Source organism: Myotis myotis, unplaced genomic scaffold (assembly GCF_014108235.1).
Source record: "Myotis myotis isolate mMyoMyo1 unplaced genomic scaffold, mMyoMyo1.p scaffold_m19_p_2, whole genome shotgun sequence".
Lineage (NCBI taxonomy): Eukaryota > Metazoa > Chordata > Mammalia > Chiroptera > Vespertilionidae > Myotis > Myotis myotis.
The window spans coordinates 124,151,159-124,295,337 of NW_023416324.1; positions in this window are offsets into that span (position 1 = coordinate 124,151,159).

Below are 144,179 nucleotides of genomic sequence, written 5' to 3' on the forward strand. Positions count from 1 at the left end.
AGGGGAAACCAGGCTAACAGGGGAGGGCAGTTAGGGGTGACTAGGCCAGCAGGGGAGCAGTTAGGCTTCAATCAGGCTGGCAGGGGAGTGGTTAGGGGGTGATCAGGCTGGCAGGCTGAAGTGGTTAGGGCCAATCAGGCAGGCAGGCAGGCGAGCGGTTGAGAGCCAGCAGCCCTGGATTGTGAGAGGGATGTCCCAGATTGGAGAAGATGCAGGCTGGGCTGAGGGACATACCCTTGCCCCCTGTGCATGAATTTCGTGCACCAGGCCTCTAGTAAAGGAAATAAAATACTCCCTTATTTCATGTAGGTAATTTTCTTCCTTATTGAGTTATTTTCACATATATATATCTACACTAATAAAAGACAAAGCTGCTAATTGACCATACCTTTGCTATGCCCTAAGCCACGCCCACCAGCCAATCAGAGCAACTATATGCAAATTAACCCAACCAAGATGGCGGCTGGCAGCCACAGAGCTGGAGCAAGCAGGAGGCTTGGTTTCCTGGGCGATGGAGAAAGCCAAGCTTCCTGCAAGCCCTGAGGGCTGTGGCCTCCGCTAAAGGCAACAAAGTTTCAATTATAGAAGATAAACAAATCCCATATACTTGCTTCCAGCCAGCCTCCACTGGAAGCTTGGGTGGCTGGGGGTTGTGGCCAGCCTGTAAACAGTCATCAGTCCCTCACCCAGGCTGGCCAGGCACCCAGTGGGAACCCCCACCCTGAAGGGGCTGTGGCCAGCCTGAAAACAGCCATCAGCCCCTCACCCAAGCTGGCCATACCCTCATGTATTGAGGGTCCCTGCTGGGGGGCTTAGCCAGCGTGAAAATGGCCCTTAGCCCCTCACCCAGACTGGCCAGGCAACTCAGGAGGACCCCACACACTGAAGGGGCTGTGGCCAGCCTGCAAACAGCCATCAGCCCCTCACCCAGGCTGGCCAGGCACACATATAATAAAAGGGTAATAGGCAAATTGACCCTAACAGTAGAATGACTGGGAATGACTGGTCACTATGACACACACTGACCACCAGGAGCTGCCCCCTGGTGGTCAGTGCACTCCCACAAGGGGAGCTCTGCTCAGTCACAAGCCAGGCTGATGGCTGCCAATACAGCGGTGGTGGTGGGAGCCTCTCCCGCCTCCTCAGCAGCACTAAGGATGTCGACTGCAGCTTAGGCCTGCTCCCCGCTGGCAAGTGGACATCCCCTAAGGGCTCCTGGGCTGCCAGAGGGTTGTCTGACTGCCAGCTTAGTCCCTTTCCCCCTGGGAGTGGGCCTAGCCAGCAGGTGGTGATCCCCCGAGGATTTCCAGACTGCGAGTGGGCACAGGTGGTCATCTCCCGAGGGTCCCAGACTGTGAGAGGGCACAGGTGGTCATCCCCTGAGGGTTCCCAGACTGCGAGAGGGCACTGGCCAGGCTGAAGGACCCCCCCCCCCCCCGAGTGCACAAATTATTGTGCACTGGGCTTCTAATATATATATATATATATATATACACACACACACACACACACACACACACACACACACACGTCGCCTGGTGCATGAAATTCATGCACATTAAAAGGGAATTAATTAGAGGAAATATTTTAATATTGTTATTTTCCCTTTGCCATTTGCCCGTTGCCAGGTTCAGGGACATGAGCCTCATGTTCCCGGGCCGACACAGGGGGTGGGGATGTGAGCCTCATATTCCAGGCCCATTGCTGGGTTCTGGGACTCAAGTCTCATGTCTTTGGGCTGGCGCAGGATGCAGGGACACAGCCTGCTGATTGGCCATTACATGATGATGTCCTGACCAATTTGCATATTATCCTAGTATTAGATAGATTAACTAGAGGCCCAGTGCATGAAAATTCATGCACTGATGGTCCCTCAGCCCAGCCTGTCCCTTCTCATAGTCTGATTGCCCTCAGGGGATGTCCTACTGATGGCTTAGGCCTGGGGAGTGAGCCTAAGCTACATTCTGGCCTCCCTCTGCGGGAGGCAACCAGGCCATTCAGGGGAAGGCACTGCCCCCATCACCCTGCCACTATTGCTGCTGCCTGCTGCCATGCCTGCCTGCCCTTGGCCCTCGCAGTTGCCTCAGCTGCCTGCCCTCCCCCCTTGCAGCCACCATGGCTTTGTCTGGAAGGACATCTGGAAGGATGTCCGGAAAGATGTCCAGAAGAATGTTCAGTTGTCCAGTCTAATTAGCATATTATACTTTTATTATTATAGATTTTTCTTTTCCTATTTCAAAGTATTAAAAAAGTTGTATTTCTCAAAATATCACTTTATGATGAGAATTAGTAAGTGTTGAGAATCATAAAATAGGAGAGTGCAAAACAAACAAAAAAGCATTTAGAAAAGTGAATTTGATTTTTTCTCTTTGCTGTTAATTTTAATAAGAAGTTGGAACTTTTAACTGTAGCAAATCAAGTTATTCTTAAATATAGGAATCAAATTTGAGAAATAGTTCTAAGGGAGAGAAAAATTCCTTCTTTTTCCTATTGGTTGCTATGCCTGGTCCAACAATTAAAATGCCAGAAGATAGATTAAGAGGAGAAAATCACATTTAATATGTACACATGGGAAATTCAGAAAAGGTTGAAGAATTCCAAGTATAGTAATACAAAATGAGATAATACATGTTGTCTAAATTAAAGAAAAGGATTTCAGGGTCTGGAACTTCTAAGGGAAGTAATGCAATTCACAGGGAGATTAAAGTGGTTAATGCTTAATGTTTTTTTGGACTGTCAAGAAAGAATGAAATACAGAGAAGACAGATCACATAGAAGACAGATCACATGGACCTTGCTAGATTTCTATATGCCTGCCACACTAATTTATATTATACTACAGTTATCTAGGGTGATAGTTCTTCCTGGAGCAGGCCTTCTATCTTAAATTCTTGTAGGCTATCTGGGGGAAGGTCAAGGGTGTTTCCTGGGCCTTCTGGACCTTGATTATTTTCAACTCAAAATAATTTGCCTGCCAGAGTGGCACACCTGGGGCAGCCTGCTCAGAGTCCCTGAGAGTTTAATGACAAAATAAGAGAGTCCCAAAGAGGAGTGAGAAAGTTAAAGAGAAAAATCTTAGTTAAAGTCTTGTGTTATATTCTTCTAAAGCTTAAGTGAAACACATAGTAATTCTTTATTTTGCTTAAATACACAAAACAGTTTCTCTAAAATTGCAACAGGAAAGAGTAGTGAGATATCCCATATTAATAATATCTGTCAGCAACAGTCTCTGGTCCTCTGCTCAACAAAAGGTAAATAAAAATTATCAGATTTCTAGAGCTGGAAGAAATATGAAAGATGGTCAATCTTGAATTACAGAAAAAAGATGAAGCCTAGAGGATTTGTAACTTTTCCAAGAACACACATGAAATACAAAGCTTAAAATTAAAAACAAAAATAATATAAAAATAATATAGTATTATCTATATAACCAATGAATCATAAAACTTATGTGATCTCTATGTTGTAGGTAATAGTCTTTTGTGTCTGACCTAGAAATTTCACCTCCTTCACCATCATCTATGATACTGTGGCAGGGTAACTTGTTAGTTTGGAAGTGTAATATCAGGCCATTCACAGTTTCTGATCCAGGGTAGTTCTCTTTTCAAGCAGGTTTCAATGAGAATCTTGTGGAAATGGAATGGGAATATTAGATAAGTTGTCATTGTCCCTTTTTTTAAATGAAACTGGAATTAATTTAATCTGTAGTCCCACATGGCCAAACAACTTCATTATTTCACCAGGTGAGTGATGTGATAAATGGTAGGCTCTTTCTTTATTTGTTTATTTTAAATTTAAATTCTTTATTGTTTAAAGTATTACATAAGTTTCCTTTTTCCCCCATTGACCTCTCCCCAGCTGCCCCCACCCCCCAGCACATGCCCTCTCCCCACCACCCCTGCCATTTGTGTCCATTGGTTTTGTTCATATGCATACATACAAGTCCTTTGGTTGATCTCTTACCCCTCTCTTCCTTTAAAAATAAAGCATATCTCTAATGAGCATGAGATGATTTTTTTTAAGTTCCTGGGGTTGGGGACAGAGCTTCGGTCTCCTCGTCAATCTCTGTCCATTCATTAGCACTAAAATTGTTCTAGAATCCAGCATCCAGTTTAGAGAAATTGGTAGCGGGTTCCATTGAACCTGCTGTCATCCATATACCTGCTTTTTACAGCAAGGTTGCAAATATTAGATTATTGGTGAAATGCACAGTGAGATAAAGATTCTGGGATGCTATTTTTTTTCATGCCACAAAAATTAGAAAAGATATGCTGAAAAGATAATATACTGTACAGCTGGGTCAATCTTCCAGGCCAAAATGGAATGTCAAAATGTCAGTTATGATAATTATAAGATACATTATGATTAAATGGACTTCCATCTGGAGCTCTGGCAGAAGAATTATGCCTTGAGAAATTATGACTTAAGAGATATAACTCAAAGGGCTGATGGCACTTGGTACTGTGTAACCCCTAAATTCATTCAGTTGACTACAGAGCAGAATTCAGATTGATGGTTACTGACCAAACCTGGCACTCTGCTGAGCTATTGCTATGATAGGTGTATCTTAATCAACTGTTTAAAAAAAATGTCATAGTGCATTCCAGATGATGCTAATAACTAACAGAATTTAAAACTTAGGGTATGTATTTTAAATTTAATGTTTAACTTAGTCCTAACCAAATTATCTTTCTACTCCTTCAATTAGAATCATATTCCTCCACCCCCATAAAAAAGCAGGGATTACTTTCATTTATAAATAGACTCAAAGAATTTTAGCAGTCCTTTCAAATAAAATATTCCTTTTATTGTATTGATATGTTACTGATGTGACTGATGATCTTCCCTCATCTAACGACTTAATATAATCTCAATCAAATTTTTACTCAAAGTTTGTGACAATTTTCAAAAATTTCATGTCTGATTTCATTTAGTCAATAATTTTGCTCTACATATACCAATTCCAAAATATTTTATAGAATATGATAAAAAATAAAGAACTTTTATGGGTACTGATTTAAAATGAATTTTGGGAATATATATGTGTTTCAAAGGAAAGAATTAATGTTTAGAGAATGAGATATTTGTGGATATATAATATAACTTGTTAGTTTGGAAAAATTTAGAAAAGTGGAGGGGTTGTGCATTTCAAATCAAAATGTTCAATATATACTAATACTAGGTGTACCAGTTAATAATGCGGATTTTTTTCAATAGCTGGAGTTACGCATATGTTGATACATATGAGACTTGATATGTATGCTATTTTGTTGTATTGACAACAGGCTTCAAAACTTCATATGTCAAATTATCTGAAGGTGTTAACACCATAGATATTTTTACACTTAAAAATGTCGAATTTCATGCAAAAAACAGAGCATTTGCAGGAAGTTTTAATTCATTAATTTATTTTGAAGAAAAGTGCTACTGAAAATTATTGTATAATTCGGGAAGCTTATAGTGAACATGCTCCATCTCAAGATACTTGTGAACTCTAGTTTAAACACTTTAAAAGTGATGATCTCAATGTGAAAGACAAAGAATGTCCAGGTCAACTGAAAAAGTTTGAAGACCAACAGTTACAAGCATTATTGGATGAAGATGTGTGTCAAACTAAAAAACAACTTGCAGAAAAATTAAACATTGCTCAGCGAACAATTTCCAATTGTTTACAAGCAATGGGGAACATTTTAAAGGAAGGGAAATGGGTGCCACATCAACTGAATAAAAGACAAATGGAAAACAGAAAATTCATCAGTAAAATGTTGCTTCAACGTCACAAAAGAAAGTCTTTTTTGCATCAAATTGTAACTGGTGATGAAAAGTGGATTTATTTTGAGAATCCCAAATGCGCAAAATCATGGCTTGATCCAGGTCAACCATCAACATTGACTGCAAGGCCAAATAGCTTCGGAAAGAAGACAATGCTCTGTGTTTGATGGGATCAGGAAGGTGTGGTGTTTTATAAGCTTCTAAAGCAGGTGAAACCATTACTACTGATCGCTACCCACAACAAATAATCAATTTGAACCACCCTTTGATCGTGAAATGACCAGAATATGCCAGAAGACATGGCAAAAATAATTTTGCTTCATGATAATGCACCATCACACACTTCAAAACCAGTTGAAGACACATTAAAAGATCTTGCCTGGAAAGTATTAACCTACCCACTGTATTCACCAGACCTTGCTCCTTCAGAGGACCACTTGTTCCAATCATTGGCATATACACATTCTGAGCAGCACTTCAAAATGTACAAAGAAGTAGAAAATTGGGTCTCTGAATGGTTTGCCTCAAAACAAGAAAAGTTCTATTGGGACGGTATCCACAAATTATCTGAAAGATGGGGGAAATGTGTAGCTAGCGATGGACATTATTTGAATAAAGCACTTAAGATGTTTCTCTTGAAATTATCGTGTTTTCTTTGATTACAAAATCCACATTATTAACCAGTACACCTAATATATCTTCAATAGTTAATTGACAAGTACATGATAATGATGAGCAAATAATAACAATGAAATGATAACCAAAATATAAACCTTAATAAACCTTAAAAACATAGTCATGACTTTTTCCTCTGAACACTCCTTTGAAAATATATATATATATATAGTTTTCCTTTATGGAAGGCTTCATCTTAGATATAACTTTAATATAATTTTTTTTTGTATTAAATGAAGGCCTGTGCATAAAATTTTAGAAGTCACTGGACTTATCCAAATTGTTGGAGGTAAATATATTTATGTATATTAATTCCTACTCTTCTCATTAAAACTTGTTTTAAGAAATGGTCAGTATGCTCTGGTCCATCTTAGAGAAAAGCATGCATCATTTGTATTATTTGCCACATTTTTTTTTCTTTCTGAGTGTGGGGTGCATATTTAATTTAAGTCTTCGTATTTCAAAGAAATTTATTTAAAATATTTCTATAATTAAACCACAACCTACTATATCTCATCTCAGGAACTTAAAATCTCACTTTTCAGTTTTATCTATCCTATCTAATAATAGGCAAACATGGTAATTAACCATAGCTACGACACTCTTCCCATCGGCTAATCAGGGTGATATGCAAATTAACTGCCAACCAAGATGGCGGCAGGCAGCCAGGCAGCTGAAGTGAATAGGAGGCTTGCTTGCTCCAATGACGGACAAAGCCAAGGTTCCCCGCCTGCCACTGCCGGCCTCTGAACTTGCACTCTAAGAAACAATGTTGCAATTATAGAAGTTAAACAAAACCCAGAAACCTGCTTTCAGCCATCCGGGCTTCAGCCAGCAGTATCGCAACAGTGTTTCAATTATAGAACCCAAACAAACCCAGATCCCTGCTTTCAGCAGCTGAGGTCTCAGAGCTGCAGCCAGGCCTCAGAGCTAAAGCCAGCTCTCAGCTCCAGTGACAGCCATAGAAGGTAAATAAATCCCAGAATAAAAAAAAGAAAAAAGAAAAAAAGGAGAAGTCGGCAGCTTCAGTCACCCACCAGCCTGAAAACGGCCTTTAGCCCCTCACCCAGGCTGGCCAGGCACCCCAGTGGGGACCCCCACACTAAAGGTTGTGTGACCAGATGCAAACAGCCATCATCCCCTCACACAGGCTGGCCAGGCACCCAAGCGGGACCCCCATCCTGATCCAGGACAACCTTCAGGGCAAACCAGCTGGCCCCCACCCATGCACCAGGCTTCTATCCTATTTAGTAAAAGGGTAATATGCCTCCCAGCACCAGGATCAGAGCGACAGGGAGCAGCGCCCAAACCCCCTGATCGCCCTGCGGCTCTATGCATGACAGGGGGGAGCTCCCCAACCCCTTGATCGCCCTGTGGATCTGTGTGTGACAGGGTGCGGAACCCCAACCCCCCCCCCCCATCGGCCCTGCCCTGAGTGTGAGAGTGGCGGTACCCCAACCCCCTGATCTGCCCTGCTCTGTGTGTGACAGGGGGCGGTGCCCCAACTCCCCTATTGGCCCTGCTCTGTGAGTGAAAGGGGGGAGCTCCTCAACCCCCTGATCGGCCCTGCTGTGTGCGTGACAGGGGGGAGCTCCCCAGCCCCCTGATGGGCCCTGCTCTCTGTGTGACAGGGGGGAGCTCCTCAACCCCCTGATCGGCCCTGCTCTGTGTGTGACAGGGTACGGAGCCCCAACCTCCCTGATGGGCCCTGCTCTGTACGTGACAGGAGGTGGTGCCGCAACCTCCCTATCGACCCTGTCTTGAGTGTGACAGTGGGCGGTGCCCCAACCCCCCAATCAGCCCTACCCTGAGCGTGACTGAGGGTGGCATCGCAACCTCCCGATCCACCCTGCTTTGTGCATGACAGGGGTTGGCACCCCAACTCCCCAATCAGCCCTGCTCTGAGTCCGACCAGGGGCTGCACCTAGGGATTGAGCCTGCCCTCTGCCACCCGGGAGCAGGCCTAAGCCAGCAGGTCGTTATCTCCCAAGGGGTCCCAGACTGCAAGAGGGCACAGGCCGGACTGAGGGACCCCCTCTTCCCCCCCCCCCGAGTGCACAAAGTTTTGTGCACCGGGCCTCTAGTATATATATAAAAGCCTAAATGACCCTTACAATGGAATGACTGGAACTACCGGAATGACCAGAACGACTGGTTGTTATGATGCACACTGACCACCATGGGGAAGACGCTCAACACTGGAGCTGCTCCCAGCCCACAGGCCCTGGTCGTCCTATTGGGGCCAGGCCCCGATCTGGGATGGGGAGCCAGGGGTGGGTGGCAGTGGATGTGGCCCCTTTTCTAAGAGGGGCAAGGGCTGGCTCCTTCCTCCCAGCTGGCGGCCAACCTCCCAGGTCCCTCCCCCAACCCTCCCCCCACTGGCAGGTCCGGATCACTGATGGGGGCCAGGCCCTGGGCTGGGGTGGGGAACCTGGGGGTGGGTTGTGGTGGACAAGTGAGTGAGGGAAGGAGGAGGAGGGAAGGTGGGGAGGCAGGGAGGTGGGGAACCGCATGGGCAGCAAGGGAAAGAGGAGGTGGGGAGGCGAGGAGGCAGAGAGTTGGGGGAACTGATTGGCCCTGATTGCTATCCAGGCCTAGGTTTCATGCAACGGACTCTAGTTGAAGTATATTTAACTAAGTTGTAAGATATTTAAAGTGAATATCATGATAATTTGATATTTAGCTTGCATTGTGAAATTATTCTCCCATCTAGTTAATTAACACATCCATTGACTCATATATAGATAAATACCAGGTGTACCGGTTAATAATGTGGATTTTGTAATCAAAGAAAACACGATAATTTCAAGAGAAACATCTGAAGTGCTTTATTCAAAGTAATGTCCATTGCTAGCTACACATTTCCCCCATCTTTCAGGTAATTTGTGGATACCATCCCAATAGAACTTTTCTTGTTTTGAGGCAAACCATTCAGAGGCCCAATTTTCCACTTCTTTATACATTTTGAAGTGCTGCTCAGAAAGTGCATGTGCCACCCATTGGAACAAGTGGTAATCTGAAGGAGCAAGGTCTGGTGAATACGGTGGGTGGGTTAATACTTCCCAGGCAAGATCTTTTAACATGTCTTTCACTGGTTTTGGAGTATGTGATGGTGCATTATCATGAAGCAAAATTACTTTGTTGTGTCTTCTGGCCCATTCTGGTAGTGGTTCAAACCTGGACATTCTTTGTCTTTCACATCTAAATCATCACTTGTAAAGTGTTTAAGCCAGTGTTCACAAGTATCTTGAGATGGAGCATGTTCACCATAAGCTTCCTGAAGTATACAATAACTTTCAGCAGCACTGTTCTTTAAAATAAAGTAATGAATTAAAACTTCCCACAAATGTTCTTTTTTTTGGCATGAAATTCAACATTTTTAAGGGTAAAAATATCTATGATGTTAACACCTTCAGAAAATTTGACATATGAAGTTTTGAAGCTTGTCAATACAACAAAATAGCATACATATCAAATTGCATATGTATTAATATATGTGTAACTACATCTATTGAAAAAAATCCGCATTATTAACTGGTACACCTGGTATATGAGAATGTGTGTGTGTGTGCTCGCGCGAACATTGAAATACTACTCTCTTAGCAAATTTCAATTATACAATACAATGTCATCAGCTATGGTCAACATGTTATGCATTAGATCTGATAAAACTTATAGCTGAAAGTGTGTACCAACCTCTCCTAACCCTCTCACGCCCAGCCTTTGGCAATCACTTTTATACTCTCTGTAACTATGAGTCTGATTATTTTTTAGATTCTACATATAAGTGATACCACACAGTATTTATATTTCTTGGTCTGGCTTATTTCATGTACCCTAACTCCCTTATCATCCATCCATGTTGTCCAAAGTGGTAGGATGTCCTTCTTTCTTTATGCCTGAATAATATCTCATTGTATCTGTGTATCTCACATCTTTAGTCATGCATCCATTGACAAACATTTAGGTTGTTTCCATACCTTGGCTATTGTAAATGATGCTGCAACAAACATGGGAGGTCAGACATATCTTCAAGCTAATTATTTCATTTCCTTGGGATAAATAAATACCCAGATGTGGGATGTATAGATTATATAGTAGTTCCATTTTTAATTTTGGGGGGAACATCCATACTCTTTCCATAATGGCTGCCTCAATTTGCATTCCTTTGTTTCCACATCCTTGCCAATACTTTCTAGCTCTTCACTTTTTGATGATAGTCATTCCAACATTTATGACGTGTGATTTTAAATTGCATAACATATCATTTTTATAAGTTAATATCCATGATTAATGTTCATTCTAGATGTTATTGGCTTCACTATTCAGCTTCTATGCACTTAAAATAGAGATTTAGATTTAATTTGTACTGATTGTGCCATTTTACTTTTTCTTTTTGCTTATAGTATTCCATTTGGGCAGGTGGCATATCCACAGACAGATGAGAATTACATAAACTTCATCAAGAGATTGGCATATGAGCACAGTTTTTAATAGTTCTTAAGCACTCACCCCCCTGCCACAACCACCACCATTGTTTTCTTTGCATATATGCTGTTTTCTCAACATATACATTTATTTCTCAGACATATTTCTGCTCTTCTTCATTTTAATTTCTCAGCTTGTTTTGAAGTTAGCTTTCTTTTCTTTGCTGGTTTTCTGAAGTGTGTAAGAAGTGCTGGCAATATGAAAATGAGGTCTGGCAGAGGGGTGTTGAGATCTCCTGCTACTCAAAGAGCTATAAAATAGATAAGGCCATGAAACAAAATGTCCTTCTGGGTACTGGCAATTGTAGTGCAACTTTTATTGCAGTTAAAACCATTTAGCCTCTAAGTACAAAGACTGTTTTGTGGTTCCTGCAGCTGTTCCAACAGATTGTCATCTTTAGTGAAGTTCAAGAATAAATAAGAAGTGGATATTTGTAAGTGAAATCTGAATTTAATTATTTCTTAATTAAGAAAATGTTGTTCCATGATACCAAAACACTGCAAGAAATTAGAATCAAATAGCTAAAGAGATTTAAAACTGAAAAACAACACCATATAAAACAAAACGTAGAAAGTACATGCCAGTGCAGATAAGAGCAATGAGAGATTTAAGGAGAAACCTGACGGAAGATCAGTTATATCAGGTGCAAAACTCATCATTTTGTGTTATTGCTTTTCTGATATTAATTATAAATGACAGGTGAGCTGTCAGCCTAGAGTGTTCATAGAGACTGGGAGAACATTTTAGATCTTCTAGAAATTCGTCTGGGAACAAAGCACAAAATTTCAAAATAATGTTAGTAAGACTAAATCATAAAAAAGGTTTTAGCACTAATTGGCTATTAAAGCATTTTACAAACATTTGCTAATTAATCCTTGAACTGTTGATAAATAATTCTTTTATTCACCAAGGTACAGAAAGAAACGAGTTGTGTATTACTAAATCTCTAATGTCTCTAAAATGTAGGTAATACTAAATCTTCCCTTTTTATTCTTTACATCTTTATTCATAAGAAACACACATATACTTCTACTTCCAAAAATATTCCAACTATTCCCACAAGAAATAGTTGGTGGTATTTTATTACAGAATAATTATTTTATAAGACCCACTATAGGTATAGGGAGCAACACTGTTAGACCTTTTTTTTTTTTTTTTTTTTCTCTCTCTACCATCTCATCTCCTGGCCTTCTCAAATACAAATTAAATTGCTTCTTATCCAATTTTTTTTAGCACCTCGATCATTCCCTCCCTATAATTTATATCAATATGTAATTTTATTATTTGAGATTATTTGATTATATATCTCCTCTTTTAGAAAGCAAGATCTGTGAAAGAAAGGACAGTGTTAATTTTTTGTTTAGCACATAGTAGACATTTTTTTAAGTATTTATTATTTATTTTATTTTCCCCATCACCATTTATCCATCTCCACTCACACCCTGCTCCCTTCCACAGTCACCACATTGTTCTCCATGAGTTCTCAATTTTTAAATTTTTTTTTCAATTCCCCGATTCCCAACAACCCTCCCCAAGCAGAGCTGTCTGCCTGCTCTGGATCTATGAGTCTGTTTCTACCTTGCTTGGTAGTTCAGTTTTTTCATTAAATTCCACATATGAGTAAAATCAAAAGATATAACTTTTATTAATGTATTTCTTAAATATTGAAGTAATTATGCATATATACATAGATTTCAGAATCAATGGTGGAATAAAAACAAAATTCTTTAAAAATATTTTTACTCCACTGTGTATTTCTGGTTCCTTTTTAGAAAATCATCTGCCCATATACACGTGCTCTTATTTATTTATTTATTTATTTATTTATTTATTTATTTATTTATTTTTATTTTAAATCTTTATTGTTGAAAGTATTACATAGGTCCTTTTTTCCCCTCCATACATGTGTTTTATATCTGAGTTCTCAATTTTGTTCCATTGACATGTGTGTCTGTTTTTCTGCCGATACCATTCAGTTTTGATTACTCATAGCTCTGTAATATTATTTGAAGTCAGGTAGTGTCATACCTCCAGTTTTGTACTTTTTTCCCAGGATTACTTTGGCTTTTGGGGGTCTTTTGTGGTTCCATACAAATCTGATGATTTTTTTCTATCTCTTTAAAAAAAAGACATTGGGAATTTGATGGGGATTGAATTAAGTCTGCATTTTGCTTTGGGTAATACGTCATTTTATCTATGTTGATTCTTCCAAACCATGAACACTGGATATTTTTTTCCATTTTGTTGTGACTTCTTCAATCTCTTTTAATAATGCTTTGTAGTTTTCAGTACATAGGTCTTTAACATTCTTTGTTAAGTTTATTCCTAGGTTTTTGATTCTCTTGGTTGCAATTGCAAAAGGAATTTAATTTTTATTTCTTTTTTCTAAAGTTTCATTGTTAGTATACAGGAAGGCAGTGGGTTTTTGTACATTGATTTTTTATCTTGCAAATTTACTGTTGTTGAATAAAAAAACATCTTCAATAAATAGTGCTGGCAAAATTGGAAAGTCATATGCAAAAAAAAGTTTGTCCTATGTACAAAAATTAATTCACAATGGATCAAATATCTAAATATAATATCTGAAACAATATGTTATATAGAAGAAAACATAGGTACTAAGCTTATAGCCCTTGGTCATATAGAACATTTTATTAACTTGACACCAAAGGCAAGGGAAGTAAAGGTATAAGTAAATGAGTGAGACTATATCAACCTAAAAAGCTTCTGCACAGCAAAAGAAACTGACAACGAAACCAAGAGGCAACTGACTGAATGGGAAATGATATTTGCAATAGCTCCAACACAGCTTTAATACCCAAAATGTATGAAGAACTCATAAAACTTAACACCAAACAACCTAACAGTCTGATTAAAAATTAGGCAGAAGACCTGAATAGACATTTCTCCCAATAAGATATATGAGCAGCCAATAGATATATAAAAAGATGTTCAACCGCACTAGCAACTAGGGAAATGCAAATCAAAACTAAATGAGATATCACCTCATACCTGTTAGAGTGGCCATTATCAACAAGACAAGTAATAAGTGCTGGAGAGGTTGTAGAGAAAAGGGAACCCTCATTCACTGCTGGTGGGAATGCACACTGGTGCAGCCACTGTGGAAAACAGTATGGAGGTTTCTAAAAATATTAATACTACAACTATCATAAAACCCAGCAATCCATCTCCTGAGTATATACCCAAAAAGTAGAAAACATGTATTTGAAAAGATATATGCATCTCTATGTTCATTGCAGCATTTTTCATGGTGTAAATAACCGAAGTGTCCTGAGATAGAAGACTGGATAAAGAAGATGTGGTTCATATGCACAGTGGAATCCTACTCAATCATAAGAAAAGAAGAACTACTGGCATTTGCAGCAACATGGATGGACCTTGAGAATATTATCCTAAACAAGATAAGAACCATACGGGATATAAAACTGAAACTCATCACAGAATGAAGCTAAGAATCATATGAGTTCACTCATATGTGGGATATAAAACTCGTTGACACAAAAAGCAGTGTGGTGGTTGCCAGAGGGAAGTGGGCGGGGATGTCTGGGGTTAAGGAGGCCTAATATATGGTGATGTAAGATAATTTGACTTTGGGTAATGGGTACACAGTGCAATATACAGATCTTATAACATGGAACCCACACCTAAAACCTATATGATCCTATTAACCAATGTCACACAATAAATCCTATATAATAAAAGCATAGTATGCAAATTATCTCCTCTACCAGGAGTTGTCCCGGAGTTCGCCCAGTGGGCAGAGCCAGCTGGGGAAAGGGAGTAAGATCCTGGCCTGCGATGGCAGCAGGTGGCCAGGGGAAGGGAGGGAGTACCCGGCTGGCAACCGACAGCTGCTAGGGACCTTACCAATGCACACTGGGCCTCTCATGTAATAATAATAAAAAATATCTTAAAGCCTTTATCTAAATCAAATCATTTCAACCAAACTAAATACACTTATTCTGCCCCTTGATCCTCAGCTGTGGAAGAGGTTGTTGAATATTTATACATATAAAAGCTTAAGCAACTGTTCGACCACCTGACCGGTAGCTATGACATGCACTAACCACCAGGGGGCAGACGCTCAACGCAGGAGCTGCCAAGCTGTGGTGACTTGGCCCTGCAGTTCTCAGGTGACACACCCAGAACCAGAGAGGAGGGAGCCCGATTCCCGGTTCATCAGCCAAGAACTGCCCTGTCCCAATCTGGGACCCCTTGGGGATGTCAGAGAGCTGGTTTCAGCCTCATCCCCGCAGGCCAGGCCGAGAGACCCCACTGGTGCACAAATCCATGCACTGGGCCTCTAGTTGAAAAATAACAAAGGACATCATAGAGGAATAACAATATCAACTATTTATTGCACTCCTATTAAATGTCTTTTAAACCCTTATAATGGCAAACAATATAGATATTATCAGTAAGACTTTTTTACATATGAAGAGAGTTAGGTGGCTAGAAAGGGTTATAAAAATGTTTATTTTGCTAGAGAGTGTATCTTTTTAGCAAAACATTATCCTAAGGTTCCCTTTTTTTATAATTACAATCATCTTGGGAGGATAAATAGGCCCATCTCTACTGACAACAGATGACCAACAAATACAAAGGAGAATTGTAGCTTTAGATCAGACCAGTGGGGAGAGAAATGATGGTCAATGTTGCCTAGGAATCCCAGCAGCAAATCATTTTAGCTCTAGTCACAGTAGCAATGATGAGTAAAATCTCAAATGAGATTTATGTAAAAAGGTCAGTGGCACTATACAAATGGAATCAAGATCAAAGTTTCTTAAATACCTATTCCAAATGGTTGAGGAAGAAGAAAAGTCTACACAAGAAGGGATCACGAGTGTGCTCTTCCAGCAGTAAGCCTGGTTTCCCCAAGCTGTGGTATAAAATTCGGTAATTAATGCCTCATGTGCTTCACCTCTCATAAGGACACATACTTCTTATTTGATAGGACTATCTATGTCACAAGCAGTATTCCCAACACCTACACATCCACTAGCAGGAAATACCACCTCTTTCCATCCTCTTTTCCATGTCTACAAGTGTAACTTAAAGACCCCCCAGGCCCTATGATTTTCTGGGTCCTATATATGCTCAGTTTTGGAGAGTATTATGCCAAACAAAATAAGCCAATAAGAGAAAGATAAGATACATGATCTCACTTGTATGTATAATCTAATGAACAAAATAAAATGGTGAACAAAATAGATCCAGGGACATAGAAGCATGAAACAGACTGATGAATTTCAGAGGGAAGGCAGAGGTGGGTGGGGAGAGATTCACCAAAGAATTTACATGAATACGTGCATAACCCATGGACACAGACAATAGTGTGGTGAAGGCCTGGGGGAGTGGGGCAGGAGGGTGGGTGGAAGGGTTCAATGGGAACATCTGTAATACTTTCAATAATAAAGATAAATTAAAAAAATAAAAGGTCAAATTATGTTTAATTTTTATAAAGACCTTCTGATTAATTTCTGAAATGTAACCTATGGGCTCCTCAAGGTCCAAGGGAAATGTTGTTGTCTCTAGTGACTACACACCCTCCCCAAACTCTCTAAGAGAGGTTTTGGAAACACAATATCACAGTTCTTTTCTTTCTCCCAGAGCCTGTTTTCTCTTCTCTGTGTTGGGAAGAGGGGACTCTGAGCATCACATGGCAGTCAGCAGCTTTTGTGGAGCATAAAGCAGTGATGGCTCAGATGAAATGCTTTCCTGTTACACAATGGCCCCACCAGCATACAATAGTATAGTGTTTTTTAAATCACCAAACATGGAAATAATGCAAAGAAGACTACAATAAAAATTAAATATCAACGTGGTTACACTGCTTAACTACTGAGGAAGTTAATGGCTCCTTAATTATGTTTGGTACAGGAATAAGAACAATTAAGGGAGAGGTTCTTTCTAGATGCACATGAGATAAATGCTGAGATGGCTCAGAGAAACAGAACACCTATATGGAGGAGTTATTTCACAAAATAATTCATAGATTAAAATGTTAGAGCTGATGGTTACAGAATGATATTGAGACTGGGAGCTTCCTTATAACATACTAGAGGCCCAGTGTACAGATGCTTGCACTAGTGAGGTATCCTTGGCCTGGCCTGCACCCTCTCGCAATCTGGGAACCCTCAGGGGATATTGGAGAGGGGGTTTCAGCCCTATCCCCACAGGCTAGGCTGAGGGACCCCACTGGTGCATGAATCCATGCACCGAACCTCTATTATGCATATAAGATCTTTGGTTAATCTCTTCCCACCCTCTCCCTCCCCCCTTCCATCTGAGATTCATCAGTCTGTTCTATGTTTCCAGGGCTTGTGCATTGAGCATCTGCCCCATGGTGGTCATTGTGTATCATAGCTACTGGTTGAACAGTTGAATGGTCGCTTAGGCTTTTATATAGATAGATAGATCAAAATCATTCCCTGGGTAAAATAAACAAAAGAAATGGTATAAATTGACTTTATTTTGTGTATATCTCTACATAAACTTTATTCTGTGAAACTTGGTGATTTCTTAAGTAATGGTGAAAAATCCATAAGAAGAATAAAGAAAGATGCTACAATTTTGATAGAAAAGGAAAAGATGAATTCAGTAAACACAAATGAACTTCTCCATTATTCCCTAGTAAAATTCTAGAATTATTTATTAGATGGATAATATGTAACATTTAATAGCCATGAAAAGAATAAGAAATAGAAAAACTGAAAATGGGGAGAACCAAGATGGCGGCATAGGTTAACGCCGGAGTTTGCTGCTTTGAACAACTACTTCAAAAGTGAAACTAAAAGACTGAACGGACATCACCCAGAACCACAGGAATGCTGGCTGAGTGGAAGTCCTACAACTAGGAGGAAAGAGAAACGCATACAGACACTCAGAGGAGGCGCAGTGCTGAAGTCAAATTCTGAGGTGCGGAGTGCGCGAAGCGGGCTGGCGGCAGAGGGCGCGGTTGGCGTTTTCAATTCGGGGGGAGTCGCAGACTCTGAGCTCCAGATACAGGCAAGTCTTTAGGGACCCAGACTCAAATGGGAGAAGCGGGACTGTCTGGCTTCGGTCAGAGCGAGTGCAGCTTTCTCTCCGAGCTTTGCAGTGGGTGCTGGGACTCAGAGAGGCAGAGCCCCCGGGGGACAGGACTGAGAGCCACCATAACTGCTCTCTCCAGCCCACCCTGTTGATCCTGTGCAACCCGCCCGCCCAAGCCCTGCACAGAGGCATTTGCCGGATAGCCTCAGGCAAATGCCAGATTAGCACCTCCCTAGAGGACAGAAGTTCTCTCACTGCTGATACAGCTGATTCTCATAGCCACTTGGCCTGGAGGTCAAACCCTCCCTGGTATTAGCTACAATAATCAAGGTTTAACTATAAGACCACTAGGGGGTGCACCAAGGAAGCATAACAAAATGCGGAGACAAAGAAACAGGACAAAATTGTCAATGGAAGATATAGAGTTCAGAACCACACTTTTAAGGTCTCTCAAGAACTGTTTAGAAGCCGCCGATAAACTTAATGAGATCTACAAGAAAACTAATGAGACCCTCGATGTTATATTGGGGAACCAACTAGAAATTAAGCATACACGGACTGAAATAAAGAATATTATACAGACTCCCGACAGCAGACCAGAGGAGCGCAAGAATCAAGTCAATGATTTGAAATGCGAGGAAGCAAAAAACACCCAACCGGAAAAGCAAAATGAAAAAAAAATCCAAAAATGCGAGGATAGTGTAAGGAGCCTCTGGGACAGCTTCAAGTGTACCAACATCAGAATTATAGGGGTGCCAGAAGATGAGAGAGAGCAAGATATTGGAAACCTATTTGAAGAAATAATGACAGAAAACTTCCCCCACCTGGTGAAAGAAATGGACTTACAGGTCCAAGAAGCGCGGAGAACCCCAAACAAAAGGAATCCAAAGAGGACCACACCAAGACACATCATAATTAAAATGCCAAGAGCAAAAGATAAAGAGAGAATCTTAAAAACAGCAAGAGAAAGAAACTCAGTTACCTACAAGGCAATACCCATACGACTGTCAGCTGATTTCTCAACAGAAACTTTGCAGGCCAGATTGGAGTGGCAAGAAATATTCAAAGTGATGAATACCAAGAACCTACAACCAAGATTACTTTATCCAGCAAAGCTATCATTCAGAATTGAAGGTCAGATAAAGAGCTTCACAGATAAGGAAAAGCTAAAGGAGTTCATCACCACCAAACCAGGATTATATGAAATGCTGAAAGGTATCCTTTAAGAAGAGGAAGAGGAAGAAAAGGTAAAGATACAAATTATGAACAACAAATATGCATCTATCAACAAGTGAATCTAAGAATCAAGTGAATAAATAATCTGATGAACAGAATGAACTGGTGATTATAATAGAATCAGGGACATAGAAAGGGAATGGACTGACTATTCTTGGGGGGGAAAGGGGTGTGGGAGATGCGGGAAGAGACTGGACAAAAATCGTGCACCTATGGATGAGGACAGTGGGTGGGGAGTGAGGGCGGAGGGTGGGGCGGGAACTGGGAGGAGGGGAGTTATGGGGGGGAAAAAGAGGAACAAATGTAATAATCTGAACAATAAAGATTTAATTAAAAAAAAGAAAAACTGAAAATGATTATATACTTTCTCAAAAGAAAGCATGTATTATCTCCTTTCTTTTTTATTATTTAATGCATTCTCAGATTCTGAGTTCAAGGGAAAGTTTCACATATAAGAAAACTGTTTCAAAAATCTTCATATTTTTGTGCATATATATATATATATATATATATACTGTACATACAATAAATAGCTAAATATACTCTTAACTTGTTAAAAGACTTTATGTAGCTCTGACTGGTGTGGCTCTGTTAGTTATAGTGTCCTGTGCAACAAAAGGTCATGGGTTCAATTCCTGGTCAGGGCACATCCTAGGTTCTGGTTCCATCCCCAGTTGGGGCATGTATGAGAGGCAACTGATCGATATATCTCTCTCACATCAATATTTCTCCCTCTTTTCCCCTTACTAAAAAGAGAAAAAGCTTTATATAAAGAATATTTTTGAGGATGAATATTAACCTGAGAGGAGATCTCTAGGTAAATGTTTTGCTCTATCATAATAAATGTAGTAATGTCTTGAATTAAAATATATATATAAGACATGCTTCTCAAATTTCCACATTTCTGTATGTATTCATCAAACATTTATTAATTTATTAAATTACTAGGTCAAAGCCTAATAAGACACAGTCCCTACCTTTGAGAAACTCACAGTCTATCAGGAAAGACAGACATAAATAAATAAGTAGCATAAACTGTGAAAATGCCATAATGAATACATATGTCAATAACTCAAAGAGTAACCTAATGATTCGATGACAAGAATGATATATTGATTGTAAGATCAATATAAATCAATGGTGTGATGTCCTTAAAAAAATCCAATAACAAATTGCCTTAATTTGTTTGTGTTTAGTGTTCAAAATGAAGAAGAAAATAATTTTCAAAATACAATTTTATAACTTGACCACATCTGGATTGTTCTCATTTTGGCTATCACATTAAACGAAACCTCTAAGGATAATAAAGATGTATGACATTATTACATTGAAATATGTGAAAGAGAATAGAGCTGCCTAATGCAGAAAAATAAATGTGTGGTGTACATGAGTACATAAGTGTGACATTCGAGTATTTGAAGATTTGGCACAATAAAAAAATAAAAATCTATATACTTCCAAAGTGTAGAGCTAAAATACTCTAAAATATTGCAGAAAATAATTATTTTATAACACAAAAAGCTGTTTTCTCCTAATTAGAATTATTCAGAAATTGAAGAGGCTTCGCTCAAACCTGACTGTACACAGCTTTGAGATGGCAAATGAACTGTCAACACTGTTAATCTGTGCATTGATGCTTTGTGTGGGTGGGTGAAATGGGTGACTTCATGCCATTTTAATGCTTCTATCTCTCTCACGCACATGCACATGCATCAAGATGCATTTTTTCTCTCGTTTTTCAAACTCTTTCACCATTTATATACCCACTTAAAAATACACACATACTTTATGTGCCTATGTAAATAGAAAAGACAAAAACATATGAATTTTTGAGCAATCTTTATTTGAAGTGGGATGAGAAAAAAAGATTAATAATAGAGCATATCAGCAAAGACAAATTATCCAGTGAGTATACATGATAGTAAGTATGTGCAGAAGAGATTATTGCAATTCCCTGCTTAATCTTTGAAACTGGAACTATTTTCAAGCAGAGAAAATATAGGGACCTCTATCTAGCTTATGTTGTTGGCTTCTAATCTATCTTACTACAGTGTTTGTCTTAATTTTTTCCTTGTTCTTAAATACAAGCTAATAACCAGTGCCAGATCCCTCCCTTGTACTCTGATTTCTATGTGCAAACTTGTTTCCATTTGCTTGTTTGTTTCCTTGTTTTTAAACCTATGTCTTCATGCTTACATTTGACTTCTCCTTAGTTCCCTACTTTTTCTAAGAACCCCATCACCCCATTTTCCAATCTGTTTCTCCCAGGTACATGGTTCCTGCAGTTTTAGACTATTGATGATGCTTTTATCCCACTTGCTTGTTGCTAGTCTTTCCTGGACCTCATTTCCTAATTTTGTATCTTTGTGTTCCTTTCTAAACAGATCTCATTGAGACTCTTTAACAATTTTTAAATTTAGACTCACATCTAGTGTTGGTCACCTACCACAACATTATTGTCTTTAATGGCAACAGTCTTGTCCTTAGGAAACTTGAAGATCCATCACGTATCAGGCATCAAGTTAGTTCATTGAGAAACATATCATTTACTTCACATGGGTTTTACGTGCTGCTGAGTGGGCTCAGACTCCTGGTTACCCTAAGAATTAGTGATGTCCATGATGTTTGGTCCACAACAGCCCTGCTCATCTCTTCTAGACTCATGCCTATAGTTTTCCTCTTTTCTTCCTACCTTCTATTTTTCCAAGCATCATTTTTTCCAAGGAAACCTGGTTTCTCATGCTGTGCCTAAAATACTACAGCTTCAGTTTTGTCATTTCCCTCCAGTGATGCTTCAGGCTTAATTTGCTCTAGGACCTACCGTGGGTACCCTGACCAGAGTACGCCGGATGTGAAAGGGCCATGTGCCACACACATGTGCAAAGGCAATGACACTGCAGATTTACTGTATGCACTGCACAGGTGCACCTTTATCTTATGTAACACTGATGTCAGTATTTGGCAAGAAACCTCTTCTGTCTGAGTTAGTTCAAAATGTGTTGCTGAACAGCTGGTTGGGGGGGGGGGGGGCTACAGTGTTTGCAGGGGCTGCTTTGGCCAGCTGCGTGGTCTGCAAGAAAGCCTATCCCATCTTCCTGCAGCTGCTCATGTCTTCTTCCAGTTTCCGGCATCCATGGAGGTCCCTAGCAGAGGGGCTCAGATCCAACACCTACTTTTTTTATCTCTCTGATGGTTCAGGACATCCATAGAGCACTTCTCCAATGCCATATTGTCAATAATTTTATTTATTTATTTATTTATTTATTTATTTATTTATTTATTTATATTTTGCCTATCATCTTTTTCACTATTTAAGTTTTATGCCCATACATAGTAAAAACTAAGAATATGAGAGTATGGATGTTCTTAGCCTTGGTTTCTAATGACACATGTTTGCTCTTGGTGATCTTAATTATCCCATCACTGCCCTTCTGAGTTTTAGCCTTCTCTTATTTTCTTCCTGCAGCCTCCATTTGAACTGATTACCAAATCAAGACAAGCAAAATCTTTAATAATTCCAAAGTCTTTGTTGTCTATGTTAAAGCTGCATATTTCTTTGGTAGTCATAATATTTGTCTTTCAGGTGTTCAAATGCACCTTCTTCTTTCACTTTCATCAGAAATCTTTTCAGATTATTGCTGCTTTCTTCCAGTTAGATGGTGTCATCTGAATATCTTAAGTTGTTGATATTTCTTCCACCTATTTTCACACCTTCTTTCTCTGAGCCTTGCCCACTTTGTCATATGATGTGTTCTGCATACATTTTAAACAAATGGGGAGATAAAATGCCCCTTTGTCTGCCACATTTGCCTATAGGAAGCCATTCTGGCTCTCCAGATTCTGTCCTGAGAGTGCCTTCCTGTCGGCAACACTTTATGCATTAGGATGATCAAGTGTTGAGGCACAACCATTGCTTTCAGAACAACCCCTAGCTTTCTATGATACACAGTCAAAGGCTTTATTACAGCATATAAAACAGACTAAACTTCTGGAATTCTTTGCAGCAATATAGTATCCAGTCTGCATTCCCACCAGCAGTGCAGAAGGGTTCCTTTTTCTCCACATCCTCTCCAATACTTGTTGTTTGTTGATTTGTTGATGATAGCCATTCTGACAGGTGTGAGATGATACCGCATTGTCATTTTGATTTGCATCACTCGTATAATTAGTGACTTTGAGCATGTTTTCATATGTCTTTCGGCCTTCTGTATGTCCTCCGTTTAGTTTTTCATAGTCAGATAATGTGCTTTCTTGTTGGTTTTTCAGCATTCCTACTCTAGGTTTGGATTTCTATTTTAGTTCTTAAATTTTATGGTGGAGAGAAAAGGAGTTTTCTTTTTTTCTTTTTTGTTGTTCTATTTATCTCATTACATTGACTGTTGCAATAGTTCTCCTTATCTCTACGTGATAGTCATTAAAAACTGCATTCAGGATTCTAACCCTGCCATCTTTTACTTTTGTCATCTTTTACTTTTTCCTCTTGACTGTCTGTAACATTTTTTTTGTTTGTTTCTTTTGTCATCTAAATTGATTTATTTTTTTATTTTTTTTACCTCTGGAATTGTCTTTTCTCATTCTTCCCTAATAGTATTTCTAGTTTCAGTCCACAGTTCTGGTTCTCACTCAATTAAGTTTAACAGTGCAATCTGTTTTTTTAAGTGGACTTTAAATCCATTAGGGGTTTTATTTGCATTATAGTTTTGTACTAAAATTCTTTTCATATTCTTCATCTTTACTTTAATGTTTGGTACTAACAGTTTGTGGTCAGTATCACAATCTGTTCCTGGTCTTGTTTTGGCAGAGAGAATGCAGCTTCGCTATCATCTGCTTCCAGTCACATAGTCTGATTTCTTTATTAGCCGTCTGGTGATGTTCACTTATACTGCCATCATTTCAGTTGTTTGAAGCACACGTTTCAAAAAACACATTGTTGGTTTTTCAAAAATCCAAGAGCCACACTCTTGCTTTATTTATGATTCCTCATCCAAATTTTTTGCAACATTTGATTCAACCTTATTTTCCACTTTTGCATTCCAATCACCTATGATTATCAGCATGTCCAGTTTTGGTGTGTGGTCAATTTCCTCTTGGAATATTGGAGAAAAAAGCTTTCAATTTCATCTTCACCCTCTGCAGCAGATAGACTTGAATGTTGCTCATCATTCAAGTTGGAGCATATACTTGAATGATGGTTATGTTAATAGGTTTTTAGAAGTTTGATGGATTATTATTTGGTCAGAACTTGCAGGGCAGCACCTGGCTGCCTGTACTAAGTCTCGCCTCAGTATTAAAGCCATTCCATTTCACCCTGACATGGTAGCTCTTTAGACCATCCTTCCACCTGGGAAGTAGATTCCAACCCTGGTCAGTACACATATAAGAATCAACCAATGAAAGCATAAATAAGTGGAACAAGAAATTGATCTTTCTCTTGCTCATTTTCTTTCTCTCTCTCTCTCTCTCTCTCTCTCTCTCTCTCTCTCTCTCTCTCTCTCTCTCTATCTCCAATCAGTAAATATAAAAGACTTTAAAGCCACTCATTTCATTTGAGTTTCTCATTTTCAGAGTAGAATACTTTGTAGTTCTTGACTGGAAATATGCTATTAAAGTTTATTATAGTTTGCTAACACCAAGCACTGTGAAGTTTAGACATTCCATTTCTTGCTTTCAGTTTCTAGTTCACCTAGGTTCACAATTTTTATGTTCCATGTTCTGATTGTCTGTGTTGTACAGCATTGCACTTTCACTTTGGTGCTGTCCTATGAGCCAAATTTTAATATGGCCATTTTGAACAGATAATAACTAAATCTCCAAATAAAATCTATTCCAATGTCTCACACTTTTTTAGTATTCAAAATAAAATTGAGCCCGAGTTATATGTATACTAGAAGCAGTGAGAGAGGGGCTGCATGAGCCTGAAATTTGTGCACTGGGGTTGGGGTCCCTCAGCCCGGCCTGCACCCTCTCATAGTCTGGTACACCTCGGAGGATGTCTGCCTGCCAGCTTAGGTCTGCTCCCCCAGTGATCGGGCCTAAGCTGGCACCCAGACATTCCTCTTGGAGTCTGGGGCTCTCATAGTCACTCACTCCTTACCACCCGCCTACTGTGGAGGCCAGAGAGGCTCCCGCCACCACCACTGCACTCACTAGCAATGAGCCTGGCTTCTGGCTGAGTAGGGGGAGTGTCGCTCAACCAGATGCTGGGCTCACTGCTCCTTAGCTCTGGCCCCGCCCCTGCCCAATGGTCGAGGGGCCAATCGGGGGTCAGGCCAACCTGGAGAGGGGCTGTGGGAGGTTGAGGCACTGCTGTTGCACCCCGTCCCACCTCTGCAGAGGCGCTGGGACTGTGCTGCCCCCTCTTCCCCTGGTGCAGCGCCCAGGCTGGGCTCATGCAGCCCCTCTCCCACTGCCTCTACCTAAGGGGTGGCACCAGGACCAGGACCATGCTGCCGCCTCTCCCATCGTCTCTACAGAAGGGGCAGCACTGAGACCTCCATGGTTGGCATGGTGGCACAGGCTCGCTGGCCCCGTCTCTTGCCCATTGGTTGGTACTGAAGGTCATTCCACCATCTGGTCTAATTAGCATATTAGCTCTTTATTATATAGGATTAAAGTCAAGTAATTTGTAAGCAAATTACAATAGAAACATGCCTCCTGAATCTGAGAACTTAGACTTTCATAAAAGGCAAAACAAATTATAGATAAGTAAAATGAGAAAAATTAATATAGTAGCATAAATATAAAATGTAATTATCAATGTAATGGAGGATCTAAAATGGCAGAAAGAATTTATTAAAGCAAAAACAGACTGAAAAAATATTGCTAGGAGAAATGTCCAAGATTTTGCTGCCTACATTTTCTTCTACGATTTTTATGTTTTGAATGTAACATTTAAGTCTTTAATCCATTTTGAGTTTAGTCTTGTGTATGATGTAAGAAGGTTGTCTAGTTTCATTTTTTTTGCATGTGTCTGTCTAATATTCTCAAAGTAATTTATTGAATATACTATCTTTATTGCATTGTAACTTCTTACCTTCTTTGCCAACTATTAATTTAATATAAAAGTGAGAGTTTGTTTCCTAGCTTTCTATTCTGTTCCATTAATCTATATGTCTGCCTTTTTGCCAGTACCACACTTATTTGATTACTATGGCTTTGTAGCATAGTTTAATATCAGGTAGTGTGATTCCTCCAATTTAGTTCTTCTTTTTCATGACTGAAAAATTGTTTATTTTTACCAATAAATGCATATATATATATATATATATATATATGGACACAGATATCTTAGTCAAACATGTTTACCACAGCTAATCTGTTATCTCTCAGATTTTTGTTAAAACTGTATAAATCCTTTAAATTAGGACCTGTATTTTATATTTAAAAAACCAACTTTATACCTCCAAAGCCTTCCAGACATAAATTATTTAAAAATAATGTCTCATTTCTCATAAAAGACATAAGCTCTTTGAAAACATTCATGTCTAACTCATAACAGCTTTATATGAAATGAATAAAAAATGAAAAATTTTCTTGGTAATCACTTTTTAATCTTCTCTGAAATAACTAAAATCCTTTAATTAAAAACAATATCATGAGTAAGATTTACAGTGATTTCATTGTTTGCTTTATCAAGAAACTAATAAACTGGTTATTGGAGTAATTGCATCACCATCTACGTAAAATGGGTGAAAAAAATTCTGAATAGAATAACCTTTTTTAGTAAAATAAATATTTTTTTCATCTATTAACTTCTATTAAAATAAAATCCACCATTATTTCTCCATTCTTCCTTTTTAATGATTTTCAGTTTCAAGATATATAAGTTTATGATAGTTCTTATACAATTCTCATCAAATGTGATATTTCCATTAAAAATTTAGAAAGAAGTTACTATAAGAATATAATTATATTTTTCTTTAATTTCTACAAGTAAAATTCTAATTTTTGATTGAAAAACATTTTACTTTGGCTTTGTGAAATATTAGATACAGGTTTTGCATCAGTTATATTTTAAAGTATATGAATTTTCAAAAGTGAAGCTAAGTATAATTTCATTCTTCATCATTATGATCATCTGAGGCTTCAAAACCAAGTATTTGTATGAATGTTATTAAATATTTTAGAGGCCATTTTATTATAAACAAAATATAAAGTAATACCAAACTATTATTAAAATAAAGACAAAACTGTTTTGTTCTTATACAGAAAATTGCGCTATATTGTTTGTCAATCAGTTTTAACTATTGTTAAATTGGGAAAACAGGATTTGATTTAACTTATTTTTAAAGTCCGTAATTTCAATAATGTCAAATAAAATTCATATTTTTTCCTATGGATTTCCTAGGTTATTTTGTGATATATATATATATACATACATATGAATTATTTCTTAGGATGCTATTATTGCAAAAATCTATCCATAAATATAGAAATAGTTTTATCAAGTAATGGATATTTAAGAACTATTCCATTTAAGATTTTCTTTAAGAGATATTTTGTGGGAAAAAGCATATATAATTTCAGAAAAGTTCTGCATTCTAAGTTATATTTAGTATTTTCTTAATTTCACTTCTATGAAACATTTTTTGTTATTTGACATATATGAAAATACATTAACTAAATAAGTTATATTTATACAGTGTTAATCTAAAATGATTTTCAAAGTTATTTCTAATATCACAGAATTATTTCAGAATATTCCCTTAATAGCTGTCATCAAGTCAAGTTAATTATTTTCATCCAACATAGATAATAGTTGTTTTGTTATTTCTGGTTCTCGGAACATTTTAATACTTTTCAAAGCACATTTACATCAATATAGTATCAAATGTAAAATATTTTTATGATTGCTTCTCTATGTTGACCCACTGGTTTACCATCTCCATGGGAAATTATTCTCAAATTAATGTTGCCTCTGAAGCTATGTACACACCCACATCATTTTGGAAATGAATTTCTGGCATATTTAACCTTTTTTAATGATCTATTTGAAAGATGAAATGTTTTTTTTTTTTCCCAGATAGATCTCTTCCTATAAACAAAATAGAAACAAATGGTTGTTTGTAGCCTTTCTGCCCAGTGATAAACATTTATATCTTTCAAATTGTAGCTGCAGAATTTCAAAACAATGGCATGCAGAGTGAAAAAGAATAAAAAACATAGATTCTTGCTGGTTCCTTTGAAAATAGACAGACGTCATGGGAAGAAAAGCGATAGGGATTGCCCATAAAGTGAATATGTACATAATAAAACTGAAAATAGTTAAGGTATTTCTAATGCAGACATGGGTAAGTTACTTATAATAAGGTCTCACTGGGTTTGGAACAAATCAAACAGGTCAGTGTTTCCAACCTGGGGTACAGATGAGAAACTTCTGGGGAGCTGTTAAAAAATGTATATGCTTATATCCCACCACAAAACTACTGAATAAGCATCTCCTGGAATCCATGAGGAAAAGAAGAGTATGTTATAGGTGAAGACTATTTAAATAATATCTTAGGGAAAGTTAAATTTTAGGTAGGCACTGACTATGTCCATTGGCTAGGAAGTAAAACACCCTTATGCACATTATGAACTTAAGTATTATTTAAATATCTTTAAAACCTCACTATGATATTATAATAGAAGCTGCGAAATCAACTCAATGTTGGTATCCTACATTTTATTTTTTTGACAAAGTGAAATAACTCTTCTATACCTCAGGCTTTGGACAGAATTGCTGAAAGCACCCCAAAACTCACAGCTTTTTCAAAAAACTGTTTTTTAAATTGTAGTTTGGCAAAAGTGCATCTGCAACATTTCTCATCTCCAAAGTATAAAGTCAATTGGAGCAAAGCAGTGCTATAGAATTCTAATCAGTGCATCATCCCAGCAGATTAATATGTTTATTAATATAATAAATATTATATTATTTTTATATACCCCAGTGACAAGACATTACATAATTTAATACATGATCATTTCAATAAATCTTGCACCCATCCAGCACTACACCTAGTTCTTAGAATACTATTGACTATATTTCCTATGCTGTACTTTACATGACTATTCTAAAATAACCAATTTGTATTTCTTAATATCTTCACCGTTTTCGCCCACTCCTCCCCAAATACCCTCCCATCTGGCAACCAATAAAAAGTTCTCTGTATCTATGAGTCTGTTTCTGTTCTGCTTGTACATTTTGTTTGTAGATTCAATTGTTGATAGCTATGTTCTTATTGCCATTTTATTGTTCATTTTATTTATATTCTTTTTTTTTTTTTAAAGAAGACCCATTAATATTTAATATAATACTGGTTTGGTGGTGATGAACTCCTTTAGCTTTTTCTTGCCTTGGAAGTCCTTTATCTGTCCTTCAATTCTAAATGATAGCTTTGCAGGGTAGAGTAATCTTGATTGTAGATCCTTGTTTTTCATCACTTTGAATATTTCTTGCCACTCCCTTCTGGCATGCAAAGTTTCTGTTGAGAAGTCAATTGACAGTCTTATGGGAACTCCCTGTTAGATAACTAACTGCTTTTCTCTCGCTGCTTTTAAGATTTTGTTTGTCTTTAGCCTTTGATATTTAAATTATAATGTATCTTGCTGTGGCCCTCTTTGGGTTCATCTTGTTTGGGATTCTGCACTTCCTGGATTTGTATGCTTATTTCCCTCACCAAGTTAGGGAAGTTTCCTGTCATTATTTTTTCAAATAAATGTTTGATTTCTTGCTCTTTCTTTTCTGGCACACCTATGATGTGAATGTTGCTATGCTTGAAGTTGTCCCAGAGGCTCCTACATTAGCCTCACTTTTGTGTGTTTGTTTTGGATTATATTTTCTTTTTGCTGCTCTGATTGGGTGTCTTTTGCCTCCTTATATTCCAAATTGCTGACCTCTCAGCTTCATCTACACTATTGTTGATTCTGTATAATTTTTTTTCCAGTTAGTTTAGCCTTCATTTATAGCTGGTTCTTTTTTTTTTTTTTTTTTTTTTCTTAATGCCCTTGACCGGGATCAAACTTGGGACCCTTCAGTCCACAGGCCGATGCTCTTTCCACTGAGCCAAACCAGTCAGGTCCAGCTGGTTCTTTTTTATGCTGTAGGTAGAGGTCCTTGCTAAGTTCCTTGAGCATCCTTATAACCAGTGTTTTCAACTTTTCATCTAGTAGATTGCTTATATCCATTTTGTTTAGTTCTTTTTCTGGGGTTTTGTTCTGTTGTTTCATTTGGGCTATGTTTAATTGCCTCCTCATTTTAGAAGCCTCTCTGTGCCTGTTACTATGTATTAGGTAGAGCGGCTACAGCTCCCCAGGCTTGATAGCATGTTCTAATGTAGTAGGGATCCTGTAGGGTCCAGTGGCACAGCTTTCCCAATCACCACAGCTGGGCACATCCCATGTGGGCTCTATACCTTTCTGTTGTAGTTGAGTCTTGATTGCCATTGGCACATTAATGGGAGAGATTTATCCCAGCCGATCAGCTGTACAGACTGGCTGTGACCACTGATCTTTAACCACCTTGGCTGTGCAGGGACACATCACAAAGAGCAGGAATTACTTCAGCAGGGCCCTGATATGTGCTGAGTCCACCCTTGAGTGTGTCACTTGTGGAGGTGCCTGGGATTCCAGTAGCCTCAGTCTCCCTCAGCCTCAATTCCTGCTGATTTTTATAGCTAGAAGTTAAGGAGATTATCTTTCTGGGACTGTAACCCTGGTCCCCTGGGGGGCCTGGTGTGGCACTGGGACCCCTCATTCCTCAGGGGCAAACCTCCACAAATAAGTATCACTCCTGATTTTTATCTGCCAGTTCCAAGCCTCTGGTCCTCTGGCCAGTCTCATTTGATGTAGCTTCTTCTTTAATTACCTAGTTGTAGGACTTCCATTCAGCTAGAATTCAGATGGTTCTGAATGATGGTTATTCTGTAGTTTAGTTGTAATTTTGATGTGATTATAGGAGGAGGTGTGCACCTTGTTTCCCTATGCCACCATCTTGGCAGGAAGTTGTCTCATCAGCTTTCAAGTCAAAACTAAGTGTAAAACTAAGAAGACAAACTTCAACAAATATTCCTTGTCTCTTGGCCACTCCCTTAGACAAAATGTAGTGTCTAGATATTTTATTAATTTCTCAGACTCACAGAAAAATTGATCATGAATTGAAAGAAATCTTTTGACCAAGACCAGTCATAAAATAGAGCTAATATTTATTGAGTGCTTAATGTGTTCCAGGTATACTTTCTTGTACTTTAAGTGGGTTGACTTGTTCAATACTCATAACTAACCAATGAAATGCTTTCATAATTTTGTAGAGAAGAAAACAGATGTAAAAAGAGATTAAGAAATTTGTCTAGAGTCATACTGGTAGTAAACAGTAGAGATGGCATTTGAATCTGAATATAGCACATTACCTCTCAGGCACTATATCATCCAGGGTCTGTGAATCTTCCCTGCCCTCTGGTCTGTGCTGTAGAGCTAAACATTTGTCAATTCCATTCTCTTATACCCTGCATGAAAACATACCTTTCCTGCATGTCTAACCCTCATAGGCACAACTTCTTTGCCTTCCAAAGGGGCATGAATAAGTGTGCATATTGCTGTTATTATGGCAGAAGAGCTATCTCACTGTAAAGAAACAAATGCACATTCTAAACACAAACTGCAGGAATTTGTTGCAGTGTTTAATAAAGCATGACTTGCAAGAAGGTAACTCCTTCAGAGACCTGTTCATTCATCACTTTAGCTGGTGCTCATGAGAACAGAGTATGCCCTTATTCTAAGCATTAAAGTTTTACTGGCAGAAGAAATGGAATTATTCTATTATAACATACATAATTTGGTAAATACTACTATAAAATGGTCCTAAAGAAATCATTTCATGATAAAATAAGCTTGCCTTCAAATAATGTTATTCATCCACTCTTCAAAAATAATGATAAAATGCCCCGGTTGGTGTTGCTAAGTGGTTAGAGCATTGGCCTGCACATGGAAGGGTTTGCAGGTTCTGTTCCCCTGCAAGGGCATGTACCTGGGTTGCAGCATTGATCCCAGGCCTTGTGAGCATGTGTGGGAAACAATCAGATTATGTGTCCACCTCATATTGTAAGGATAGAAAAAGACCTCTCCTTTTTTGTTTTCCTGTGGCCTTCAACAATTTTTGATAAGTACCTAGTAATTAAACACAAGATTAATTGTTGGCGCCTCTGTTCAAATTGTGGGACAAGATAAGCTACTCTCAAGACTACATTCTTCTACCACCCTCCTCCCTGCTGCTTGAACAACTTCATGATAATTTGCTCCTCCTCATCCCCTTCCCTTCTTCTCTCTCTCCTTCAAAAAGATCTCCCTTTCGAAACTTTTATAACTTTTGTTCTAAGATTGTTTTACAGGCTTGGGAAACATACTGATAAGACACCTCCTTAGGACATCTGCTGGAATGTCTCCTGGAAAAAAACAAAAACAAACTGTAACTTTTCAAGACAACTCTGTCCTCCTCCCCCCAATACACATCTGGTCACCTTCCACACAATCCCTCTCCCTTCATTTTCACTCAGAAACAGCAAATGCTTGTCCTTTACAGCAAGTGCAAGCCAACCCTGGCCGGTGTTTCTCAGTGGTTAGAACATCAGCCCTGGGCCAAATTGTTGTGAGTTCGATTCCCATTCAAGGGGACACGCCTCTGTTGCAGATTCTATCCCAGACCCCCAGTTGGGGCACGTACAGGAGGCAACCAGTCAATATGTTTCTCTCACACACATGTATCAATGTTTCTTTCTCCCTCTCCCTCTCCTCTTTCTCCCTTCCTTCCACTCTCTCTCTCTAAAAATCAATGGAAAAATATGCTGGGGTGAGGATTAAAAAAAAAAAAAAGCAAGCCACTTTCTCTTCACTGCCCTAGCAATACACTTGACTAGCAATACACCAGCCCTTTCCTCCCTTGGAAAGTAAAATAAATTTTCTCTCTGCATCTCTTCTCTTAGTTGTGAATTCTTTCACAGCCCATGTCACCAGCTAAATCTTACCACACATCAATTTCTCTCTGTCTCTTCCTCTCTCCCTCTCTCTCTCCCTCCTTCCATCCCTCCCTATCTCCCTCCCTTCTACTCTCTCTTAAAAAATATCAATGGGCCCAAACCGGTTTGGCTCAGTGGATAGAGCGTCGGCCTGCGGACTGAAAGGTCCCAGGTTTGATTCCGGTCGAGGGCATGTACCTCGGTTGCGGGCACATCCCCAGTAGGAGATGTGCAGGAGGCAGCTGGTCGATGTTTCTCTCTCATCGATGTTTCTAACTCTCTATCTCTCTCCCTTCCTCTCAGTAAAAAATCAATAAAATATATTTTAAAAAAAATCAATGGAAAAAATAATCTCAGGTGAGGATTAACAAACATGAAGTAAAAATATGGGTAAAATAATGATTACTAAGTACATGCTACATAAATAATAAGTAAAATTTCTGCTGAGAAAACTTTGTTTCTAAGTAACTGTTCTTCTTTTCTCCTTCTCCCCACATACACCCACACCTCATTCTCCAGTCCATAGCATAGTACCTGGAACCTGGTTTGGATTCAGGAAAAGTGTTTTATTTTGTTTAATACAGACTTAACCTAGGTGGAGAAATTGTGGTAATATAAAATATAATACATTTTTAGAAAACGATTAATAACAATGTGAGCCAGATTGCAATGCAATAAAAATAATAATTTAACAATCATAATCACTTACTGTCTAAAAACATAATGTCCAAATATTTTCAGGCTGTCACATTCTTATTGGCTATTTTGATTAAAAAAAATGTGTTTCAGTAAAAATAATTATTTTTGCCCAAACATGTTTCAAAAGTTAAAATATTTAGATACACTCTCTTACAGAGCTATCCTAAATTTTAAAGGTCAGGTGTTTTTTCTTTCACATTCATTTATGTGCAGAAATGGCTCACAAAAATTTTATAATATTTCTAAAAAATCAGGAAAATTAAGGAAATATTCCAGATTAATTCAGGAAAACACATTGCTTTCTAGGAAGAATATAATTCCTTATATTTCAGCTTGACTACCTATAAATTTTCTCACAAAATGCCTACACTTTTCCTGTCTTGCAATATTTATGTTGATGTTTTATTTTTAAAGGCACTTTTCTTGGAGCAAAATATAACATGATGTTAATAAAATGTGTAAATCCACATTACTAAGTAACAAGTTATGCTAATATTTCACACCTCAACAATAAAAACCAGCTATATTAAGCTTACATATAATTTAACCAGTTAATTTACAGACACACCTCTTCATAATAAAAGAAGCTTCATTTCACAGTTTTTCTTTCCACGAAATATGAGTGTTTATATTATTATGATGTTTTAATATTGATATTCATTATCATATATATTTGTAGAGTTATTTGTAATTTAGTTGTAATTTAACTTATGGAGAATCAACCTAGTTAGAGTCCATGTTGCTAAAACCAATAGTATATATTTGTTAGAGATTATGATGAGATTTAAATGAGTGATATTGAACCCCAGATTATATGAATAAAATTAATTATTGTGATCAGTCATACTATAATGTGAATATGCAAAATAATTTTTTCAACAGTTGTCTCAGAGATCATTTAACTTTTCATGTTGTAGAGAGATCTTTTTACTTATATGTTGGCTGACTTTGATAAGATAATTAAATACGCAAAAGGAAAATGAAATGTATAAAGCCTATTTTCCAGCAGGATCAATAATAAAATCATAATTTCTCAAATTACTAATTTATTATTCTCTCTATCTGTACAATAGTTTTAATTAAATTAATAAAGTCTACCAAAATATCTATAATCTCTTAGCAAATATGTAATACTCTTTTTCAAGTATGTGCTAATTGGTTTTTGCTAGGTAGGAGGGTTTTATTTATAGTTAATCTTTGTGAAATTTACATTCTCATCACAGTTTTTTTATACAGAGAGTGAGAAGTTGGTATTTGATATAAAATTAAAATTTCTACTTTTATATTTTCTATTGCTAAGATTAGTTTCTTTTGGTAAACACATATTATGGATCCAGACAGATTATAATAAACTGTTTTCATCAACCCCAAACTTATTAGGCTTTAATCTCTTGATACGTATAGATGATTGTTTTTTTTTATATTGAACTTGTGATTGCAATGTATGAATTTTGCATTTTAAATGATAACATAGGTTTTATTTTTTTCGGTTATCAGTGTTATTCTTTTCAAATTTTAAGCTTTCACATACCTTGATGCACTGTCCTTATTTTGAGCCTCTGCTTCTTAAATAATTTCTACAACTTGAAAACTGTTCAAAACATTTTAGTGAATTATTTATATCCTGATACACTGTGTAGCATGTACATGGACATAATAATTTCATATAAAATACACCAGGCACATGAGTCATACACATAAAAACCTGGCTTAACTCTCATGCACTACCTGGAGTCATGCTTGTACAATTTTTATAAATATACCCTGAGTACAATTATCTTTGATGAGCAAACATTTTATAAAGTTTATATTCATTGAAGTATTCTATTTAGAGTGTTGATGATAAGGAAAGTATATCAGTGGCTATTTTATTGTTCAAAAATTATCTATACATAATTTGTTTGCTTTGTTTTTAGATGAATCTCTAATACGTTTAGCATTCTAAGAAAACATATATAAATATTTCTATAGTCCAAAGTTACTCATTATGTGAAAGCATAAATACCTAGAGTTTAATAGAGGAAGTCAACCATTAATTGTATATTGTTTAAGAGATATTTACTTTATTTGTTGAATTTTGACCAAAAATGTTCTAAAATGACTATCTGAAGTAATGGTGGATTGATTCTTAATAAATAAAACTTTTGAATCATCAAAACTCCATGAAGTCTTATACTTAGGTCACTTTTAATCATTCTTTTGTGATAGGTTCCTGAAGGTTCCTTCTTTAATAAAAATGTGTAGGGCTTAACCTATCTATAAAAGGGAAATCCAATATTTCAGTGACAATACCCAAATCATGTGAAAATAAAATAAATAAAATAAAATTCCCGCAGTTGTAAAAAGTATTGGAAGAATTGAAATTTTCCAAACTTTGTAATAACAAGAAGCATATCCTGATATCCAGCATATCCAGACACAACTTTTGCTTAATGAGACAACTAATATGAGAATTATGTATTCTTATTGTGAAGGGGATGGGTAGCATTAGAAAAAATGAATTGCACTCACAAAATAATTGCCCAGTGTGTTGAAAACAAATATGCAAGATTAATGCTTTTTTTAAAAGAATAGACATCTCCATTTACTTATGCTGCCAATAAAAGAATCCTAGATCAAATGAAAAAGAGTTTGGTAAAATGAGTCTCTGTTTAAATCAAAACATTTTCTTTATTATTTTAACAATGGTTTAAGAATTAAACAACATAACTTCACTATAGAAGAGGATTATAAATCCTCAACTTCTATTCTTTATCACTCATTTAAAATTATCTAACCAAAAATTGTACTTTTTTGTGATCATCTCACTGATATAATGGGTCAAGGAATAGTCATTAGCTCTATTCATCATCTGTTTCCTAAGTAATCATCTGTCTCTAGAAATGTCCTTTTAAGAACATGTTTGAATATATTATGAAAAAATACCATTACATTTCAATTTTATATATTACTAAATTCAAAGTTGAACTTGTTACTCTTCTAATTCTCCTTTTATAATACACTACTCTCCTTTTTATTGGTATTTTGTTTTTTATAGTATTACTATCTCTATATATAAAAGCCAAGACTGAACGGCACAAGGACCAGAATGACCAGAATGACCAGAACGACCAGTGGCTTTGATGTGAACTGTGGTGGTCAACCTGCCTGGTCAGGGGCAGGGCTGGCCAGCCAACCACCCGCAACCCCTCCCCCCTGCCAGCCCTGCCCCCGATCAGACTCCCCCACCCTGATTGGGGCCAGGCAGCTAGACCTCACCAGTGCACGAATTAGTGCACTGGGCCTCTAGTAAGTAATATAAGATCAGAGATTTCAATTTACTTTGAAAAGATAAGATATGGTTTAAAATTTACACAAAAGTCAGTGGCTTCATCAAAATTCAATTTATTGTCATCTATCTAATCTAATAAAAGACAATAAGGGTAATTAACCGTACCTCCACTATGCTTCCCATTAGCTAATCAGGGAAATATGCAAATTAACTGCCAACAAAGATGGCGGCTAATTTGCATACTGCAGGCAGGGCGGGACAGTGCCATCCCACCTGTCCTGGTGCCATCTGGGCCTGCTATCTACAACCCGGGTGGCAGGCGGCCTGTATGGGACCTGACCCAGGGCTGGTGGGCGGGACCGCAGTGATCCGCCACCGGCCACACCCACAAACGGCCCTCCCGCAGGGATCCAGGGCTGGTGGGTGCTAATGCACTGATCCTCCACCAGCCACGCCAAACAAGGTGCCTGTGTAAACTGTGAAATGCATGCCCTTAACGAAATTCAGGAGGTATTCACATTGCATGGAATGAAATGTTCACATTTGAAAGTTCCAGACTATCCTTTATTAATGAATGCAAATACATGTGATCAATTCTATGAGCAGGAGAAACCAAGATGGCGGCATAGGTAAACACCGGAGTTTGCTGCCTCAAACAACCACTTCAAAAATACAACTAAAAGACGGAACGGACATCATCCAGAACCACAGGAAGGCTGGCTGAGTGGAAGTTCTACAACTAGGAGGAAAGAGTAAAACATACTGAGACTCAGAGGAGGTGCAGTGCTGAAGTAAAATACTAAGGTGTGGAGTGCATGCGGAGCGGGCTGGAGGCTGAGGGCATGGTTGTTGTTTTCAATAGGGAGGGAGTCTCAGACTCTGAGCTCCAGCTCCGGGCGAGTCTCTAGGGACCCAGACTCATACGGGAGAAGCGGGACTGTCTGGCATCGCTCAGAACCCTAGGGCAGCTTTCACTCCGTGAGGCTTGGAGCAATTACTGGGACACTGAGAAGCAGAGCCTCTGAGGGCAAGACTGAGAGCAGCCATAATTGCTAACCCTGCCCTGTTGATCCCATGGGACCAGCCCCGCCCAAGCCCTGCAGGGAGACTTTTGCTGGATAGCCTCAGGCAAAGGCTAGATTAGCACCTCCCTAGAGATCCAGGAGCCAGGAAGCCCAGAGGTCAGAGTGGGACCATCCAGCTTGCAGCTCTGTGGAACCATAAAAGACACACTCAGGGGGAAGATTCAGTGAGCACAAAAGCCCTATTGAAGCAAGTCTAGCCTCAGAGGGGTGTCTCCAGCACAGAAGTTCTCCCACTGCAGACACAGCTGATTCTCACAGCCAATTGGCCTGGAGGTCAATTCCTCACAGTGATAACTACAACAATCAAGGCTTAATTACAACAAGACTGTGCACAAAGCCCACAAGGGGAGGCACCAAGAGTGTCTACCTCAGGTAATTGGGACACTTAGCACAGAAAGGCACTCTATCGACTCAGCGAAGCACATAAAAAATGCCGAGACAAAGAAACAGGACACAAACAACAGAATTGGAGGAAAGCAAACTGCTGGATATAGAGTTCGAAACCACACTTTTAAGGTCTTTAAAGAACTGTCTAGAAGCCGCCGATAAACTTAATAAGACCCTCGAAAAGACTGGTGAGACCGCCGATAAATGTAATGAGATCCTCAAGAAATCTAATGAGACCCTCGATGTTGTGATAAAGGACCAACTAGAAATTAAGCATACACTGACTGAAATAAAGAACATTATACAGACTCCCAACAACAGACCAGAGGATCGCAAGAATCAAGTCAAAGATTTGAAATACGAAGAAACAAAAAACACCCAACTGGAAAAGCAAAATGAAAAAAGAATCCAAAAATGCGAAGATAGTGTAAGGAGCCTCTGGGACAGCTTCAAGCGTACCAACATCCGAATTATAGGGGTGCCAGAAGATGAGAGAGAGCAAGATATTGAAAACCTATTTGAAGAAATAATGACAGAAAACTTCCCCCACCTGGTGAAAGAAATAGACTTACAGGTCCAGGAAGCGCAGAGAACCCCAAACAAAAGGACCCCAAAGAGGACCACACCAAGACACATCATCATTAAAATGCCAAGAGCAAAAGATAAAGAGAGAATCTTAAAAACAGCAAGAGAAAGAAACTCAGTTACCTACAAGGGAATACCCATACGACTGTCAGCTGATTTCTCAACAGAAACTTTGCAGGCCTGAAAGGAATGGCAAGAAATATTCAAAGTGATGAATACCAAGAACCTACAACCAAGATTACTTTATCCAGCAAAACTATCATTCAGAAGTGAAGGCCAGATAAAGAGCTTCACAGATAAGAAAAAGCTAAAGGAGTTCATCACCACCAAACCAGTATTATATGAAATGCTGAAAGGTATCCTTTAAGAAGAGGAAGAAGAAGAAAAAGGTAAAGATATAAATTATGAACAACAAATACACATCTATTAACAAGTGAATCTAAGAATCAAGTGAATAAATAATCTGATGAACAGTATGAACTGGCGATTGTAATAGAATCAGGGACATAGAAAGTGAATGGACTATTCTTGCAGGGGGGAAGGAGTGTGGGGTGAGGGAAGAGATTGGACAATAATCATGCACCTATGGATGAGGACAGTGGGTGGGGAGTGAGGGCGGAGGGTAGGGTGGGAACTGGGTGGAGGGGAGTTATGGTGGGAAAAAAGAGTAACTAATGTAATAATCAGAACAATAAAGATTTAATTAAAAAACAATTGTATGAGCAACAAAGGGCAGAGGTTTTGATAAATTCTCTGAATGATGAACAGTTGGCAGCCTTTAAGACTATAACTTCAGCCATCAAAGATCAAACTGTACACCCCAAATGCTTTTTCTTGGATGGTCCAGGTGGTAGCGGGAAAACATATCTGTATCAAGTTTTAACACATTATATTAGAGGTCGTGGTGGTACTGTTTTACCCACCGAGTCTACAGGAATTGCTGAAAATGTACTTCTTGGTGGAAGAACCTTTCATTCCCAATATAAATTACCAATTCCTTTAAGTGAAACTTCATTTTCTAGACTAGATATAAAGAGTGAAGTTGCTAAAATCATTATAAGGCCCAACTTCTTATTATTGATGAATGCACCATGGCATCCAGTCATGCTATAAATGCCATAGATAGATTACTAAGAGAAATTATGAATTTTAATGTTACATTTGGTGGGAAAGTTCTCCTTCTTGGAGGGTATTTTTGACAATGTCTCAGTATTGTACCGCATGCTATGCAATCGGCCATAGTACAAATGAGTTTAAAGTACTGCAATGTTTGGGGATGTTTCAGAAAGTTGTCTCTTACAACAAATATGAGATCAGAGGATTCTGCTTATAGTGAATGGTTAGTAAAACTTGGGGATGGCAAACTTGATAGCAGTTTTCATTTAGGAAGGGATATTATTGAAATCCCCCATGAAATGATTTGTGACGGATCTATTATTGGAAGCCACCTTTGGAAATAATATATCTATAGGTAATAATAAAAAAATATCTAAAAGTGTAATTCTTTGTCCAAAATATGAGCATGTTCAAAACTTAAATGAAGAAATTTTGAATATACTTGATGGAGAGTTTCACACATATTTGAGTAATGATTCTATTGACTCAACAGATGATGCTGAAAAGGAAAATTTTCCCATTGAATTTCTTAATAGTATGACTCCTTTGGGAATGCCATGTCATAAATTAAAATTGAAAGTGGGTGCAATCATCATGCTATTGAGAAATCTCAGTAGTAAATGGGGTCTTTGTAATGGTACCAGATTTATTATCAAAAGATTACGACCTAACATAATCAAAGCTGAAGTATTAACCAGATCTGCAGAGGGAGAGGTTGTTCTGATTCCAAGAATTGATTTGTCCCCATCTGACACTGGTCTCCCATTTAAATTAATTCGTTGACAGTTTCCTGTGATGCCAGCATTTGCAATGACTATTAATAAATCACAAGGACAAACTCTAGACAGAGTAGAAATATTCATACCTGAACCCATTTTCACACATGGTCAATTATATGTTGCTTTCTCTTGAGTTCAAAGAGCATGTGATGTTAAAGTTAAAGTTGTAAATACTTTATCCCAAGGGAAATTAGTCAAGCACTCTGAAAGTGTTTTTACTCTTAATGTGGTATCCAGGGAGATATTAGAATAAGTTTAATCACTTTATCAGTCATTATTTGCATCAGTGTTGTTTTTTTATCATGAGTTTGTTGTTGTTATATCATTTTATTATTTTTTATTTATTAATAAAATTATGTATTATTTTCATATACATTGTACTCATTTCCTTTTTATCTCTCACACTTTTATTATAGAGAAAGGGCAAATAGCAATATTAAAATATTTCCTCTAATTAATTCCCTTTCAATGTGCACAAATTTTGTGCACCAGACCACTAGTATATATAAAAGCCTAAGCGACCATATGACCATTCAACTGTTCAACCAGTAGCTATGATGTGCAATGACCACCAGGGGGCAGACACTCAAAGCACAGGCATGGAAACATGGGACAGACTAATGAATCTTAGAGGGAAGCGGGGAGCGGGGAGGGCGGGAAGAGATCAACCAAAGATCTTACATGTATACTAGAGGCCCAATGTATGGTTTTGTGCACTGGTGGCATCCCTTGGCCTGGCCTGCAGGGATCGGGATGAAACTGGCAATCTGACATCCTCTAAGGGGTCCCAGATTGCAAGAGGGTGCAGGCCAGGCTGAGGCCCCACTGGTGCATGAAACTGTGCACTGGGCCTCTAGTCATTTATAACAGTTCAAAGTGGGGGACTCCAGATCTGAGCCTCCTCATCTGTGGCTGGTTTGCTCCATGTGGTCACAAATTCCAAGTAATAGACTTTGAGCTGTTCAGGTCTCCATAGTTATCACTATATCAATCTGTGAGAAAAGAGCATGGAAAAATTTATAAGGGAGCTTCTTAGAAACCAGGCTGAAACCCTGGAACAACATTTCTTTTAGGCCAACTAACTCAACTTGGTTTGCCAGGGTCTTTTCTGATTTTAGCACTGAAATTCTTATATCCTAGACTGGCCTTAGTCATGAACAAAAATGTTTAGTCAAACCATTTCCACTCACATTCCACTGTGGAAAACTTAGCCACATGGACGCACCTAAAGGCAAGAAATTCAGACATACCTTGCTCTGGAGTTAAGAGAAAAAAAGAGAATTACAGATTTGATGGACTGCTGGCAATGTCTTCCATAAAGGGCTCTGTTTTATTAATCTTTAATACAAAGCCCTTATCTCAGTACTTGGCTTAGAGTAGCATAGAAATAAATGTTGATGACATAAAATTAATGGCACAAATACTTTATTGTTCCTTTAAATAAAATAAACTTAAAACACTGAACATATATACAGCTTTTTGTACTAAGCTCTGGTAAAAGCATTTGTTCAAATAAAATTTCTCTACTATAATGGTTATATATCATTAATGAAGTCAGCTTTATATCCTTATGATCATATTTCTCAGTCTCAAACAGCTAGTCTTATTTTTAACAAATTAATGAAACATTTTTCTTTGCATGGACTATTGAATATTATACATAATAACCTCCTCATTTTTGGCCTTGGAAGCTAATCTATATTTAGCTGAATGCATAAAACTTAATTGGCAGGATGCGCTAAGGAGAAAGAGCAATGATACCAGATTCAGGTAAGCTAGGTGTTATCTGTTAGCAGGTGAATGGTTTTAAGCATGTCACTTAAATTCTCTGGACTTCAATTTTATTATCCCTCAGAATGGAATATTAATGTGTGTGTGTGTGTGTGTGTGTGTGTGCAAGGTTGAAGGTAGAATTAAGCAATGTAAACAGAGCACTGATGAATGGTAAAATATTATGAGAACATTAACTCTCTGTAACCATGGTATCTACTGTTGGGCTGTGTAAAGCATCATGCTTGCTTTTCTGAACTGCAATGGAATGAAGATTTCAGAAATCTCTTTCTCATCATTTCAGGTAAAAATCACTAATGACTCTTTAGGCAATATTTTTTCCCAAGCTTGGAAGACATTACTTTTCTGCATATTGGCAGAGAAAGTTAGGTTTAAATGCTTTACATGTTGCCCCCAGACATATTATATATTTTAAAAAGTATAAGATGCTAACCAATTGAGAAAAAAAATTCAAAGTGATAAAATTACCTGCCCCTATCAAAAGAGTGTTAAAATAAATATACACATGGATATGTTGATGATGATAGTTTATACTGAAGAATAGACATTTTGGTTAATGCAAAGGTAAGCATTTTTATGTCTTGGTCCCTTTACATTGAATTAATCAGAAACGCTTTGTGTTTTTTCATAACATAAAAGAAATGAACGAAACATAGCAGAAGGCTAGTAAGAAAAGCAGCAGTAGGCTTAGAGCAGAGGCTTGTAAACTATGTCTCTTGGGCAACTCATTATGCTTTTTATAGTGGAGAAGTGTCTAGGAAATATTCTGAAATTAAAAAGAATAAAGAATAAAAACAAAATGCAAAATATCAGAGATAAAGTTTATGGACTTGAACATGTAATCAGCTGAAGTTGACTCAGGCTGAGAGGAGAGTTCTGAAAAAACTGTATGAACAGAATGATGTTATTGTTCAGATATAGTGTCACTTGCCGTGTTCACCACTTCCTGGAGATAAAGCATCTTCCTCTTAGAGGTGCTAGATGATTAGAAGTATCACTGTTCCAAAGAAGAAATGAAAGTGTTGCTATGACAGAATAAATTAACTTTTTTGGGTTTGTTAGTTGAGCTAAATAATATTAGTGCTCAGAATTCAGACTAACGTTAATCCAATCATCTCCTACTGGATGAGCTTTTTATATTAGTTGGATGAATGCCATCAACTCTCTGTTCTGTGGTTTGATGCTGCAATGAACTTTTAAAATTTCTTTTGCCTCAAAATGTTCTGCTAATGGGCCCATTTCCCAATTAGGAAGATGACAGGAGAGAATGTTCTATGCTGACTCCTCTCAAAGTATTATTGTTACATAGAAATGCAGAGAAAAGTAGAAAGTAATGTTGGATTTTGATCTTTAAAAGGTCTATGCCAAGGACAAGTTTTCTCCTACTACAGAGGGAATCAGAATTTATAAGGCAAAAGCAGAGGCAAGAATCAGACACAGAGTCTCATTAAGGGATATATAAGAAAAATATATGTAACTACAACACTCCAATACACTGACTATTTACCATGAGCATGTTAGCATTTGTTATATATTACAATCAAGATGCTGGAGATTTAGAAAAAATAGTTGAAAATGTCTGTCTTTATAAAGCCTGCATTCTAAAAGTGTTAATAAGCAAGTAAGTGTAGAATATATATTAGTAAATGGTAAGTGCTCTGTTGAGTAAGGGGAAAGGGAGCTCTTCGAAGTCATTGCTTTATAGAGGATAATCAGGGATGTTTTCTTACGTAAGAATAATTGAGCAGAGAAGTGAAGTAAGAGGTAGAACATAGTAAATTTTCACATGCAAAAGTATCCTAGGAAATGGAAGATCCCATGCAAAGGTCATCTGAGGTAAAGAGATTCCTTTTAAAAATATATATTTTTATTGATTTTGAGAGAAAGAGAGAGAGAGAGAAATAGAGGAGAGAGAGATCAATATGAGAGGGAAACATAGACTGACTGCCTCCTGCGCACCTCTAATGGGGGCTCAAACCCACAACCTCGGTATGTGCCCTGGCCAGGAAAACCAGCAACCTCTTGGTGCATGGATGATGCCCAAGAATGGAGTCACACCGGTCAGGGCAGGATATCTTTTGATAAAAGGATTTGTTTTGCTAAGTTAGTCCAAAAGCCAGCATGGTCACCACCCTGTAATTTATTTAGATATAGAAACAGATAATACAGACCACTCACCAGAAAATATGAATGAAGTTTCTTTAGCTCAGACCAATTTGAGGATTCCCAGGAAGGAAGAGCTCACATGGGAGTCTAAGGAGGACTAGCAGAGGGAGGTGGCTCAGAGTTCTATTGTGGGTAGGGAGTGAAACTGGATTGGAATTCTTATTGACTAGGGGCTGCACTGTTTGAAATTCTTACCAGCCCGCAGAGACAGAGGGTACACATGGGTGATCTTTTTCACAAGTCACAAAGGTGGGGAGGTGGCAGAGGTGTGAGTAGAGGGGGAACAAGGGAGCCTATCTAAGGGCCAACAGCAAACACAGGGTGATCTTTGTTGCAGGAAACAAATCTAATTTCAAAGGAAGTATGAAATATTTTATCAACATAATATTCTCAAAAGTATTTAAACACGAGAGATTTATAAGAACTGCAGACTAATGAATGAAAAGAGATTTGTTACATAAAATATTTCAAAAAAAATGTCAGGAATGCTAACAGTTTGAGTTAATGAACAAAACTGCTTAGTTTTCACTTGTTTCAAATTATTTGGCAATTTTAACAATTCAAGACTATTCAATTTTAAAATTTATTGTTTCTTTCTTTCTTTTTATCATCTGATATCCAAATGGTAACTCTAGCTCCTCTCAAATAATGAATAGTAATATCAAGGCATATTAACACATGCATTTACATAATTGTTAAATTTTGATAATATTTTACAGGTAGTAGGCAAAGATGCCTCCAAACTAGGGCCTGTGAGCTACATTCAGAATGCCTCTTATTGTTTAAATACTTATAATGGAACACATTCCTGTTTGTTTACTTTTGGGGTACAATCACAAAGTTGAATAGTATGACAGAGATCATAAGATAGGCAAATTAAAATATTAATATCTGGTCTGTTACAGAAAAAAATTGCCTATCCCCAATCTTATTTTATTAATTTGATCTTTGCCATTAATTCATAGAAATAAAATGGTGTAAAAGTATAATCATCATGGCATACAGAATATTAGAGAACTCAAAACTTTCTGAAAGTTGTAAAACTACATGTAGAAATTTTCATATTATAACTAGAGCCCCAGTACATGAAATTCTTGCAGTGGGGGGAGGGGGGTCCCTCAGCCCAGCCTGTGCCCTTTTGCAGTCCGGGACCCCTCAGGACATCTGTCTTGCAGTCCAGGGCTCTGGAAGTCCAGTACCCCTCACTCTTTACTGCCCGCCTGCAGTGGAGGCAGGAGAGGCTCACATCATCGCTGCTGCACTCACCAGCCATGAGCCTGGCTTCTGGCTGAGCGGCGCTCCCCCTGTGGGAGCTCATTGACCACCAGGGAACAGCTCCTGCATTGTGCGTCTACTCCCTGGTGGTCAGTGCACATCATAGTGACCGGTTGTTCTACCAGTTGGTCAATTTGCATATTAGGGTTTTATTATATAGTATGTTCAGGGAATAAAATACATCTTATAGTTTGAAGAGAAAAAAATAACATTCATAATCACATCACACCTAAAACCCATTTTAAAATCATTACATAAACTACTGAATAATACTTATCAGACTTGGACCATGTCCAGATCTAGAAAAATTGAGTAGATAAGCATTAATAATATCAAAAAGTGTCCTTCTCCTCAGAGCTAAGTACTCATTAAAATCAATGTTTTTAATAGTCACTGATGGTTAGGCAGCTATTCTTTTTTAATTTCATGGTTGTTCCAGTGAGCATGCTCTCCTGCTGTTATAGTGCAAATCAGTGAGCTGACATGAGACACCTTAATCAATAAGCCAAATTAATTTGGAGTCTTTTATTACGCTAGCACTAGTGGACTCAGAGTAGAATATCTCTGTCAAATTCTGGGCCCCATAGGAGGAAGTCATTCTTATTTATACTTTTTCTAGTTCTTTGTCTTCCAAATTTGGAATGAGACTCCCGAGCCTTCTGAGAAAGAAGACCTGTGTGCTGAGAAGGGCCATGAGACTATACCTCAAGGCCTGGCCTGGCACCAATACTGACAACTCTGTCTGGGCACAGTTTATGGCCTCTCTGGAATGGGAGCAGTCTTATTTTTCCCTATTGTTTAAGCAAGCAAGCATTTACAGAAGCCAAAATAGCAGGGTTAAAATTTCAAACAGCAGTTTTTACACAAGATGGAGGTTGCTATGCTTCACTGCCACTGCCCTTTAGAATGATACATCTGGGGAAATAAGAACAATAAGAGAGTGAGCCAGTAATATCATTTAAGTTTAAAATGGGTAACATGGCTTCCTCCACATCAAAGTAGTCATGTCAACCCTACCTTGTCACTTGGACAATATTTTCCATAAACTTTCTCCATGTTTTTCTCTCTCCTCTTTCAATCTATCATTCCCTCCCTTCCACCTTCTCATACTCCTCTTTTTCCTATCTCCCTCTCCTCTTTTTTTCATTCTTTCTCATTCTACCTTTTGTTCCTTTTTCCAGCAACATTTCATCCTTCACCTTCTTTGTTAATTCTGGAAGTGACTGAGTCAGTGCCAGAGGTGCTAAATGATTCTAGAAACTAAAGATAACTAAGAAGCAATCGTGCTTCAGACCCTAATCCTCATGATGATGACTTTGAATAGGAATTAAACTTTTATTGGCCCCAGCCATATTTGGGATATTAAGATTCCCCCCCTCCAAAAAAAATCCCTAGGAAAAAAAATACAAAACATGAAGGAAATGGAAAATAATTATTATTGAAACATACCCATAGTCTAGGAACCTCTTTACTTTCATCTGCCTCCAGATCACATAGGAAATCATAAACTTAACCTTTAAGTTGTCTTACAATAACTTCTTGCTTCTATAAACTTGCCCATTCATAACCTTTCATAATATTTAAACATATACTTTATATTGATATTAATACTTATACTGTAAGTTTTATCTATTTTAATTTACAGTTGCATCTTTAAACTTTGATTTTATATTTATATAGTTAGCTCTTATAAGGAAGGTGTTGTGCCTCTCCCACTCATTCTTTTATCCCTCTCACCAAGTTAAATGACCTAAATGATTTGCTTGTTTAATTTAAAAATACATTGCAATAATTACTAATGTTATGCAAAGAGTATTAAAATATTCCACATGATTGAATATATGGTTCCTTATGATGAGATGAAAGATGTGAATACACAGTTGGTGAAATCTGAAAAGATTGCTTCAGAGACACTTAAATCTAGGAGGGAGGGTGGGAGGTGTTCCTCAGAGTCACTGAATGAAAGAGGTGACTAGAAAAGACGCCCCTCTCTACTTCCCCTTGCACATGGAGGGGCGTCTAGGCCAGAATCTTCCTTTCATCACTTAGAAAAATGCTCAAATATTATAAATGACTTCCCATCTTTCACTTCCCATCCAGTGTTGCTTAAGATCATAAATCTTGTTGGTTTTTTTTCTTTTTAAAGAAATATGGGCTTTTATTCAAATAAATTTAGGTGAAGACCATAGCAATCATCTGGGTAGTTCATTTCAAGTTGTTTTTCAAGCTGGATCATTCAGGTCAAATACAAATACTTTTCACTCGTGCAGGGTTTTTTCTTTCTTCCTCAATTTATTTTACTCGTCAGTCATTCCACTTCACAGTGCCTATGCAAATTAAGCTGTAGTGTTGTAAACCACAGTCCCTTCTTGTCTATCTCCTTAGTAACAGCCTCAAAGTACTACAAAGCTAAAATAGCTACAAAAGAACAATTAATTTGTGCAAAATCACATAGGCGCTGTCGGTATTAAAAACACTACAATAAAGCTTTTTATCAGCGAGCTAAACTGCAGAGCATTAAGCTAAAAACTAATAGGGCTGAACATGCAACACAATGATGAGGATGATAAAGGAATCTCAAGGACAAGCAGAGAATCAGGGTAACATGATTTAGAAGTGATGCAGTTATTTCCAATGAACATCTCCATAAGTACATATGAAAAGTGCTGATCTCTGGGGAAAAGCAGGTTTACACCAGCAACTATAATTACATCCATTTTTAAAAGAACCTTACATTTTTATGGAAATTACTGTTGAAGATTCAGATAATGCACCCTGAGGCTGTTCAGTATATACCTGTTGATTGGGGATTGGCTGACAAATTAACATTTAAAAATTTAAGTTTCAGAACTATTAAAAATAAAAGAGATGGCATATTATATCTAAAACTACCCAAAAGGATAATATTAAAACATAATCAGAAGTGCCACCACCTTTTGTGCTGAAATAGCAATGGAAACAAGTACTGTTGTTTACTTAATGACTGCTCTTTGCCCAGAACTATGTTAGATGCTATGAGTTGGAACATAAGTTAATCTATTGCTGTGATTTCAAAGTAAGCACATTAAATTATTCCAGAACTATAGAGAGAAGAATTAATTTCTAATTGTGAAGTAAATACAGTGGATGCACTAGGATCTGGAAGGAAGTAAGGGTTGGTATTATTGAAACTACAGGGAATATATGCCTTAATCTCTGTCGCATGCATATATATCTAGATTTAAACCCTAGTGAAATAAGAATTTTTAGGGGATATAGGCAGGTTTAGGAAATTTTAAAAATTAAGGGTCCATGAAAAAAAACCACAGGGCTACAGAGCAGAAGTTACCTTTCCATAAGACAAGCCAGCTGGGAGAAGGTATATTTCCATAACACAAGGGAGCAGTAGCAGCTATATTTACATAAGATAAGGAAACTGGGAGTAACAAAAGGTCTATATTTACAAAATAAAGAAGGGGGAAGAGAGCCCAGAGGGAATGGGAAAACAATGAGGGATGAGGGACTCACATGTCCCATGTGCTGTTTGACTTTTGAGCTCAGGAGTGCTACAGTGACCAAATCAAAGGGAATATTGACCTATCAGAGGGGTTATCAGGACACAGGAACTGCAGCCTTTATAAACTGTGGGAAAAAGGAACTAGGTGGAACTCTTTCCCCCTCACCAGGTGGGAATCTGTGCTGTGAGATTCTCTCCCCTTCCCCACATGGGAGTCTGTACTTGTTCTTCAATAAATTTCCACCTTTGCTATACCACCTCTGTCCATGGATTCATTCTTGGACTCTGATGGACAAAGAATCAGGGGAACCATCTTGCCCAGGGGAACACTGAGTGTTCAAATCCAAAAATCCCCTATCACTAGGTCCTACCTCTGCTAAAGTACTATCAGATTTTCTGTCAACTATTCTTTCTTTTTGAGTTCAAGTTTTATCAACTGGAAAGTGGGAAGAATAACACAGACCTCACAGATCTGTTATACACAGAAAATAAGAAAAAAATGCATTAACTGTGTAGCACATTGTAGGCATTCAGGGAATATGTGCTCAGTTTATCTTTAATAAAAATGTCTACTTAACAGCAAGTATATATATATATACACTGAGTGGCCAGATTATTATGACCACCTGATGTTTGTAGACAAATTAGATATAATTTCCCGCTGAAGTTGCTAGAGGGCCAGATCATTATAAATGTCTGAATAGCACAACATACGTAAGTATCATTGCTGATCAAGTTCATCCTATCATGTTGATGGCGTAACCCAATGGAGATGGCTTCTTCCAACAAGACAATGTGCCATGCCATGGTGCTTATATTGTGCAGGAGTGGTTTCAAGAACATGAGGGAGACTTTACCTTGCTTAGGTGGCCCCCAGAATCACCAGATCTCAATCCGATTGAACATTTGTGGGACAAAGTTAAAAGAGCCATCAGGCAGCTGGTTCCACAACTGCTCAATCTCACAGAACTGGACAGTGCTATTCATGAGGCATGGTGTCAGATTCCTCGCATCACCTTTCAACATCTCGTGGAGTCAATGCCAGGAAGAATTGCCGCAGTATTGAAGGCAAAAGGTGGCCCAATGAAGTACTGATGGGGTGGTCATATTAATCTGGCCTGTCATAATAATCTGGATATATATATATATATATATATTTTTTTTTTTTTTAAAGGACTTAGAAATACATATATATATTAGAGCCCAGTCCCCTAACTGCCCCTTCCATGCCAGCCTGGTTGCTCCTAACTGCCCCTCCCCACCAGCCTGGTCACCCCTTAGAGCCTCCCCTTCCAGGCTGGTCACCCAACACAGCCTGCTGTTCAGTCATTTGGTTGGCCCTCACTAACCCCCCTGCTGGCCTGGTCACAGGCAGCCATCTTTGTGAGGGAGTGACAGGCAATTTGCATATTACCTCTTTATTATATAGGATATCTACTATGCCTACTATAGTTATTAGATTAAAGGTATTAGAAATATAATTTTTAATAAGAATTCATTTTATCTAAGCCTTTAATTTATAAATTTGAACCTTGAGATACAACAGCAGACATCTGATATTCCCTCTGAATATGTATATCATATACAAGGGCTCTATACAACCAACTAATGTTGCACACTTTTTGGAATATTAGGTCTTAGATTCCATGTAAGCATACAAGAATATTACCGCCCTGTTATTTCAGTTGTCCATTTTACTCCAAAATAATACTTGAAGAAATCTTGATTTTTTTATTACCTAGTTTGCATGCTTTCATTGTAATGTGGCCACATGTAAAATAGCCATTGCATATAATGTAATGCATAACTTAATACATATATATATATATATCCTATCTAATAAAAGAGAAACATGGTAATTAGTGTATGACCGCTACCCTTCCCATTGGCTAATCAGCGAGATATGCAAATTAACTGCCAGCCAAGATGGTGGCCGGCAGCCCCTTAGCTTGAAACTAACATGAGGCTTGCTTGCTTCAGGGACAGAGGACTCCAACGTTCCCCACCTGCCTTGCTGGCCCCTGACCCTGCAGTTTGAAACATTGTAACAAATATAGAAGCTAAACAAAACCCCAGAAACCTGCTTTCAGCGAGCCGGGATCGCAGAGCTGGAGTTATACATTGTTTCAATTATAGAACCCAAACAAACCAGATACCTGCTTTCAGCAGCAGAGGCCTCAGAGCTGGAGCCAGAGCTAAAGCTGGCCAAGAATAAAAAAAAAAGAAAAAAAGGAGCAGTTGGGAGCTTCAGTCCTCAGCCCCTCACCCAGACTGGCCAGGCACCCCAGTGGGGACCTCCACCCTGAAGGGTGTGTGACCAGCTGCAAACAGCCATCATCCCCTCACCCAGACTGGCCAGGCACCCAAGTGGGGACCTCCACCCTGAAGGGTGTGTGACCAGCTGCAAACAGCCATCATCCCCTAACACAGGCTGGCCAGGCACCCCAGTGGGGACCCCTACCCTGAAGGGTGTGTGACCAGCTGCAAACAGCCATCATCCCCTCACCCAGGCTGGCCAGGCACCCAAGTGGGGCCCCTCACCCTGATCCAGGACACCCTTCAGGGCAAACCAGCCAGCCCCATCCATGCACCATGCCTCTATCCTATATAGTAAAAGGGTAATATGCCTCCCAGCACCGGGATCAGTGGAGCCGTGAGGCCACACAGCACCGGGATCAGCGTGACAGGGGGCAGCACCCAAACCCCCCGATTGCCCTGCAACTCTGTGTGTGACAGGGGGAGGGGCCACAACCTCCCTATCCACCCTGCTCTGTTCGTAACAGGGGAAGGCACCCCAACCTCCTGATCAACCCTGCTCTGTGCCTGATATGGGGGAGCTCCCAAACTTCCTGATCTCCCTGCGGCTCTGTGTGTGACAGGGGGCGGGGCCACAACCTCCCTATCTGCCCTGCTCTGTTCGTGACAGGGGAAGGCACCCCAACCTCCTGATCAACCCTGCTCTGTGCCTGATACGGGGGAGCTCCCCAACCCCCTGATCGCCCTGCAGCTCTGTGTGTGACAGGGTGAGGCGCCCCCCCCCCCCATGGGCCCTGGTATGTGCGTGACAGGGGGGAGCTCCCCAACCCCCTGATCGACCCTGCTCTGTGTGTGACAGGGGGCGGTGCCCCGACTGCCCAATCAGCCCTGCTCTGAGCCCGACCAGGGGCTGCACCTAGGGATTGGGCCTGGCCTCTGCCACCTGGGAGCAGGCCTAAGCCAGCAGGGCGTTATCTCCTGATGGGTCCCAGACTGCGAGTGGGCACATGCCAGGCTTTTGGACTCCCCCTTCCCCCCGAGTGCACAAATTTTTGTGCACCGGGCCTCTAGTATACATATATATAAATTTTTAAAGATCTTATTGGCTTTATTATTTTTTTCAGTGCCAAACTTTCTATAATTATTTATTTATTTAAATTTATCTTTGTTATTGAAAGTATTACATATGTGCCCTCTTTTTCCCCATCGATTCCCTCTACTCCATTCCACCCCCGCCCCCAGGCCTTCAGCATACTATTGTCTGCTTCCATGGGTTTTGCATATATGCATATAAATTCTTTGGTTAATCTCTTCTCCTCTCCTTCCTCCTTCCCTCTGAGAATTCTCAGTCTAATATAAATAATAGACTCCCAAGTTTATTTGGACTGACTTAAAAAACCATGAAGGGTTATGAAGAGTGATCTGTGTAACAGTAGTTCTTCATTATCAGAAGAATATATTAACAAAATGCAAGATTACTCATACCCAAGGTTTGTAGAAAACCTGCTGCTTACAGTTGGTGATAATAGTATTGTGCTAATTAAATGCATATTATAAGAAATATCAGTGGCACTTTAACAAATTCTGTCATTTGCAAACAATTAGTAAATGTTTCTATAACAGTGGTTCTCAATTTCACACATTTTTCTAGTATATAATTTAAGCTTTTTCACAAGGCATTTTTTTTTTTAAATTTTTCAAATCTGCCAAGAAGATGGAAAACTAAGTATAGGTATACCTTTGCTAACATTCACACATTTTTTTTTCTTGCTCCATTTCTGTCTTTAATTTTTTGCTGAATCATTTTAAACCATTTCCAAACATTTTAAGGCTTCACTCCTAAGTATATTAGCATTTAAATTATATATTACTTTTTAAACATGCCCAGGACATTTATTATTGATAAAATCATATTATCTAATAAAGAAACCATAGTCAAAATATTCTTTGGATCTGGTTTTAAATCTATACAAAGAAGTTTTCTACTGTATCTAAGTTTTCCCAAATTTAACAGTGTCATGTATATAGTGCATTTTTCCTCTTAAAATGCAGAATATTAACACTTTGTTTCAAATTTCATTTATTTGATATTATTCTGATATTTTCTAAAATGACAGCTTATAAAGAAAAATGAATATTGAATTGTTCAGCTCATTTTATAATTCTAGGGAGAAGTACAAGAATGTATGATGCCAGTGCAAGTAAAACAAAGAATAATATGGTACAGAATTATTATATATTTATAGAGACCTTTAAAGGGCTTTGAAATGAAAACATAGATGGGTAGGAAGAGTCTTCTATTTTTTATATAGATATTTAATATAATAACAAAAAGCAATGTTTATTTTGTTTTTTCATCCTGCAAAGATAAAATATAAGAGAAAACTGTATATAATAAAGGGTTATCCTATATAATAAAGAGGTAATATGTAAATTGACCATCACTCCAACACACCGGATGGCCACCTCATGTGGACACAAGGTGGCCACCACAAGATGGACAGCAGGGGAGGGCAGTTGGGGGTGACCAGGCTAGCATGGGAGGGCAGTTAGGGGAAATAAGGTTGGCTAGGAAGCAGTTAAGCGTCAACCAGGCTGGCAGGGGAGTGGTTAGGGGGTGATCAGATTGGCAGACAGAAGCAGTAAGGGGCAATCAGGCAGGCAGGCAGGTGAGCGGTTGGGAGCCAGCAGTCCTGGATTGTGAGAGGGATGTCTGATTGCCTGTTTAGGCCTGATCCCAGTGGGGTCCCAGATTGGAGAGGGTGCAGGCTGGGCTGAGGGACACACAACAAATCAATCATCATCAACAAATCAATAAATGACAAGTGTTGGTGAAGATGTGGAGAAAAGGAATCCTAGTACACTGCTGGTGGGAATGCAGACTGGTGCAGCCAGTACAGAAAACAGTATGGAGCTTCCTCAAAAAATTAAATATGGAACTTCCATTTGACCCAGTGATCCCACTTCAAGGAATTTATACTAAGAAACCCAAAACACCAATCAGAAAGAATATGTGCATTCTTATGTTCATAGCAGCACAATTTACAATAGCTAAGATCTGGAAACAGCCCAAGTGCCCATCAGTAGATGAGTGAATAAAATAGCTGTGGTACATTTATACCATGCAATACTATGCAGCTTAAAAAAGGAGGCTCTCTTACCATTTGAGACAGCATGGAGGTACCTGGAGAGTATTATTGCTGAGAAAAATAAGCCAATCAGAGAAAGACAAGTATCACATGATCTCACTCATACTGGAATGTAATGAACAAAATAAACTGATGTACAAAATAGATACAAAGACATAGACGCATGGAACAGTCTGTTGACTCTCAGGGAAGGCTGGGTTAGGTGGGGAGAGATTAACCTGGGAATTTTTATGCATATATGCATAGCCCGCTCATGGACACAGATGATAGTGTGGTGAAGGCCTTGGATGGGTGGGTGCAGAGTGGAGGAGATAAATGGGTAAAAAAAGGGGACATCTGTAATACTTTAAACTATACAGATACATTTTGAAAAAATAAATAAATACCAATAAAAAATCAAGATTAAAAAAAAACCACTGATCTTTCAATCTGTCTTCTCTGAAAACTCAGAGCTCAATGTTCTGTTGAAACCAAAGGCCACTCCAGGAATTCTGATGCTTGGGGAAGGGTATATTTAATTTGTGAGATGTATTTTCAAAACCATGGTTACACTGATAATCAAAGCTATGTTTTAGTTATGTGCCATTCTTCCATGGCTTTCCTACAATTACTAGATGACATTATTTTAGTTGTGATGGTCTTAAACCAGTGTTCAGTATTCCATGTCATTTTTCCCCTGCCTGAATGCGGGGTTCTTTTTAAAAAACAAAAAACAAAATAAACCCCCAAAAAACCTTCCCTTCACTATCCTCTGCACCACTGTGAAACTTGTAGACCTCCTAGTTATAGATGGTTTAGAAAACCTACTTATCTTCTGAAATATTTGGGCATATTATGTCACTAGGGTATTGAATTTTTTTTTTCTCTATTGCAACCCAAATTACTGTCTGCTTCTGTGAGGTGATTTGGGGAAACTTATAAACATAATTGATTGAACATTTCTTCCCCACGGCTCATTACTTTTTAAACTACCATAGTACATTGCCCATTCAAATCTAGCTTTTAATTCACATTGTCATCAGATCTTTTCTCTTATGTTTATTTAGGAGGGTACTCCTGAGGAATTTCAGTTTGAGGTTGGCAAATGGTGAGTTTTTATTTCTGGCTGTGGGACTTGTTTGTTGCAAAAATTTGGATAATTTACTTAATTTTGAGAAACTTCCATTACCTTTTCTATGAAGAGGTAATAATTATACTCACCTCAGAGAGTAATGAATTAATTAATTAATCTCTTACAGCCCTGCCAAAATGCTGGGAGATGGACATTTGCATTTGTCCTCATTGGGACTTAATTTCCCATTCAATCACATTTCAATTTGTTAATGACATCAATTGAAAAATAGTTTCTGTTTCTCTTTGTAAATCCTTCACAATATGAATAAATTCCTTAAGAGGAAAATTAGCATCTAAACATATTGAAAGAAACATATTTGGCTTATTTATTTTCAATAATATGTTACCAAATAAATGTCCAATAGCAATTCTTGCAGCAAACTATCAGAAATTCTAACCATAATAGCTAATGAGATTGGTTTCATTAAAACTATTGATTACCCCTTTCTTCCGAAGTACTTATTCTGATTTGTCCCATCACACAAATAGAGTTTAAAGATAGTAACTAAGAGTAGTGTGTTTATGTAATATATATTTCTAGCAGATATGTATAGTGCTTTACTTTAAAATATGTTTTTATAAATTGATGACTGTTTTGTATATATTTTCTGTATTGCTCCTAACATATTGTGAGAGATCAATAAATATTAAACCAACACATTGTGCTTCCACAAGACTAAACATGAATTCATAAAGTGACAATCCAAGCACCACGCAAAATATCTCCTTTTGAACTAACCATATAAAGAGGCAATAGGGAACAGATTAAAGGGCACAGCTTTCTCATTCCACAAGTTTTGTTGGAAAATAGCCCAGAGAATATGGGAATATGTGACTGTACATCTTGCCTATAGACTCATATCTTCTGGGCTCCAGAGGCTTTTACAACAGTACGTTTCCTCTTCACTGCAGATCTGTGATGCTCACACATGACAGCACTTAGTTCTACTTATCGAACTAATATATTAGTGTGATACTTGTTCCCCCAATAACTAATGCAGAGTCAGAAAAACATGTACCACATGTAGTTTAGTTCCACACATCCTTGGGTTGATTATTTTCAAGGTGATAAAAGAGAAGTTAAAATAAATGAAACACATAGTCCATATTTTCTTTAAATGCTACATTGATGACCCTTTTACATAGTAAAATTTATATCTTTAGTCTTGAATTACATTAGATGCAACTTATATCTTCTCATTTATCAGATACTAGCAGGCAAACAAGGCATTTTAAAATTAGCAATATGTACTCATTGTGTTTGTTTTTTTTTTATTGTGTGTTGTGCGTGCGCATGTGTGCACATGTGAGCGTGCATTGACAACATTGTCAAAACTCCTAGGAGTTTAAGAAAATAAAAATCTGGGGTGGGAGGAAGGGGAATTGGAGGAAGATGTTCAAAAGGTAAAACTAGTAGTTATAAGATAAATGAGTACTAGGGATGTGATACACATAATGATGGCTATAGTTAACACCATTGTATGGTCTGTGTGAAAGTAAGAGTGTAAATCTTAAGAGTTCTTATCACAAGGAATTTGTTTTCATTTATTGCTTTTTTTATTGCATCTAAATGACATGATGAATGCTAAAAAGCATATTGTAGTAATCACCTCACGATGTATGTAAATCAAACTATCATGCTGTGCACCTTAAATTTATACAGTAATGCATGACAATTATATATCAATAAAAATGGGGGAAGAGAAAAATGAAATTTGAAATGTTTTTCTTAGATTTGGCAATATGAAATTTTTAATACAGTATACAGATGACGTATAATAGATTTATGCACCTGAAACCTGTATAACTTTATTAACCAACTAGAGGCCTGGGTCACAAAACTCGTGCACGGGGGCAAGGGGGTGTTGTCCCTCAGCCCGGCCTAAACCCTCTCCAATCTGGGACCCCACAGGGGATGTCTGACTGCAGTCAGACATCCCTCTCACAATCAGGGACCACTGGCTCCTAACTGCTCACCTGCCTGCCTGCCTGATCGCCCCCTAACCGCTTCTGCCAGCCTGATTGATGCCTAACTGCTTCCCTGCCAGCCTGATTGACGCCTAACTGCTTCCCTGCCAGCCTGATTGCCCCCAACTGCCCTCCCCTGCTGTCCTGATTGCCCACAACTGCCCTCCCCTGATGCGACCTACCTCCTCCACCAGGACCCGCCTCCTCCAGGTGAGGCGGCAGAGATGCCGGGACCGGCCTCTTCAACACTGCACAGAGCTGTGGGGCCCCCTGGCCACACCTCGTGGAACGGCCACCAGGCCTCGCCTCTGCTGTGAGCACAGCCATGGTGTGACAGCCATTTTGTGACAACATGAGGGCATGACATCACCTAGGCTATTATTAGTATAGATGTCACTCTAATAAATTCAATAAAAGAGAAAAAATAAATCAACACGAAACAGTTCAACAAGAGAAAATAACCAAATTTAATTACGTATGTATATATGGGGGAATGCAGAGACAGAAATGGAAAATGAGGTATATATTACATTATGAGCTATTTTTCAATTTATTTAAGCTCAAAAAAAAAGAAAACCCCAACACACACAAACATTTACCTATTTCTCTTACTCTCTACCCACTGCCTCTGGCAACAACCAATCTATTCTCTGTATCTATGATTTTTTAAAATTTATTTTTAGGTTCCACACATAAAATGTATTACATGGCATTTCTCTCTCTCAGTGACTTATTCCACTTAGCATATTGCTCAGGAGTTTTATCCATGTTGTTGCAAATGGCACTATTTTATATTTTACTTATGGCTAAATATTATATACTAGAGGCCCGGTGCACAAAATTCATGCACTGGGGGGGAGGTCACTCAGTCCAGCCTGCACCCTCTCCAATATGTGACCCTTTGGGGGATGTCCGACTGCTGGATGTCCAAAGGGATCGGGCCTAAATCGGCAGTCGGACATCTCTGTCACAATCTGGGACTGCTGGCTCCCAACTGCTTGTCTGCTGCCTGCCTGATTGCCCCTAACTGCTTCTGCCTGCCAGCCTGATCACCCCCTAACCACTCCCCTGCCAGCCTGATCAATGCCTAACTGATCCCCTGCTATCCTGGTTGCCCCAAACTGCTCTCCCCTGCTGGCCTTGTTGCCCCCAACTGCCCTTCCCTGCTGGCCCAGTCACCCCTAACTGCCCTCTCCTGCCAGCCTGGTTGCCCCTAACTGCCCGCCCTTGCCAACCGGGTCACTCCCAACTGCTCTCCCCTGCAGGCCTGGTCCCCCACAACTGCCCTTCCCTGCAGGCCCAGTCCTCCCCAACTACCCTCTTTCCCCTGTAGGCCTGGTCACCTCTAACTCCCCTCCCCTGATGGCCATCTTGTGATGGCCATCTTGTGATGACATGGGGGCAGCCATCTTTTTGACAACATGGGGACCATCATCTTGTGCGAAGGTGTGACAATCAATTTGCATATTACCCCTTTATTTTATATATATATATATATATATATATATATATATATATATATACACACACACACACACACACACACACACACACACACACACACACACACTAGAGGCCTGGTGTACAAAAATTCGTGCACTTGGGGGGGGGTCTCTCAGCCCAGCCTGCACATTCTCACAATCCGGGACCCCTCGAGTAGGGTCCCATTGCAGCATGGCTCTAGTTCCCCAGGCCTGTGGGCCTGGGGTAGGAACCCAGAGGTCAGTCTGATCACAGGATGGCACCGTTCCCACAGCTTCTTCCCGCCACCGTGCCATGGGCAGCCAGGGCCCACAGCATCCTCCCGCCACCACACCATGGGTGGCCAGGACCCAGGACTGACTTCTGCCATGCTGGCCAGGACCCAGGACTGACTTCCACATTGCTGGCCTGGACCGTAGCCTCCTGTTCGGTCATCTGTCCAGTTGTTTAGGTAATGACGGACACTGGCTCTTTATATATTAGAAGACATGTATAATATTGGTATCCATTTATTTGTTGATAAACATTCAAGTTGTTTCCATATTTTAGATATTGTAAATAATACTGCAATGAACATGGGGATGCATGTAACATGTCAAATTACTATTTTCATTTTTTTTCAGATAAGTATCCACAAGTGGAATTGCTATGGCATATGGTAGTTTTATTTTTAATTTTTGAGGAACATCCATACTACTTTCCATAGTGGTTGCAACAATTTACATTCCCAGGAATAGGTCCTTGCAAACGTTTGATATGTATTATCTTATTATCAATAGCCTTTCCAGCAGGTGTGAGGTGATATCTCATTGTGGTTTTGATTGACATTTCTTGGATGTTAATGATGAAGAGTGTCCTCTCATATACTTTTTGGCCATCTCTGTGTCAGATTTGGAAACACGTCTGTTCAGATCTTCTGGCCAGTTTTGAATGGGATTTATTTATTTGTTTATTTATTTGTTTGTTTATTATTTATTTATCTATTTATTTATTTATTGCCATTGAATTGTATGAGTTCTTTAAATATTTTGGATATTAGTCCCTTTATTAGATGCATGATTTAAATATATTTGTTCCCATTTAGTGTGTTTCCTTTTCATTTTGTCGATGAGTTTCTTTGTTGTTCAGACACTTTTTAATTATATATTTATAATTATTTTTCATTTTTTGCTTTTGGTATCATATTTTAAAAGTCACCACCAAGACGGATGCTTATGATTCTTCTAGGAGTTTTGTGGATTTAGGTTGTAGATTCAAGTCTTTAATCCATTTTGGGTTAATTTCTGTGTATGGTGTAAGATAGTAGTCCAGTTTTATTATTCTGAATGTGGCTGTCCAATTGCTAACACTATCTCTTGAAGAGATTGTTCTTTCTCCATTGTATGTTTCTGACTCTTTTTGTAAATTAATTGGCCATCTATGCATGGGTTTGTTTCTGAGCTCTTTATTCTGTTCCATTATTTTGTGTCTATTTGTATGCCAACACCATTTTGCTTTAATTACTATAGCTTTTTAATATAATTTGAAATTAGGGAGTATGATGCCTCCAGCTTTGTTCTTTATTAAGATTGAATTGGGTATTAAAAGTTGTTACAGGTCCATATAGCTTTTAGAATTATTCTATTTCTGTAAAATAATGCAATTTAAATTTTGATAGGAATTACACTGAAAATATCTATACTGCTTTGGGCAGTATTAACATTTTATTTTTTAAATATATTTTTATTGATTTCAGAGAGGAAGGGAGAAGGAGAGAGACATAGAAATATCAATTATGAGAAAGAATTATTGATTGGCTGCCTTCTACACACCCCTACTGGGGATCAAGCCCACAACCCAAGCATGTGCCCTTGACTGGAATCCAACCCGTGACCCTTCACTCCGCAAGCCAATGCTCTATCCACTGAGCAAAACTGGTGAAGGCTGGGCAGTATTAACATTTTAATAATAGTCACTGTGTTTTCATAATATTACCTTTTTCCTTTTAGCACTTTATAAAATGTAAAAATATTATAACCATAGTATTTAGTCTTTTTTACCACTCTGTGAAGCCAGAAGAACTGGTACTGTTTTTCCCAATATAAAGATGAAAATATGATCATCAGAAAATTATGCAATTTTCATAAACTCTTTAGTAGGCAAATGTGGGAGTCTGGGGTAGAACTTGGTCCTCTGGTTACACTCTGGCACACTTTTCAAAACAATATATTGAATTAATTAATTCATTTGTAATTTTGCATTGAGTACCTACTATGTGCCCCAAAGGACTATTCTGCTAATGAAAAGGACTTGCCATATATTCAAATAAATATATAAACCATTATAAAATGTGTGAAGTGCAATATAAGTAACACATAGGATGAGATACTGCAAGTGAAAGAAGGCTTCTGATAGTTGGGTTGTCAGACTGAGCAAAGAAAAATACAAGACACTGGTTAAATCTAAATTTCAGATTACCAACACATTTTCTGTTTCTATATTTATGTCCTTTGCAATATTTACAAGATTCACCAAAAATATATAAATGTTGTTCATCTGAAGTTCAAATTTAAGGGGCATCTTGTATTTTTTTTCTGGCAACCCTATTTGGGAAGTGACATTTCAACTAAGAATGGAATAAAGGAGCTCACTGTATAAATATCTTAGCAAAAAATGTTCTAACAGAGGAACAGCTAAGTGTCTGAATCCAGAAAAGTACTTGAAAACCTAGATAATCTGGTGTGCTTTGATCTTGTTGAGTGAGGATGATAATGGTTCAAGGTAAACAGAAGCCAGATAATATAGAACCTTCTAGGTAAGGTATGTGGACTCTATTCTTAGTATATCACATCCCTTAAGAGGCTGTAAGCTAGAAAGGCACTGTCTGACTTACACTTTTAGCAATTTCTTTGGATTCTGTATAGAAATTTAAAAAAAATAAATTAAAAAAAAGAGTAGGGCAAAAATTGAAGCAGAGAACATGATTAGGAAACAATTTCTAAGGTCCAGGTAAGAAAATCTTGGCTTTAATTCAGGGGTAGTGGTAGGCATAGAGAAGTAGATAGATTTGAAATTGATATTTTTAGATAGGACTTAAAAGATTTATTAATAGGTTTGGTATGAGAAATGAGATGAGGTAGATGAGGAATGAGAAAATGGGGGAAACTCAGAATGACTCCTATGTTTTGGACTGGAGCTACTGGGTGTAGTTATGGTATTTCCTGAGATTAGGAAGAATGTCTAAAGAAAAAATCCGGATGGGGGGTTGGGAATCAACTAATCTCTTTCAGCCTGTTGAGTTAGGGAGGCCTGCTAGACTTATAAATAGAGATATCAAATCAACAGTTGGTTCTCAACTGAGAGAGCAGGATGAGTTTCCTCAAAGTGTTTAGAGCAGTGGTTCCCAACATTTTCTTGGTCATGTCCACCTAAGCATCTCTAAAATCTTGATGCCTGCCTTGCGACATCTAATTCTTATCATTCAAAGAGTGAACTGTTATGGGTTGGCTCAACGAGATAGACCACCGACTCAGAATTTAAATTTAAGAGCCTTTATTAATCTGGCCAGCTGACTACAGCGTCTATCTCCCCCTCTGGGAGATTCGGAGCATGTGGCAGAGATCAAGGGTGTAGTATGATACTTTATAGCAAACAGTGTTACCTTAGAAGTTCACAGAAAGTTCATAAGAACAAAGGGGGCGGGGGGTGGGGGGGGGTAAACAGAGTCACACCTGGCTGGAGCGTATCATAACACATTGTTTTTCTAAGACAATCTAGCAATTTTTCTTCCATGGTTCCTAACCCTGCAATCCCTCTCCATACGTCAGTCCCCCTTCCCAGCACATACACAATCCTTCTCCATATCCTGACAACACAATCCTTCCTCATACATCCTCCTCCCTCCGAGCACATTCAGTAACATTCTGTAACCCTTCCATGCCACAGTCCCTCACCCTAGCACATGAACTCCTATTCACGTGGAGGAAACCTAAAAGGACACTTACTTGGTCTAAACAAGCTTCCAAAGAACATGGCATCCATGAAAGAGAAAAATAAAAGAACGAAAGAACAGTTGAAGTACTGAGGAAGAGAGCAGTAAGAAATTGTTAAAAAAAAATAATAATAATATGGTCTAACGGGTTTGGCTCAGTGGATAGAGCATCGGCCTGCAGACTGAAAGGTCCCGGGTTTGATTCTGGTCAAGGGCATGTACCTTGGTTGCGGGCACATCCCCAGTAGTGGGTGTGCAGGAGGCAGCTGATCGATGTGTCTCTCTCATTGATGTTTCTAACTCTCTATCCCTCTCACTTCTTCTCTGTTAAAATCAATAAAATATACTAAAAAAATAATAATATGAAGTGATATGAAAAATAGCAAATAAAGTTTCAAAACATATAATAGAGAACTTAAATGCATAAATATGTCAGAATATATGTTTACATACTGTACATGAGGCCCCTAGAACCATGATAAATGCAAACAATTCACTATTAATAACTCATTCTCAAATTGCCTGCATTAAAAATCAAATTGTCCCCCTGTGGGGCATGTGCCCCATGTTGAAAACCACTGGAAACCAAGCCAATGATAATATCACCACCACCACCACCACCACCACACACACACACACACACACACACACACACACACAAAGAATTTACATAGAGAAAATTAAAAGTTTTATGACTAATGCCTGGTGCATTCAACATTTGAAGGAGCAAGATTAACAACAACAACAAAAATGAGGTGGACCTAACAGGTTAGTTTAAAGAAGCAAGAATAAATAAATGTTTCATAAATGATGGGTTGAAGCTGATCACCTGTCTTCTAGTAGACAGCTAAGACTAAGAATAGATTTAAGACAGAATTATATCCATTTGACTAGACTAAATGGGGTCTTTGTTCAGTTTGAGAAGAAGAGTACTCTAAAGGTGTTAGGTGAAAAACTTAAACATCATCTTCAGATATTTTGTGACTGCATCTGGGTTTGTTTAAATAAATTTTTATTGTTATTTCTTGGTGATTCAAACAGTATAAACTATCTTATGTAATAAAATTATCTTTTAAAATATTCCCTATTTACATTTTCTTCCTTTACCAAATATGTACTGGTATTTAGCATCTATAACATGTAATCATTGTGGTCTAAATTTTGTGGATAAAAAGAAGTCAATGATATATTTATTAACCTCAAAATGTTAAGTAGAAGGGAAGGTGGGAATGGGGGTGGGGTGGGGAGGAGATTAACCAAAAAACTTATATGCATGGACACAGACAATAGTGTGGTGGGGAGGGTTGGGGGGGGGGGTTTGGAAGGGGTTAATGAGGAGAAATAGGGGACATCTGTAATTCTTTCAACAATAAAGGTAAATTTAAAACATAAATAAATAAATTAGGATGTTTATAGAGAATCAAAATAACTGCACCTGAATTAAGAGTCTGCTGATTTAAATGTATATATCCTACCTAATAAAGAGGGAATATGTTAATTGACCCTCACATCATCTCAAAGATGGCAGTGCCCACAGCCACAAGATGGCCAGCAGGGGAAGGCAGTTGTGGGCGATCAGGCCAGCAGGAGAGGGCAGTTAGGGGAGACCAGGCTGGCAGGGGAGGGCAGTTGGAGGCAACCAAGCCAGCAGGGGAGAAGTTAGGCATTTATCAGGCTGGCAGGGGAGTGGTTAGGGGCAATCAGGCAGGCAGGCAGGTGAGCGGTTGGGAGCCAGCAGTCCTGGATTGTGAGAGGGATGTCTGACTGTCCTGAGGGGTCCCAGATTGGAGAGGGTGCAGGCTGGGCTGAAGGACACCCTTGCCCCAGTGTATGAATTTCATGCACTGGGCCTCTAATATATATATATATATATATTCATTAAAAAAAGTTGATAACAAAATATAAGCTAACTTTTATATGTTCTAAAAATATTGATAAAGTTATACACAATTCTGTTTGAGAATTGTAGTAAACCTAGATTTAAACCTGAGCAATAAATAATATACCAACCCTTGAATTCTGATTAAAGGAATACTTTGTGTCATTCATCCTTCTTGCTGGCCCCTAGAAACTGCATTTGGTAAATCACATGGTTAAAAATAACAGAGATATTTTATTTCTCACTTTGTGTTTTGACATTTACAATGAACATTTGTGCAATATTATTAAAGTAGCTGATGTTCACAGCATCTTAAAAATTAATTATTTTAGAGTAAATTACATAATAAAGAAAGAAGTTTCAAAATGCATGAAATATATTATCATGTTCACTGCAAAACACTGCTACTCCAATACACTGAATGATTCAAGTACATTCACTAATCTTTGTTAATTTTATTCTTGCCAAATCCACTGAAAAAACATCAAATAAAGTGTATTTTTACCCTGAAGGAGTGAATTCATAGCCTTGCATTTTAAAGATCAATCTATATTTGTGCTTCCCCCAGTGGCAAAAGCAGCTCATCTCCATGATCCTGATGCATATTTATGCTTTATTGTTTTGTATCCATTAAATATGTTATAGATTTCACAGGGAGGTGATTTGTTTCAAACTTACATTTGTAAAAAATATATATGTAAACTTTATATAATGATTAATTTAAAAAGTTCCTTAGAGAAAATAGCCTTAAAAGAGCATTTTAAAAATCTTTATTGTAAGAGTAAGTATTACAGATGTCTCCCCATTTATTTTATTTTCCCCTTACTGCTCAAGTCCCCGGTTCCCACCCAGCCCAGGCCTTTACGATCTTATTGTCTGTGTCCACTAGTTCTGCATAAATGTATACAAGTTCTTTGGTTGATCTCTTCCCAACCCCCCACCCACCACCACCTTCCCTCTGAGACTCAACAGTCTGTCCCATGCTTTTATGTCTCTGGATCTCTTTGTTCATCAGTTTAATTTGTTCATTAGATTCCACATATGAATGAGACCATGCGATACTTGTCTTGCTCTGATTGGCTTATTTTGCCTAGCATAATACTCTCCAGTTCCCTCCATGTTGTCTCAAAGGGTAAGGGATCCTTCTTTTTTACTGCTCCATAGTATTTCATGGTGTAAAGGTGCCAAAGTTTTTTATCCACTCATCTACTAATGACCACTTGGGCAGCTCCCAGATCTTAGCTATTGTAAAAATTCCTCTGCTATGAACAAAGGGGTGGGTGCATACATTCTTTCTGATTGGCTTTTCAGGTTTCTTAGGATATATTCATAGAAATGGGATCACTGGGTCAAATGGAAGCTCCATATTTATTTATTTATTTTTAGGAAACTCCATACTGCTTTCCATAATGGCTGCACCAGTCTGCATTCCCCCAACACTGTACTAAGGTCCCTTTTCTCCACATCCTCACCAGCACTTGTCTTTCGTTGATTTGTTGATGATAGCCATTCTGGCAGGTGTGAGGTGATACCTCATTGTCCTTTTAATTTGCATCTCTCTGATGATTAGTGATTTTGACCATTATTTCATATGTCTCTTGGCCAACTGTATGTCCACTTTGAAGTGTCTATTTAGGTCCTTTGCACATTTTTAAATTGGATTATTTGTCTTCCTTTTGATAAGTTGTATAAGTTCATTATATATTTTGGATATTAACCCTTTATCAGGTTTATCATTGGCAAAAATGTTCTCCCATACAGTGGGCTTCCTTTTCATTTTGTTGATAATTTCTTTTTCTGTGCAAAAGCTTTATATTTTGGTACTAGAGGCCCAATGCATGAAAATTAGTGCAAGAGTAGGCCTTTCTTCCCCCGGCTGCCAGCACCAGCTTCCCTCTAGCCCCTGGGACCCAGGCTTTACTCTGGCCCCAGCTTCATCTGGAAGGACATCTGGAATGATGCCCAGAAGGACATCCGGTCTAATCAGCATATTACCCTTTTATTCTTTTAGACTAGAGGCCAGATGCATGAAATATGTGCACTCAGGGGAGGTCTTTCACCCAGGATTGCGAGGGGGCACAGGGCAGGCTGAGGGACCCCACTAGTGCATGATCGGGGCTGGGGAGGGATGAGGGAGATTGGCCACCTAGTGAGGGACCACTGGAGGGCTCCAGGGTGTGCCCGGCCTATCTCGCTCAGTCCTGATTAGCCAGACCCCAGCAGCAAGCTAACCTAAGTTGGAGCATCTTCCCCCTAATGGTCAGTGCACATCATAGCCAGGGGTTGAGCAGCCTTAGCATATCATTAGCATATTACCCTTTGATTGTTTGAACAAACGACCAGATAACCAGACACTTAGCATATTAGGCTTTTATTATATAGGATGTCCCATTTGTTAATTTTCTCCTTAGTTTCCCTTGTCCTAGGACAGTGATGGTGAACCTATGACACGCCTGTCAGAGGTGACACGTGAACTCATTTTATTGGTTGATTTTTCTTTGTTAAATGGCATTTAAATATATAAAATACCTATCAAAAATATAAATCTTTGTTTTACTATGGTTGCAAATATCAAAAAATTTCTATATGTGACACGGCACCAGAGTTAACTTAGGGTTTTCAAAGTTCTGACACGCCAAGCTCAAAAGGTTCACCATCACTGTCCTAGGAGATGCATTTACAAAGATATTGCTATGAAAGATGTATGAGACTTTGCTGACTCTTGTTGCTCCTAGGATATTTATGGTTTCCTGACTTACATTTAAGTCTTTTATCCATTTTGAGTTTATTATTGTGTACTAGAGGCCCAGTGCACAAAATTCGTGCACTGGGGGGTGGGGTTCCCTTAGCCCAGCCGGCCCCTCTCACAGTCCGAGAGCCCTCAGTGGATGTCCTACTGACGGCCACAGTCTGGCAGCAGAGGCTCAGAGCAGGCATCCTGTGTGTGTGTGTGAGTGTATGTGTCTGCTGGGGACCTGCCCCCAGCCCAATTGGAGGCTCAAAGCAAGTGCTGTGTGTGTGTGTGTGTGTGTGTGTGTGTGTGTGAGTGTGTGTGTCTGCTGGGGGCCTGCCACCAGCCACACCATGGAGGTTTGGAACAGGCGCCCCTTTGTGTTGATTTCTCAGGCTCCTGGCCTCCACTGTGTGTTTTTCTTTCCCTTGAGCTGTGGCCAGGGTGGGGTGCTGTCTGCAGGCTGCGCTTTCCTGCTCATGGATCACCGGATCACTGCAGAGACCGGGGGCAGGCCCTGCTGGGTGCTGCCTGTGGGGAACTTTCCTGCTCTGGGATCACTGTGGTGATCCCAGGAGCAGGCCCACCTGGAGGCTGCCGCCCTCCGCACTTGCCTGCTCTGGGATCGCCATGAGGTCCCAGCTGGCAGCAGGGCTTAGGCGGCACATGGGTGTCCCAGCTGGGGGTCGGGCTTAGGTGCACGGGGCTTAGGCAGCACATGGGGGTCCCAGCTGAAGGCAGGGCTTAGGCAGTGGGGGCTTAGGTGGCACACAGGGGTCCTGGCTGGGGCGGGGCTTAGGTGATGCAATTGCACCGCCTAAGCCCAGCCATCCAGGGCCGCACACAGGGGCCTGGATGGCATCTGGTGCTGGCCAGCCCTGCCTGTAGTATGCAAATTAGCCACCAACTTTGATGGTGGCTAATTTGCATATGGAGCTGATTAGCCAATGGGAGGTGTAGCAAAGGTACGGTCAATTACCATGTTTGTCTATTATTAGATAGGATGGTGTACGTTGCTGGTCTATTTTCATTTTTTTGCATGGATCTGTCCAATTTTCCCAATACCATTTATTGACGAGATTGTCTTGACTTCATTGTATGCCCTTGCCTCCTTTGTCAAATATTAATTGAGCTTAATTGCTTGGGTCGATTTCTCAGGTATCTGTTCTGTTCCATCCTATTTAATAAAAGAGTAATATGCAAATTGACCGTCACTCCAACACACAAGATGACCAACCCCATGTGGACACAAGATGGCCACAACAAGATGGTCATCAGGGGAGGGCAGTTGTGGGCAAGCAGGCCAGCAGGGGAAGACAGTTGTGGGTGATCAGACCAGCATGGGAGGGTAGTTTTGGGGAACCAGGCCTGCAGGGGAGGGCATTTGGGGGCAAACATGTCTGCAGGGGAGGGCAGTTAGGGGTTACCGGGCCAGCAGGGGAGGGCAGTTGGGGGTGACCAGGCTGGCAGAGGAGGGCAGTTAGGGGCAATCCAGCTGGCAGGGGAGCAGTTAGGCATTGATAAGGCTGGCAGGGGAATGGTTAGGGGCAATCAGGCAGCCAGGCAGGCAAGCAGTTGGGAGCCAATAATTCTGGATTGTGATAGGGATGTCTTAATGCCCATTTAGGACCACCAGGATCGGGCCTAAATGGGCAGTTGGACATCCCTCGAGGGGTCCCAGATTGGAGAGAGTGCAGGTTGTGCTGAGTGACACACACCATACACCCCTGTGCATGAATTTCGTGCACTGGGCCTCTAGTTCAGCGGTTCTCAACCTGTGGGTTGCGAACCCTTTGGGGGTTGAATGACCCTTTCACAGGGGTCGCCTAAGACCATCGGAAAACACATATATAATTACATATTGTTTTTGTGATTAGTCACTATGCTTTAATTATGTTCAATTTGTAACAATGAAATTAGGAGTCACCACAACATGAGGAACTGTATTAAAGGGTCGCGGCATTAGGAAGGTTGAGAACCACTGCTCTTGTTGTTCTATATGCCTATTCTTATGACAGTACCAGTCTGTTTTGATTAAAATTGCATTGTGGTATAACTTCATATCTGGTATTGTGATCCATCCAACTTGGTTATTCTTTCTCAGGATTGCTGTGGCTATATGGGGTCTTTTTGGTTCCATATGAATTTTTGGAGTATTTGTTCTAAATCTGTGAAATATACTGTTTGTATTTTAATAGGGATGCATTGAATCTGTAGATTACTTTGGTTAGACTGGAAAGTTTAATGATGTTAATTCTACCAATCCATGCACACGGTATATTCTTCCACTTACTTATATCTTCCTCCATAACTTTTTTCAAAGTTCTGCAGTTTTCCGAATACAAATATTTTACCTTCTTGGAAAAGTTAATTCCTAAGTGTCTTAATTTTTTTCTTGCAATGGTAAATGGGATTTTTTGTTTAGTTTCTCTTTTTAAGAATTTATTGTTGGTATACAAAAATGCCAACAATTATGGGTGTCAATTTTGTATCCTGCTACATTGCTTAATTCATTTATTAAATCTAGTAGCTTTTTGGTGGAGTCTTTAGGGTTTTCTATGTTTAATATCATGTCATCTGTGAATAGAGTTTTATTTCCTCCTTTCTAGTCTGGATGTCTCTTATGTTTTCTTCTTGTCTGATTGCTGCAGCTAGGACTTCTAGCACTATGTTGAATAAGAGTGGGGAAAGCAGAAATATCTGTTTTGTTTGTGTTCTTAGAAGAAATTATTTTAGTTTTTGCCCATTGAGTATGATGTTGGCTGTAGATTTTTCATATATGGCCTTTATTATATTGAGGTATGATCCCTCTATTCCCACATTGCTGAGAGTTTTTATAAAAATGAGTTTTGACTTTTGTTGAAGGATTTGTCTGTAGCTATTGATATTACCATGTGATTTTTTATCTTTCAATTTGTTTATGTGGTATATAATGTTAATTGATTTGTAAGTATTGTAACAGCTTTACATCCTTGGAATAAATCTTACTTGGTCATGGCATATGAACTTGTTAATATATTGCTGGATCCTATTTGCTAATATTTTTTTTTGAGAAATTTAGCATCTACTTTCATCATGACTACTGGTCTATAATTCACTTTCTTTTTTTTAAAAAAAAATATATTTTATTGATTTTTTTACAGAGAGAAAGGGAGAGCGATAGAGTTAGAAACATTGATGAGAGAGAAACATCGATCAGCTGCCTCCTGCACACCCGCACTGGGGATGTGCCCACAACCAAGGCACATGCCCTTGACCGGAATTGAACCTGGAACCCTTGAGTCCGCAGGCTGATGCTCTATCCACTGAGCCAAACCGGTTAGGGCAACACTTTCTTTATAGTATCTTTATGTGGTTTTGGAATTAGGATAATGCTGGCCCCATATAAAAGAGGTTGGAAGTATACCTTCCTCTTGGAATTTTTGGAAAAGGTTGAAGGGGATAGGTGGTAGTTCTTTGAATGTTTAATAAAACTCCCCTGTGAAGCTGTCCAGACCCTTTGTTGTAATTTTTTTTTTCTATTTCAATTTCATTAGTTCTTATTGGCCTATTCAGGTTTTCTTATTCTTCCTGATTCAATTTTGGAAGATTGTATTTTTCTAGGAATTTTACCATTTCATCCACATTGCCCAGTTTGTTGGCTTATAGTTGTTCATAGTATTTTCTTATAATCCTTTATATCACTATGATGTCATTTGTTACTTCACTGCTTTTCCTTCTGATTTATTTATTTGGAACCTGTTTCTTTGTGCTTTGGTCTTTTTTTTTTAATGAGTCTGGCTAATGTTTCATCAATTTTATTCATCTTTTCACAGAATCAGTTATTGGTTTCACTGATATATATATATATATATTTTAGCCTCTATGTCATTTATTTCTGCTCTTGTCTTTTCTATTTCCTTCCTTCTACTTACTCTGGGCTTCTCTTGTTTTTCTCTTTCTAATTTTTTAAGTTGTAGGATTAAATAGTTTATTATTAATTTTTCTTGCTTTTTGAGGTAGGCCTGTAGTATGATGAACTTCTCTCTCAGGAGTGCTTTTGCTTCGTCCCAAAAATTTTGGGTTGTTTTTGTGTGTTCATTTATATTTGTTTCCAGGAGTTTTTGATTTCTTTCTTGACCTCACTGGTAACCCATTCATCCAATATATTAAGACTCTAATATTCAAATCGACTGAACAGTGGAATGACCAGTCACTATGATGCACACTGACCACCAGGGGGCATATGCTAAATGCAGGAGTGTCCTCTGGTGGTCAGTGTGCTCCCCCAGGGGAAGCATCGCTCAGCCAGATGCTGGGCTCACAGCTGATGAGCGCAGCAGTGGTGGCAGGAGCCTCTCTCGCCTCCACTGTAGGCAATTGGTAAGGAGCGAGTGGTCCCAGAGTGTGAGAGTCCCGGACCACAAAAGGGATGTCTGACTGCTGGCTTAGGCCCGCCTTTGCCCTGCCCCCCGGCCCTGGATCGGAGAACCAGGGCCACCTTTGCCTGCCCCCCAGGGGGTGATCGCCATGGGAAAGCTGGCTGCAGGTGAGGTGGCACCCCCGGGAGCCCGGGGGTGCCACCTGGCCTGCAGCCCCGTGGTCACCATGGCGATCAGAGGGAGAGAGAACTGCATCACGATCGGAGAGCCGGGGCACAGGTGAGGCGGCACCCCGGCACCCGGCACCCCAGCACCTGACATGCAAAGGTTGGGGATGAAATGACTTTTCCCAACCACATCTGCAGATATCCTGGGGAAGGCATCACTGAAGAGTTCACAACAACTGTATTACTTGGCTAGGAAGAAAAAAGTTGGCAATGGAAACAATTTCTTACATCAAAGTTAAGGTCCCCCTGAGTAAAAGGGAATATTTCCAACGTAAAGGAGGGAGCAGGCAAAAATAATAGGTTCTTATGACTTCCACTGAAGTTTGAGCATATGACAGTGTCAAAACGAACATACAAATTAAAACAGACAGTGGACATTCAAATGACCCGAATCGACTGTCACTGTTTGTCTCAATAGCAGTAATGCTTATGTGATAATATAGTTTAACAAACATACAAAAAATGTCACATGATAAGAGAGGTTCGGCTTCTAAAGTAAATTAAATATATTCTTTAAAAATTCCAATGTCCTCCCCTCTGACTATAATTCTTAATTTTCCAATCAGAAAATTACCCCAGGTGATCCAGTAACATGTAGAACTTCAGTAACCTAACTTATTTAAAACAAACAAACGTCCCAACCATTTTTAAAATATTTAAATTGATTTTTTAGGGTTAAAATTATAGAAGTTATTTAGATCCAAATATATTTTCTGAATAGAAAGTATTTCAGTTTTTGATTTAAAGAAATAAACATAAAAAAAAATATAAGTGACACATTTTCCCAAGGAACTCTGAATTAGTACCTTTCCCTCTAACTTTCTTCAAATTAAGAGAATCTATGGAGTCCCCCATACTGCACAAGTTTTAATGAAAGAAAATAAGACTTTCTAAGAGCATCAGATACATGTTTTCTTATTTACAAACATATATATTCTTCTCTCTCTCTCTCTCTCTCTCTCTCTCTCTCTCTCTCTCTCTCTCTCTCATATATTCTTACTGATTCAGAGAGGAAGTGAGAGGGAGAGCGATAGAAACATCAATGATGAGAGAGAATCATTGATCGGCTGCCTCCTACACACCCTGTACGGGGATCAAGCCCACAACCTGGGCATGTGGCCTGACCTGGAATCAAACTGTGACTTCCTGGTTCATAGGTTGATGCTAAAACACTGAGTCACACTGGCCGGGCTCAATTCTTATTTATAAATTCATTCCAAGGACATATACAGCTTGAAAAGCTTTGGAAGTAGTTTCAAAAAAACTAGCTTTTAAGTAACAAGAAAACAGTTATAGAAGAAAGTTTAAATTAAAAGAAAAAAAAATTGTTTTAATTTATTCAAGGGTGGGAACATCCTCCATGAAAATGTGTACCTTGACTGTGGATGGCTGGGTGGCCTTATCACATCTTAGGAATTCAAATGTTTTTTACAATGAAAAGAAAGAGAGTTTCATCTAATTTCTCTCCCAGGGTAGATTTCTGTCAATAGAAGGTGGACATCAATAAAAGGAGGGGCTTGCACAATCAATCCAGAAAGCCAGCCATCTATGAATAAGCCAGAACCGAGTATTTATTTCCTCTGCCACACACCCTCCCTCCAAGCCAGTGAGCAAAATAATTACTCTCAAGTCAAGCTAAGTGCCCCCCAGTCACAGTGGCCCAATGCTGACATACAAAGCATACAAATAATTCTCACTCTGGCATAAAAGTGACAACTTCCTTGGAAGAAAAGCAGATACTGTAAATTTCACACAGTCTTCCTGAAACATTTTTTAAAGTAATTTTTACTTCTTTAGAAAAAATGCATACATGGCAAACCATCTGTAATAAAAGACCCATTCTATAAAATTTTACCTGGTCATAATCATATCTGCAATCATAATCATATTTACAGACAAATATATCTATACTAATAGAAGAGTAATATGCTAATTAGCCTGGGAGACCTTCCAGATCTTCTTCTGGACAAAGCCATGGTGGTGGGGCTGAGGTAGAGGTGGTTAGAAGCCAAGAGGGGAAGGCAGTTGTGGGTGATCAGGCTGGTGGGGGGCGGGGCTGTTGGGGGTAAGCAGACCAGCAGGGGAGCTAGTTGGGGGAAAGCAGGCCATCAGTAGGGGTCAGTTGGAGGTGATCAGGACAGCAGGGGGGCAGTTTGGAGTGAGCAGGCCAGCAGGGGGATAGTTGGGGATGAGCAGGCCAGTGGGGAGGGAAGGTAGGGGCGAGCAGGCCAGCAGGGGGGGCAGTTTGGGGTGATCAGGCTGTTGGGGGGCATTTGGGGGCAAGCAGGCCAGCAGTTGTGGGGGGCAGTTGGGGGTGAGAGGGCGGCAGGCAGAGTGGTTAGAGGCAATCAGGCAGGCAGGCAGGTAAGCGGTTAGGAGCCAGCAGTCCCTGATTGTGAGAGGGATGTCGACTGCTGGTTTAGGCCAGATCCCTGGGCCTAAACTGGCAGTAGGACATCCTTTGATGTGTCCCAAATTGGAGAGGGTGAAGGCCAGGCTGAGGAACACACCCTCCCCCATGCACGAATTTCTTGCACTGAGCCACTAGTTGTTTAATAATATGCTATTTAGTCGCAAACATGTGTTTGAATGTTTTTGAGTGTTTTTACTCTAGTTGACTTTTAATTCCATAGTGATCTGAGAAGATGCTTGATATGATTTAAATCTTCTTCAACCCTGTCTTCTAATTCACTGAGCCCATCCTCAGCTTCCCCTAACCTTTGTGTATTCCTTCCAACGTGTTCTTTATTTGTGTTATGTCATTCTTTGTTTCCAAGTGTTCTTTTTTCATAGTTACTATATCTTTTTTCATGCTGTTGAGCATCTTTACCATCATTACTCTGAACTCTGTTTCAGATAAATTTCTTAACTCTGCTTCGTTTATCTCTTCTTCTGGAGAATTCTCTTATTCTTTCATTTGGGAGTTGTTGTTTTGATCCTCATTTTGGCTGTCTGTTTGGGTTTGTGACTATGTATTAGGTAGATCCTGTACACCTCTCAATCTCTAGTGCAGGGCAATGTCAAATGATATTTCTGACTAATTTGATTAGGCAAAGACTCAAAGCCTCCAGGGTCCATCTCTGCCTACAGACTGATAGGATTCCTACTTGAATGGCCCCAGGTAATTGCCTTCAGATGTCTCGAGAGTTTCTTTCAACAGGGTGAGGCAGTTGCTTCTGCCTGGAGGCTAATTGTTATTTTTAGTTAAGTGGCCTCCAGGCAAGTTGTTTCCCAACAGGGTGGGCCAATTGTCTTCCTCCAAGGCAAGGCAAATGTCTGTGTGGGAAAGATGCCCCCCACTGAATGAGGAAATGGCTCAGCACAGGAAACTGGGGATGTCTACCTTCTGAGTTCTAACCCGTGAGTCCCCAAATCAGGCTTCTGATTTCAGAGCTCCAGTCTACTCTGCCCTCCTTCTGCTGGATCACAAGCTGGATGGATCAACAGGGAATTTTGTGTGTTGGCCATGTAAGAGTCTAGCTGAATTTTCAGCTGTCACTCCTGGTAGGCAGAAACTCTGATGCTTTTCACAGCCAGATATTATGTGAGTACTCTTCTTAGTTCTGGGTGCCCAGCTTGGGGATTAGATCCCAGGTTCTCAGAGGCAACCCCCCACAGCTGAGATATCTCTCTGGAACTTCAGTTGCTGTCTGTGGGTGCCTGGATAGCCCTTTAACGCCTCCAACCCTCCTACCCATCTCTATGTGGTCTCCACTTTTGGCCCTTGGGTATCAGGGTTCTCTCCTGCAAGTCTTCTGTTGATTATTCAGGAAGTTTTTTCTGTATTTTAATTGTAATCCCAGTTTGTTCCTGGGAGCATGTCCATGCAGCATCCACTTATTCAGCTGCCATTTTTAATCTCAAGTTTATTTCAACCTTCTTGAACTTTTAGAGACTTGTTCTGTCCTAAGATGTGGTTTATCTTTGAGAATGACCTATGTACATGTGAAAACAGTGCATATTCTGTAGCTTTGGGGTGAAATGTTCTATAAATGTCAATTAAATCCATTTGATCTAGTGTGTCATTTAGAGTCACTGTTTCCTTGTTAATTTTTTGAGTGAAAAATCTATCCATTGAAGTCAGCAGGGTGTTAATGTACCCTACAATAATTGTATTGCTATTGATTCTTCCTTAAAAGTCCTCCAGAATTTTTTTATATATTTAAGTTCTTCTATTTTGTTTGCATATATGTTTACCAGAGTTATATCCTCTTGTTGGTTTGATCTCTTTAATATTATGTAGTGACATTTATTGTCTCTTGCAATGGCCTTCATTTAAAAGTCTATTTTTGTCAGTAATGAGTATTGCTACCTCAGCTATTTTTTCCCCATATACATGGAAATTTTTTTTTCCATTTCTTCATTCTCATCCTGAGTGAGTCTTTTGTTCTGTGGTGTGTCTCTTATAGAAAGCCTATATTTGGGTCATGTTTTTGTATCAATTCAATTCAGCTACCCTATGCCTTTTGATTGGAGCATTTAATATATTTACTAGTGCATTGAAGGTTAAAATTTACTAGAGGCCTGGTGCACGAAATGTGTGCATGGGGGTGTGTCCCTCAGCCCAGCCAGCACCCTCTCCAATCTGGAACCCCTCAGGGGATCAGGCCTAAATGGGCAGTCGGACATCCCTCTCACAATCCAGAACTACTGACTCCCAACTGCTCACCTGCCTGACTGCCTGATTGCCCCTAATTGCTTTGGCTTGCCAGCCTGATCACCCCTAACCACTCCCCTGCCAGCCTGATTGACAACTGTTCCCCTGCCAGCCTGATTGCCCCTAATTGTCATCCCCTGCAGTCCTGATCCCTCCCAACTTCCCTACCCTGCTGGCCTGATTGCCCACAACTGCCTTTCCCTTCTTGCCATCTTGTGGCAGCCATCTTGTGTCCACATGGTGGTGAACATATTTGACCACTTGGGGGCAGCTATCTTGTGTGTTGGCGTGATGCTAAATTTGCATATTACCTTTTTATTTTATAGGATAGGTACTTATTTATTGCTATTTTAATTCTTTATGCCTCTCTATCTGTCTCTCTCTCTTTCTCTTTCTCATTTCTTCTCATTATAGCAGTCCCTTTAGCATTTCTTGAAGTGTTGGATTTGTAGTGATAAACCCTTTAGCCTTTTTTTTTTTTTTTTTGTTCTGGCAAGCTCTTTATTTCACCATTTACTTTGAATAATAACCTGGCTGGTATCGTAATTTTTGTTTCATTCCCTCCTTTTTATTTACTACTCCATGTCATTTCCTTCTGGCCTGTAGAGTTTCTGATGAGAAATCTGCTGGGAACTCTTTGTAGGTAACAAATTGCTTTTTTCTTGCTGCTTTTAATATTCTCTCTTTGTCTTTAATTTTTGGCGTTTTATTTATGATCTGTCTGGGGGTGGGCCTATTTTGGTTCTTCTTCCTTAGGACTTTCTATGCCTTCTGAACTTGTGTGACTTTTTCCTGCACCAGGTTAGAGAAGTTTTCTGCCATTATTTTCTTCAAATACATTCTCTATCCCTTGCTCAGTTTATTCCCCTTCTGGCATTCCTATCCTATCTAATAAAAGAGTAATATGCAAATTGACCATCACCCCAACACACAAGATGGCTGCCCCCATGTGGTCAAAGATGGCTGCCCACATGAGCCACCACAAGATGTTCAGCAGGTGGAGGGGCAGTTGGGGGGGACCAGTCCTACAGGAGAGGGCAGTTTGGGGCAGCCAGGCCAGCAGGGGAGGACAGTTGGGGGAGACCAGGCCAGCAGGGGAGGGAATTTTGGGGTTACCAGGCCAGCAGTGGAGGGCAGCAAGAGAGGACCAAGCCAGCAGTGGAGGGCAGTTGGGGGCAATCGGGCCAGCAGGGGAGCAGTTAGGTGTCTATCAAGGCAGGCAGGCAGGCGAGCGGTTGGGTGCTAGCAGTCCTGAATTGTGAGAGAGATGTCTGACTGCTCATTTAGGCCCAATCCCACTCATGGAAGTCAGAGATCCCTAAATGGGCAGTTGGACATCCCTCGAGGGGTCCCAGATTGGAGAGGGTGCAGGCTGAGCTGAGGGACACACCCTCCCTGTCCCCCCGTGCACAAGTTGCATGCACTGGGCCTCTATTATTGTTATATTTCATGTACTCCTACTGATCCTTTAACTTCCTCCTTTGTTTTATTTTTTTATTTTATTTTATTTTTTTGATTCTCTGATTGTGTGTTTTTTTTTTCTACCCTATCTTCTAATTCACTGATCTTATCTCTGGCTTTCCCTAGTCTGCTGTATATTCTTTCTAATGTGTTCTTTATTAGTGCTCTGTCATTCTTTATATTTGACTGGTCATTTTTTATAGTTCTATCTTTTCTCATGCTATTGAGAACCCTGTAATCATTATTCTAACCCTATATATGATAAATTTCTTATCTCCATTTCATTTAGCTTTTTCTCTGGAGAATTCTCTTGTTCTTTCATTGTTTCTTTATTGTGTTTGTTTGTTTGTTTGTTTTTTGTTGTTTTTTTCCCCTCCCCGTTTTGGCTGCCTGTTTGGCTTTGGGTCTATGTATTGGGTAGATCAATTATGACTCCGAATCTCTAGTACAGGTCAATGACAGATGTTGTTTATGGCTGGCCCTAAGTACCCTGTTTGGAGCTATCAGCAATCCACAGCTTGTGGCTCCCTCTGCTGAGGCTGCGTGCCTTGAGTAAAGACCAAAATGTGCACCAGGGATTATTTTTCCTAGTCCTGGGCCCAGAAGAGCAGGCAAAGATTCAAAGCCTCTAGAGATCTGCTTCCTGCAGTCTGGTTGATATATAGTCTTGGTTAAGCTCAGGCTATCAGCCAGGGTGTGTGGTGAGAGGTTTTACAATAGGGGAGGGAAATTGCTTCCTCCCTCACCCTCCAGGCAAACTTCCTGGATGGTAAAGATCTGCTGGAGAAAGATGTCCTCTGCAGTGTGAAGGAATGGCTCAGCACAGGAAACCAGGGTGGCTGTCTTATGACCACTAACCCCAGAGCCCCCAACCCTGTATTCTGTTCACATAGCTCTAGTCCACTCTGACCTCCCTCTGCCAGAGCCCAAGGTGAGTGGCTGCACATGAAATTTTGTGTGTTGGCCCTTTAAGGGGATGCCTGCATTTCCAGCCTTCTCTCCCTGTCAAATCACAAACATGCTGCTTTTCACAGCCAGATTTTATGTGGACACTTTTCTTAGTTCTGGTGCTCTGGGCTGGGGAGGCCCAGCTTTGGATTGAGACTCCAGAGTTCTCAGTGAGATCCCCCCAAAGCTGAGATATCCCTCCAGGAGTTCAGCTGCTGCTTGTGGGAGCCTTGCCAGCCCTTTGGAGCCTCAGCACTTCCTACCAGTCTCCATACGGTCTCTGCTTTCTGATCTTGGTTATCAGGCTTCTCTCCAGGTAGTCTTCAGTTGATTATTGAGGATTATTTTTCTATATTTTAGTTGTAATTCCAGTTTGGTCCTTGTTGGGTTGTCAGTGTAGCTGCCACTTACTCAGCTGCCATTTTGGAATCTCTCTATGTTAATATTGCTAATCTCAATTTTTATTCTAGCTTTTATTTGTTCAAACCTAAATAATAGAGATGAATTTGATTACAAGTACACATAGACAAAATCTAATTGCATAATAACACTAGTAGTCTATTCATCCATTCATTCACTCATTCAATAAATATTCATTGAGTGCCTACTATATGCTTGAATTATATGAGTTAACAAAAATAGTGAGGATTACTATTCTCAGAATTATTACATTTCAGTGGTGAACACATTCATAAAACAATAAAAATTATTAACCACAGCAGTATTTTGTATAAGCCATATTATAATTCAACTATAATATATAGTATGTTAGATTTTGATACAATACTGCTGTGACTTTCAATATTGGGTACATATCAATGAATTTTGAATTTTATAAACATAATTTGGTAGTTCATTTTACTAAGGAAACTGCTTCTCATTTATTCCTTTATTGAATAAATGTAACTAAATATTTATTGTTATAATTGTCAGTGTTTTTATGTTAATTTTTCTCATATTCATTTCTCTCCCTCAAATATAACATCATTTGCTCTCAAGCCTGCTTTGAATAAATAGATCTTTTTTCTTGGCTACTGAGAATCAATGGTAACTTTAGTTCTTATATTTGTGCTACAAATGATGACTGTCTCTAGTTTTTATTTTAATTGTTTCTAAACTACTTGTCACATACAAAAAAGCCATTAGGTGAGTAAAATATTTTCATATATTTTAGTGGAAGAAATTATGATCCAACCCAAAATATTTAAACAATTTTTGCAAATAAAAATATGTTGAGAAATGAACACCAGTTTTATATCAAGAACTAGTGGCCCGGTGCATGAAATTCGTGCATGGGGTAGGGGGTGTTCCTCAGCCTACCCTGCACCCTCTCCAAACTGGGACCTCTCGAAGGATGTCCTACTGCCAGTTTACAGGGATCGGGCCTAAACTGGCAGTCAGACATCCCTCTCGCAATCCAGGACTGCTGGCTCCTAACCACTCTGCTGCCAGCCTGCTCACCTCTAACTGTCCCCTGCTGCCAGCCTGCTTGCCTCCAAATTCCCCCCATCAGCCTGATCACCCCCAACTGTCCCCCCTGCTAGCCTGCTTGCCTCCACCTTCCCTCCCCACTGGACTACTCAACCCCAACTTCCCCCCTGCTTGCCTGCTCACTCCAAACTGCCCCCCACCGCTGTCCTGATCACCTCCAACTGATCTCCACTGATGACCTGCTTGCTCCCAACTGGCCCCCGTGCTGGTCTGCTTATCCCCAAATGGCCCCGCCCCCCACCAACATGATCCATAACTGCCCTCCCCTCTTTTTTTTAAATACATTTCTTTATTGATTTCAGAGAGGAAGGAAGAGGGAGAGAGAGAGATAGAAACATCAATGATGAGAGAGAAACATCAATCGGCTGCCTCCTGCATACCCCCCATGGGGGATCAAGCCCACAACCCAGGCATATGCCTTTGGCTGGAATCGAACCTGGGACCCTTCAGTCTGCAGGCCAATGTTCTGACCACTGAGCCAAACCGGCTAGAGCTGCCCTCCCCTCTTGGCCTCTAACTGGCTCTACCTTGGCCCTGCCACCATGGCTTTGTCCAGAAGAACATCCAGAAGGTCTCCTGGAAGGTCTCCCAGTCTAATTAGCATATTACCCTTTTATTAGTATAGATAGAGGCCTGGTGCACGGGTGGGGGCCGGCTGGTTTTCCCTGAAGGGTGTCCCGGGTCAGGGTGGGGGTTCCCTTGGGGCATGGGGCGGCCTGGGCAACGGGCCTGTGGTGGTTTTCAGGCCAGCCACACCCCCATGGGATGAGGGTCTCCACTGGAGGTGTGTGGCCAGCCTGGGTGAAGGGCTGAGGGCTGTTTCCAAGTTGGCTGCACCCCCTTCAGGGTGAGGGTCCCTGGTGGGGTGCTTGGCCAGCCTGGGTGAGGAGTTGATATCTGTTTGCAGGCTGGCCATGGCCCGGGGCAACCCAGGCTCCCAGACCCTACTTGAGCAGAGGCCATAGTGGATAGAAGCAGATATTTGGGATTTATTTACCTTCTATAATTGAAAATTTGTAGCCTTGAGTGGAGCCCACAGCCGGCCAGGGCAGGTGGGAAGCTTGGCTTTCTCCATCACCAGGGACAACCCAAGCCTCTTGTTTGCTTCAGCTTCATGGCCACCACCATCTTGGTTGCATTAATTTGCATACTCGCTCCTGATTGGCTGGTGGACGTGGCTTGTGAATGTAGTGGGGGCACGGTCAATTTGCATGTTTCTCTTTTATTAGATAAGACTAGAGGCCCCGTGCACAAAAATTTGTGCACTCGGGGGGGGCTAGGGGGGTCCCTCAGCCCGGCCTGTGCCCTCTCGCAGTCTGGGACCCCTTGGGAGATAACGACCTGCTGGCTTAGGCCTGCTCCCAGGTGGCAGAGGGCAGGCCCAATCCCTAGGTGCAGCCCCTGGTTGGGCTCAGAGCAGGGCCGATTGGGGGGTTGGGGCACCACCACCTTTAACACTCAAGGCAGGGTCGATGGGGACGTTGTGGCGCCACACCCTGTCACGCACAGAGCAAGGCCAATCAGGGGGTTGGGGCGCTGCCCCCTGTCATGCACAGAGCAGGGCCAATCAGGGGGGTTGGGGAGCTCCTCCTTGTCACTCACAGAGTAGGGCCGATAGGGGAGTTGGCGCACTGCCCCCTGTCACACACAGAGCAGGGCGGATCAGGGGGTTGGGGCGCCTCCACTCTCACACTCAGGGCAGGGCCGATGGGGAGGTTATGGCTCTATCCTGTCACACACAGAGCAGGGCCCGTGTGGTGAGGGGGTTGGGGCGCCGCACCCTGTCACACACAGAGCCGCAGGGTGATCAGGGGTTTGGGGAGCTCCCCCCATCAGGCACAGAGCAGGGCTGATCAGGGGGTTGGGGCGCCTTCACCTGTCATGAACAGAGCAGGGCCGATAGGGAGGTTGTGGCCCTGCCCCTTGTCACACACAGAGCCGCAGGGTGATCAGGGGGTTTGGGCGCTGCTCCCGTCACACTGATCCCGGTGCTGGGCGGCCTCTCGGCTCCACTGATCCCAGTGCTGGGAGGCATATTACCCTTTTACTATATAGGATAGAGGCCTGGTGCATAGTGGGGGCTGGCTGGTTTGCCCTGAAGGGTGTCCTGGATCAGGGTGGGGGTCCCCACTGGGGTGCCTGGCCAGCCTGGGTGAGGGGATGATGGCTGTTCGCAGCTGGTCACACACCCTTCAGGGTGGGGGTCCCCCCTCTGGTGCCTGGCCATTCTGGGTGAGGGGCTGAGGGCTGTTTTCAGGCTGGGACTGAAGCTCCCAACTGCTACTTTTTTTCTTTTTTTTTTATTCTGGGCCAGCTTTAGCTCTGAGGCTCCAGCTCTTAGGCCTCCGCTCCTGACAGCAGGTATCTGGTTTGTTTCGGTTCTACAATCGAAACTCTGTATCAACTCCAGCTCTGAGATCCCGGCTTGCTGAAAGCTGGTTTCTGGGGTTTTGTTTAGCGTCTGTATTTGTTACAATGTTTGAAACTGCAGGCTCAGAGGCAAGCAGTGGCAGGCGGGGAACGTTGGAGTCCTCCGTCACTGAAGCAATCAAGCCTCATGGTAGTTTCAAGCTTCCTGGCTGCCGGCCACCATCTTGGCTGACAGTTAATTTGCATATCTCGCTGATTAGCCAATGGGAAGATTAGCGGTCATACGCCAATTACCATGTTTCTCTTTTATTAGATAGGATGAATAAGTTGATAGTAAACACATCCATTGCAATAATATAATCTATTAAATATATATGGTACTTTGCAACCAACGAAGGAAGAACTTAACATTAGTTTGATAAAGGAAGGATGTGAGAGACACATGCTTTGTAGCTGATAGAGAATCAGGCAGTCAATTTTCAGGCAGGCAAACTTTATGACTTGAGGCTTAAGGATGTCTTGCTCTCAAACTCCATTTAAAAATAAACATATAGATGATGAAGTGGGTCAATGGGGAAACAGGGGGACACCTGCAATACTTTAAACAATAAAAATAAATAAATGAATAAATAAACACATAATGCCAAAATACCTTTAAACAAAAGTAGAGTCACATGGGAAAAAAACAAGCACAAGGATACTTCAAAATATATGGAAATAATACATGGGTAGACCAGACTGAAGATACATAGAAGATGCCGTGTCTTTGTCCACATTCTGAGATTAACTATACAAAGAAAACCATTTTGGTTACATATAAATATGGTGCACAGTTCAGTTTATTCTTTATGATATTCCATGACTAGAAACAGTTGAGTCCAGTTAAGTATTGGATATGTACATTCACCTGAAAGTGTCCGGTCCTTATTATAGTTATACTATAAAGATGTTTGTTAATGTAATAACACTTATATTTTAGGCATCCCATTATAATTTGGTTTATAAAAAGACAGATAATAATTACACAGATGAGCCGAAACCGGTTTGGCTCAGTGGATAGAGTGTCGGCCTGCGGACTGAAAGGTCCCAGGTTCGATTCCGGTCAAGGGCATGTACCTGGGTTGCGGGCACATCCCCAGTGGGGATGTGCAGGAGGTGGCTGGTCGATGTTTCTCTCTCATCGATGTTTCTGACTCTATCTCTCTCCCTTCCTCTCTGTAAAAAATCAATAAAAATATTAAAAAAAAAAATAATTACACAGATGAAATAGATTTACTTTGCAGATTTAATCATCAAGTAGAATGCTATGAAAACCTAACTTCTGAGGTATTCTAAAGTTGTTCTATTATTCCAGGTCATCTGTTTTGAGAGGTGATGGGGCAAGGTTTTATGGTAAGCACTGAGTGTGAACATTTTACTTTATGTATACTTGAGACACCTCTTGACACAAGACACTGTGAAACACAATTTCAACTTAAAGATTTGATAACTTAGAGTGATTAGTTGTACTTAAGAAATGTCAACTGTACAATACTCATAAAACATAACAGTTTAAACATAAAAAGTAGAAAATAATGGTGCATGCATTTAAATAAGAAATAATAATTATAGTCAGCCTTCCATATCCACTGGTTTTGCATCCACACAATGAACCAACCTCAGATTAAACAAAAATATATTTTAGGTTGCATTATTGCTAAACATGTACTATGCACAACAGGTCCATGAATAATGCTGTCTTCTTTAAATTCATTTTATTACAATGATGATGAAAAATAGCCTATCTAATAAAAAGGGAATATGCTAATTGACCACCACACCCTCACAAAGATGGCAGTACCCACAGTCACGAGATGGCGGCACGCACTCCCCTCAGCCCCACCTCATCCAGCTGGAGTCCCTCAGCCCCCTCGGGCCACTTCATCCAGCCTCAGTCCCCTCAGCCCCGCCGGGGGGTGGCAGGCACTGTGTGCTTCATCCAGCTGGAGTTCCCCAGTCCCCTCAGCCCTGCCTTACCCAGTCCACGCAGCATCCAGCCTCATCTAGCCTCAGTCCCCCAGTCCCCTCAGACCCACAGTGGCGGGAAGTTGTAGGTGATTGAGCCAGCAGGGGAGTAGTTAGGCATCAATCAGGATGGCAGGGGAGCAGTTAAGGGGCTATCAGGCTGGGAAGCATAGTGGTTAGTGGCAATCAGGCAGGCAGGCAGGCTGGTGGTTAGGAGCCAGCAGTCCTGGATTGTGAGAGGGATGTACAACTGCCAATTTAGGCCCAATCCCTTCTGCAGTTGGACATCTCCCGAAGAACACCCCCTCGATGCACGAATTTTGTGCACTGGGCCTCTAGTCCTATCTAAAAAAAGAGAAACATGGTAATTAGCACCCAACCGCTACCCTTCCCATTAGCTAATCAGCGAGATATGCAACTTAACTGCCAGCCAAGATGGCGGCCAGCAGCCAGGCAGCTTGAAACTAAAATGAGGCTTGCTTGCTTCAGTGACAGAGGACTCCAACTTTCCCCGCCTGCTTTGCCAGCCTCTGAGCCTGCAGTTTAAGAAACATTGTAACAAATATAGAAGCCAAACAAAACCCCAGAAACCTGCTTTCAGCGAGCTGGGATCTCAGAGCTGGAGTTATACATTGTTTCGATTATAGAACCAAAACAAACCAGATACCTGCTTTCAGCAGCAGAAGCCTCAGAGCTGGAGCCTCAGAGCTAAAGCTGGCCCAGAATAAAAAGAAAAAAAGGAGCAGTTGGGAGCTTCCATCACCCACCAGCCTGAAAACAGCCCTCAGCCCCTCTCCCAGACTGGCCAGGCACCCCAGTGGGTACCCCCACCCTGAAGGGTGTGTGACCAGCTGCAAACAGCCATCATCCCCTCACCCAGGCTGGCCAGGCACCCCAGTGGGGACCCCCACCCTGATCCAGGACACCCTTCAGGGCAAACCAGCCAGCCCCATCCATACACCAGGCCTCTATCCTATATAGTAAAAGGGTAATATGCCTCCCAGCACCGGGATCAGCAAAGCCACGAGGCCTCCCAGCACTGGGATCAGCGTGACAGGGGGCAGTGCCCAAACCCCCTGATTGCCCTGTGTGTGACAGGGGGTGGGGCCACAACCTCCCAATCCACCCTGCTCTGTTCGTGACAGGGTAAGGTGCCCCAAACTCCTGATCAGCCCTGCTCTGTGCCTGATACGGGGGAGCTCCCCAATCCCCTGATTGTCCTGCGGCTCTGTGTGTGACAGGGTGCGGCGCTCCAACACCCTGATCGGCCCTGCTCTGTGTGTGACAGGGTAGAGCCATAACCTCCCCATTGGCCCTGCCCTGAGTGTGAGAGTGGAGGCGCCCCAACCCCCTGATCGGCCCTGCTCTGTGGGTGATAGAGGGTGGCGCCCCAACCCCCTGATCCGCCCTGCTCTGTGTGTGACAGGGGGCAGTGTCCAAACCCCCTGATCTACCCTGCTCTGTACGTGGCAGGGTAAGGAGCCCCAACTCCCTGATTGGCCCTGCTCTGTGCGTGACAGGTGGTGGCACCGCAAACTCCCCATCCACCCTGCCTTGAGTGTGACAGGGAGCAGTGCCACAACCCCCCAATCGGCCCTACCCTGAGCGTGACTGAGGGTGGCATCACAATCTCCCAATCCACCCTGCTCTGTGCATGACAGGGGGCGGCGCCCCAACTCCCCAATTGGCCCTGCTCTGAGCCCGACCAGGGGCTGCACCTAGGGATTGGGCCTGCCCTCTGCCACCCGGGAGTAGGCCTAAGCCAGCACGTCGTTATCTCCTGAGGGGTCCCAGACTGCGAGAGGGCACAGGCGAGGCTGAGGGACCCCCCTTTCCCCCCCGAGTGCACAAATTTTTGTGCACCGGGCCTCTAGTCCTATATAATAAAAGCTTAATATGCTAAGTGTCTGTTCGACTGGCCAGCCATTCAACCAATCAAAGGGTAATACACTAATGATATGCTAAGGCCACTCAACTGCTCACTGTGACATGCGCTGATCACCAGGGAGCAGACAGTCAACCGGTCAAGCTGCCTGCCTTATCGCCCATAACCACTCCCTGCCTGCCTGATTGCCCCTAATCGCTCACTGGTGGGCAGCTGGCCAGGGTGAGGGGCCATGATCGTTCTGTTCTCTGTTTGTTCTTGTCATTTATTATATAGGATATATATATTGATTTAAGAGAGGAAGGGAGAGGGAGAGAGAGAGAAACATCAATGATGAAAGAGATTCATTGATCAGCTACATCCTGCATGCCCCCTACTGGGGATCAAGCTCAAAACCCCAGCATGTGCCTTTGATCTGAATCAAACCAGAGACCTTCAGTCCACCAAGCAAAACTGGCTAGGGCTATTTGTCTCTTAGTCATGTTAGAAATATGCATAGATGTTGGTTTGATACTTCTAAATTATTGATAAACATCTATCCTATTTTTGAAAATCAATGGAAAAAGACATATTTCAAATGCTGAAGAGTGCCACAAAGTCTTTTTGTTTCCCATTCTGTCTTGTTAATTATGTTGGAAAAGTTTTCCTTGCATACATAAAATTTATGACAGTTTTTAAAAGTAGAGTACATTAAATATATATGAGATATTTTATTAAGGGTAACTAAATATGTTGATATTGCTATTTTATGTAAAACAGAAAAACAGACAAAAAACTATAAACAAAGTAAGAGAGGGTTAAATTATATATCCTCATGAAATTGTTGAGTCTTTTCCAGGAGCAAAATGAGAGATATCATAATGGTGCTGTGCAAAATTGATCACTGGGAATTACTTGTTCTCACCACTCATGGAGCTAACAATTGTCCACTTTCTTTGGGAGTTTTCTCTCCAAAGCTACTTGGGTAAGCACAAAGAAACTATGGGTAGGCTAAAAAACAGTAATTTACTTAATGAGGTCCAGGGGAAAATATTCTCTGCAAATAAGCACTCAAGCAACTTAGAAAATTGCAAGTGTCTACATTCTATGGTTATCAGGCAACTACAATTTTCAAGATATTGAGTACAATTTACTTAACCCAAATCATGTTAATTCTTCTACCTTGTAACATTGTAATATAAATAAGAGTGACATGGCCACATGAAATTCCATACGCTATGTAAGCTTTTTTGCATTGAGTATTTGCTTTGGGAATTGTAAGTATGCTAACTTTCTCAAACTATTTTAGAGACTTTTCTTTGGAGTGTTTTTTTTTTTCTTTCTTAGAATTTAATTAATTAATAAATTAATTTACCAGACACTACATAAATGTTGTGGGCATGTGTTTTTGTCACCATCAGCTCTGTACAGTAAAAAAAATGAGTGTCCATTTTTGAAATAGCTAATTGTAGTAAATATCATTCAAAAGGAAAATTATTATTTAGTGCTATAAATGTTTTAATACATAGGTAAGGTCCATCCATATTATTTAAAAACTATTAGCGCGGTGCACGAAATTTGTGCAATGGGGTGGGGGGGGAAGGGGCTCCTCAGTCTGGCCTTCATTCTCTCCAATCTGAGACACCTCAGGGAATGTCCAACTACCTCTTTGTGCCCACACTTTTAACAGATAACAGCTCCATTGTTGTTTCTTTCTTATGCTTAAAACCATTGGAATTAGTAGGTATTCAAAGTGTGTATACATTTTCGGGGAACACCCTGTATATCTCTAGTTAGCAGTGAAAGAAACCAACAGCAGATTTGGAACCCCCAGACAGGGAACCTCGCTCCCTCCCCACATGTCTCCCCACTTCACTTTCCACCTTCGTGGGCAGCAGGAGAATCAGCGTTTTCCCTCATTAATTTGGAAAAGCACGTCCTGTGACCTGCTGCCCGGCAGGAGTGTGCTAGGTCCCAAGCAAGCGAGGCTCAGTCAGGGCAGCCTTCGCTCATGGGTGCTGGCACCCAAAGTGCACATTCCTCCTCTACAGTCGCCCGGACTATCCCACTGTTTCACTGAGAGGACAGAAATCCTCTCCACCTCTAGGTTCTTGATCTTGAACGCTGACTGAAGGCACCTCAGTGAGGGCCGCCCGCACCCACCAGGTGTGTCTGTCTGCATCTGCTCCTGCCTCAGCACCTGCATTAACTCCCTAGAGGTGATCTCATAGCTGCACTGGCCTCCAAGGGAACAGGGCATCACCACTCTGCCCTCTCACTGTCATCTCATAAGCGCCCATCCTCAGCACCCAGAACACCCAGATACTCTCCAAAGGACGTGACTGCATCAGAGGGGATGTGTGCACATCCTGTGGGGGTGTTAGGCATGCTGGGTTGATGGAAGTGTGGTGGAGAGGCAGGGGGAACTTGTGCACGCCTTGGATTGCAACTGTTGCAGGCACAGGAGGGTGACAGTGTGCTGGGGTTTGTTCGCACGCCACGGGGGGATGTGCACACCAGAGGCCTCTGGCTTTGCAGATCCGCAAACCCCTGTGGTGCGGCCAGGGGGACGTCAGTCTGGCCCGCCACAGTGGCTGTCCCTGCGATCCTGCACCTTCTGGGCCAGGAGGAAGATCTTGTGCAGCCACTCCTGGGCGCTGATGGCCTGCAGGCGCTACTTCAGCTCAGCCTGCCGGCTCTGCTTGGCACGCTCACAGCTGTCACCACTGCCATGTGGGGAGTACTGGCCACCCTCCACCAGCCTGCCTCCCCTGTCTGTGCTGCTCACCTGCCCAGAGTGACTGGCGCCGGGTGGAATCCAGGTGTCCTGCCCTGCCCATCCCCGGCCTATCTGCCCCTGTGCAAGCTGCTGCCCCACCTAGAAGGGTCACAGATCTGGGTCCCGGGACCGCAGACAGCCTCAAGCACTGCCACCTGCCCTGCAGGGTCACAGATCCAAGTCCTGGGACCGCGGACAGTCTCAATCTCAAGCACTTCCCCCCGCTCAGCAGGGTCACAGATCCGTGTCTTGGTCCCACGGACAGCCTCACATGCTGCCCCCCACCTGCCAGGTCACGGATCCGGGTCCCAAACCACGGACAGCCTCAAGTGTTGCCCCCCAGCCTGCAGGTCACGTATCCATGTCCCGGACCGCGGAGACCCTCAAGTGTTGCCCCCTGCCCGGCAGGGTCACAGATTAGGCCCTGGACCACGGACAGCCTTGCCTGCTGCTGCCCGCCTTCAATATGCAAATTAGCCACCCTCTTGTTGCTTCAGGGTAGGGGTCCCCACTGGGGTGCCTGGCCAGTCTGGGTGAGGGGCTGAAGGTCGTTTTTAGGTTGCCCGCACCCCCTTAAGGGTGGGGGTCCCCACTGGGGTGCCTGCTCAGCCTAGATGAGGGGATGATGGCTGTTTGCAGCTGGTCACACCCCCTTCAGGGTGGGGGTCCCCACTGGGGTGCCTGGCCAGTCTGGGTGAGGGGCTGAAGCCCATTTTCAGGCTGGCGGGCGAGTGAAGCTTCCAACTTCTCCTTCTTTTTCTTTTTTTTTTTTTTTTAATTCTGGTATTTATTTACCTTCTATGGCTGTCACTGGAGCTGAGAGCCAGCTTTAGCTCTGAGGCCCGGCTGCAGCTCTGAGACCTTGGCTGCTGAAAGCAGGGATCTGGGTTTGTTCTATAATTGAAACATTGTTGCGATCCTGATGGCTGAAGCCCGGCTGGCCAAAAGCAGGTTTCTGGGTTTTGTTTAGCTTCTATAATTGCAACATTGTTTCTTAGAGTGCAAGCTCAGAGGCTGGCATTGGCCAGCAGGGAACCTTGGCTTCCTCCAGCACTGGAGCAAGCAAGCCTGGCTGCCGGCTGCCATCTTGGTTGGCAGTTAATTTGCATATCACCCTGATTAGCCAATGGGAAGCGTGTCGGAGCTATGGTTAATTACCATGTTTGTCTATTATTATACAGGATAATCTCATTAATTATATATAGGTAATACATACAATCAAAAATGATAAAAATACTTAAGAAGAGTAAAAAGATAAACCTAGAAATTACCTCAGTAATTCTATCAGACTTTAACATTAAAACAGCATGTACAAATTTTCCTATCCAGAAGGGGAGGAAGAAATTAGATTAGCACAACTTTATTAATAATATCAAAAAATGAAAACAATCTAAATTTCCACAAGTAAGAAATGGATAACTATGCAGTCATTAAAATGCTTATTAAATACATACATGCTGTAATAAATTAGGATAATTGCAAAAAATCTGGATATGAACTGAATGTACAATATAAATGCACCAGTATTTTTGCTAGAGAAACAATAATGGCTTTCTGTGGTGGCAAAGGGCAGCTGTTGTCAGTAAGCTTAGTTTTTTCATTTACATATTTCTTATGGTATATTATTAATAATAAGCAATGAAGCTCTGATTTACTAAACTTTTTTTTTTAAATCCTCACCTGAGGATATTTTTTCCATTGGTTTTTAGAGAGTGAAAGAGAAAGGGAGAGACAGAGAGAAACACTGATGTGAGAGAGACACATCAATTCGTTGCCTCCCACACCCAGGGCAAAGATCCTGCAATCGAGGTATGTGCCCTTGACTGGAATTAAACCTGGGACCCTTCAGTCCACAGACTGATGCTCTATTCACTGAGCCAAACTGGCTAGGGCTTATTTATTAATTTTCAAAAGGAGATAAACAAGAAAGTCAGGGAGCAGGTACTGACTCTATGAGTTCAAAACCCTGTTCTGCTAAACAGTTTGTGTCTAGTATTGTGGATTGTTCAAGAAATGTTATTGAGTGGACAAATTTTTATGGTCAGAGCTCCTGGAAAAATTTCAGGGGTTAAAAACAGATTGGAAACCTTTAGTGCATCTCTATAAAACTCTCATTCTTCTCTCTGCCTGCCTAACCTACCACCACTTTGGCTGATTAAAAAATCAGTCCACTCTTCACTGCCTTCTCCTTAACAAAACTCACTTCATTTGATCTACATTAAATTAGTGTGCAGAAAAGTTAATATATTTAGGTTAAATAAATAATTACTAGTAAGTGGCAATGAATGATAGGTTTAAATATCAGTATGTGTTCGCTTATTTAATGAGAAACATTTCTAACCCACATAATCTTTATTGAATCTAGGTAATTTCCTGTGTAACTGAGATAGCTCCCTATCTACTTTCTTTCATGCTATTAAAATTCATTTTTAATAACTTAGTACAACTGAGTCAAACCTTCTAGTTCATATGAGTCTTTTCACATAGATCTCTCTTTAATAAAACACACATTTTTTCACTCCAAAGAGCTTTCACCCAGGTGTTCAAAAAGTTCTTCATAGCTATTGCAAAAACAATAATATCTTTCTTCCTTCCTCCCATTAAAAAATGATTTATTTAATTATTTTTCAAATTTAGATCATTTGAGGTATGCTTTACCTATGGTTTAGTACACCATTACTGACTTCCTTTTCTGGCAAACAGAGATAAGAGTTACTTTTTGCCTGAAACACTTTATAATCTGGGGGGCAGGGAACTATAATAAACAATGATTTTTAGACATTGTTTATCAGGCAGTGCAGGATTCTAACCCATGAGCGAGGGGAAGCAATTTATATAAGCACTATGATTGCCCCACAATACTGACTGGAGAGAGTTCCAGGTAACAGCTCAGGTGGAACCTGTCAAGATTTAAGTGTTGAGGGGGTGGAACTAAAAAATCCAGATAGTGCACACAGGATGGACGGCAAGGCAATAAAATGGAGAGGAGAAAGCTCCAGAAACAGTTCTGGCAGATCTGCAGTGGTCCTCTCCGTCTTTAGCTCAATAGGATCACCACATTCAGGTAAGGACGCAACCCTCAATGAAATAAGCCAGTCAGAGAAAGGCAAGTATCATATGACTTCACTAATACGTAGAGTTTAATAAACAAAATGAACTACCAAGAAAAATAGAGACAGACTCATAGATAGAGAGCAAACAGACAGCTCTGGTGGAGGAGTGGATGTTGGGGAATGTGGAAGGACTGAAAAAAATGAAAAGAGGAGAGAGGGAGGGAGAGAGAGAGAGAGAGAGAGAGAGAGAGAGAGAGAGAGAGAGAACTCATGGACATGGACAACAGTGTGGGGCTTGTGGGAGGGAGGGGTTGGAGATAAAAAAGAGCATAGAAGGGATTAGTGGTGCTGAAAAAATTTAATTAAATTAATAAAATTAAAATAAAAGAGTTAATACAGCTATAAGAATGTGAGAAGCCTGGCTGGCATGGCTCAGTGGATGAGCATAGATCTATGAACCAGGAGGTCAGGGCACATGCCCGGGTTGCGGGCTCGATCCCTAGTAGGGGGCATGCAGGAGGCAGCCAATTGATGATTCTCTCTCATCATCAATGTTTCTATGTCTCTCTCCCTCTCTCTTCCTCTCTGAAATCAATAAAAACCTATTAAAAAAATAATGTGAGAAAAGTTTGAGATGATCAAGTGCAGACACAAAATACATTATATATACATATATATTTCATATCAAACATATAACATAATATGTATAATATTGCCCTGACCAGTTTGGCTCAGTGGATAGAGCGTCGGCCTGCGGAATGAAAGGTCCCAGGTTCGATTCCGGTCAAGGGCATGTACCTTGGTTGCGGGCACATCCCCAGTAGGGAATGTGCAGGAAGCAGCTGCATTGATGTTTCTCTCTCATCAATGTTTCTAACTCTCTATCCATCTCCTTCTCCCTTCCTCTCAGCAAAAAAATCAATAAAATATATTTAAAAAAAATAATAATTGCCCTTATATAAATAATTAAATGCATTTAATTATTTTAACAGCTCTTATAAGTTTATTATAATTTTTGTAACAGTAAGGTTTGGACATGCTTCCTAGTTTATTTGTATTTTTCTATTATTTGTGGTTGGTTTTTAGTTAATATAATTTATGACTAAAACATCTGTTACTTATAAGTGTTTCTAAAATGTTTTAATGACATAAAATTGTCTGCTTATTTATTAATCAACCTATAAAACCTTTTGATGCATTTAGTAGATTTTGTTTTACAGTTCAAATTATTGTAAAGTCAGTATTTCTTGCAGGTATGTGTATCTAAAAAGTTGATTTCAAAAATTACTTTTAAAACACTTGTCTTGCAAACCATGCTCTTGAACAGAATATCAATCTAAATTTTTGTTCAGCATTTATATTAGGTTAAATATATTTTCTATGGATTTTGAGGAAGATATAATTTTGAATTTGGGGGGATTGATTTATTCTAGAGTGGATTTTCAGCTGACCAATATATAACAAGATCATTAAAGAAAAATAAGGATGGACACAAGATATTCCTTTCTCAGGTCCTCAAGGATTCCTTGTCCTGCATGATTTCCTCAAGATAATGGCAAGTGGTTCATCAATGACATCTGACATTTTCTTAATTACCCTCAGGGCACATGACAGGAGAATGTCCTGATTAGAATTCTTTCCATTTTTCCAGGAGATATTTTCTCATTTCAGCCTGATCCTCATTCCATGCTCCAGGTAACAGGTTTTTTCAAACACTGAAAGCTTTATTGCTGTCTATTATCAGTACTTCTCCTTACCTGTCAAGTTAATTTCCTCTGATTATCCTTTTTTGCCTAATATATGCACTTTTTTTAAAGAGCAGGTAACTTTTACGGACAGTTAGGGGCATTTTCTCTCTAATTTTGTTAGTTCTACATTAAACAAATACATCTACTAATTAGACATTTCAGCTTTTTCACCTGACTTTGAATTCTCTGTTTTATAAGTAGGTTTTTAAATCAATGATCAGTTATTGAACTCTAGGCATATTTTCCATTTTCAATTTAGTGACACAATGGGATTCTCTCATTAAAATGTATTCCTAGTACGTGACATTTTAAAATACCTTTTATTATATTTGAGTTAGAATTTTGCCTGGGCAAGAGTTAGTGGAAGGGTTACATCAGAAGCATTCCCTTTGTGGGGTGAAAATACTGGATTTGGAAAGTAGAGAATGTGAGTTAAACTATGTCTCTTTGTGATCCTGAAACAAATTTCATTCATCACCCTCCTATTCTGTTTCAATAAGTAAAAACCATGCCTAAGAATTCTTGCCCTGCCTACCTCACAAAGGAGAATGCATATGAAAACACTGTGTAGAGCATGAACTGTAGACAAATGCAGCCTACTGGAATTAAAAATGCATTCTGTAGAGGATACATAAGAAAAGGCACTATTTGAGGAGCTGAGAAAAACTGTTAGGGTCATGTCTTCTAAACTTCAACATTACCCTTGAATTATAGTTAACCTTCAGAAACACTATGGTTTACTTTATTTTAAAAATCAGATGTTGCCCTGACTGGTTTGGCTCAGTGGATAGAGCATCGGGCTGCGGACTGAAGGGTTCCAGGTTCGATTCCAGTCAAGGGCATGTACCTGGGTTGTGGGCACATCCCCAGTAGGGGGTGTGCAGGAGGCAGCTGATCAATGTTTCTAACTCCCTATCCATCTCCCTTCCTCTCTGTAAAAAGTCAATAAAATATATTTTAATAAATAAATAAAAATCAGATGTTGTAGGGTATAGCAAATCTCCTGTTTTCCTAGCTTCATACTATAAAAGTGGATAATCCTGTGTCATTCCCTTGGGAGTGGGAGGCTATCAAAAGCTTTTCCTGCACAACTCCCTCCAGCTGAGTTGATACACATACCTTTTCAGTTCAGTGTCAAGATCCCATTGAACTCTGTGTCAGCTGACCAGACCCTTAAATTTCCTTCCAAGTTTCATTCCTAGTTCTCACTGATACTGAGATGTTGCCACTTGAAGCTTTATCACTACCTAGGCCCAGGGCTAAAATTCTGGCACAAATATCAGACAACAGGAAAACATGAAATGTTCAAGCTTGACATGGAGGCTGTCTTTTTAAATATTTCACTTATCAATTTCATTTCATTAGGGCAGATTAAGAGAAAAAAGGAGGGCTTCAGAGTTTGCTTTAGTTTAGGGCAGCAGTCGGCAAACTGCGGCCCCTTGAGTGTGGCTCTTCCACAAAATACCACGTGCGGGCACGCATGTACAGTGCGATTAAAACTTCATGGCCACACTCAAGGGGCCAAAGAGCCACATGTGGCTCGCGAGCCGCAGTTTGCCGACCACTGGTTTAGGGGATGAAGAGAAAGAGAGGTAATGTGTTTTGGATTTGATGCACTAGAATTTTTAAGAAATGGATATTAATCAGTATAGTACCTAGATTGATGTCTTAAGTAAAACTACCCACGGTTTATTTTGTTGTTGTTGTTCCAACAGACACAATGGTCTTTCCTTTTCCAAGATAATGATTTGGAATTTAATTATGTGTTAATTCAGTACTAACCCTGGGCTTTGGGCAAGTCACTCAACTTCTTTGAGACTTTATTTCCAAAGTTGTAAAATGAAATTGCTAATAACTTCTTGACCTAAATTCTATGAATAGTAATCGAGATAATGTAGAGGAAAACATTTAAGTGAGAAGAATATATTATAATTGGTATATTATAATTGGTATACATTTCACCTTGAGCAAGATCAGTAAAGTACACACAGACAAACCTACAGACAAAAATGTAAGAAATTGGACCATTATGTTAAAGAGGATAAACTCTAAATGTGGCTCTGAGAAACATTTACACTATGTAAGAACAGAATACATAGAAATAAATTTGCTAAATAGGTGGCTTAATTGTTTTTTGTTTGTTTTTAATTCTTTATTGTTTAAAGTATTACATGAGTCTCCTTTTTCCCCCATTGACCTCTCCCTCGCCACCCCCTCCTCCAATCACAAGCCCTCACCCCCCTACTGTCTGTGCCCATTGGTTTTGCTCCTGCGCGTGCATACAAATCCTTTGGTTGATCTCTTACCCCTCACTCTCCACCTTCCCTCATAGGCTGTACAGTCTGTTCCATGCTTCTATGACTCTGATTCTATTTTTGTTCATCAGTTTATGTTGTTCATTATATTCCACAAATGAGTGAGATCATGTGATATTTATCTTTCTCTGACTGACTTATTTCACTCAGCATAAGGCTCTCTAGTTCCATCCATGCTGTTGCAAATGGTAAGAATTACTTCTTTTTTACAGCAGCATAGTATTTTATTGTGTAGATGTACCACAGTTTTTTAATCCACTCATCTGCTGATGGGCACTTAGGCTATTTCCAAATCTTAGCTATTGTAAATCGTGCTGCTATGAACATAGGGGTGCATATATGTTTTCTGATTTGTGTTTCTGTTTTCTTAGAATACATTCCTATAAGTGGGATTCCTGAGTCAAATGGATGTTCCATTTTTAATTTTTTGAGGAAACGCCTTACTGTTCTCCACAGTGGCTGCACCAGACTGCATTCTTAACAACAGTTCAAGAGGGTTCAGGCTTAATTGTTATAACTAAGCATTGAGGAATGCTAATATCAATAACAACCAAAGTAGAAGAAAGAGATACAGAGAGATTTTTCTAGAAGGATTGGGAGCTTATAGGATTTAGGTGGGCAGAGGTTGTTGGATAGAGAAACTCACAAGTAAGTATAGAAACATTCATGAATGTGCACCTGCAGAATTAGGATGGCCGTATAGAGCAAGAAGGATATTAAACTGATAGGAACCAAAAATAAAAGCTTATATTATCTTCGGGCAGACGTGAGAAAATCAGTTTAGAGAATATTGTTTAAAGACATAATGAATTTAGTGGGATGGGAAATACAAACTAATAAAAGCTTTCAAGCAATTAAATTACATAAGAATTTTTCTAAATTGTTCTGCTTTAAAAATGTAGTTTAGCAATGATGAGAAGGAAAATTAAGTCTTGGAAATTAGTTATGAGTTTGTGGTACATATTTGTATTAAAGGTGATGATGTTATGCAACCAAATACTAACAGTAGGAATAGAGAAAAAGTAAAGTACTTAACTCAAGAAAGATAATAATATCAGTTCTAAGACTGACAAAAACTGAAGCAAATCACACTGTGACTCATTCCTGAGAATTCCTTTCATCATATGAGTAAAATCTAGTCAAAATTAACATCAGTAACAAACACAAATAACTCACCAAAAAGGAAACCTGATATGTACATATTAAGAAAGATATGTGTGTGTGTGTTTTTCTGGAAAATTGTTTTATTTATTTTTAAAATATTCAATTTTCATATACCTTATTTTTTTTTAACTTCAGCTTACAAAGCTCTCATTGTTTGACTACTTCAGTTTCTGAATAGGATTCAACAACATGGAATTGTCAAGAGTTAGGTCTGGGCTGATTTTGCAAAATTGCTGTCTGCTAGATATACTTCTGAAAGTAGTTGTCAAATCAAACAAAGCTGCATTGCCTGCAAGCTACTGAAAGCAAAAAAGACTAACATAAAATAAATGGTTGACCTGGCTCAGCATTACAGTGACGGAAAGCTATGCATGTCAGTCAGATTATCATACCATTCTTCCTGGAACAAGTAAAACATAGGAGAAGGAAAAGATAAAAACTGAAACCTGAAAAGTATGTGGAGACCAAGGAAAGAAATGGCACACAGTGGAAAACTAAAGGCAGGCACAGCACAGTAGACAAGCTAGATTCACTTTCATTTAGTAAAATATTTACTCATTAATTTCCTTTTTTTTTTTTTAAGTTGATCACCTTAAGGCCATAAAGGTTAACTGAAACAACCCCAAAAGCACAGGAGAGCAACACGAATATCTGATAGGGAAAGGAATCAATGAAGACAAGCTGTTTTAACTTTGAAGAATTATTAACCATCAGAAAAGTAAAAAAGCTTAAAAAACAAGGAGACATAAATCAAAGAGGAGAGTGTGAAAAATTTATTCTTAAATCCAGTTGACATGCCAGTTTACCCAGTCAAGAACTAAGGTAATAGCTTAAAACATCTTGGGAACTTTTCTATAAAGTATGGTAAAATAAAAATAGAAAGGGCTTGCCAGCTTGGCAGGTATTCACATACTTATTGAATTCTTAATTACCCAAAGTCATCTATTTTAAAAAATCTGATGCTCTTTGTTCACTGCTGTTAAAAAATTTAATATCACTTTAAAAGTCACACTAAATTTTTGATGGGTAAGACTGGAAAAAGCAATGCTTTCTGATGAGGGGTTTGCTTTTAATGACATCCTTTTAGGAACTGGACAACTGGCCCTTCTGACTTAGAAACAAAGCCATGTTCAACTTATCTAAATATCCTATCTAATAATAGACAAACATGGTAATTAACCATACCTCCTACATGATTCCCATTGGCTAATCAGGGCGATATGCAAATTAACTGCCAACCAAGATGGCGGCTGGCAGCCAGGCAGCTGAAGCGAACAGGAGGCTTGCTTGCTCCAGTGATGGAGGAAGCCAAGGTTCCCCGCCTGCCTTGCCGGCCTCTGAGCTGCACTCTAAGAAACAATGTTGCAATTATAGAAGCTAAACAAAACCCAGATACCTGCTTTCAGCAGCCGAGGCCTCAACCTGGAGCCGGCCTCAGAGCTAAAGCTGGCTCTCAGCTCCAGTGACAGCCCTAGAAGATAAATAAATCCCAGAATAAAAGAAAAAAAGAAAAAAGGAGAGGTTGGGAGCTTCAGTCGCCCATCAGCCTGAAAACGGCCCTCAGCCCCTCACCCAGACTGGCCAGGCACCCCAGTGGGGAACCCCACTTTAAAGGGGGTACAGCCAGCTGTAAACAGCCATCAGCCCCTCATCCAGCTGGCCAGGCACCCCAGTGGGGAACCCCACTTTAAAGGGGGTGTGGCCAGCTGCATACAGCCATCAGCCCCTCATCTTGGCTGGCCAGGCACCCAAGTGGGATCCTCACCCTGATCAGGGACACCCTTCAGGGCAAACCAGCTGACCCCCACCCATTCACCAGGCCTCTATCCTATATAGTAAAAGGGTAATATGCAAACTGACCCTAACAGCAGAATGACTGGGAATGACTGGTCACTATGACACACAATGACCACCAGGGGGCAGACGCTCAATGCAGGAGCTGCCCTCTGGTGGTCAGGGAGATCCCATGATGTTCCTCCAGTTTTCCCTGGCCACTTACAATGCTCTCCACCCTTAATATAGTTACAGCTCTTCTGAGTCACATGTTCAGTCCTACTACCCAGCACCTTTCTTCTCCCATGCAGTGCAATATAACCTTGTAGTTACTTCCTTTCAGTATTGGAGATATATTGTTACTAGAGGCCCAATGCATGAAATTTGTGAAAGAGTAGGCCTTCCTTCCCCCGGCTGCTGGCACTGGCTTCCGTCTGGCACCTGGCACCTGGGCTTCCCTCGCAGCCCAGGCTTTGTCCAGAAGGTCATCTGGTCTAATTAGCATATTATTCTTTTATTATTATAGGTTAACTAAACCAATTCATGTGCCTGAGGCTTCAAATGACTAAAACCAAAATTGTCAGATTTTGGAATAAGAAGAGGTTTATTGATCGAGAAGGCACCAACTGAGAAGATGAGAGACATAATGGTGCCTCAAATCCATCTTGCTCACTCACTGGACTAGGTTCAGGTTTTTAAGGAGATAGGGGGAGCAGTTATGTGGAAGTATTAGTAGGGCAAGCTTTAATTGGAGGACAGTGGAACTTGTCCATTTATGCTAAAGGTGTGTCAACACCAGATTTGCCTGAACAAGGTACCATTTGCTTCTGAAAGGTTTTGGTGTTTAAGTTTCTGATGTGTCCTGGTGCTTTGGTACTGTGTGCATGTTGGTGTGGGGGAAGGCAAAACTTTGGTTTTGTGTGCAACTGGAGATCAAAGTTCTCTCCTCTCCCCATGCTTTGGCTTCATGACTTGTGGTTTTGATCTGTTATCTCTGAAAAGCAACTCAGTATCTTGTTAAATAGGATAGAATCATTTTGAGTTAGTTCTGCAGTTACATTGTCTTTCTATTTATCTGAACACCTGTATCTTCTACATGAATGATCCACACACCAAAGTCATCTGCTTGAATAGAAATTTCCCCCTCCACCATATTTCAACCACATACATTTATGTCCACAAACTTGATTTTGTCTTTGCCTCACGTTATTATACCTCTAAAATATTAAACTTATCTGTGATATTGGGATTTATAATTTTTAAAATGTAGTTTGTTTTGACCTGTTTCTGGTATAAAATTCCTAAAACCCTTGGAATCTCCTGTGATGAAAGCCTTAATGGTATATTTTGTTATGAGTATGGGAACTTCAAGCCCTTTCCCCATAACTTGCCCTTTGAATTTCTTTATTTGGCTGTTCCTGAGTTATATTATTTTATAGTATACTAGAGGCCTGGTGCATGAAATTTGTGCACGGAGGGGGGGGCATCCCTCAGCCTGGCCTGCACCTTCTCCAATCCGGGACCCCTGCCTTCCTGATCACCACTAACCACCTCTGCCTGCTGGCCTGATCACCCTAAATGTTCTCCCCTGCCGGCCTGATCCCCCTAATTTCTCTCCCCTGCCAGCCTGATCACCCCTAACTGCCTCTGCCTTAGCTCCTGCCACTGTGGTTTTGTCCAGAAGGACATCAGAAAGGATGTCCGGAAAATGTCCAGTCTAATTAGCATATTACCCTTTTATTAGTATAGATTGCCAATCTAGTAAGTAAAATGTTTCTCTGAGCTCTGGGAGCTGTTCTAACAAATTAATTGAAGCCAAGAAGTGGGTTTTGGAATCCCCAATCTATAGTCTGTCAGTGAGAAGCACAGGTGACACTTGGACTTGCCATTGGTGTCTGAAGCGTGTGTGTGGATGTGGGGGCAGTCTTATAGCACTGTGGCCTTAACCTGTGGATCTGACTGTACCTCCAGGTAAGTAGTGCCAGAATTCAGTTGATTCATAGGACACTAGCTGTTGTCCAGGAATAAGTTGGAAAAACAAAACAAAAACACATTGGGATTAGTGTCAGAATTGTTTTTTCATCCCACCCTAATTAAAATTACACATCCTTCGTTTCCCTTAACTCAGTAATTTCCTTTACCTTCTATTTTACCTAATAATCTTCTCCAGTCCCTTGGCAGCACTATCATATTAAAAATCATTTTTCCCTTTTTTAAACTTCTGACCCTATGATATCCTTACTGATTCTCAGCTGATGTGTAGTATTATTTTAAAGACAGTGAAAAGGTAATCAAATAGAAACCAAACTCTTACATTTCCCCCATTTTTTTATGGTTCTATCTTTTTGTCTGCTTCCATGTGTCTCTGTTTTATGAACTTCTACTCAACTGTGGTCAGGTCTTAGCTTTGATATACTGACTTCCCCAAACTCCCATTGGATGCCTCTTCCATTTGTTCCCAAAGCTTCTTATATTTCCTCTTTATTTCAATATATCTGTTGACATGGCATCAATATATTAAGTTAGGCAAACACTTCATTTAACAAAGTAAATTCTAGAATATTTATTTGTATGCATACACATATACAACACATGAATACAAGTTGTATATATATATGTGTGTGCATATATATACATATATATATATAGATTTACAGATATAAGGAAATATATATATATATATATATATATATATATATATATATATATATATATATACAGTTATTCCTTTAGTTAACCAGTATGAATCAAGTCTTTTCATTATGTTATAATGTCTTTAGCCAAAAGAGCACCTTCCTACTTTTGGTAGACTTCTTTTAGTACAGTTTCATATTTAAAGGAAAATAGAAAAAATAATAGAGTTCCTATAAACAGAACACCCATTTTACCTTATTATTAACATCTTACTTTAATATGGTACATATGTTGTAATTCAGCAGTTCTCAACCTGTGGGTCACGACCCCTTTGGGGGTCGAACGACCCTTTCACAGGGATAGCCTAAGACCATCGGAAAACACATATATAATTACATATTGTTTTTCTGATTAATCACTATGCTTTAATTATGTTCAATTTGTAACAATAAAATTGGGGGTCACCACAACATGAGGAACTATATTAAAGGATCGCGGCATTAGGAAGGTTGAGAACCACTGTTGTAATTAATAAACCAATATTAATGCATTATTATTAAGTAGTTTATATTTTCTTCATTTTTACCTAATGTCCTTTTATGGTTTTACTAGAGGCCCAGTGCACAAAATTCAGGCACAGAGGGGGAAGATGTCCCTCAGCCCAGCCTGCACAGTCTCCAATCCAGGACCCCTTGGGGGATGTCCGACTGCCGGTCATCTTTCTCACAATCCAGAACCACTGGCTCCTAACCACTTACCTGCCTGCCTGCCTAATGCCCCTAACTGTTCCCCTGCCTGCCTGATCAGGATCCCTCAGCCCAGCCTGTGACCTCTTGCAGTCGGGAGCCCTCAGGGGATGTGAGCCTAAGCCAGCAGTCAGACATCCTTAGCTTTGCTATGGAGGTGGGAGAGGCTCCCGCCAATGCTGCTGTGCTTGCCAGCTGTGAGCCCAGCTCAGGGTTTCTAGCTGAGCAACATTCCCCCTGTGGGAACACACTGACCACCAGGGGGCAGCTCCTCCATTGAGCATCTGCCCCCTGGTGATCATTGTGCGTCATAGTGACTGGTTGTTCCGCCGTTTGGTTGATTTGCATATTAGCCTTTTATTATATAGGAAAATCTCCTCCAGGAGACCATATTACATTTAATTCAGTTAATCATGTCTCCTTAGGCTCCTCTGGAAGATATTAGTTTCTCAGACTTCTTGTTTTTATGACCTTGACAGTTTTGAAAAGTAATAGCATTTTAAGGATGCTTCGCTATTTAAATGTATCTGATATTTTACTTATGATAAAACAAGGGTTATGGATTATTGGGAGGATGATTGGAGAGGTAAAGTGCCATTGCTGTATACAAAATAAAGGTAAATAATACAGCATAATTTATGACTATTAATGTTAGATTGCCTGGCTGAGGTGGTGTTTGTAGGGGTCCTCCACGGTAAATTTGACCTCCCCCCTCTTTATACTGTGTTCTTTGGAAGAAATCAATTATGTGCATCATACACTTAAGACAAAGTTATATTACTTTTTTTTTTTTTTTTACAGATTATCTATGTAAATTCTTTGGAATTCTATATAGATTTGCCTCTTATTAAGTAATTTCATCACTTAATTATATCGCTATAGATTCATAGGTATTTATGTTATCCTGTGGGTTATAATCCATTATTACTTTATTTTATTGATTAAATTGTTCTAGGTTTGACCATTGGAAGATCTTTTAGTTGGCACACTCTTATTTTGTATGGTGTTTATATGCGTGTGTGTGTGTGTGTGTGTGTGTGTGTGGTGTGTGGTTAGTAAATTTTACCTTTATTTTGTTTAAGCACTCTTTTATTTTCTGGCATTACAAGAGCCTCCAGGCTCATCTTATATTTTCTTTTTTTTTTTTTTTTTTTTTTTTTTTTTTTTAAATATATTTTATTGATTTTTTACAGAGAGGAAGGGAGAGAGATAGAGAGTTAGAAACATCGATGAGAGAGAAACATCGATCAGCTGCCTCCTGCACATCTCCTACTGGGGATGTGCCCGCAACCCAGGTACATGCCCTTGACCGGAATCGAACCTGGGACCTTTCAGTCCGCAAGCCGACGCTCTATCCACTGAGCCAAACCGGTTTCGGCTATATTCTTGTATCAATCCTACATTTAGCCATTTCTTCAAGCCTGGTTTCTTTTATTGGAGAATAGAATTCAAAACTAAGATTGGGGTGCTAGGTGTGATATTTGCTACTGGGTATTGGTTCCTTTTAGGCCCCTCTCAGCTGACAAGAGTAAGGAAATATGTTTGTATACAAACCTGTATATGGTAACATATATTTCTGTAATTAAACCCCCGTATCTATATTAAGCTAAACATGAATTATTACTGATGCCTCCAACATGAATTACCAGAAAAGGATCTCTGTGTGCGTCACTCCCTTCGCTTATCTTTAAATTCTCACTCTAACACTCAAAAACTTGGCTTCCACAATCTGCCATCCATTTACTTGAGTTTGCACTTCCAGTGTATGCTATTTCAGTATCAGAATTGTCAAGAATTCCCCCTGTGGACATAAACTTAATCTACTGGAGTACAGTGTCCATGTGCTGTTACTGTTGCCTTTGAGGCTCTGTCTTTGGAGTAGACACTCCCAGTCTCAAGCTTCACTAATAAATTCTCCTTCACTTTAAACTCTAAAAAAAGTTTCATCTTTCCCTACTCCTGCCAGATACATGAGGGGGTTTCTGTTTGTTTGTTTGTTTGCTTGTTTGTGACTCATCATCATGAGGACCTGGTGAGTTTCTAGAGATGAGACTCACAAATATGTAGAGGTCCCCCTAAGACTGAGGCCCCCAAGACTTTCTTATTCTCACACTAGTTCATACTCAGACTTCAGCAGTTCGCCCAAATGATCAGTTATATCAGTTATATGTTCCCACCATTTACTTTTTCAGCAGATGCTGCTTTACGTAAGCAGGTCTCAGTTATTAATCTTTGTATTCATTCACCTGTCATTCAAGATTTTGGAGTGACAGTTTGAAGTTTGATGGATCCAAGAAGAGTAGTTTATTGAGCATTTTTAGCTTAATTTGTTTTTGTAAGGACAGGAGTAATGACTTTAAAGTTATGACTTATATAGTCTTACTGAAACCAGAAGTTCTTCATTTGATTTAAGGAAGCACCTGGACTAGATAGACTCTTTTAACTCCTGCAGATAAAGTTTTCTCAACTCCCCATGAGAACAGCCATCTGAAAATGCTGTGAATTCAATTATTGTACAGACTCAACCATCAATCGCCCCAGGCCAACCTTAGGGTCACAGTTTATTCATCTTCCATGTATAATAATGAGATAAAATGTCTAATGCTAATAATTTTGAGATAAATACACTATCCAAATGAAAGAAAGTGCAAAGAAACAGAGGAGACTGGGGAAAATGAAAAGCCATTGAGCTAGCAAAAAGTCATGCCAGTATGCCAATTTTTTACCATTTGAATGTGATTCACAGTTTTACATATCCATTATGTAGACCTTGTCACAATTTACATATTTCCACAGAGTATAATGGAAGTGTGTAATTATAAGACCAAATCATGAAGAAAAAAAAACTTAGAACTATGTCCAGTGCATTACATGTAATAAAGCAGGAATATTTCTCCTGTATTTTAGAGCATCACCATACTTAATACACTTACCTGTTGCCTGAAAGCCATTTATATAGAACAGCTCAGTCTACCCAAGTTCTCAGTAAGTGAATTGTTTTTGCATATTTTATCTATGAACTATCTAGTACAATGTGTAATTATAGCCAGCAGCAGCCATATTAAAAGAAATATATTTCTAACCCAATGCTATTATAAAGAAATCTCCATTAAATATATTGACTACCTGCATCAAATAAAAATTGGTTAATAGTCATCTTAATTCTTCTCAGTGAGAGTGAAAACAGGGACAGGGATATCTCTTGATGATAGGTTTTTTTAGGCATATGAAAAACTATTTATTGTTAGTGACAGAATCATCTTTCACTCTCTGTGAGAATGGCAGAACGATAAATGTTTGCATCATGACAGTATCTTATAGGTTTTTGTTTAAATCCAATTTGAAAGGGGTAATTTACTCTTTCCTTATGAAGACACCTCTACATTGTACCTATAGTATACTTCATGAAACTGATCATGGATTCTCACTGCAAGAGCCTTATGACTGACTAATGGCTTTCAATGATCAGTAATTGATCAAAATATATTTCCAGATTACACACCGACAAGCCATTTTAGTACAGCAGACACAATTTACAGAGCTTATCATAGTTCAAAGTTATACTCCTTTGCCTCAAAGTCTGCCCTGATGTACTTCAGAGTCTGAGAAAAAGAGTGACATTATCAAAATGACACTTTTGGGAAATGATTCTTGGTGCTCTTGGGTGTGATTGATTAGAGTAGCGGAAACTGGTGCTGGAGAGGTTAGAAAGGAAGGGCTTTACAGACATTTAGATTCAGGCTGAATTTTCCTGGATGAGAGCTCTGGCTTATGGCTATACGTGTGCAAACTAATAGAAAGTATGTGAAAAATTAAAGAGAAGGTTTTAGCTAGACTTGGAAACACTCTGAAAATCAAAGGAAATGATTATATTTACTTGCCTTCTTACTGAGTAGAAATATCATTGATTATGAGCTTGGGAAAATCCTTACACAAAAAATGGATTAGCTGTTGTTTGTATGAAATAGGGGATATTTTCAAAAACAATAAATTCTTCGGATGGGAAGATATTGTTTTGTAGATTTGGATGTCCAGTGGTGTGTGTGTGTGTGTGTGTGTGTGTGTGTGTGTGTGTGTGTGTGTGTGTCTGTGTATGCACGTGTTGTCCAGTTATAGCAACTCAACCACAATGCTAGAGTCAAATGTCTTGAAAAGCCCTTTTTTAAAAAAAAAAAATGCCACTAGCAGTTGGACTTAGTCCCTCTCTTACAGGCTTTATTGAGCTCTGACAGAAATAACACTATTATCAGCCAGATCTGGAAGCATCTCCCTAGGAAAATATGAGTGAGAGCAAACAGTGTGGTTGTTTTTGGATAATGATGATATCACACAAAGAATATTATTCCCTCTCTCATGTGGGTGTTTCTACCCAGAATTAAGTAAAGGAGGATCTCTGAGCATCATTTCATCATTTGCAGAAATTAGAAATACCTTTAAAAAAGATGATAGTAGGGTGGTCAGCCTTGTTAAATATGAATTTTAGGTAAATAATATTTTTTTTGTATTACATATATGTCCAGTGCAATATTTGGGACATACTTAAACAAAGTTATTCATCTGAAAGTAAAGTTTAACTGGTACCTTGCATTTTTATTGTCTAAATATGGCAACCTGGGTGATAGGCATGTTGTTTCCTGGTAGGTATTTGATGACTGACAGCATGTTCAGTTTTATTCTCATACAAACACCTGACTCAAGCATAATGGAAAAATATTTTAAAAAGCATTATGAAAGGCTAAGAGTATGGTATAGTGTTGAGATATCTCAGTGAACCAGTTCCATGCTTTTGAGACTTTATGTAATAAGCCAGGTTCTCTTTCCATGTAGAATTGGGTGCCTGCCAGAGATTTCAGAGTAGCTGAACTCCTAGAATATAATGTGTGAAAGAACACCCGGGGTGTCTTCATAAAGAGAAGAATTTGATTCAGAAGGTCTGGGATGGTGCCTGAAATTCTACATTTCTGAGAACTCCAGAAAATTGCCCAGGCTAAACTCACAACTACCACACTTGGAATAGCAATGCTACTAGAGTCCAGAGTCTGACTGTTAAAATTTGAAGTCTGAAAACTTGGTCTTGCCAGTGATCTCTGGGATGTTGGTGATTTAGAAATACTAACCTGAATTTAATCATGCAAACAAAACAAGTATAAGAATCCAGAAAGTTATGCTATATTACTCTCTTACTACATGCTGTTTTATTTGAATTCAACTACTTTTTTTGGGAGAGAATTAGTGAAGGGAAAGTTACTTTGAAAGAACTGAACAAGAGAAAAGGGAGGCAGAAAATAATAAAATACATTTAATCCACAGGACAATAAGTCTAATAAAGCATCACACAACTTGTCATGTTCCTAGGAACCTGGCTAATCACTCTGCTGGAGTAAATGTGTTTTTTAAATAATAAGTGCTGGAGGCCTCCTTCCAAATACTCATGTTCTTTTTTCTTTTTTCTCCTTGATGGTTATATCCATTTCACCAACTCAATATTTTTAATTTTAGCACCACAGATTTAGCTATTTTGTGGAAGAATTTTAGCTTTTTCAGATGACTTGGCAATTATTTGATAAGATCCAGTATAAGATGATTTTATTATTTAACTCCTCAGAGATTTGGCAGCTTTTAGATTTCAAATAGTAATTTGTTTTGTATAAGTAACTGAAAGCATAATATGTTTAAAAGAACTATTGGTAAAAAATGAAGACATAGAACTGTTTTTGTATACTATTAACAGTTATGAAAGAGAAGGAAAAAATATCAATAATAAGAGAATCCATGGTATATAGGGAAAATTCACATAGGGAATTCAGTGCCTAACTATTTAAAGTGGTCCATGTTGAGGATTATATTAGTTTATTCATTCAATTTCTTGAAATATCTGATATTTAAAGTGTAAGAAAGGGGGCTGGCTCAGAAGAAAAATAATGGTTAATAAAATGAGAAAACAGGGATTGGATATAGATTTTCATAAGATAGGGGATATTCCTTATTCATAAGATAAAAAATAACATTGATTCACCAGGGATTTATAAGTCATATGCCATGTGTCAGATCTATGAATTTTAGTGTTTTAACATAAAAATATAAAATACTACAATATAGTAAAAATAACCCATGACCCTGAAGTCATATGGAACATTTTATTTTTGTTCCAAAAATGATTTTATACATTTTTGGAATTAAATCTCTTTTATAGTGTCTTTTCCTGAAACTCTATCTACATGCCCTATACTAATTTTTTTTGTTAATTTTTATTATATAACCTAGTAATAATCAAAATTACATTGAAAACAAAGTTTTAGCATATTACATTAATCAAATGATTAAAATATAAAATACTTTTATACTTTTAAAGCTAGAGCTAAGCACATGTATGTATTTTAACATTACTTTCAATTTAAAACATAATCTTTAGGCCAAAGTCATGTTCTTCTTCTTATTTTCTTTATATGCCTATAAAGCTAAACTAAAACTCTAAAACATGTGTTGAAAGTTTTCTAATGGTCAATGATACAAGCATTTCATCTTACACTTAAAGATTTGAAATTTAGAATCATGTATTAGAAATTCTAATGTTTATGTCCTCTATCAAATTTTGAAAAAATGAAAGTTACTAATGTATTAGAAAACATATTATTTCCTTCCTGTCAAAATGAACTAATATCTCCGTAATGTTGTAAGGAAATTTGAGGATCCATATAATGTTCAAAGAACTGATTGCTGTATTTTTACTATTGATGCTAAGCATTGTTACCTTCCTGTCAATGGAATCATCTTATCAGCAGAGGGCTACAGCAAAGATTGGTGAACTACTTCTCTCTCTGGAGCCCTGAGCCAATGTGAATCTTGAACTACTACTCTCTGGTTTAGGCTCTCTTTGGCCTGCCCTATTATGTATCCTGTTTTCATAAATCTTTATGCAAATACAGTTGACCCATGAATAATGTGAGGGGTACTAACTCTCCATGCAGTCCACATATAACTTTTGACTCCCCAAAACTTAACTAATCATAGCCTTCTGTTGACTGGAAACCTTACCAAAATCATAAACTGTGATGAACACATGTTATGAATGTTATATTTATTACATAGCATTCTCACAACAAACTAAGCTACAGAAAAGAAAATGTTATTAAGAAAAAATAAGAAAGAGAAAATACATTTATAGCATTTATTGAAGGAATCTGCATATAAAGAGACCCAGTTCAAACCCATGTTGATTAAAGGTCTACTGTACTCTCATAACTTCACGTATGATTATAATAATGTTCCTTTACTTGATTTAATTTGATGGTGTATGTGCTCTTTGCAAGCAAAAATATCTTATCTAAACTATGTCTTTATATCTGTATTGGTTTGAATGGTGTCCCAAAAAAGATTTGTTCCCAGAAACTGTTCATGTGACAATATTTGGTAGAAGGGTCTTTGCATATAAATGAAGTTAAAGATCTCAAGAAGAGATCATCCTGCATTATCCTGGTTGCCCCCAAATTCAATGACAAAATGTTTTATAAAAAAAAAAGAGAATTTATGCCTTAACCGGTTTGGCTCAGTGGACTTGAGTCAGCCTGCAGACTCAAGGGTCTCAGGTTCGATTCCGGTCAAGGGCATGTACCTTGGTTGTGGGCACATCCCCAGTGGGGAGTGTGCAGGAGGCAGCTGATCAATGTTTCTCTCTCATCGATGTTTCTAACTCTCTATCCCTCTCCCTTCCTCTCTGTAAAAAATCAATACAATATATTTTTTAAAAACAGAGAATTTATTTATTATGCATATTAATGCTCATATTTCATAGAAATGCAGTATTTTCAAAACTCATTACACATAGTATAACAAAATTTTCAGGTTTTTTAGTTGTTTTTGGATTTGTTTTGTGTTTATAGAGAAGAATTAAGCATACTGTCCTTTTGTTTAGTTCAACTAAATTTATTACCTGTATTCTTTTTTTATTTTTGATCCCCCCCCACACACACACACTTAGTTGTGTACAGTACTCCCATCTCTAAAATATTAATTGCTTCAGATCTATGCACTGGAAACAATATAATTTTGTTTTTATAAGTATATTATAAAAAATCAATGATCAAATGGAAGCAGAGATTATTCTGGTTGCTTGCTTTTACAGTACACTTTTTATTTTTGAGTCATTTTTTATATTCAAAACTAAGCATGTTAATTCCCACAATAGCCTTCCTTTGATAGGCAATACTCAACAAAGGAACCTACAGCTATTTTGATTCTCCGTTTAATTCAAAAAGAGAATATATACTCAACTATTTTTTCCCCTCAAAATGATATCCCATCTGTTAACAGTTCTTTCAATTCCAGCTGTAAACCACATACTTTTCTCATTTCTACTCTCACTTCTATTAGGCCTTACTTTCTGGAGCTTGAGATATGAAAATATTATTTGCCTTCTGCAAAGTGTGTGTGTGTGTGAGAGAGAGAGAGAGAGTGCAAAGTGTGTGTGTGTGTGTGTGTGTGTGTGTGTGTGTGTGTGAGAGAGAGAGAGAGAGAGAGTTTGAGAGAAAGAGAGAGACTAAAGAGAAACAACATAATTCTATCTCCAACTTCATGCATGATAATTTAGGAAGCGAGAAGTGCTTATTGCCTCTCAACTTCAATGTTCTATAAGAACTGTCATTCCTTGCTTTTTAAAAACCTTTGAGCAATTAACACTTATGAGATGATAAAGGTTATAAATATCACCTGTCTTCTTATTTTAGATAATATTTTAGTCCTGAGCATTAGTCATTTAGCTGCTATTATAGGTCCCAGGTCAAGTGGTGGAAGAGAACAGACATTTTTTAAAAATGTATATTTTTATTTATTGCAGAGAGGAAGAGAGTGGGAGAGAGAGATAGAAACATCAATGATGAGAATCATTGATCAGCTGCCTCCTGCATGCCCCCTACTGGAGATCAAGTCAGCAACCCGCTCTGTACCCTTACCACAAGGCGGAATCAAACCAAGGAGTCTTCAGTCCGCAGGTTGATGCTCTATCCACTGAGCCAAACCAGCTAGGGCCAGACACTTCTTTTTAGGAGTTAGTCTCTTTCCAACAATAAAATTATATTGAATATATTCATGAAGATCTAGAATTTCTTTAGCTCAGCAATATATTGGGTAAAATACAAATTTTTGACAAGAAAAACATATATGAAAATTTTTAAATTATATTTCTGAGTTGAAAACAAATGATATGGAGATGGCAAATTCAAAGTGATAAAAATAATAAATTTCAAAAGCTGTATCATATCATTTATACATCTTTAGCTGCATATGTATATATATTTCATATATATTTACATGTACATATATGTACTTATGTGTGTGTATACACACATGTATGCAACACATGATTTTTGCCTTCCCATTGTCCTCTGGCAGAGGCTGGATTTTAGCAATGCAATCACCAACAATATGTCATAAAAGATTACTAGTATTAGCAAAATGATCCTCACTGTCTTTGTGTAGTCACTATAAAGAATGTAATGATCCACATTTACCTTCCCATACTGACTGTAACAGAATAGACACTGATGCTGTAAAGGATGGAGAGTTAGTAAAGGCAGTAGGAGAGAAGGCCCAGGGAAAAGGAACTCCTAAGGCCCTCAGTGAGGCTTTCTCTATGTGAACTACAAGGTACATTTCTTAATTTTTGGAACAGGCACATTTTTCTTGCTCTGACACCTTTAAGTAGAAGGAATATTCTTTTTTTCTTTAATCTTCACCCAAGGATATATTTTCACTGATGAGAGAGAGAGAGAGAGAGAGAGAGAGAGAGAGAGAGAGAGAGAGAGAGAGAGAGAGATGAGAGTGAAACATCCATTTATTTGTTTCCTGCAAGTGCCCCAAGAAGGGATCCAACCCACAAACTAGGTATGTGCCCTGACCAGGAATCAAACCTGTGACCTTCGGGTGCACCAACCAACTGAGCCACCCAGCAAGGACAGAATGAATATTCTGGGCAATTGCACCCAAACATTTTTAGCCAGAAAAGCTAAAAGTAACATATTATTATTAAAGTCTCCTCTGTAATGTTGAGAGAACCTGAGAGTGCTGGAGCCATCAGGAAATGGGTTTGAGCTCCAGTAGTAAGGCAAGTGGGCCATCAGACACAACAGTCTTTGGAATGCATGTTCTCCAAAACTACTATAACAAAGCACTGCGTGTCAACTCAAGGCCTTTCTCTTGGACCCTTGGATAACAACAAAGGCTAGAAATAAAGATGAGTGTTCTTGTTAGTATGAAAGACTGAGCTAAAACAGGAAAGGATACCTTTCCCATTTTAGCCATATATAGGAAAAAATATCCCTACCAGGAAAACACTTTACATATAAAAAGATTTACTCAGTCTCCATCAGCAGAAAGAAAGAGAAAGTTAACTCAAAGTCACAGAAGTGGAAGAGAGTTGAAGCCAGCAGTCACACAGACCTGATAAGCATCTAATTGTTATCTCATTTGTTACAGGTGGTTGGATTAAAAAAAAAAAATACCATATCTCAGGGAGCTAGAACAGAGACCCCTTCATAAAGCTAGGAAGTGTAAAACATTGTGTAGTCTATCAGTGCACCTAGAAATTTCTGTGATTGTGTCAGGGAATCCTATATAATAAAAGGCTAATATGCAAATTGATAGAATAGCTGAACGACCAGTCGCTATGACGCTCACTGACCACCAGGGGGCAGACACTCAATGCAGGAGCTGCCGCCTGGTAATCAGTGTGCTCCCACAGAGGGAGCGCCACTCAGCCAGAAGTCCTGAGACGGGCTCTTGGCTGGTGAGCACTGCGGTGGTAGCAGGAGCCTCTCCTGCCTCTGCAGCAGCACTAAGGGTGTCTGTCTGCAGGCCTAAGCCATCAGTCAAACATTCCCCAAGGGCTCTCGGACTGCGAGAGGGATCCCCCCAAATGCACAAATGTTCACTGGGCCTCTAGTCCTATATAATAAAGAGGTAATATGCAAATTGCTGGGTTCCAACCCCAGCAGGTCCTGGGGTCCCCAAAGGTGAGGACGGAGTCAGCGAAGAAGGAATGACACGGAGACAGCGTTCAGTTGATCAGCAGCCTAGCCAGGATCTCTAGCCAGGATCTCCAGCCAAGTTCTGTTCAGGATCTCCAGCGAAGTTCTGGTTAGGATCTCCAGCCAGGTTATGTGTCCATGTTCTCTCACTAGGTTCTCCAGCCAGGTTTGGTCACCAAGTTCTGTAGCCGGGTTCTTCAGCCAGGTTCTGTCTAGGTTTTCCAACCAAGTTCTGTAGCCAGGTTCTGTCCAGGATCTTTTGCCATGTTCTCTCGCTAGGTTCTGTCTCTAGGTTCTGTGTAGGTTCTGTGTCTAGTTTCTGTGTCTCTTGGTTCTGTCTTCTAAGTTCTGTCTAGGTTCTGTAGCCATGTTCCCTCCAGCGAAGTTCTTCTGTCTCTAGGTTCTGCCTCCAGTTTCTGTCCTGTTGTGTTCTTACATCTGTATTTGTACCAGTTGATTCCAATCCTATCAATATCTATTCCAAAGGTTAGGGCGTTTCTTATCTCCATTCTAGGGAGTAAAGATTATGTAGCTTAAGCATGATTGTTCGAAGTTAAAGTGATTAATTCCCCGCCTGGCACTTAGTTAAGGGGTTTTATCCCCTCCCTAACTTCAGGGGAAAATCCCTACCTGGGGAAACAACCTTTCTCAGAGAGGTGACCTTGGTTAAAACACATAGTGCCAAGAAGGTGAGCAAACATATTAAGAACCCTATGCCATATATGCCAGCTCCCTTGAAAGAGCAAGGATGGACCGGCTCCTGGCAGCAAATTAGCTGTCACATCCTTGCACAAGATGGCTGCCCCCACTTGGTCACAAGATGGCCACCACAAGATGGCTGGCAGGGAAGGGCAGTTGGGGGGACCAAGACTGCAGGGAAGGGCAGTTGAGGGTACCAGGCCTGTAGGGGATGGCAGTTGGGGAGGACTAGGCCTGCAGGGGAGGGCAGTTGGGGGCAATCGGACTGGCAGGGGAGCAGTTAGGCATCAATCAGGCTGGCAGGGGAGTGGTTAGGGGGTGATCAGGCTGGCAGGCAGAAGCAGTTAGGGGCAATCAGGCAGGCAGGCAGGTGAGCGGTGGGAGCCAGCAGTCCTGGATTGTGAGAGGGATGTCCGACTGCCCGTTTAGGCCTGATCCCACAGAGGCCCCAGATTGGAGAGGGTGCAGGCTGGGCTGAGGGACAACCCCTCTCCCTCCAGTGCATGAATTTTGTGCACCGGGCCTCTAGTATATTATATAAACTTGCCACTTAACTGGGACATGAGAGGGAAAGGCCTCTTGCTAGAAATCTGACCCACATTATGTAGGACTTGAAGTTTAAAACCTCTGAGTGACAGAGCCTTGTGCTCAAGCTCACTAGTTCTGTCCCCCATTGTTACTGCTAGGGTGGTTGTGTCAATTGTGTGTAGTTGTCACTTGACTGAATTGTTTTCAGCTATGTTATATGCCTCTTTCTGCTCTGGGGCTTGTGCAATGAAATACCTCTGAGAACCTCATGCACACTGACTCTTAAGCCAAGACATTCAAGGGACTTAATATCATAAGGGCAACCATTGACCAGCTGAGAGGAAAACATGATGTAGAAATAATCTTTGGTGTTTTTTGTAAGTAAATTTACCAGATTTAGCAAATAAAAATGGCAGACACCAGTTAAAATTAATTTTTATGTAAAAATAAAATTTTAATACAAGTGAATTCTATTTAATATTTGGAGCATACTTATATTAAAATTGTCGTTATTTATCTGAGATTCAAATTTAACTATGTGTTCTGTATAAACCCTCGATCCTACTTGTGCTAGAAAATGATATAACTCATAGGCTTATTCTTCATATTTGATGATTATAGTAATTCAAATTATAGTAAATTTTTAAAAATATATTTTTATTGATTTCAGAGAGGAAGGGAGAGGGAGAGAGAGAGAAACATCAACAATGAGAGAGAATCCTCAGGACCCTTCAGTCTGCAGGCCTCTACTCTATTCACTGAGCCAAAACAGCTAGGGCAATAGTAGATATCTTTTTAAAGTGAGGCAGTCTTAGGACATTAAAAATATTTTAAAAAGAAAATATAAACAAATATATTCCATTACTATAAGCATATACACCGCAATACATATTTGACTTAAATATTAGAGATGAAAAAAAGTAGATACTAACAAGTTCAGTAGATTTGACACAAGGAAAACATTCCAGTGCTCAGGGAAGTTTCTAAAAACTGTCTTTAATTTATAATGAAATTATGTAACTCATTTCATCTTGTTTAGTTATTTAATGATCCAATAAAAATAAGAAGTCAGAGAGCAAAGCTGAATCAAAGCAAAGAAAGATTTAATTTTTTCTTACAGGGAGGCATACAGCTTAATTGTTAACAATAAAATCTTTTAAACCATATGCTACTTGTGCTTTCTTGTAAACTAGAAATTAGAATGTGCTAATTAGAGTGTGGGTTGCATATAAAAATGTAGTGATCTATTGTAAACATGCTTAGATTAGCACCTATACTAAATCTAAGTAGGAAAATAGCATGCTATAATTATTAGACAATCCAATAAATAATTTGTTTAAGTTTTAATATCAAATGCCTGGCTCACAAATCACTTAATCACATCTTACATACTCTTCATAGTCTTTTTTGATAAAATTTACTTTATGTGATAGAAGTGACTTGTGTACCAATATTATATAATGATTTTATAGTCAACAACTCAAATTTCCAGCAAAAATTTATTTGGGTTTTCTCAGTGGTATCTTCACATTCAATATTATTTCAGTAAAACAATGCACAGAAGTATAGCTCTGATTTTAAGGCAGGTGCTGTGTGATACTTTGGATCACTTATTAAAATTTGGTAAACTAGGCTATAATATTAATTTTTTCGTTTTTGAAATTATATACTAATATAGATTTGTCTGTGCATGAGAGAAAACATTTTTGAGAATAGTTATTAATATAATAAACCGTGTCTCAAATAGGTATCATGTAATAATAAACCCATTGTTTACTACTTAAAAATTAAATTGTAGTAGAAAATCACAATTTTGTTTTCTTAATACATTAATGAACATATTTAGTATAATAATAACACATTGGTATTACGACTATTTTCAATGGTGACATAATTGTTCCTGGATTGTGGAAAAATATTCCTGAATATAAAAGATGAAATTAAGCATGCACTGCAGAATTAAAGAGAACAAATATATGAGAAGCATTTAGAGAAAAATCCATTTTAATGAAAAACTTATTTTAATGTTAAGTGGAATTATTTTAAATTACTATTAAAATTGTAGGCCTTCTTAAAAAATAGGCCTTCTAATAGGAAATGCAAAGAGCAGAAATGGAGTCCAGAGAGGTCATTTTACCTGACTTTAAAATGGAATAAGCCTTAAAATGATTTAATTCCTTTACCCTTTTAAGCTTCATATTTCTATATGCATTTCATACATCTAATTTCACTTCACTGCTACAATTCTTGGAACCTTAGGACTGTGTTCTAAAAGGCATGAGGGTACATGTATGCTATATGAATATTGGCTTGAATGAAGAAGGAGATTCCTAGTGAAATTGAGTTAATTACCTTGCATTATATTCAGGAAGATTTCTTCTTTTTTCCTCTCTTTCATAACCATCTTCAACCATCATTCCTGGAAAATAACCAGGTGTTTTTCTCCTTAGTGAACCTTTTTTTAATCTCAATCTGTTTTGACATCATTGTTGTTTTCACATAATTATGCTAAGAAATGTAGTGGATTGGTTCGAAGAGCTTATTTTTCTTTAATGTGCAAGATTATGTTCCCATATGAGTTCAGATTAGGTTAGAATATGGAAATTAAATTACTTCCTCATCTAAGTCAGGAAATACAACATTCTCTGTAGCTGTCTCTCTTGCCATTGACTAGAAATTAACTAAATATGAACCTGGACCACACAGTATTAGATTCACAACCAAAACAGCTTACAAGGAAATGCATGTCTTTTCAGTGATGAATGGAAAGCGTTGCTAATTATTCTGCCAAGGATTTATCATGTCATTTGTTAGAGATCTATGTGTTGACATTGATTTTATTTGGTCCCCATCAAATGTCAAAATTTCTTGATGCAAGATTGAGCTATAGCCATCACTTATCATCGATACTCTAAATATTGATGTAACATTGCTTTGCATTGAAGTTTAAAATTAAAGCAAATATGCAAGATGTGAAGTATAAGCAGTATGAGCCAGATATAAGTTATTAAAGAATTCTGTGCCTGAGAACATAATATGACATACAGAGTTGAGTGACACCTTTCCTTAAAATTCTAAGAATAGTTATTGTATTTCTAAGACTAAAAAGCAGTTTCCTGTGGCTCCAAGCTAGAAAATTTCTATGGTGATCACTGAGGAATTATAGAGGCAGATACTATTAAGTTAATTATCATAATTCCATTCTAATTTTTAGCACTTATCTTAAATACATCATGACCCTATTGATAGTGTTTTAATATTTTCAATAGCATTTACTTGTAGGGAAAAGGTGAGTTTTTACAGAATGTCTCATAGAAAAGAAAAAATGGGGGTGGGGGGCGTATATCTATGTAGAATCTCTCCCCTAAGGAATAGATGATTTTTGCTTCCAAAGAGATGATGAATATGGGAGCTTATAAATATACTCTGAGGTGTTTTAGCAGGTTGTTTGTTGTAGCAAGAAATGTTTCATGCAAAATCTTTTAGACGAGAAAGATAAGATCGAAACTTCTAAAAAAAAGAAAGTCATTTTCATTCTCTCTTTGTTCTTCCCTATAATCAATATGCTCTAAAATAAAAGAAAAACCTGTATTTTAAGAGATTTTTTAATGTAGATTATAGGGTGTAATGAAGAACTAGTGACTTTTAATTGAACTCTCATAATTAAGCTTACTTAATCCTTACAATACCTGTTTTCATGCCCATATTTTATACAAAAAGATTAAGATTAATTGACTTTTTCAAAATCACAGATTTAATAAATATTGGAGCTAAATTTCAAACCCAAGGCAACTTGACATAAAAATTTGGGTTCATTACCATGCTGTCAAGTTACTCAAGAGCTTATATAATGGTGCAACTCCATAGGTTCCACATAAATAAATACCATTTACACTTAAGTCCTGCATTGCCATCTATATATTAAAAAATGCTCAAACACATTGACAAATATATGGAAATTTTTTCTTATTTAATAAAAATAAAAACTAGAATCATTAAGTACTTTGGCTAAGGTCACACAGCAAGTAATAGCAAAATTTAAATAAAAATTTGAAAAAACTAAATATATCCAACAAAGAATATTATAACTTACTAGAGGCCTGGTGCACAAATCTGTGCATGAGTGGGGTCCGGCCAGCCCAGCCCCTATTGGGGGCATTGGGATGGGGCCTGCCAGGAAGAGGGGCCTCAGGAGGTTGGCCAGCTGGCCCCGCCCCCAACAGTGGGAGACATAGTGACTGGTCAACCTGGTCATTCCAGTTGTTCTGGTCGCTTAGGGTTTTATATATTTATAGATAATACACACACTGCTTGAATGTAACTTTCCTGCTGGGGCACTTGATTAAAAACAGACAAGGGGAAGTATAATCAAACTTTCTATTTAAACTATTTCTCAGAGAGTACATATGTTTAATATCCTAATAGTTCCACAGGAAAAACATGATCTGTTTTTTATAGTAGAGAACCATTGCTGTCTTATGTTATGCTGCTCAGTGAAAAAGGGAAAAGTTCAAACAGAAAAAAAAAACACAATATAGATATTTCTTTAGAAGTGATACATTAGACTTTTTAAGAAACCATAGATGCATCTTTCAGAGAAGAACTATATCCTAGTGTTTCAGTCAGAGGAAAAGGCTAACCCTTTGCCTCACAGGACTTTACTGCAGGCAAACCACAACTAGCAGACAGCCTGGCAAAAATAACTAGCAATATATTTATAAATAGAATTTTATTTTATTTCATTGTCAGGTTTACTTATTTGATGTTTCAGACACTACATAATGGTGTTTTCTTGACAACATTATGCTTTTTGTGAGTCATTAAATTCAAAGAAATATCCTTTTATCAGTTTTCCTTTCTGTACTACCCTGAAACATAATCAACAGATCCTATTTTTCCTCTTTGGAATTTTTCAAACTCCTTATTTTGCATTAATGGGTAATCCTATCTATTTTGGTTATACATTTCCTCTCATTTTCAAAATGTTCTTATGTTTTGGGCCTTAGTCCTATAGTTCTCAATGGTTTTAAATGTTATATATTTTTAATTAAGTAATTTTCACCATATTATAAAGGGATATATCACACTAAAGAGTTCTAAACCTTTAATAAAAGTTTAATTTCCCCTGGAGAAGAATGACACACTAGGTTAGTTTAAAAGAAATCATGTTAAATGATTTCCCTACCACCATAAAGCAACTGAAAATTATTTAGTCTTTATATACGAATAATATTATTCAAATGAATTCATTTAGATGTTGGTGAATCAAAGATGCCACCTAAGTAAGTTCCTCATTTATGTCTTTACCAAATGCAATACTGGAATAGTGGTAAATTGAAGTTGTCACAGAATTATGTTTGTTGTTTATGTCTTTAACAGAGCACCACTGAAAATCATAATATTAGCTGCTCCCAAGTGGTCAACATTTTCAGAAAACACCGAGCATTAGAAGGGGAGCCTTGGCACAAAAGATAATCATAGCAATTATTCCTGGCAGGGGCCGTATGACACAGAGTTAATAAAGCTCAGGCTTCAGCAGTGTTTACATGGTCATACATGGCTCACAAATAAATAGCAAACATATTTGCAAAGTTTACAATATGTGATATTTTTGGATGGTTTTCTTAAAGAGCACTCTTGAGTTGTACAAAATTCAGCCCCACAAATTCTGGTCCCACACTTGACTTCTTGACATATAATCTGGGATATGAAAATAACATGTTCCAGTGTCATAGCAACAGCATCACACACATTTGGCAAAGCAGGGGCATCAAAGTTCATCCATTTAATTTCACAATAAAATGATGTGAAATTCTTTAATTGTTACTATTTAAACTATTAATAGAGTGCTACTTTGGTGCTTTTGAAATATGTTCTTTTCTTTTCCTCTTAAGTTCACAATTTAAGATATTAAACATAAATTTTATTAAAGTATAACTGCAGTAGCATAACATGCTCTAATATTTAATAATATGTTTTCATAATTTGAAGTATATATACACTTGTATAGCCATATGTATATTCAAAATAAGGATATACTAATGCCAGGAGTGTGTGAAGGAATTTGTGGACCTACTCTCCAGAAAAACTGCTGAAATTGTCTTAAAAATTAGCTTTCAAAAATTAATTCAAAATGCATCAAAGATCTAAATATAAGACCCAAAACAATAAGTTACATAAAGAAAATATGGATACCAAACTTATGGACCTTGGTTATAAAGAACATTTTATGAACTTGATTCCAAAGACAAGTGAAGTAAAGGCAAAAATAAATGAATGAAAGGACTTGCATGCATGCATACAAGCATAACCAATGGATACAGACACCGGGGTTAAGGTCATGAGTGGGGTGATGGGGGACAATGGGGGAATAAGGACATATTTGTAATACCTTAATCAATAAAGGGGAAAAAATGAGTGATATTATATAAAACTAAAAAGCTTCTGCACAGCAAAAGAAACGGACAACAAACAGGAAAGCAGCCAACCAAATAGGAGATGATATATGCAAACAGCAGCTCTGACAAAGGTTTAATTTCCAAAATATATAAAGAACTCAAAACTCAACACCAAACATACAAACCAGTTTGTCTAGCCTAAAACCAGTTTCCAAAAAGATAAGGTTGTTTATTCTCATTCCTTAATTCTTATTCATCCATATATTGAGATACCTTTCCAGGTGCTAGTGATATAAAGAAAAATAGTAGAATTTCACAACTTAACATGCTGACTGTAGTCTCAAAGGAGCAAATAGGTTTGTTGTGTGGCAGGCTCTAAGTTTCCTATCCAATGTCCATCCTTCTGTCTTTTGCAGTCATGGAACCATTATTCAGGTTCTAAAAGACATCATTTTCCATCCATGTGACTAAATTCCAAGCAAAGGAAGAACTTCCAGGAATACTCCTTAGAAGGGGAAATTAAAAACTGGGTAATTGCCCAGCCAGCATGGCTCAGTTGTTGAGCATCAACCCATGAACCAGGGTCAGGGCTCAATCCATCCTCAATGTGGGGTGAGGCAGCCATTCAATGATTCTCTTTCATCATTGATGTTTCTATCTCTTCCTCCTTCACTATCTCTGTAATCAATATATATATATTTTAAAATGGGAAAAAAAGGACCTGAGCAGACACCTCTCTCCCAAAAGACATGCAAACAGCTAATGAATATATGAAAATATATTCAACCTCACTAGCAATTAAAGAAATGCAAATCAAAACTACAATGAGATACCACCTCACACATGTTAGATTGGCTGTTATCAACAAGACTAGTAAGAAGTACTGGAGAGGTTGTGGAGAAAAGGGAACCTTCATTCATTGCTGGTGGGAATGTAGACTGGTACAACCACTACAGAAAGCAGTCTGGCAATTTCTGAAAAATTAAGAATAGAGCTACCATACTACCTAGCAATTCCTCTCCTGGGTATATACCTGAAAACTCAAAATCACGTATTTGCAAAGATATATGTTTCCCTATGTCCATTGCATCACTATTCATGGTGGCCAAGACATAGAAACAAACAAAGTGTCCTGTGATATAGGACTGGATACAGAAGATGTGGTACATACACACAAAGGAATACTACTCAGCCATAAGAAAGGATGAAATACTGCCATTTGCAGCAACATGGATGGACCTTGAGAAAATTAAACTAAGTGAAATAATTCATGCAGAAAAAAAGCTAAGAACCATATGATCTTATTCACATGTGGGATATAAAACTGAAACTTGTGGATAGAAATAGCAGTGTGGTGGCTGCCAGAGGGAAAGGGGTGGGGGATAAAAGGGGCCTAATATATTGTGACAGGAGAATATTTGAGTCTGGGTAGTGGGCACAGTGCAACATACATGTCTTGTAACATAGAAATCCACACCTAAAACATATATGTTCATATTAATCAATATTACCCCAATATGTTTAATAAAAAAAAGTCTTTCCAATTGGTCCTGCAGGCATACAGGAAATAAAGAAACATTCATTCAAGAACATCTACGAAAACTCAGTAGGAAATGCAAGAGTCTATGGTATCTAAACCAAGACTGTGCTTTCTTTCCCTCTAAAATTGACTATGATCATAATTGCTCATATCGGGAATACACAAAAAATTAGATTGAAAATTTAAATGTGTAAATTGTATGAGATGTGAATTATATCTCAGTAATGCTATTTTATAAACAACTAGAAGCCCGGTGCATAAAAATTCATGCACTGGAGGGGTGTCCCTCAGCCCAGCCTGCCCCCTCTCACAGTTCAGGAGCCCTCAGGGGCAGGAGGTGACCGGTGATCAGGGGAAAGTGATGCCCCCAACACACCTCTGCTGTTGCCACTGCCTGCAGTTCAAGGCTCAGCTTGCCCTGGTTACCTGAGCCTTGGCTGGCGCTGGCGGCTGGGAAGCTGAGGGGACTGGGGAACTCTGGAGGCAGGCACGTGGCAAGGACAGGCCCACCTGGGGTCACGCCAGGCCTTGTCGCATGCCTGCTACCCCACTGGGGCTGAGGGGACTGGATGCCACCATCTTGTGGCTGTGGGCACTGCCATCTTTCAGGGTGAGGCAGTCAATTAGCATATTCCGTCTTTATTAGATAGGATATGCAATATTTCCTAAAGTATTTTCTTAGGCTATACCCCATCCTTGCCCCAGGCAATCATTGATCTTCTTTCTTACATTATAGACTAGATTTGTACTTTTTAGAATGGAACCTGCATAGTGGATATACTCTTTTGTTTTTTACTTCCTTTTTTTAATATATAATGTATTTGATTCCATCTGTATTATGTACATTGGTAGTTTTCTGCTTTTTGTTGCTGAACAGTATTACCTTGATACATATAATCACATTTGTTTATCAATTTTCTTGATGAATGTCTGGCTTGAGTTTAGTTTAGGGGTTTTATAAGAATGAATCTGCCATAAACACTTGTATACATGACTTTGTATGGATGCATGTTTTCATTTCTCTTGGTAAATACTTATAAGTAATTTTTGAAGTCTATGATAAATATACTTGTCAGTACAATATAAAACAATAACAACTATTTGCTTATTATGGGCCATTGTTTTAATCTATCCAAAAATAGAGGGATCTAATCAATTAAACCCTCACACAATGTGGGGTTTAATGTCCTAACAACATGGCCTTGTCATATGTATTTTAAGGCATTTTGCTAATGTATTTGTTGTTATATTCTTATCCCCATTTGTACTTGAGAAGCATGGAACATAGTTTATTTGTAGCAATGATTGGTATTATACATAGATTACTACAGTATAAACATACATAATGAAAAACAAGATGCTTTGACATAATCAGTTATTGGAATTTGTCAAGGACAGAAATCCAGATTTTTATATGAGATGAACATTGAAAATAGGAAGCATTTAAATTGTAAACTTGAGTTAGTATTTGTGAAATTGAAAAATAAATTTTGATTCCTTCGATGTTCTCTCTTTTGGAGTTTGATTTATTGGTCATACCTCTCTCTTGTGTATCTCCAATTTGTCCTTCTCCACTAATTCCTCCTTCTCAGGTTACTTATATACTCAAGAAACTTTAATCCTTAACAACAACAATAACAATAGTCTACACCAGTCTACAAACTATTATTAATTAACTAGAGGCCCGGTGCATGACATTGGTGCACTGGGGGGTATGAGGGTCCCTCATCCTGACATGAACGTGATGTATCACGTTCATTGATTTGCAGATATTGTACCAGGCTTGCATCCCTGGAATAAATCCCACTTGGTCATGGTGTATGATTTTTCTAATGTAATGCTAGATCCATTTCCCTAGAATTTTGTTGAGGATTTTAACATCTATGTTCATCAGGGATATTGGCCTGTAATTCTCTTTCTTTGCAGTGTCTTTATCTGGTTTTGGAATTAGGATAATCCTGGCTTCATAGAAAGAGCATGGAAGTGTGCCTTCCTCTTGAATATTTTGGAATAGTCTAAGGATTGGTTTTAGTTCTTCTTTGAATGTTCGGTAAAACTCCCCTGTGAAGCCATCTGGTCCAGGGCTTTTGTTTGCTGGAAGCTTTTTGATTACTGTTTCAATTTCATCAGTAGTTATTTGCCTACTCAGGTTTTTTATTCTTCATGATTGAGTTTTGGAAGCTTGTATTTTGTTAGGAATATGTCCATTTCGTCAAAGTTGTCCAGTTTGTTGGAGTATGTTCGTAGTATTTTTTGACAATCCTTTGTACATCAGTAGGGTCAGTTGTTACTTCACCTCTTTCATTTCTGATTTTGTTTTTTGGGTCCTCTCTCTTTGTTTCTTGGTGAGCCTGGCTAGAGGTTCATCAATCTTGTTTATCCTTTCAAAGAACCAGCTCTTGGTTTCATTGATCTTTTGTATTTTTTTTTTTTGGTCTCTATCTCATTTATTTCTGCTCTGATCTTTATTATTTCCTTCCTCTGGTTATTGTGGGCTTTTCTTGTTGCTCTCTAATTTTTTAAGTTGCAAAGTTAAATTTATTACCATTTTTTCTTATTTTTTGAGGCAGGCCTATAGAGCTATGACCTTCCATCTTAGGACTGCTTTCATTGTATTCCATAGATTTTGGATTGCTGTGTTTTCATTATAATTTGTTTCCAGGATTCTTTTTATTTCTTCTTTTATCTCTTTGGTGACCCAATCATTGTTTAGCACCATGCTTTTTAGCCTCCAAGATTTTATTCATTTTCATTGTTTTTATTGTAGTTTATTTCTAATTTTATGCCATTGTGATCTGAGAAGATGCTTGTTATGATTTCTAGCTTATTAAATTTGAAGAGACTTTGCCTGTGTCCTAATAGCCTTTCTGTATATATATATATATATATATATATATATATATATATATATATATATATATATATTGATCTTTTAGAGACAAAGGAAGGGAGAGGGAGAGAGAAAAGGAAGCATTGATGTGAGATACTGACTGGCTGCCTCCTGCATGCCCTCTACTTGGGATCAAGCCCACAACCAGGCCATATGCTCAGACTAGAAATCAAACCAGCAACCTTTTGGTGCACGGGATCAAACCCAACCAATAAAACCACACAAAGGCCAGGGCACAAGAGCCTTTCTTTTTTTTTAATTTTTTTTATTGATTAAGGTATTACAAATGTGTCTTTATCCCTCCATTGTCCCCTCATCCCCCCAGTTTTGTCTTTACCCTCACCCCCTGTTATCTGCATCCATCGCTTATGCTTATATGCATGCATACAAGTCCTTTGGTTGATCTCTCCCCTTACCCCCACCCTCCTCTACCTTCCCTTTGAGGTTTGAGCATCTGATCCATGCTTCACTATCTCTAGATCTGTTTTTATTCTTTGGTTTATGTTTTTCATTATAATCCACAAATGAGTGAGATCATGTGATATTTATCTTTCTCTGAGTGACTTATTTCACTTAGCATAATGCTCTCCAGCACAAGAGCCTTTCTTGATCACTAAATCCAACAGTCCTCATATAAGTTTGTATATAACACTATTTTTTCAAAGTGTATTCTAAATATTTATGTTGATTTTCTCACCAGAATGTGAATTTTTCTATAGTCATTGCTATAATAAATAAATGTTTGTTAAATGGATTCATTCAATCATGCTTTTAAATTTATCATGAAAATACAATATATCTGTGCATAGATTTTTCTATTTGTGCATGTGTGTGTGCACATACACACAAATCTGGTTAAAATCACATTTAACTTCTCATTCAGAGAAATTTTTTGAAACATTTGTCATTTCCATATTCCAAAAATAATAAATAATCGCATAGATCATATTTTGAATGTACACATTAATCAATTAAATTATTTAGTAATTCCATTCATTTTCAAATCAGAGGATAATCATGACCATTCCTTTAAATCACACAGAGAATAAATATACTGAGATTATCAAAATTAACTCAACTCAAGAAGTGTAAAAGTAAAGGATAGCTGTGGTGTAGCTTTATATTTTTTACTAATTTAATTGAAGAGAATCTAAATAATTTAATAAATGGAATTTATGAATCATAATAGAAATAACTGGGGCAAAGTTAGATATAACATGTAATCTTGCAAAATGATGTGATTGAAATAAAGATGTATTTTTACTGATTTTTTATTGACGAGAGAGAAAAGAGAGAGAGAGAGAGAGAGAGAGAGAGAGAGAGAGAGAGAGAGAGAAAGAGAGATAGGAAGACAAAGAAAGATCCATGGAAGAGAAACATTGATAAGTTGCCACCTGCATGCCCCCACCAGGGATTGAGTCACCAACCAGGCATGTGCTCTGACCAGGAATCAAACCCGGGGAAACTTCCGGTGCATGGGACAATGCTCATCCATTTGAGCCACACCAGCCAAGGCTCAAGATGTATTTTTGATATTATTGCTCTATATACAGCAGAGTACTTTCCAAAAATAAAATTCTAAATTGAAAATGTATACATATTAAATTAGTTAGTTTTTGTAATTCCTAAAATAGATTCTTATGGAACTAAATCAATTTCAAATTAAAACAAAATCAACTAAGCATTATAATCTTCACTTCAAAAAATGCATATTTTTGAAAATGTATAATTCATTTTTCCTTCAACTTCTCAGCTTAACACTTAAATAATGTTATTCAAATGCACTCTCACCATGTCTTATTTACATAATCATGATACAAAGATATCACACCACATAGTTTCTGTGTGATTTGGTATTGTTTCTGAAAGTATCTGTGAAGCTTGTTATATCTTAGCTAAGAAAGTCTGTGAATCTGATCATATATATTTTTAATTTTTCAGTATATTTTTAAGTGACCATTGTTTATCAAATAGCAGAAGAACTGAAAACAAAATAAAAGACACAGTATATATCCTTAATGAACTTGCAAACAACGCTACCATATACAAAATATAAAGAAATAAAGGTAAATTTAGAAAACAAGAAAAAAAATATGAACTCCCTAATAAAATAGCAAAAATCATGAAAAAAGCATTCACAGAAAAGTAAGTACAAATTGAGAGTAAAATGTGCAAAATATTCAGCTTTGCTAGTATTGGTAAGGAGAATAATGGCCTTCCCCAAAATGTTTATATTATAACGTCTGACACCAGTACATATGTTGTGCTATAGGGTGACGGGTGATAAAATATGCCACTCAAAAATATGTCCCTTTTGCATAAGGATTACTTGGAGCTAAAGGCACTTTGAATATAGCAGGTTCAAGAAGGGTGCTCTGATTCCTCCCTTTTCTTTCTGAAAAAAGGAGATAAAACTCTTGTGTGAAAGGCGACCCTATACCAGAAGGAAAGAAACATTTTTCCACTAGAGACTGGGAGTGGAAGCCAAGGAATATTTGTACAAATGCACCTTGTTAAAATGAAGCTTGTCATCCTTTAGACTCCCCACATGTTTGCTTTTACACCATTGACTCTCTTTGTTCAACCTCATACTTAAGCGCTTAAGTTTTGCCACTTCTTTGAATCTTTATTTCCTTATGAAGGCTTCTATGTCATATAAAACTTACCGGTAAATGAATTCATGTGCCTTTCCCTTCTTAACCTGTTTGTCAGTTTAATTATCAGCCCCAACCAAAGATACTAAGAGGGTAGAGGTAAAGTTTTGCCTCTCCTGCAAAGGCCAGGGGAAATCAAGGTTGCTCACTAGCCAATAAAATAGCTAAAATAAAGAGATTATCCTGGATTTATGGGTAGGCCTAATATAATCACAGGAGTCCTTAGAAGATGAAGAGGAAAGCAGAAGAGTCAAAGTGATATGCAGTGTGAGGGATTGGAAGGGCTTTGAAGGTGGAAGCATAAATGAAGCTGGCAAAGTGAGTAACTCTAGAGCAGCAATTTTCAACAGTGAGCCACAAGAATTTTTAAAACTATTTAGTCAGGGGCATTGAGCTCTTTTCCCTTAGATTGTCAAATTTAAAAATGACAACAGTCCACACAATATCTGTCCAATGTGAATGAATCAAAATTATACCTATTTTTTGTCAGATCAGCAAAAAACAAAATATGTTTTGGTGTGCCATAGAATTTTAATAATTAGTTTATTTGTGCCATGAGATTAAAAAGGTCAAAAATTCTGCTCTAGAAGTTAGGAAAAAACAAACAAATAAACAAAGGGAACTTTCTATACCTTACACCTCCAGACGATGCAGCTCTTTGACATTTTGATTAAAGTATATTGAGACCCATTTTAAACTTTTTGAAAAATTGATTTCAGAGAGGGAGGGAGAGGAAGAGAGAGAGAGAAACATCAGTGATGAGAATCATTGATTGGCTGCCTCCTGCATTCCCCCTCCTGGGGATCGAGCCCACAATCCAGACACATGCTCTGACCTGAATTGGAACTGTGACCTCCTGGTTCATGAGTCGATGTTCAACCACTGAGCAACAATGGCCCATTTTATACTTTTACTTGAAGGATCATAAGATAATAAATTTGTATTGTTTTAAGCTACAAAATTTGTGGTACTTTGTTATACCAGCAATAAGAAATACTAGCAATTAAATAAAATCAAATTAAAACAATGATCAGATAATTTTTTTTTTCTTCTCAATTTTTCAAGGATAAAATAAACAACTCACTGTGAGCATTGGGAAGACTATATTCTCATTCATTACAATTGGATATTTAAGGATGTTTGGCAAAGATATTCTGGAAGGTAAATTTGCAGTATATATAAAAGATGTAAGAATGGTTGTTCCTTTAATTATTGATTCATTCATTCTGATGTTAAACATTTGTATCTCTGAGCTAAAACTGAATTTCACACTTTCCCAGATATTCGAGGCCATTCAGAAACAAAACAAGGTGTTGGCTTAATATACTTGAGCTTTAATTAAATGAAGAAATACTGTGTCTTCATTAAAACACCTTGTTGATTTTTAACTTTTATTTTGAAGAATTCCTAGTAACATAGACTAGTACACCCTAGTGCATCACCAACTCCCTCAGACTTTACCATTTTTCTACTACCAGTAGCTGCATCACTTCCAGAAGAAGGTTTTCTCTGAAGTCAGAGAAGGACTCTATGCCTGTCCAGGAGTTAGGATAGAGAGGTGGGAAATTAATACCCTCTGAGCAGCCTTGACTGACTACTAATGAGAGGTGGAATATAAAACTTGCAGTCTGGCTTTCCCTGGTGGTATAACAGAGGAGAGGGGTTTACCCTGTTTCTCAGTTTCCTCAAGCATCAAGCTCCCTTCACCTGCAGTGGTGGTTGTGGGCACACTTCATGCCCTTTTCTGTCCCATTTCTGGTTCCCAACCAGTACTTTCTTCACCTCCCCCACAAATAAAAATAAAATGACCTAATTTTGAATCTTTACAAAGCACTACATATGGGATTATTTGTTGGTATTAAATATGTAAATATATGAAAAGAAAAAAATCAGGTCAAGTATAGGACAGGTGGACTTGGCTTGTGGCAAAGTTCCTGAAAGAGTAACAGAATTCCCTGCCAGAAGAGGCTTTAACTGCCTGATTTCCTGACTTCCCAATGTGGCCGTTCCTCTGTTTTTTCCCACACCAGCGTCCAGGGCCTCCATCTTAGTGACGTACCTTATTTGTAGGTCTGGGAGATTTTTTTACCTTTTTATATTTTAAAATCCATTTTCTTTGTTCATTGTCAACTCTTAAAATTCTCTTCTATCCCCACCTCAGCAAAAAGAGGGCATACTTTTTCATGGAGTCTGTCATTTGAGTACTTTTTGGATCATTAATAGAGAATTTCTGAGAATAGCAAAGCATATTTTTGTACCTCGGAGTGGGTGAGCTAGGTGTCAATCAAACAAAACATTCATGTTTTTATTTTTCAACAAATCATATTGGCCCATTATAGGCATGGCTTATTTATAGGATTTGTGTGAGTAGTAAGTGTTTTCACTCGAAATGCCATTGCTTAAAGAATTCGGAGAAACATTTAAACTAGAGTGAAGATGTGAAAATTCCTGTCTTGGTCATCAGTCCCCGCAGAGCTGGATGAAGCTACCAGAGTCTGGTGTAAAAAGGGGAGTCAAAACATTCCTCAAAGTTCAGTTTCCACAAAAGTTGACACTCTTCTTTATTATGGAACATTTAATTCTTATTGATAGATTTCAGGAATATATTACTTTGTAGAAACAAAAGAATCCTACATGAGTGTCACAGGCTCATGCATCATAATTGGGATGTATTTAAAGTTCCTTGAAACTAATAATTTGTGTAAGAAATAATGTAATCAAGTTGTGAAAAGGGGGTTTGATTTGTTTATTGACTTTATGAGATTTATTTTTTCTACTAACTAAAAAGATTCTTCCTATAAAACAGATAAATATTAAATGTTATAAAATTAATATCAATAATTCAACAAGAAACTTAAACCAAGTATCTAGTATGTACAAATCACTGTTGCACTAACCTTGGACACAGTGGTACACAACCAAATAAAAATCCTTGCCCTTAGTTGAGTTTGCTCTCTGGCATAAAATAAATATGCATCATAAAATTCAATAATGTTCTATGCAGTATATTAAAATGATGAGCTATTCTTTGGGGTACATATTTTAACCAGAGAGAATTACTTTGGAGTGTTGCAATTATTAAATGCATGTTGCCTGTGTCTACAAGTATTAATTAGAGTAACATTTTTTTACAATCATCTGGGTGATTACCAGAGCTAGCAGCTCCACTTTAATGATTTGTCCTTCTTTCTCCCATTTCTTCTCACTTATAACTGACTGGCAAGTGTGGACTGGGTCTACTAAATGGGAAAATCAGAAGGGAGAGTATCTGATCTGTCTATTGTTCATGCTTCTAATAGCCTCCCCATTTTTGTTTTTTTGTTCGAACAAGTCAATTGAAAAATAATTTCAGTTGTGCTATTTAGTCATGCTTTCAGTTGATTCAAAAAGAAAGGAGTGGAAATATATCTTTTATTCCATGAATATATGGTACTGGGTCACCTGACAAACATAGATAAAGTAGCCAATAGGGGTAAGAGTTTCCAAAGTAGCCAGTGGTTCACCTGGAATAAGAAGGCAATGCTAAAAGCTAAGCAGAAGACAAGTTTACAAAGTAGAATAGAGGACTTATAAATAATAAAAAATATTTTCAAAATATCAAGCATGAAGTAGTAAAACTAGAAGAATGTTAGGTAACTCTAACAAGTCAAAGGAATTTATATATTAAAAGCTTAAGTGACCTTTACAGTGGAATGACTAGAATGACCAGTCACCATGATGCGCACTGACCACCAGGGGGCAGAGGCTCAATGCAGGAGCTGCCCCCTGGCAGTCAGTACACTCCAACAGGGGAGTACTGCTCAGCCAGAAGCTGGGCTTAGGGCTGGCCAGTGCAGTGGTGGTGGCAGGAGCCTCTCCTGCCTCCACAGCAGTGCTAAAGAGCAGCAAGCCAAGCAGAGCAGTAAGGAGCCTGACGTGAGGGATCAGAGAGCTGAGCTCTAAGGAGCAAGGGGTCCCGGACTGTGGAAGGAATGTCCCACTGCTAGCTTAGGCATGATCCACAGGGGAGGCATATCCCTGAGGTGTCCCGGACTGCGAGAGGGTGCAGGCTCGACTGAGCCACCAACCCCCGCCCCCGTGCAGAATTTTGTGCACCGGGCCTCTAGTAGATCATTCCATGAGACAGTAGATAAACATTTTACCTTGACTATAGTGAGCACATAGAGAGTGAAATGTGAGGATAAAAAAATAAAACAAGAGTTTTCAGATTCAGGGGCTTTTAAGCCATGTTAATTATTTCATATTTTATCCTAAGAGTAATGAGAATCAGTCAAGAATTTTAGCAAAAGCAGAGAAAACATAGATTTCGAATTTTAAAAAGTTTATATTGGCTTTCTGTTCCAACAATTAAGGGGAGGGAGCACAGAATTGAGGAGTAATTGTACAGTTGAGAGACAACGTTGGCTTGATCTTGATTGATAGCAGTGGAAATGCAGAGTAATGAATATATGTCCAGACACACACACACATACACACATGACAGGATGAACCAACAAGATTGCTTGTTTTAGAGGATAAAGCAAACAGAAGAGTCAAAAAGTATGTTCAGGTTCTCCATCAAACCCTAGAGAATAAGGGCAGATCTTGAGAGATGAAATGATATAGAATGCAGAGATACACACAGGAATACGTAAAATGTTTCCATATCCTTGATTGATAACTTGGACTGAACATATTAAACTACATTAAACTGTTTTTACTACTTGTTATCAAGTGATGGTACAGTAAATTATAACTTGATATGAATTATATATGTATGTATAGTATATTGTGCATATCTACACTAATAAAAGACCAACATGCAAATTGACCATACCTTCTCTATGCCTTAGGCCATGCCCACCAGCCAATCAGAGCAACTATATGCAAATTAACCCAACCAAGATGGCGGCCAGCAGTCACGGATCTGGAGCAAGCAGGAGGCTTGGTTGCCCCAGTGATGGAGGAAGCCAAGTTTCCCGCCTGCTGTGGCTGGCTCTGAGCTCCACTCAAGGCAACAAAGTTTTAATTATAGAAGATAAATAAACCCCAGATACCTGCTTTCAGCTGGCTGTGGCCATGGAGCTAGAGCAGGGGTGGGGCAAACTTTTTAACTCGAGGGCCACAATGGGTTCTTAAACTGGACCGGAGGGCCGGAACAAAAGCATGGATGGAGTGTTTGTGTGAACTAATATAAATTCAAAGTAAACATCATTACATAAAAGGGTATGGTCTTTTTTTTTTTTTTTTTTTTAGTTTTATTCATTTCAAACGGGCCGGATCCTGCCTGCGGGCCGTAGTTTGCCCATGGCTGAGCTAGAGTGAGCAGGAGGCTTGGTTTGCCCCTGGAGATGGAGGAAGCCAAGCTCCCCACCCTGCCCTGGCTGGCTCTGAGCTCCACTCAAGGCTACAAAGTTTCAATTATAGAAGGCAAATAAATCCCAGAATAAAAAAATAAAAGAAAAAAAGGAGAGGCTGGGAGCTTCCATTGCAGGGAGGCTTGGCCAACCTGAAAACGGCCCTCAACCCCTCACCCAGACTGGCCAGGCACCCCAGTGGGGACCTCCACCCTGAAGTGGGTGTGACCAGCTGCAGACACCCATCAGCCCCTCACCCAGGCTGGCCAGGCACCCCAGCAAGACCCCCACCCTGATCAGGGACACCCTTCAGGGCAAACCAGCTGGCCCCCACCCATACACCAGGCCTCTATCCTATATAATAAAAGGGTAATATGCAAATTGACTCTAACAGCAGAATGACTAGGAATGACTGGTCATTATGACACACTGACCACCAGGGGGCAGACGCTCAATGCAGGAGCTGCCCCCTTGTGGTCAGTGCACTCCCACTGGGGTAGCTCTGCTCAGCCACAAGCCAGGCTGATGGCTGCCAGTACAACAGTGGTGGTGGGAGCCTCTCCCGCCTCCTCAGCAGCACTAAGGATGTCCAACTGCAGCTTAGGTCTGCTTCCTGCTGGCAAGTGGGCATCCCCTGAGGGCTGTTGGGCTGCCAGAGGGATGTCTGACTACCAGTTTGGGCCTGATTCCCCAGGGAGTGGGCCTAAGCCAGCAGGTGGACATCCTCCAAGGGGTCCCAGACTGCAAGAGGGCATAGGCCGGGCAGAGGGACCCCCTCTGAGTGCATAAATTTTTGTGCACTGGGCCTCTAGTGTGTATAATAAATCTAAGTAAGTTCCTTGAAAACATCACTGCTACTCACTGATGGCTTTCAATCCTTTCAAGCAAGGGTTAGCAAGCTTTTCCATAAAGGATCAGATAGTAAGTATTTTCAGCTTTATAGGTAGAAGGTCTCCATTGCAACTACTGAACTCTGTCACTATAGTGCAAAAGCAGTCCTGGTCAATATTTAAACAAATGGCCATGGGCAGACTTGGTCTGGATCTAGTTTGCCAAACCATGAAATCTTTAAACACAAGATGGACTGGAAGGAAAAAAGCATCAGTATTGGGGTTTAATGTGCCCCTTTTCACTAAAAATAAAAAGAGTAGTAGAAAGTTCATATAATAGATTGAGTTTATCAAATAAATGATTAGAGTGACTTCATGACACCAACTTTGACAAATTTGATATAACATTTTCACATTTTTCTATAGTATTACCTATTGTTATGTGTTGTGGTATAGGATAGTAACAATAACAAACAAATGAAAAAGTGTGAAAAATTGAAACAACAAGATTGTTGAAGCAACTTTAACCTGGTGATGTGTTAAAATCTGGGGCTAAGATATGCAGTGAGTTTTGATATAATAAAATTAAATCAATACCACAGGGTGACTAATGTGTCCGACTACCTAATGCGTCTAGCATGTAACATGAGAATTCTCCCAGCACAAACAAGGACATCTTCAATGTGGCTGTCACAAGCAAAAAAATAAAAATAAATAAATAAATCACTTACAGACTAGCTGATTTTGAGAATAGTGCAGAATGTAAACTCTCAAAAAGTCAAAAAGGCTATCTATCTTTAGGATACTTATCTATTAGTACTGTGTAATGCAACTCAGTTAACTGAATGCATCCAATGCTTTATTTGAGCAATATGATACATATACATAAACAGTTATACATGTTCATATGTGTGTATGTATATTCAAATTTTATTCCAATGTGTGGTAAGCTGCATATACTCTTTGCAGAAGTAGCTACATCCTACTGCCTGGAACCTGTAAATGTGTTACCTCACCAAGAGAAAGGAAATTTGCCAGTGTGATTAAGGTAAAGATTTGAGATTTGAGATTAAAGGGAATTGTCCGGGATTATCCAGGTGGGCCCAATATAATCAGAAGTGTCCTTTTCAGAGAGAGCCAAGAGGGTCAATCAGTATAAGTGAGGACTTGAGAGGTTAGAGTGATTCCAGGGAGGAGCCATGGACCAGGGAATATAGGAGCCTCCAGTTGCTGTAAAAGACTAGGAAAAATTATTCCCTGAAGCCTCTACACAGAATGCACCTCTACTGACACTGTGACTTTAGACTTCTGACCCTCAGAAATGTAAGTAAACAAATTTGTTTTAAGTCATTGAGTTTGTGGCAATTTGTTACACTAGCAATAGAAAACTAATGCAGTATGTCAAGTCAACCACACCCTGTATTACTTCAGAAGTCATTTTCCTAGGAGCAATGTAAATATTTTGGCTGCTACTATTGTCATAATTATGGACCTCATTTGTTGCATAGTGTTGATGTTGCTAAACTTTTAATCTGAAAATTTAAGTTTTTTTAAAATATATTTTATTGATTTTTTTTACAGAGAGGAAGGGAGAGGGATAAAGAGTTAGAAACATCTATGAGAGAGAAACATCGATCAGCTGCCTCCTGCACACCCCCTACTGGGGATGTGCCCGCAATGAAGGTACATGCCCTTGACCGGAATCAAACCTGGGACCTTTCAGTCCGCAGGCCGATGCTCTATCCACTGAGCCAAACTGGTTAGGGAAAGTTTTAAATTTTGTGTTGTAACGTGCTGTTTTGTATAATGTTTATTTTATTTTTATTCTCATTTTTTGTCATTTATGTGTAAAACTCAGTGATATAATGCAGCTACAGTGACATAACATTTTTTTAAATGACAAACCAAATTAATTACATAAAAATTATTTATATTTCTTATAAAAACATAGAATCAGAATTACAAATATTAGAAAAATATTTGCTTCTTTTGACAGGCTAAAATTTTAATTTTCAGGAAAAGCTCACTCCCAAGTTTCACTTTTGTTTTGTAATAAAATCTCAATTTCAAGAGAGACTAAAATGTAAGCAAGACATAGGTGTCAGACAGAGACACAATATACTTATTTACACCAGGTATTTCACAACTGTTATCTATAAATGAAATAATTATCTCTTTGATTTTTCCTTAGGACTAGGCACAGTTTTGGTATGAGCAACATTTCTATATTTCCTTTTAAAGATATGAAATATGAGTGAGGAGACATGTGCCAAAGTGATGGATGTTACAAACAATCTTTAGCCAGGAAACAGCATGAGAAAATGGAAATGTTTGAAGGATAGGTTATAGTGGATGAGGAGAAAAAAACGCAATACTGTATTTTAATTAGCTATCTCCAGTCTGTAAATTTTCTTTGCACTCAAATAATTTGTTGTTGTTGCAGAAAACAAAAATATGCAGGTAACAATAACATCACCACCAACAAAAACAACACAGAAATGATTTAGATAAAATAAATTTTAGATGATTAAATTAATAACAATTAAAATTATATTTGACAATTATAATTTATTATAACCAAGAAGACAATTCATACCAGGAACAGATTCTAAATTGAGACAGGCACAAAAAAGACTAGGAGAAAATAAGCACTCTAGATAAAAGTATATCAGAAGAAGGAGGGGAAAAAAGCTAATAATAGAACTACAAAATTAAGGGGAAGAAATAGTTCTGAGATGTACCTGAGCAATTGATTAACAGATGATCTATATTGATACTATTCATAAAAAATTCTTTGGATAATTCACATATTTAATAATACTTACTACCAAATATGTGCTATAAACTGTCCTAAACATTAGGAAGTCAGTGAGTGAAATAAATAGGAGGTCTGCTCTTATGCAGCTTAATTTTGGGGATGGAAAAGAGTCCAGAAACATGTAAACATGTAGATAAATATACTCTGCAAGAAATGAAGCGGATAAAGGAAATATAAAGTATGAAGGTGTAGGAAAGGAGTCATTATTTTAGAGCAAAGTTTTCAAGAAAGGCCTCTCTGACACATTTATATTAGAAGAGATATAAATGTTGAAGGTGTAGGGCATGGAAGACCGGGTAGGGGCGGAGGGGGGGGGTATGCGGGGGGATCAAGAGCAGATAGAAGTACAGGTGCCAAGTCCCTGAGGTAGGAGCATGTGGAAGTGTGTTAATAGAACAGCCTGGGACCCAGTGTGGTTAGAGGAGAGAGAGGAGGATGGTGGTTGTGGAAACAGCTGGGGTCAGACAGTAGCTTCAGGGAAAATCTTCCAGCCCAGCAGTACAAAGGAATAGACTGTGTTTTATTCTGAGTCAGATGGAAAGTAATTGGATTTTCTCCTAAATGACTCACTAGATCAGATGGACTTAATAGACATCTTCAGAACACTTCACCCCAAAGCCAGGGAATATACATTCTACTCAAATGCTCATAAGACATATTCAAAAATAGACCATATATTGGGTCACAAGCAAAGTATCCCCAAATTCAAGAAGATTGAAATCATAAAAAGCATCTTCGCAGACCACGATGGTATAATATTAGAAATAAACTACAATAAAAACAACCCAAAATACTCAAACACCTGGAAGCTGAATAGCATGCTATTAAATATTGATTGGGTTACCAATGAGATCAAAGAAGAAATTAAAAACATCCTGGAAACTAATGACAATGAAAACACAACAATCCAAAACCTATGGGACACAATGAAAGCAGTCCTGAGAGGGAAGTTTATAGCTCTACAGGCCTATCTCAACAAACAAGAAAAAATGGTAGTAAATCATCTAACTCTAGAACTCAAAGAATTAGAAAGAGAGCAACAAGAAAACCCCAGAGTGAGCAGAAAGAAGGAGATAATAAAGATTAGAGCAGAAATAAATGACATAGAGACCAAAAAAACAATACAGAAAATCAATGAAACCAAGAGCTGGTTCTTTGAAAGGATAAACAAGATTGACAAACCTCTAGCCAGACTCACCAAGAAGCAAAGAGAGAGGACCCAAATAAACAAAATCAGAAACGATAGAGGCGAAATAACAACAGACCCCACAGAAATACAAATGATTGTGAAAAAATACTATGGACAGCTCTACTCCAACAAACTAGACAACCTGGAGGAAATGGACAAATTCCTAGAAAAATACAACATTCCAAAACTCAATCAGGAAGAATCTAAAAATCTCAACAGGCCAATAACTATGGAAGAAATTGAAGCAGTCATCAAAAAGCTTCCAGCAAACAAAAGCCCAGGACCAGACTGCTTCACAGGGGAGTTTTACCAAACATTCAAGGAAGAACTAAAACCTATCCTCCTCGGACTACTACAAAAAATTCAAGAGGAAGGAACACTTCCAAGCTCATTCTATGAAGCCAGCATCACCCTAATACCAAAACCAGGTAAAGACAACACAATGAAAGAGAATTACAGGCCAATATCCCTCATGAACATAGATGCCAAAATCCTCAACAAAATCTTAGCAAATCGGATCCAGCAGTACATCAGAAAGATCATACACCATGACCAAGTAGGATTTATCCCAGGGATGCAAGGATGGTACAATATCCGCAAATCAATAAACGTGATACATCACATAAACAAATTGAAAGAAAAAAACCACATGGTCATATCAATTGAGGCAGAAAAATCATTTGACAAAATTCAACACCCATTTTTGATAAAAGCTCTCAGCAAGGTGGGAGTAGAAGGATCATACCTCAACATAATAAAAGCCATATATGACAGGCCCACAGCCAGCATCATACTCAATGGACAAAATTAACACCATTTCCCCTAAGAACAGGAACAAGACAGGGATGCCCCCTCTCACCACTCCTGTTCAACATAGTACTGGAAGTGTTAGCCATTGCAATTCGGCAAGAAGAAGAAATAAAAGGCATCCAAATTGGAAAAGAGGAAGTAAAACTGTCCTTATTTGCAGACGACATGATATTATACATACAAAACCCTAGAGACTCCATCAAAAAGCTACTAGACTTAATACATGAATTTGGCAATGTAGCAGGATACAAAATTAACCCCAAGAAATCTGAGGCATTTCTATACAACAATAGTGAACTTTCAGAAAGAGAGATTATAAAAACAACCCCGTTTACCATCGCACCAAAAAAATTAAGCTACCTAGGAATAAACTTAACTAAAGAGGTAAAAGACCTCTACTCAGAAAACTACAGGACGTTGAAAAAAGATATAGAGGAAGACATGAACAGATGGAAGAACATACCGTGTTCATGGATTGGTAGAATCAACATCATTAAAATGTCCATACTACCCAAAGCAATCTATAAATTCAACGCACTTCCCATTAAAATACCAACAACAAACTTCATAGATCTAGAAGGAACTCTCCAAAAATTCATCTGGAATAAAAAAAGACCCAGAATAGCTGCAGCAATCCTGAAAAAGAACAAAGTAGGTGGGATCTCAATACCAGATATCAAGATGTATTACAAAGCCACTGTTCTCAAAACTGTCTGGTACTGGCACAAGAATAGGCATATAGATCAATGGAATAGAATAGAGAGCCCTGAAATTGGCCCGAACCAATATGCTCAATTAATATTTGACAAAGGAGGCAAGAACATACAATGGAGCCAAGATAGTGTCTTCAATAAATGGTGGTGGGAAAATTGGACAGATATTTGCAAGAAAATGAAACTAGACCACCAACTTACACCATACACAAAAATCAACTCAAAATAGATAAAGGACTTAAATGTACGACAGGAAACCATAAAAATTCTAGAAGAATCCAAAGGCAACAAAATCTCAGACATATGCCGAAGCAATTTCTTCACCGATACAGCTCCTAGGGCACTTGAAACTAAAGAGAAAATGAACAAATGGGACTACATCAAAATAAAAAGCTCTGCACAGCAAAAGAAACCATCAACAAAACAATGAGAAAACCCACTGTGTGGGAAAATATATTTGCCAATGTCATATCTGATAAGGGCCTAATCTCCAAAATTTATAGGGAACTCATACAACTTAACAAAAGGAAGATAAAGAATCCAATCAAAAAATGGGCAAAGGACCTAAATAGACACCTTTCAAAAGAGGACATTCTGAAAGCCAAGAGACATATGAAAACATGCTCAAAGTCACTAATCATCCAAGAGATGCAAATCAAAACAACAATGAGGTACCATCTCACACCTGTCAGACTGGCTATCATCAACAAATCAACAAACGACAAGTGCTGGAGAAGATGTGGAGAAAAAGGAACACTTGTGCACTGCTGGCGGGAATGCATCCCACTTCTAGGAATATATCCCAAGAAACCAGAAGCACCAATCAGAAAGGATATATGCACCCCTATGTTCATAGCAGCACAATTCACCATAGCTAAGATCTGGAAACAGCCTAAGTGCCCATCAGTAGATGAATGGATTAGAAAACTGTGGTACATCTACACGATGGAATACTATGCTGCTCTAAAAAGGAAGGAACTCTTACCATTTGCAACAGCATGGATGGAACTGGAGAGCATTATGCTAAGTGAAATAAGCCAGTCAATGAATGAAAAATACTACATGATCTCACTCATTCATGGATAATAGAGACCATTATAAACTTTTGAGCAATAATAGATACAGAGGCAGAGCTGCCTCAAACAGATTGTCAAACTGCAGCGGGAAGGCCGGGGAGGGTTGGGGGGCAGGAGGTAGGGGGGAAAGAGATCAACCAAAGGACTTGTATGCATGCATATAAGCATAACCAATGGACATAAGACACTGGGGGATAGGGGAAGCTAGGGGACTGTCTAGGGCGGGGGGGGGGGGGAATGGACACATATGTAATACTCTTTGTAATACTTTAAGCAATAAAGTAAAAAAAAAAAGAAAGTAATTGGATTTTCTGACAAAAAAGTGATGTGATAATTTTTTAAAAGGGTTAATGTTAGATATTGTGTGGTGTATGGATATAGAGAATGCAGGTTAAAACAGAAATGTCACACAACACTACACCCCTATCAGTGGGTGATAATCCTTCCTCCCCCTCCCCCTCCCCTCCCCTCTCTCCCTTCCCCTCCCCTCCCTCTCTCCCTTCCCTCCCCTCCCCTCCCCTCCCTCCCCCTCCCCCTCCCCTCCCCTCTCCCCCTTCCCCTCCCCTCCTCTCTCCTCCTCCCCTCCTCTCTCCTCCTCCTCCTCCTCCTCCTCCTCCTCCTCCTCCTCCTCCTCCTCCTCCTTCTTCTTTTTTGTCTCTCTCCGTGGCCAGCAGATGGCTGCCTTCTAGCTGTGTCCTCACATGGTTCTTCCTCTGTGCTCACATATCCCTGGTGTCTCTCTGTTTGTCCAATCCTCCTCTTCTTATAAGGACACCAGTCAGATTGAAGTAGGGCCCACCCAAATGACCTCATTTTACTTTTGTGTGACTTTAAGGCTCTATTTCCAAATACAGTCATGTTTGGAGGTTCTGGTGGTTAGGGCTTGATCATATGAATTTTCAGGGGACACAGTTTGTCCTATAAAAAATATCATAACCTCAGATGGTGGTGATGGAAATGTTGAGGATTGGGAGCCTGGATATCTGTTAGAGAGACCAAATATAAGATATGCTGTTGGGATAGGTATTAGTGTCAAATGTATATCTGATATTTTTGATCTAACAACTGGAAAATGGAATCGCTAGCAACTGAGATGTGACAGATCAAGGAAGGAGTGAGTTTTCAGACCCAGTATAGGGTAGCAAGAGTTGAATAATTATGATGTAAAGTTTGAAATGACTCTTAGATATCTAAGTAATTATCTCTAAGATAGTTAGAGAACTAAACATTCAAGAAGCTTTACAAATGTCCCTGCTATAGACTGCATCATCTCATGGGCCCACCTGTGATGGGAGGTCAGCCTGGGAGAGAGGTTTAGATGTGAGCTGTGTAAGAAGCCCTAGAATTCAGGCCAAGAAATTCACGGTGCATAGGGCAGCCTTCTCTCTCTAGAGCCTCAGAGAACAAGCTATATCTTTATCCCCTTCTCTTCCTATATTTTGCTGAAAAGATGTTGGACTTCCCAAACAAATAAAAAGAATGATATAGTATTGTCTACAGTAACATCTTATTTATATATCTGCCTAATATTTCCTCTTTCTCTGCACTGTTTTCTATATTACTTGAAATTTTCCTTTTCATCATACATTCATTCATTTCACTTGCATGTCCTCATAATAAATAATTTATTAAGCACATCAGGTCTTCTTACAAACCCTAGCAGAAATGAAAT